The 144,179-nt window shown below is 41.0% G+C and overlaps 1 protein-coding gene across 1 annotated transcript; it reads right to left on the reverse strand.

The window, feature by feature from the left end:
• Positions 1–14,765: 14,765 nt before the first annotated feature.
• Positions 14,766–72,754, reverse strand: LOC145399692 (ionotropic receptor 93a-like). The gene is made up of 12 exons (XM_080272238.1): positions 72,673–72,754; positions 67,442–67,575; positions 67,078–67,310; positions 56,845–56,973; positions 56,375–56,546; positions 51,920–51,996; positions 47,534–47,693; positions 22,388–22,653; positions 19,702–19,839; positions 17,923–18,024; positions 16,216–16,402; positions 14,766–15,065 (listed from the first exon to the last, which is right to left on the reverse strand). The coding sequence occupies exons 1-12, from the start codon at positions 72,752–72,754 to the stop codon at positions 14,766–14,768; spliced, it is 1,980 nt and encodes a 659-aa protein (XP_080128364.1).
• Positions 72,755–144,179: the final 71,425 nt, after the last annotated feature.

The following is a 144,179-nucleotide window of genomic DNA, read 5'->3' on the forward strand; positions in this document are numbered from 1 at the left end:
GAGAGGATCTATGGCCTATTCACTGAGCACTGCATCATGGTTATTTCATAATTTCCTGTTCCTGTTTCTTGTAAGCTCCAACTTTATTAGTGAGATGATGATGATGATGATTTTTTATAATAATTCCGAAGGCCTTATATGTCTGAAACGTGAATTTAGACCCGCTTCTGAGAGGTAACGAAGTCTGGTAGACATGTCGCAGCAATTATGTGATTGAACCTCATATAGGCGTCGATGAAGGGGGAAAAATGTCAGGTAATGTACTGTTATTAAAAAAAAAAAAATCTGTTTAAAGGTTACTTATAGTATGAGAGAGGAGTGGATTCCTGATGGTAAGATCGTGAGATGAATCCCTGCTGGACCATGGAAAAGTTAAGGAGATTCATTTCTTTTTGTCTGTTTACTAAACTTTCACAGTACCAATCGGCATGTTATGTAATCTAGCCCAGCTAATTCCCTCGCATCAAAGCTTGCATTTTTGCATATAGATGATTCAGTAGTATTATGTAATCTAGCCCAGCTAATTCCCTCACATTAAAGCTTGCATTTTTGAGTATAGATGATTCAGTTATATTATCGAAGATGTGACAAGTGACGGTGTGTTTCTCTCCTCTGCCAAAATGTCGTATGGAATGCTGAGTCTGTGTCCAATGTCACGTAAATGACTATCCCCTTACTTATAATGGACTCGCAACTACAGTATGTTAATCATCTCACTCCCCTTATTCTCTCCGACAAAGAGAGAATGTTTTCACTCCTGTTTGTTCGTTTATTTGTTTGTTAGGAGGATTACTCAAAAACTAAAAAAATAAATTTGGACCAAATTTGGAGGGCAGATAGCCCACGTCCTAGAGTACAACCATTTAGCTTTTGGGCCCGATCCGGATCGTATTACAGATTCTGGACCCGGGAAACATTTTTTGTGAAACCCTAATCAGTGACGAGAAAACCTAATCTATTATGAAGAGTGGTTTGGAAATTACGTTGCCCTTGTCGGAGAGATGCACTCCATTGAGTGACCCTCTAGTTTTATTAATTAATTATGATAAGTGTTCTCAGTATTGTGCTTTCTCTGGGAAAGACAACATCATTGCTCATGCAAATTATATTTCTAAGAAACTGTGGGTACTGGAAGTGTGGATGCTTGATTTTTCTTTTGACCCTGAACAATGACCGACTCTGTACAGGATTTTTATTGTCCCATGAGCAGTGTACAGACGTCGTGTATGAGTAATATCTGTTGTATAAAACATGTTGTACTCTAAGGTTTATCCATTCATCGGCTCCAGTCCTGTCTTGGACTCGGTTCTCAGCAGTACTACATCACTGTTACTTTCGCAAATACGGAGGACACTGTATTCCTGTTTTTCTTTTTCTTTTTTTCTGCTCGGTTTCATAGTCGATCCTTCAGAAATATGGTGTTTTCTGCACTTGTATTTCCTATACCTTTAGGTGACATTATTCATGATAATCAAAAATATCGTAGTGACTGTGTTAGAAGCAGTTTCCATTAAAGTCGGGCAAGTGACACCCATCAACCCATACACTCACCTCTTTTTCTTCTGCCTATGTTATTAATGTATGTAGTAATGGTTAGTTTCATTCCCTGATGCATATTATTACAAATGCATTAAACTGAAATAGTGAGTATTCAAGGTGCAATTCCTTTCCATGTAACACAATGGCCCGTTTTCTCGTCGGTTAAGGAAGCTCCCTAACACCTCATCTAAGCGATTTATTTAGCATATTACGACTTATTATCATATTCTAAGCCATTTAAATAACAGAAATACCACCATAATCATCATAAATAACATACAGATTTATATCAACCAGCCATATCCAAAATTACATCGCTAAGTCAGAGGTGTTAGGGAGCTTCCTTAAATGGTAGACAGGGGCCTTGTATGAAGAGTGATGAGAGATTACCAGAGATTAAAAAATTAGAGGTAGAATGAATGGCGGAACAGGGACACCAAAGAGGAGATGGAATGACAGTGTGAGAGAGATATGGAGTTCGAGGTACAGTCTCCCATATTTAGGAGGAGGTGACGCAGGTATGGAGAAAACAGAGTGGAATGAAATGATATCTGGGGAGGAGAGGGAGTTAACAGTCGCGGCCAATGATCTTTACCCACAGAGAGAGAGAGAGAGAGAGAGAGAGACAGACGGACAGACAGACAGACAGACAGACAGACAGACAGACAGACAGAGAGAGAGGAAGTGACCAGAGTGAACGATATAACAATCAACGATGTCTAAGTAGAAATTTGAAGTTGATGGTTGGTCGAGGAATAAATATGAAAAAAATAAAACAGACATGAATCCTCACTGCAGACTGCATAGTGTATATCTTGGGGCGGCTATCATCCACTCATTCAGTGCAGAGATGCCGTATGGTCTCTACACTGAGTGTCAAGCCAAATGGTTTCCTGTACCCAGTAAACCATTTACTAAACTGGGTGGTAACCATATAACCGGGGTTTTAGGCCGGGTTTAGTGTCCCCCAGATTCCTCTATCTCTAAAATCACTTAATTATGGCAGACGTTACGTAGAGCCTCGGAGGGCCCAGCACCTGCCCAGGGCCCCAGCCAAATGTACAGATTCGCATGGCCATGTGGAATGTGAGAGGTGTGAATGAGGAAAGCATGAGGGTGGAAGTGGTGAATGTGTTCAAGAGTGCGAGATATGCCGTGATGGCATTGTGTGAAACAAAAATGAAAGGGTGTGAAGTGGAGGAGTGGGATGTGTGTGAAATGTGTAAGCTCGGGCATGAATGTCGAGGAAGATGCAAGGAAGGAGTTGCTTTGTTGATGAATGAGGTGTGGCAGAGTGGAATGAGAGATTACATATGTGTCAGGTCGAGATGTGTGATTCTCAAGATCAAGTCTGAGAAAGTGAAAGTGGGAGTGATTGTAGCGTGTGCACCGAGTGATGACAGGAGTGAGAGAGAGAAAGACAGGCTCTGGGATGAGCTGGATGAAGCAGTGGAAGAAATGCCCAGGAGCTAAAAAGTGATCGAAATGGGCGATATGAATGGAAGAGTAGGCATTGATCCTGAAGATGACATAATGAATTTAAAAGAATACCAGGAGAAAATAATAATGAGAAGCGACTGAAGGAAATCTGTCAGGAAAGGAGGTTGTGCATTTGTAACTCGTATTTCAAACACAAAAATGCGCATAAATATACATGGTATAGAGGGAACGGGGATCGTGTTGAAAGGAGCCTGATTGATTACGTGCTCTTAGAGAGGTCGATGCCGGGAATGGTTGCTGATACGAAGGCCGTGAGAGGAGGAAGTGGAGGTGTCGTTTCATATGATTGTCGTATGCAAGATCAAGCTGAGAGGAATGAGGTGGATCGGGAGAGTGACGAGCAGTCAGGAAGAAAGACAGAAAATCAAGAAACTGAGGATCAAAGAAATGGCAGATGAATACAGGACCAAAGTAGGTGAGGAGTAGGAATAAGTGAATTGGAATGAAAAGAATCTGGGCAGCCTATGGAAAGCATATAGGGATTGCTTAGTTAGGAATGCTGTAGCTATTTGTGGTGTGCCAAGAGTAACAACAAACAAGAAGGGTACGACATGGTGGGATGAAGAGGTTAAGAGGCAGTGGAGGAGAAGAGGAAGAAGTGGCTAGAGTGGTTACAGAACAGGGGTTCAACCGAAATAAGAACTGGATATATTGAGAGCAAGAAGCACGTAAAGAGACTAGTGATGAAAAAGAAGGGGGGTAAATGATGATCTAGGAAGAATAATGAATGCAAGCCACTCTGAAAAGACGAAGTTATTCTGGATAGAGGTGCGGATATGTGGAAGTGACGGAGGAAATAAATGTGAAACTGTGAAGGTTGTAAGTGGTAGATTATTAACACATGGGGATAAGGTAAGGACCAGATGGAAAGAATATTTTGAAAGCCTGATGAGTGGCAATAGAGACAGCAGAGCGGATGTGAACATGACTGGTTTTGGGGGTGTGCAGAGAAGGAATGCAGTGCCAGGAAACGTAACACTCGCACAGGTGAAGAACACCGTAAAGAGGCTGAAAAATGGGAAAGCAGCTGGGGTTGATAAGGTGTATGCAGAGATCATTAAGTGTAGTGGAGAGAGCGGAATGAAATGCTTCTTGGAGATATGTAGGAAAGTATGGATGAATGAAACTGTTCCAGCAGAGTGGAAAAAGGCTGTAATTATACCCCTGTACAATAATACAGGTGAGCGAAGTGAGTGCAAAAAATATCGTGGCATAAGTTTACTGAGTGTTGTAGGGAAGGTATATGGAATAATTATTATAGAGAAAGTAAGACAGATATCAGAAGTCCTAGTGAGTGATGAACAGGGTAGGTTTAGGAGTGGCAGAGGATGTGTGTATCAAAAATGTGTAGTGAGACAAATAGTGGAAAAGGTTTGTGAGAAGGACTATAAGATGTTTATGGCATTTATGGATCTGGCAAAAGCATACAGCAAAGTAGACAGAGAAGGATTGTGGAAGGTTTTGCGCATGTGCTGTATAGATTGTAAGCTGCTAGGTGCCGTCAAGAGTTTTTATGATGGTAATGAGGCATGTGCAAGGGCTCAATCGGTAGAGAGGTAGTTAGCAGTCCTAACGAACCCAGGTTCAAATCCCCGGTGGGGGCAGTGAACTGTTTAAGGATTCGAGTTTCAGAAAATGAGACTTTACTGATCCACCAGAAGACCCGCCGACATGTCATAAAAATACTCCTGCTAATACTAATACACCAGTCCAGTATGAGACAGCCCTAGCATGTATTCAGTATGTATAGTACGGTGGGTGTTAGCATCGAAGTGGTTACATGTAGAGATGTATGGTATGCAGGAGGACTACTGGGCCTTGAGAGCAGGCTGTGAAGCCTATGACCAGAGCCGGACACATGAAAAAAAAAAAAAAAATAGGCATCAAAGGGAATGGTTCAGGATCAATGTGGGCGTGCAACAGGGTTGTGTGATGTCCCTGGATGGGGTGATGAGGGAAGTAAAAAAACGAGTAATGGAGAGAGGGATGGCGCTGGCAATGAATGGTGATAAATGGAATATCTCAAATTTGTTGTATGCTGATGATGCAGTACTACTTGAAAATACTGGACAAGAAACTGGTAGACTAGTTCAGTGTTTTGCTGATGTCTGTTAGCGTCGTGCCGTGAGAGTAACTGTAGAAAAGAGTAAAGTGATTGTAATCGAGAGAAAAGATGACTCCCAGTGTGATGTTACAGTGAATGGAGAGAGACTGGAATTGGTGAGAGAGTTCAAATACCTGGGTACAGTGATAGGAAAGAGAGGAAAATGTGCAAAAGAAGTGTAGAGTGACACAAGGAAGGAAGGTAGCTGGTCCTATGAATCCCTTGATAAGAAACAGAGGCTTGAGTGTTGCAGCTGTGCAAGACTTACATGAAAGGGTGTTAGTGCCAACTTTAACGTATGGATCTGAGACTATGGTGTGGCATGAAAATGAAAGTCAAGAGTGAGTGCAGTGGAGATGGGACTGCTGAGGAGTGTGTGTGGAGTACAGAGAGTGGATAGGATACGAAATAATGTGATTCGTGAAAGATGTGGAGTGAGGAAGTCTATGGACACCAGAATCGAAGAGAGTATACTGAGATGGTATGGTCATGTGGAGAGAATGGATAACAATAGAATGGTGACAAAAGAATATCTAAGCAAATCTGAAAGAGGGAGGAGGTGAGGTAGGCCAAGGAGAAGATGGAGGGATATGGTGGATGAGTGTGTGAGGAAGAGAGGTATGGAAGTCGGTGAGAGTGTGACAAGAGATCGAGATGGCTGGATGAATATTGTGAGAAGAATTGCATGATCAGGGATTTGGCACCCGTTTTTAACGTGACAGCGTTCGGATTGACTCCTTCGGATATGTTTATGTGAAGCTACAGAATATGGTAAAAGTTTTTGGCATATCAGATAGAGCCAGGATTCCGCGAGCTTGAATGATGAGTGAACAGAAGCATTGCCCATTGGAGTGAGCAAACTTGGGGTGTCTGGACGTTGCTACTCCTCCCCCTGCCCTAGAGTGGAAAAGAAGGTCTGGTTGAGGGTGAGAAAGGATATCCGGATGATGATGATGGTGATGATGATAATGATGATCTGTTCCTCAGAAACTAACTAGGTTCGCTTCAGCTGAATATTCAGGCAGTTGCACGAGAACATAAAGAACACTTGAGAAATTTCAATGGGACCAGATAATATCATGTTTAAACTGAATTACAGTGTTTGGGCGACTTATTGTTACACTAATATTGCAGCCAATCGACATCTGTGAGAGAGAGAGAGCGAGAGAGAGAGAGAGAGAGAGAGAGAGAGAGAGAGAGAGAGAGAGAGAGAGAGAGAGAGAGGCTGAAACTGGAAAATATCACAACACGAAGTATTAACACACCTTTTTAAGGGCATCGCAAGCCGTACCTTGTCTCCGTAAGGTTTCCAAACAGCAGGTACGGTACTTTCATCACTCGGATACCTTCCCTACTGAGTGGTTTCTCGATCATCTCACTTTTATACATCAGCGCCAGGCACAGAGCGACGACGCAGAACATGCTCTGCCCTGCCGCATTTTGCTTGAGTTGACATTTTGTTTTCCGGGATGAATAAACAAAGTGACGACAACAAGAACGGCAAACTTACCTTAGAAATAACAGTAAATGCCTCCCAGAAGAACTGATCGTTGCTGTTTTTGTTCTATCTCTACTGTATCGAGTCTTGAATGGAAGTAGTATGGTATTTGCAGAAATAGTTTAGGCCACATATCTTTAGTCAAGCTCACGTTTGATGTCATGTAATTATAAATGAACATAGTCCCATTTGACGATTTAGATATGCTTCCTCCAAAATTATCTGTACAATAGAGATTAATAGATTTTTCTTTTAATAAGTTCAGGCAACATAATTATTCATAACATACAACAGGATATGTCATATATAATTCACGTTAAATAATTGTACAAGGAATAGAGAGCAACCAACAGGTAGCAATACCCTCGCGCAGCAGATGTGTGTGTGTGTGTGTGTGTGTGTGTGTGTGTGTGTGTGTGTGTGTGTGTGTGTGTGTTCAATAGATGAATATTAATTTCTTTCTATATGTTCGAGACTTAAAGTATTTCATAACAATTCAAAATCATGTAAAGAAATACACTTCTAACGTGTTGGTCTGATAAGAATCGGTAATAGTTTGGAAAGTCGCGATATCAAGGTTTTTGTGCAAAACCAGATAACTGGCAGATACATTGTCAAGTCGATCACTTTGACCTTATGTCATAGAGGCTGAATGCCAAAGATTTTGTGAGTAACTAATACACTTAAAGCACAAATAATTGCTATAGAACGCTGCACTTTCATTTTCCTCTAACAAATTTCAATACTTTTACTGAAAAGTCCAAAATTAAATAACGATAGTAGAACACTGAAATGTAATTATGAACGATGATCTTCCAGCCCAAATATAGCTGTTCATTACACTACAAATCAATTCTGGCTACCTCTCTCCGCAGAAAGTAGAAATCGTTTAAGCATGCTTAATAATACACACATTTACATGCGCAGCAAGCAGGAAAGTATGGTCCATGACAGGAACGAATTTTGCTTTCGCGTTCTTCTTGTCGAGAACATCTTTGCTTTAAGCAGTCGCATTGAGAATAATTACTGTACTCTGTCTCCCGTTGCCCTTCTACCATCATATTCAGTTCTACATACTTGTGCATTTCCACCTTATCTTTAACGACTGCCGTATTAAATATTTTTGTATGTCTATTAAATTGGATAGCCCACCATCTACACACTGAGTGTAATGATGTCTTCAGGTGACACTACACTGACTGATAACCCAAATAATTTCGTGTTGTCCAAACAATCGCATAAAAGCTTGGCGGTCGACTGATGAAAGTACTATGATCGGATGCGGCCTTTGAGGCAACCGAGGAGTGTATACTGGGGTTTGTGGGCAGGCGGTCGCCGAGACGGTAAAGAAGTGGCCTGCACCTGGCTGGGGCAGGGAATTGTAAAAGGATCTAAAGTTCTTTTAAGTAGATTTTACTGATCTGCTACAAGACCAGCACACATGTAAAAATACCCATGTTAATACCAGTATCCTAGTCCTGTATGAGACAGTCCTTGCAAATAGCTAATATGGACGGTGGATGTTAGCGCAAGTGGGCGGCATGCGGAGGTGCATAGTACTGTACATAGTAGGACTGAGAGGCCTCAAGAAACGGGCTGTGAAACCTATGCCCAGAGTCGGACAAAAAAATAAAAATGTTCACAAAAACGTACAGGGGCGAATAAATAATCACTCATGTAAAATGTTTGAAGTAAGTAGCATAAACCCGGTTCCCTAAGCTCCTGGTGAGCCAAAAATAAGTTGCGTGATTGACAGTTATGTAAGATAGGCCTCTGAAACCATTGTCTCGAAAGAAATGGTTATTTTCAAAATGACTGCACAACCATAGGTTAAATCGATGTGTATTCATCTGAATGAATTTAATGAAGATGGCGCAAAATTAATTTTACAGATGTGACCACAGCGGACCTTAACTAAATTCTTTTGGAAATGAGGCTAACCTGAATGAACGCCACTGAACTTCCGTTGACAGAAATGGCCTACAACTAACCTGGCTGAACTTAAATATATCTGACAAGTCATATAATAATCAGAATATATACAAGACGACCTTAGTAAGATTAAGTGTAGGTGTAATACCCTAATTATTTCCAAATTAACTAAAATGATAGATAATTTTTAAGAATGGGCTTAAACTAACCAGACTTAAGTGGTCATATGAATGTTGCATATCCTTGTTGCACTTGGCATGATGTATATGAACAACACTGAATCAGACTGTTAGGCTTAGAAGCTCTAAACTGTCCTGAAGTATACCCACTTCCCCTAAAAAATACTAACTACACATTCAGCAGTGATAAAGTGGTAAAGGGTTGGTCTGCCCTTCGGTAGCAAACAAGATCACAAAGTTAGTCATAAACCATTTTGTGGATTTGAAATTCCTGAAAACAGGTCGAATTATTCAACGCAGTAAAGCACGACATAAGCGTTCAGCTGGAGAAAGAAGATTGGGTATGCGACTGAGTATGTGGTACATAAATTAAGGTCTGTATGATACTACCAGAACTAAAGCCGAAAAAAGTGAAGAAGGACAGTTTGACTTTTAAATATGTGGTAAACATCGAAGGAGTGGTTATCAGGCTGAACAAGGTAAAGAAGACCCCAGGTTCTGATGACTGATGAAAAGAACCAAACAATAAAGATGTATCCACGTATGGGGGTACTGAATGCACAGCAGGCATATATCTTTGAAAATGGTCTTACTTTAATAGTTTACCCAAGCTAAAATTTATTGCGTTGCGATTTTTTTTTTTTAATTGCTGGCATCGATTCTTTTACATTTTTCCCGTTGTTTTACCATCAGTGCCCAGGAAGTATAAATTTTTTCGTCTATACAACGTATTAATTGCATACATAGGCTATAAAGTTTATTAATTCTGGACTCTTTTTGTTAACCAAAACTCTTTGTATAATAATTATTTAATGATGATATAGACAATAAGGTATCTGACGATAGATCTGATTATCATACCAGTAGAGAAACAAGGCAGGGGTGATCTAAGTCGTAAGAGGTCTACTTATGTCATGTACCTGAGTGGGCTTTTGTAAATCGCAGCAAATTTCGTCTCGATGTAATGAGTTAATCATCATCTTGTTCGTGATTTACTAGGGAGAGAAATCATAAATCTGTACACTTCCATAGATGAACCCCATCTACTTTAGCCATTTTACTTATATATATATATATATATATATATATATATATATATATATATATATATATATATATATATATATGCGAGGAAGAAGGAACCAAAGGCCACGAGCCCGCAATTATTGTTCCCTCCAAGAGAAAAACAAAATACAGGAGAGAGCCAAATTCAAGATTCGATCATTTCGAGATGCCTGGACACACTGCGTTTGAAAGACTGGAGATCATACGAAGCAGGAAATACAGACAGAGGGAGACAGTTACAGAGTTGACCAATTGCATAAATGAAGGATTGGGAGTAACGGTTAACTCTTGCATTAGAGAGTTGGACAGAAAAGGGATGAGAGTTTGCTGCTAGACGGGTGCTACGCGCCCGTCGTAGAGGTGGAGGAATGCATGCAGACAGCTCAGAGGAGCAGTGACCATGGAAGTAGCGATAGAAAAGAGATAAAGATGCAACAGTGCGACGAAGAGACAGAGGTTGAAGGGAGTCAGTAAGAAAAAGGGAGTTAATGAGACAAAAAGCCTTTGACTCCACCCTATTGAGAAGAGCTGTATGTGGGGAGCCTCCCCATACATGAGAGTTGTATTCCAAACATGGACAGATAAAACTCCTGTACAGAGTCAACAATCGTGCAGGGGTAAAGAAGGAATGGAGTCGGCTTAGTACACCTAATCTCTTGGAAACAGATTTTACAAGAGATGCAACATGATCTTTCCAAGATAAGTCCCGAGTAAATGAAACCCTATGCATGTTCAAGGATGATGCAGGATTAAGCTGAATATTATTAAAGATTAGTGGGTATACCTGAGGAAGATTTTGTCGGGTTGATAGGTGTAAAAACTGAGTCTTTGATGTATTAAAAACAACCATATTATTTTTACCCCAGTCAGAGATACAAGCCAAGTCAGACATTAGGTATGCCATAGCCTCATCCCTTGCTTGTTGAGGTAACTGCTGAGATGGACGTTGCAGGAACCGAATGGAAAGGTGAAGGATGGAGTCATCAGTGTATGAGTGGATAGGGTTAGACGTACAGCTTAGAAGGTCATTGACAAGTAAAAGGAAGAGAATTGGTGATAGGACAGAGCCCTGAGGAACAACACTGTTGATAGATCTAGGAGAAGAACGATGGTCGTCTACAACAGGAGCTATAGAACGACCAGAAAGGAAGCTAGAAATGAAGGCACAGATGGAAGGAGAGAAACCGTAAGAGGGCAGTTTGAAAATTAAAGATTTATGCCAGACTCGATCGAATGACTTTGAGATGTCAAGTGCAATGGCAAAGCTTTCACCAAAGTCCCGAGAGGAGGATGACCAGGAGTCTGAAAGGTAGGTGAGAAGATCGCCAGTGGAGCATCCCTGACGAAACCCATACTGACAATCAGAAAGAAGGTTGTGATTGGAAAGATGCTTTAAAAATTTTCCATTAAGATTTGACTCAAAAACTTTTGAGATACAGGATGTTAGAGCAATTGGACGATAGTTAGAAAGTTGGGAATGGTCATCCTTCTTTGGGACTGGCTGAATGAGAGCAAATTTCCAGCAAGAAGGAAAGGTACAAGTTGATAGGTAAAGGCGAAAGAGTTTGCCTAGGCAGGGTGTAAGCACACAAGCACAGTTCTTCAGAACAACAGGAGGGACTCCATCAGACCCATATGCCTTATTAGTATTGAGGCCTGTGATGGCAGAAAATACATCAGCTGAAGACATTTTAATGTCAGCCATGAGGAAGTTAGAGGGGGGAAGTGAGGGAGGAACAGCACTGGAATCATCTAAGGTGGAATTGGAGGAGAAAGTCTGAGTGAAGAGATCTGCTTTATCAGTAGAAGAAATAGCTACAGAACCATCAGAGTAGAAAAGGGGAGGGAAGGATGATGAGGTAAAGTTGTTAGAAAAGTTTTTGGCAAGGTGCCAGAAGGAGCGGGAAGAATTCGATTTGAAGAGTTGAGAGCATTTAGTACGGATGAAATTATTTTTAGCAGAGTGAAGAACAGACTTGGCACGATTCAGGACAGAAACGTATAAAAGATGTGATTCAGCGGTGGGTTGGCTCCGGTACCTTTAATAGGCCCTCTCCTTGTTGCGGACAGCATTAGAACAAACATGATTAAACCAAGGCTTTCTTGCATTAGTCAGAGGATATGAGAAAGGAATGTATGCTTCCATGCCCGAGAGAATAACCTCCGTAATGCGCAAGGCACACCAAGATGGCTCCTGGCCATGAAAGCAATAATCATTCCATGGAAAATCAAAGAAGTACTGCATGAGGGCCTCTCAGTCCGAAGCTCCAAAGTGCCACAGACGACGCTTCTTTGGAGGGTCCACAGGCCGTACCGGAGCGATAGGACTTAAGGTGATAAGGTTGTGATCGGAGGAGCCCAACGGAGAGAAAAGAATAACAGCGTAAGAAGAAGGATTAGTTGTAAGGAAAAGGTCAAGTATGTTGGAGCTCTCTCCAAGGCGGTCAGCGATACGGGTAGGGTGTTGTACAAGCTGCTCTAGGTCATTAAGGATAGAAAAGGTGTAGGCTTGTTCACCAGGTGGATCAGTGAAAGGAAAGGACATAAATCAAGTCAGCTATTAAAGTTCGTTGATTATGCACGCAAACATACTAATGTTCCTGCATTAAACATTACTTGTCCAAGTGTTAAGAGTTACGTAATTTAAAAACAAAATCGACAACGTTACTTGAACGACGTTACCTCGTTGGTTTGTACTATACCCTGACTAGATGTCTTCCAGTTGCTGATAACTAACACAGTACTAGTGAGTAGTCTTTGAAACCACATATCTCATGATTCTACAAAGTTAGGTTGTTCATTATGATGGCCTGACCATGGTTGTAATCTGTTGTAATTTAACTGGCCTTGGTTCAGTATAATTTGCACAAACCAGATTTAGATTAAACTACAGCTTCTCTAGTATAACACTGAAATTGAAGAATTGTTTCTTGTGAGGACAAGAAGGGAACCAGAAAAGGCATACGAATAAAACAGCATTTAATGTTTTCATTGTCTACAGCCGTGTACATTCCTTATCAGTGCACAACAATTTTGATTTTTTTTTTTCATACTGACTAATTACATCACTTTCTCGGTTAAATAAAAAATCAACCATCCCTTATGTAAGAAGACGCTCTTGAAAGTTTATTCGTTGAATAGACAGTCGACTGTATTCAACTTAGCATACAGTGTATAAGGGAAAGTGGTTAAGTATGTTCTTCATTATCTCCATCACAACGAAGGAGGTGAGGACTTTCAAGCTGAACGATATAACCTGATGAGTTAGAGCAAAAAAAAAGAAAAGAAAAGAAAAAGAAAAGAAAAAAAAAGTTTTAAGGTTGAAGAAAAAAGATTAAACAGGAAAAGGCTTTGTAAGGATTATGTGAAAAAAATAATAATTCCAGTCAAATGTGATAAGTAGGCTATTATGGGGAAGATATTCCATTTAGCCCATTGATGCCTTCTGCTTTATATTTTTGCTATCCAAGCAACTTTATTCAGTTTTGGTAAGTATTATAGTTTTGGGACGGGTTAAATATAGTTTTTACTAATCCATCCACTATCAAGGTACTTTTGTACTGTAAGTTGAGGAGATCTTTTTGTGGCTCTAAGAACAAGCTATAAAAGACGACCTTGAACTGAAGATGTGAGCTGTCAAGATTAGTTAGGAAAATCAACAACGTCAATGATTGGGTGGTTTTGTAGTTTCATCCACGTCTGGGATATGCAATTTGCTTTGCTCATCTCCTTGAGTATGAGGGCCATCTTTCTGTTGTTTATTTCCACTTTCATTGGAAGTTGTTATTTACCTTATGGGAGCTCCCTGGTAGCAAAGGAGTAAATGAAGGCTTTTATCTAACCTTTCCAGTTGAAATATATTACCATAAAGTTGCAAATAATTGTCTAGTGGTAGAATTTGCCTTAGCCACAAACTCCCCAAAGTTTCCAGTTCTCACCTGATGGCTTAAATGCATACCTTGAAAGTCGGTCAACTAAACTACTATCTTTTATGTGCGTCAAGTATCACTGTAGTCACATATAAAATAATGTTAAAATGTTTACTCACTACAGCAAGGAAAAGACGCTCCACTATGATAACTAAAAGAAAATCACCGAAGTAAGTTAGCATACCGTATCATTTCCTGAACCAGCCTTGTTCTTAACTCAATCCATTGATGTTCATGGTCTCTCCTTATTTGAATAAAATGAAAAATTCATATCCACATATCTGCAGTATTATATGAAACCAATATAAGGTAATTTGATTGCAATATATTAGTAGACCTCAGGTGAAGTCCGTATGCAATGACGCACTCAACCCGCGAAAAGTATTACGGTTGTTATGGAAACATTAATATACCATCTCATTACCAGGATGAATATTTTTCTTAGCTCAAACACCAATTAATCACCTGACTCATATTTCCTTACTATTTCATGTTGTGAAAAATTACCATTCAAATATCTATTTAAAAAAAAAAAAAGTAATATAAAGCCGTATGAACGCAAAACGAGAGTACGGAATCAGTATAAGATCGTCTGCACCGACCTCATACGCCATGTATTAGGCTTATTCGGCGCCCGTGATTTCGGCCGGCGGTTTCGTCTTCCCATATTTCCCGTTTTGAAAAGTCTACTTTTTTCATAAGTAACATTCGGTACATTCATTTCAGCATATGCCAGATGCAACATTAATGTTTGAAAAAACAACGTGAAAGGCATTTTAAAATATACATGCAGCAAGACTTGTGATGTCTGCTATCGCACCACTTGTCATTTTATGTATTTTAGTAACTCTTCTGCAATATTTTTCTTTGTAGATCATGTATAGAAAACTGGTATAATAACAAATGATTACATTATTGCAAGAATTTATGTTCTTTTCACTAATAATTATCATGGAAGGGATTTTAGAAAGTATGTGACTGACTGAGCAAGAAAGAGGTGACCAGCTTCAAGTGAGTTTTCAGGTGAGCATTGGGAACTTTTGTGGGTTTGCGGCCAAGGGAACTGAGCGACGTAAGTGTGAGTTTGACAGAGACATCACAGTTTCCAGGAGAAACGCCACAGCCCCAAGAGTGAGACCCAACAGGAAAAGCAACAGAGGCCCCTGCATATGAGTTAAAGTTAGGCTCCTGACTTTGGATGAGGATCTGTCTGATGCCTCTTGCTTCGGCTCTTGCTTTAGTTCTTCCCATTGCTTCAATCGTCGTTCTCGGGTAGCTGCTTCTAAAGTTTCCTTCCTCCACTGTTTATACAAGCCAGCCTGAATGCAACACAAGAAAGTCAACTATCAGTATAACATGATAACTGTTTCATAACCTAAAACTTTCAATTAATGGTTTGACAATATGACTACCATTACTCATTATTCCTTTTGGTTAATGACATACGATTTTCTTTGTTTCATAGGAACTCGCCACAGTGAATAGCTGAAGACCAACCTTAACCTCTGGTTGCACTGAGTTTCTAGGAGATAAATGAAATAATCTGCAACAAGCTGAAACTAAATAATGAATGTTGTTTCCTCAGCCCAAATGTAACATATATAAGATTTTCCCCCCTAAATTTAGATGTCTTAGATTCCTCTTGAGCTCTTTAAAACTGTCTAACGCTTGCCAACATAAAGTACAAAGTAGGGTAATTCACAGCCAAAGAGTTAACCTTTAACCTGTTGTGTACTTTGTACTTACGTTTGGCTAAACAGGTCAATACATATTTGATCTGATTTGTTAACTATTAGGACATACTTTTTTTTATCCTTGCTATCTACAGACGACCTTCTCCAACACGGAGTGAGTTTTAAAACAAGAAGGTCAGGCATAGCCTTCCAGAACCCCTTTCATAAAAGAGGTCTTTTCCAAGTTGAATACAATCGTTTGAAAACAACAAGACTAAACACAGACAATGCGTCACCAAATTCAAGGAATATATTGTTAGGAATGAACTATTCCAAAAGCTAGTGGACAGGAAGAAAAAAAAAAGTACAACTTACAGAATGACTGAGAAAGGAGGAACGTCCACTTAGTTTCTTACAGTCAACTAGTTTCTCTTCATACTGTACCGATTACACTGTAGACAGGTTCTTCTAAAGTAATGGACAAGTCTTCACGTCGGCTGAGGAAGCTTCCTAACATCTTTACCTTAGCGATTTATTTTGCTTATTAAACTTTACTCTTCCCTTCTGTGTTACATAAAGTCTTCCAGAATCGGCATACTCTAGATAAATAATGTATAAATGGGTATTTCCCAGCCATACCCATAATAAATCACTAAGAAAAAGGGATTAGGGAGCTTTTATAATGGAAATGGAGAGAGTATGAACAACGGTCTCTAAACTACCAGTATCCATGGGCACATTATTCTGCTATGATGTCTGAAGAGCTGTTTGCACCACTGATCATCTTGATACTTACCTGAACCATAATCCTAAGTTTCTCATCTAGTGCTGGCTTGTAGGGAGCATCATGTGGTATTGGCCAAGCGAACAGTAGCTTCAGCACACTCTGCTTTCCCAGATAAAATGGTGAGGTTCCGTCTAGTCTCACGAAATGTTGATTGAGGATCATTTGCAAATTCAGAAACTCGCCAAGATGAGCACGCCTAGAGGTAACAAATAGTCAGTCCTAACAAGGGAGTATTAGTTGCAAATAACGTTTATTTTTTAGTTGCATATCTGTATTATATTGGTGCTACCGTCTATCATCACAAAAATTGTTGCAAAGCCATTTGCAGGTTCATAAAATGTTCGTGATTGGCATTCCTGTAGAAGTACATTATTACCGGAAAGTGGGTGCAACGATAATCCATAAGCCTTTCCGAATTACGACGAATTTTACGCTACATTTTTGCAACCGTCTGTACCAGCAACTTGGTGATCATAGTCATGTGCAAGACTTGAGGCCCTCCTGGATGTGTACACCACTCACTCTTACAAAATAAGAACAATATACTGCGTGAACACCTTTAGTACTACGGCGATCCGTCTTCCCAGATAGTGATGTTTCATCTGCTTTCAAGAAATGTTAATTCATGGCCATTTGCAACTTTAGGAACACCCATTCTAGTAGACAGTCAATCATTACTGTGAATAGCAGCTCTATACTATGTAAAAAACAATTAAAAAAAAAAACGAAACGCCAAGTACTCAAGCCCCGAGCTGTCCACACAAATCATGACTTGGTATACCTCAGCAACGCCTTGAGCACAGACTTGTCATACATCTTCAATGACAGAGTTCATTGTGGGCTATTTATGGCTAAAGCTAAAGTAAGTTGACCCCATATGATTTGGACCCTTTGATTTTGCTGACCTAAGCAGTTCATCCTCCTGTCATACTGTATCACTGGCGTAAGTTTGATCAAGATCTTGACCTTTGACCACTTGCCCTTGCTAATCTAATTAGTTTATATTTTCATACTGAATTACTGTAAAAGTTTGCTTGAAATCCGTCGAGCAGTTCAGGAGATGTCGTGCCAACACCCTTATGGCCTTGACCTTTGAATTCTTGATTTTGCTGACCCAATAAATTTATTGTTTTTTCTTACAGTTTCACTGATAAAAGTTTGGTTGCAATCCGTCAAGGGGTTCAGGAGATGTAACACCCACAAGGGTACACAAAGAACAGCGAGCTCGATCTTTGCCTCCATAAAACTGATGACCTAATCAGTTCATCGTCCCTTCATACTGTATCACTGACAACAGTTTACTTGAAATCCATCGCTAGGCTCAGGAGATAACGCCCCCATAAGGATAAAATAGTCGACCCCATGTGACCTCGGCTTTTGACTTCTTTACCTAGCTGACCTAATCAGTTCATCATCCACTTATACTGCATCACCTACAAAAGTTTAACGGAAATCCATTGATGGGTTCTGGATGAACAGACCCACGAACGCACGCATGGACAGATCAATCACTTAATGCCTCCTCTAGCATAGGTGGGCGGAGGCATAAAAAGAAAGGCTGACCGAAATGAGGGGAAAAGAGACCCGGGACCTGCAGCTGCAGAAGGGAGAACGGAAGAAACAGAGGGAGAGAGACAATTGGGGGAGTGACATAGAGACTTTTGAAGAAAAATTAAAAAGAGAAAACCAATGCAGAATGTGAAGGCAATGAAATACCGAGAATTTGGGCCTCCAGCTGCTGAAGCAAAGCGTCGCTTGGTATGCCTCTGCCAAGCCTTGTGCATGGATTCATCATATAGAGTAACCTCCAAAACTGGGCTGAAATAAAACTAAAGATAAATTAAGTTGACCTCATATGATCTTGATCTTTGACCCCCTGGCCTTCATGACCTAATAAATTCACTGTTCCTTCATACTGTATCACTGATGAAAGATTGGCAGAAATCCATGGATGGACTCAGATGATATCGCGCTCACACCCATACGACCTTGAACTTTAACCCCTCGACCTTGCTGATTTGATCATTTTAATGCCCTTTTATACTGTATCTCAATTTTTTTTTTTTTTTTTTTCGAAATTCGTTAAGAGTTCATCAGTTATGGTGCCCACACCCATGACCTTAACCTTTGACTCCTAAACCTTGATAACCTAATCAGTTCACCATCCCTTCACAGTGTATCACTGACAAACGTTTGATCGTAATCCATTGTGGGGTTCAAGAAATGTTGTTCCTACAAATATATATTAAGTACAACCCATATGACCTTGACATTTGATTCCTTGACCTAACTGACCTCCGTTCATCATCTCGTACTACATTACTGACATAGTTTTATTAGAAATCCACTGATGGGCTCACGAGATATCGCACCCACAGGAGAGTTTCGGTCCCACAGACCCACTCGCGAACTCAAAGCACAGATGGATAGACCAATCAGTTAATGCCTCCTCCACCAAAGGTGAGTAGAGACATAAAATGAAAGAAAGTAATCCAATCCTTTTACGACTTTGACTGCTGAATTCTCTCATCATTTGAAAGAACAATGTACTGTCGTATCTTTACATGGTTTCCACATATGGTATGACCTACAAACACATATCCGTGAAATTTGGAAGGTCGTGTGCTCCAAGAGTGTTTCAGGGATTCTCCGTGATAAACTCTTATTGTATAATGCTGGCCGTATTAATTGCATTGTGAACTTATGCACCATGGTTGGTTTCATCTTAAAATAAGAGGATCGGTATGTGACTTGAAATAGTTTTTTTGTTTTTTACTCTTCACCTTATTTCTTCCCCCTATATAATATACTCCTGTACATTTATTATTAACCCATTAAAGCCAGTAATGTATTTTTCGGTTTACTCAGTCCTCGATCAAACTTTTTAATTTAACAAGAGATGATATCGAAAAATGAACAGATTTAGGACGGTTGTATATACGTTTACATTTCGTTATATCTCTCCGATGCTCAATAATATTATCTGACTGTAGCAAGAATAAAACCTTAAAATATTCCATGGGGTTGCATGGGTTAAAGCTCAGAATTTGAGATGGAATGAAGGCAATTCTAGCCAAGTTAAAGTAGGCAGAGTATAGTTCTTTAGCTTTGTTTACAATCCGTCTCTACTTTTTACATTTCGGTCCATAATGGTAATATACACTGTTTTGATTTTTTATTACTGAACAATTCAGATACTGAAACCCTGCCATAGGTATCAATAGTTTCAATATAAAGCCGTTATATCAATTATATTCTTGGAACTACCATATGATCTGCCTCACCTCAGGAAAGACTGTTCAGTCTAGAGAGAGAGCAACTTCATAGACTCTTACTCTACTAGGGAGCCCTACTAAACTGGATCATATCATCCGGTAGCATCAAGAATAAATACAGAAAGTCTCTATTTTTAGCGGTTAAACATTCTGAAATAAAACTAATGATACTGTTAAAGATGCTAACAACCGATAATAGTGACAGTGTGGATGGACTCACTTCATGGTGAGGGCTTTGTTGAGTCCCTCCATAACGTTGCATCCCAGGTACATCAGGTTTCCTAAAGCCCTGTAAGCGTCCGAGTCAGAATTGGAGAAGAATCTCTTGTAGGAGGATCCGAAGGACTCGATAGTTACCCTGTGGAAATTAAAACACCAAAAATGTAATACAAGGCAGGATTTGGGAAAATGTATATAATTCTACTTAACCTGATCTACGAGTATAGGCCGCTTGTAGATCAGGTATTTATTCCACAGTTACAAGTTACCCACATAATTCTTGTTGTAAAATGTTTGAAACTAGCAAAAAGGCTTTATTATCAGCAGCGATATAGATTTTTTTTTATTTACTATGGACTTAACAAATGTAAAAGGAACGTGCAGACAGAAAACGAGAACTTACAATATAGCGAAATATACAAATCAACTTTTGTATGAACTGCATGAATGCCCTATTTTGGCCTGATGTAGGCTGGGTTTCACTTCAACCAGTTACCAATTATTGCACGTGCCATCTTTCAATCGCGTCACAAATATCTATCTATCTATCTATATATGGAGCCTCTGTGGTAAAGAGGTAAAGTGTGCATTTTCGTACACTGGAGAGCGAGGGTTCGCTCCCCGACAGGATAAAAAACTTTGGGAGTGTTCCCCTGGCCACGTACTGCTTGGCGGACATAAGGGGTGCTGTGGTTGAACCAGTGTCGCTTACTATAAAAGTATGCTTGCACGCAGTCGGCTTGCGCGGGCTAATTACACTTGGTTCACAGATTACACACACACATCCAAAGCCACTCCAACACCACAATTAAACTACAAGCATTTCACACCCTACATACAGTCTCTACCAGACAGCCTAAGCCACTTGGTAAAGATACATTGGCTGTATCGTCCCCACTTCGGTTGGGATAGGCCGGTCCTGCAATGGATACTCAAACGGCTGATGATGATGATATATATATATATATATATATATATATATATATATATATATATATATATATATATATATATATATATACAACGGCCCGACTAAGGCTAGTCTATCCTTGATATCGGTAGGAAACTGATGAAGAAAAAAATCCCTAAGTACAACAAGCTGGAATCGACCCGGCAAATAACTAGTAAGTTAGCCTGAGGAAGATTGGAAGAGACATATGTTCTGAGGTGAACTGACACTGGATGATGATGATGATGATGCTAATACGTTGCCATATCCTAACCAATACAATAAAAGTAAAAAGCAAACATATAGCAGAACAATACACGTAGATACTAGGCACAAAACTCTGGCATCAAATGTTTTATAATATTAACCACATTTCTCCTGATGAAAACACGTTTCTCTAAACAGTATATTGTTGGATGAACGAGCGACAGATTACACCCCCTACTTGCTATCAATTGACGATTTCAGTCTGATCAGTAGAGAATTTATGAATGAATAGATTAGATTGGGGTCTTCATTATCCCATACTGTTAAAAAAGTCTCCTCTGCGTGAAGCAAATTTCGTTTCGATAAAATCGAGGTAAAAAAAAAAAAAGTCAACATTTGGAAACAGCCTGAAAAGGAATGGATCAGTAGAAACTTAGCAAATCTCCGTAGAACTGTCTTAGGAAAATTGCTTCTTTACACGTGTCAAAACTTACCAAATATTGTCTTGGGACACGTTGGTTTTATATAGGTATATTCTGTCCTCAGTCAGTTAATCATTTATTAATTGAAGCACATGGCCCTGTGGTTAGGCTACTTAGTACCGACGTTTAGGAGGAGTATGACCAGATACAAATCCCTTTGAGGCGTCAAGTGACCTATAAACTCTAACCAAACCACGGACATATTCTGCTATGGACCATACTCGGTTGGAGCGCCTTAACCCAAAGGCATCCCAAACTAACCAACATCTTTCTTGGGAAACTATGCTCCTATACAGTAAACAAACTTCCAGAACTAAAAAACGTAGTGAAACGTTGTCTCTATGTATACACCCGAACCCGATAATTTTGAAAAATTCTCTCACACTTTTTTTTAAAGTTTGCCTTGTTGAAGGGTATGTTTATACATTTCTCTCATAATACCAATAAATCAGCCTGTGAAACGTTTGCTAATATCCAGGTACATGTATAACCTAGCCATTCTAAAATACGTTTTAGGAAACGTTTGTTTTTTAACATTTATTCGCCACATTTAGAAAAATTTATTTTAGGAAGCAGTTCATCTTCACATATGTTCCAAACCTCTCATCATCATACATGGGGATTGTTGTGGCTCCTTATCGAGTATACATAATGGTTGGGTATATTAATTGTTCCAGATGAATAATTTCTGGCACAGTGAAACATGGTTCTTTACGTTAATTGCAAAAGTCCCAACATTTGTGGAGTGAATTATCATATCCATAGATATTTTATGTCGTCATAAATTTCCAACATCTCCATTTCGAACAGTTGCTTCTTTTCATAACTACAATACCGTATATACTAAGATCTCCCACAATCACTCCAGTGCAATATTGCTTTTCATATATACTTTAATAACTGTCATAATACGTCTCGGGAAAACTTTTTTTTTTTTTTTACATAAATTCTGGAATCTTAAAAGAATAATATTTGTCCATTGAATCGTTGCCATTTTCTATATATTTTTGCACCCCTGAACACAGGATAAAAAACTCGCCAGACCTCACCTATCAACAGCTGTAACCAGTTCTTCAATTGTCTCTGGTCTAGGAGGCACCCTGGGCAGGGTGAGAGAGGCAATGAGGCTGCCGCGATATGCTGTGCCCACCACCGCACCGAAGAGTAGCCAGGAACCCACCAACATGTGGTTGGACTGGCTGGTTGAGAGGCGACCGTACAATCCTTGCCCCAACAGAATGCCCACTGTTTCCAGAACCACTAATCCAGCGCCGAGCACTCCATGAGAGCGCTGCCACAGTTTGGTCCTCGTGATCTGTAGAATAAAAATATTCAGAAACTAGAGAACACACAGAAAGCGCATACCTCGGCTAACGCCATTGCCATTAAAAAGGATCCGGATCCGGATCCGTGGAGATATCGTGCGGAATACATAGGATCCGGATCCACCCCCAAATTTAGTCAATTGTACCTTGACCCATGGCTCACTCTTCCACAAAATTTTATTGAAATTCAATCAGAACTTTTGGAGATATCGTACGGGATACCTAGGATTTGGATCAGCCCCAAAATTTAATGAATCCTTTGTTGGCCCATTGCCCACCCTACCACAAAATTTAATTGAAATTCACTGAGAACTTTTGGTGATTTTGTGTGGGATACATAGGATCCGGATCCGCCCCCAAATTTAATTAATTCTTTCTTCGCCCATAATCCAACCTTCCACCAATTTTCATTGAAATTCATTGAGAACTTTCGGAGATATCGTCTGGACAAAAAGACAGACAACCATAGGTGAATACATAACCTCCTCCAACTTCGTTGGCGGAGGTAATTATTACGAGTGTGACGATGCAGAAGTCCTCCTGAAAAGTAATTCCAGGAACGAGACAGGAATATACATAGATATCAGACTTTCCCTCCTTCTAACGCCAACTACAGCACGCCTGAACTGAGCCCATTTTCCCTGTTGCACAACATGAAAAATTATTTACCAAGAGATAGCCTTACATCCCGCTGTAGGACTTCGTAGCTTCTTGTAGTGTGTTTTGTGGATCAGTTATACATAAGTTGTACTTTTGGATGAGCGGTAATTATATGTGAGTAGGTTTGTAAGCCGATAAACTTAGTTCCCATTGTCATGCAATGACAGGAGAGGTAATGATGAGTATGGTACTATGTATAATTTTGTCTTGAAAAAATTAACTAGTCTCTCACACACGAATGAAGTATAAAGTATAGTCCCGCTGTTACCCTCTAGACTTGTCTCATTAGACCCTTTCTCTCTCTCCCTCTCTGTACAACCTTTTGGTTCTATGGCTAGCCCCTTTCTGACTCCCTAACTCTTCCATCCTTCCCCAGGAGGGCTAGTATCACGTGTACTTTACATGTGGGATTCTTCTAGAATCTTGTGTGTGTCAGTGTGTATGTAGCATTTCCGGTGACATAATGTACGTGTGGCATTCCTTACAGAAATGCGGACACATTTCCTTCCCACTGAAATCGCAAACACATTTCCTTTGGTTGACTCTCGCTGATACATTTCCTGTTCCCACACCTTGACTACCTTTAAGACTACACATTTGTGTTCCTATCGATTATGATTAGTATTATAATAATATGGAGTCCTGACATTGCTCAGTCACTCCAGCTGGCAATCCTCCGACAGCATTCGTTTTTGACATACCTTAATCTATAAATAGATAATATTGATTATACTGTATTATTGAACATACATAATATTCATGATAATATTGTAATGACCTAATAATATTCTAAAAGCATATTACATTGTAAACATATAATAATGGAGCAAATGCACTGTAGTTAAATTGAGTGTGGAATATTGTATAACATATTGTAAAATTTGTATGTACTCGTATAACAGGCATACGCATATAATTGTGCAGTGGTAATACTGCTAGGTCATTACATTACATACGGAGTTATCTCTTTAGTAATGTCTAATATTTCACCTAACTTGTATGATGATTCTGGTAATACAGAATTGTAGTAACATTGTATGAATTGTTACATAATTGTATTTTACATAATTGGGGAAGGCGGTGGCTGAATCGGTAGAGAGGCGGCCTGCAGTCCTAATGGACCCAGGATCGAATCCCGGCAGGGGCAGGGAACAGTTTAAGTATTTGAATGTCCTGAAAGTAGACTTTTCTGATCTACCAGATGACCCGCCGACATGTCGCAAAAATACCCCCGCTAATACCAATACACCAGTCCTGTATGTGACAGCCCCATCATGTATTCAGTTTGGATGGTGGGTGTTAGCGCCGAAATGGTGACATGTGGAGTTGTAGGAGGACTACTGGGCCTTGGGATAGGCCACTGCCCCCAAGAAATAGGCCCTGAAGCCTTTACCCAGACTCGGACACGTAAAAAAAAAAAAATGTTTTTATTGTACATAATTGTATTGTAACTGTCACATATCGCTTGTAGTTACATTACTGTAGCAACTGTAACATAATTGTAGTAGCACTGTAGTAATACTGTAGTAATATTGTAGTAACATTGTAGCAATACAGAATTATAGTATCACTGTATGAATTGTTGCATAATTGTATTGTTACATAATAATTGAATAGTACATTATTGTATTGTAATTGTTACATATCGTTTGTAGTTACACTATTGTAGCAACTGTAACATAAGTGCAGTAATGCAATCGTCGTTACATAATTGTAGTAACTGCAGTAATATTGCAGTAACTGCAGTCCTGATATCGCTAATCTGGTCATGCTGCGGTCGATGATAGTGATGATGTGCCTTGCCACTGGTTCGTGGAGAGCAATAACATGCTCTTTGTTTCACTTATGGAAGAGGTTTATGCTGTACTGTGGCATTTGTATTAACAGTTACACCTATTTTCGTTTGTCTGTTATGCAATCTTAATTATTTTTTGTAGGCATTGATTTTCTATAGTTTGTTTTTCTTCGTTTGTCTACGCTTTTTCGGTGTTGTCCTAGATTGCATAATTGCTGGCTAATTCACTTAGGACCCTTTTTTAAGGCTTAGTTTATACTGCACAGATAATATTGAAAATTATATTATATAGCCCCATATTTTGTTATTTTATATGAAAAATATGTACAGTATATACTATATACAATACTAACTATATACACTCACTTGTTGTTCATTTGTATATGTCATGGGCAGTATATGTATCAGCAGTGTGAAAATCTTTGTCTTCACGATTGTGTGGAAGATGTTTATTCTTGCTAACGTCATTTGTGTTGGCCCTTTTTTTCTGTTTTTCCTTGTAACTTAAGTTGTATGTTTCCACTAGGTAGCTTTAATTAATTAATGTTTAATACAGTTCTTATAATAGCTCACTGAGTAACTGTGATAGTATATTTTCTGTATTACTTTGATATGTAATAATGTAAACTGTAGTTGTATGTATGAAACACGTATTTTATGTAGATATAAATGGAAACACTCCTTTGTAGTAAATAAATGCTACAGTAAATGAATGAATATATACAGTGTAGAGTATTTATTGTTGGTGTAAATATGTAGTGATTGAATTATGCAGATAAATGAGATAGGTATGTGTACGTAAGTTGTAACTATACAGCACGTTTTATATGTTTGTGCAGAAGTTTTTATCTACTGCTGTGTATTGTATAAATGAAGTAACTATGTAATTCACTAATTTTCCCGTGCTGGGAACGGTGTGAGTGGTGGTGCACGCGGTGATAGTGCTGTCCTTCACGGGTTGATTGACATGTTGTGGGGTGTCCTCAGCTTCTTAGCAAAAATCTAACACAACGACTTCTCACTCTGGCAGCTGTGGTGAGTAACGATGAGTAACTTGAGTCAAGGTGGATGAGTAAGATGAGTGATCAATGTGGGTTCTGGTATTTGTCGCCGTCGTCTTGACCTCTTCACTCCTTGCGTCAACGTGGTGATGTTGGTGGAGGTAGGGGACGTTTGGAGAGAGGGGTGGGGGTCTGGTCGTTGTTGCTGTGTTCTAGCTTTTCGCTTGTTTTATTATTCTATCTCGATGTATTCTTGGTCCTTTCTTATTGTGATTTACTCGTTGTGGGATGAAGACTGCCACTACTTGTAGGTGCATGTAGAAAATTATAGAGATGTCTCATAGACTTGATACTTGTAGTTAATCGTAGGGCTTGTTTTTCCTCACTCGTAACTCGTTCTTCTTACCGTATAGTCGATTGTGGTTACTTGATCGTAGAATTGTTGTTTCTTGATGTAGAATCAACTGTAAAACTGAAGCTGATCTTGGTTACCATCTTGCCTGCTTTTGTAGAAGTTCACTGTAGATTAATAGACGAGGTTCGTACTTTTGCTGCCACCGTATCTTGTAGAACTTCGTAGCTTCTTGTAGTGTGTTTTGTGGATCAGTTATACGTAAGTTGTACCCATGGATGAACGGTAGTTACACGTGAGTAGGTTTGTAAGTAGATAATCTTAGTTCCCATTGTCATGCAATGACAGGAGAGGTAAAGATGAGTATGGGACTATGTATAATTTTATTTGTCTTGAAAAGATTAACTAGTCTCTCACACACGAGTGAAGTATAAAGTAGAGTCCCGCTGTTACCTCCCAGACTTGTCTCGCTAGACCCCTTCTCTCTCTCTCCCTCTCTGTACAACCTTTTGGTTCCATGGCTACCCCCTTTCTGACTCTCTAACTCTTCCATCCTTCCCAAGGAGGGCTAGTGTCATGTGTACTCTACATGTGGGATTGTTCTAGAATCTTGTGTGTGTCTGTGTGTATGTAGCATTTCCGGTGACATAGTGTACGTGTGGCATTCCTTACAAAAATGCAGACACATTTCCTTTCCCACTGAAATCGCAAACACATTTCCTTTGGTCGACTCTCACTGACACATTTCCTATTCCCACACCTTGACTACCTTTAAGACTGCACATTTGTGTTCCTATCTATTATTATTTGTATTATTATGATATGGAGTTCTGACACCACCACATCCACTGGAGCATGCACTTACTCCTTTGACCCCACTGACGACAGTTCAGGGGGACTATGATGAATGGTCATGGAGAGGGAAGACGTGTTTCTGAGCTCTCCTCTAGCTGCAGGGTTGCCTCACCAGCGTTAGCTTTGTACATACACCAATAAAGTTAGGTTAGCTAGATCTCATTTTCCTCCCTGGCCTTAGTAGATATAGTAGGTGTCTATATCTAATTACTGAGATCGCCTTTGCTTACTCACCTCTGGAGCGTACCCCCCACTGATCGCTCTGGGGTGTGAGATACACACAGGCGCGTCCTCCCGAGAGTGGTTTGAGAGGGTAATCTCAGACTAGGTGGGCTTTCCCCGGGTAATTTGTCCCTTGGTCGTTTTTCTCTTTCTTCCCACTTCCCCCTCACGGGGGAAATGGCAGACGCCACTGCTGCCTCCTCCCCCTTCAGGGGGGGAGGTAGTCCTGACCGACCCCCGACTGTCTCACGGACGGACTGCCCCAAGACTGAACGGCCCCAGACACGTACCCGTCTTGACATTAATGTACACAACGCCGAGTTTGTCCTGATTCATGCGGTTGGTTCCACTCCCCTGTCCAGCCTCAATCCCTTCATCATCAAGAAGGTGATTGATGGGTGTGCATGAGAGATGGAACAAGTGAAAAAACTTGTGAGTGGAGACCTTCTCGTAAAAACCAAGAATTCAGCCCAGGTCAAGGATTTGCTTAAACTGAGGAAGTTCCATTGTCACGATGTCCAAACAACGATCCGCCACTCCATGAATTCCTGCAAGGGTGTTATCACCTGCAGGGATCTTGTGCTTATGGAGGAAGAAGAAATTGTACAGGAACTTTCTCAGCAAGATGTCATAGAGGCGAGGTTCATTACAAGATTCTTGGAAGGCATAAGGACGAAGACCGCAACAGTTGTTCTCACTTTTGGCAAAGTATCTCTTCCAGCCAATGTGAAGGTTGGATACAAAATTGTAAATGTTAGACCGTACATCCCGAACCCCCTTCGTTGTTCAAGATGTCAGCTCTATGGACACCATGAAAAGGCTTGCCGGGCTTCCAACATCGTGTGTGGCAAGTGCGTGTCACTCTGCTGACAACTGTACATCTGAGACTGAGTGCTGGTTTCACTGCAAGGGTGCTCACTCCACTTCCTTGAGGGCTTGTCCCAAGTGGAAGGAGGAGGAGAAGGTCTGCACAGTAAAAGCGACACAGGACATTTCCTTCTACGATGCTAGGAAGAAGGTGAAGGAGTTGCATGCAACTCCCAAGCCTAATATCTCGTATGCAACGGCGTTTGTGTTCCGTCCCGTGATGTGCACCGTTGAGACACAGACTTACCTAACATTCGCTCCTCATGCCCCACGCCCTACCTCTCAGTCTAAGCCTCCTGTACGCTCCAACTCTCTGACGGACATCCCTGTTGCTACTTCCTACTCTCAGGCTGCCGCTGCTCCTTCACAGTCAGTGCAGCCAAAATCGAAGCCAGACAAGTCTGACAAGATTAAATCACGTCCTCATGTCCTTCCTGCTCCTGGACCAGCGAGGGAGAGAAAGAATAGCTCTTACTCGGTGGAGTCTGGGAGCCTTGTTATTGATCAGACTATGGAGATCTCCACAAACAAGCACCGGGATAGGTCCCCGGTAGTCACTCGCCTGCTGGCGGGTGACAAAAAAAGACCAAGCACATTGGCCCCCAATGAAAATCTTAAACCACTGCATTCACTCTATTACACTGGAATTGTAGAGGTATTGGGAGTAAGTTACCAAATATAGGAATCTTGCTTTCACTACACAGGCCAGACGCTGTTTGTTTACAGGAGACGCGCCTGGAGGATCACCCTGATCCTTCACAGTTCAAACACTACCACTCGTATAGAAGATATGAAGGTCACGAAGTTGCCATTTACACACACAAACCACTCCCACAAACGGAAGTGATTCTAAATTCTACTCTGGAAGCTGTCGCGTGCAGAGTAAAATTTAATAACACGTATCTGTCTATTTGTTCTCTCTACTGTCCTCCACATGGCCCCATTGATAGTGATGCTTTAAATTCACTTTTTGAACATCTCCCTGGAAATAAGTTAGTTTTGGGCGATTTTAACGCCCGTCACTATCAATGAGGTAGCTTGAGGATTGATGGTCGTGGGGAGCAAGTAGCCGACCTAATACTACAGTCCAACCTCTGTCTTCTGAACGATGGTAGAGCGACTCGTGTAGATAATCGTACTGGTAACTTTTCAGCCATTGACCTATCTTTGGCCTCCCCTGGTATACATCAAGATTTCTCATGGGACCCTTACGACGACTCCTTGGGAAGTGATCATTTACCCATCTCTCTTATATACGTGACATCGTTTCGGACCCTCCACCTCCAAAATTTAACTATAAGAAAGCAGATTGGGGATCCTTCTTAAGGATCGCCAATTTAGATATATCTGGGGAGACCATAGATGTTAAGGTCGAAAATATAACTACTTCCATATTACACGCAGCTGAGGCTGCTATTCCCATGACTTCTACAGTTCATGCAAAGCATAGAGCACATTGGTGGACGCCGGATTGCCGACAAGCATTAAGAAAATGCAATAGGAGATACAGGATTTTTGATAGTCAGTCCACTGAGAAAAATTTTATTGCATACAAACAGGCACGGGCTGAGGCAAGGAGAATAATAAGAAGGGCCAAACGTGACTCCTGGCAGTCCTTTGTGTCCACGGTGACTCGTACAACACCATTACGTAAAGTCTGGTCCACTATAAGAATATTAAATAATAAAGACCCATATTTCCCTGTCACCACCCTTCAGGTTAATAATGACATTTATGACGAGCCCGTGGAGGTTGCTAACATCCTCGCCAGGAGTTTTTCTCATGTAAGTAGCTCAGCCAATTATGGCCCGCGTTTTAAACACCATAAACGCATGGCTGAGCTACAGATATTAGACTTTGCCACAGAAGACGTAGACTCCCCGTACAACCAAGAGTTTACGCTAGATGAACTGCTCCTTGCCCTTAAATCCTGTAAAAACGCCAGCCCTGGACCAGACACCATCACGTACGGTATGATCCAGCATCTTAATCAGGACAACCTGATTAAGATGTTAGCATTGTACAATGAGATTTGGGCATCTCGAACGTTCCCAAACTCATGGCACTTTACGCACGTCGTACCGATACCCAAAGAGGCTGGTCGTCTTATGAATCCCACTTCATTTCGTCCTATTGTGTTGACTTTTTGTCTATGTAAGGTCATGGAACGTATGGTAAACAATAGGCTTCTTTTTGTTTGGGTCGAAGAATTTGTTAAATGATCAATAATGTGGCTTTCGTAAATACAGAAGTTCACTAGATCATTTAATGAATTTAGAGCATTGTATTGCAGAGGCATTTGCCAATAAAGAATTTATGATAGGGTTGTTCTTGGACATCCATAAAGCCTATGACATGACATGGTGACACGGTATACTAATGAAGCTCTATGCTTATGGTTTAAGAGGAAATTTACCTATTTTTATTTCAGATTTTTTAAGGGACAGGACTTTCTCTGTCAAATTGCCCCGTAACGTAACATCGGATATATTTATCCAGGAAAACGGGGTGCCGCAGGGAAGTGTGCTTAGTCCTACTTTATTTAGTATTATGATCAACGATATTCTGTCATCAGCTCCCATCTCGAGGAATCTTAAATACTCGCTCTAAGCTGACGATTGTGCTATATGGCACTCTTCCCGTAATGCACAATTTTCGGCTGGGCGGATTCAAGCAGCCCTTGACTCCGTCCACCTATGGGCCCTGAAGTGGGGATTTAAGTTTTCCATCCATAAGTGTGCCGCTGTAGTCTTCACTAATCGCAACGTACCTAATTTGTGCTTAACTTTGGATAATCAGGCGGTAACTTTTCAAAATTCTGTAAAATTTTTAGGAATATATTTTGATCGTAAAATGAATTTTAAACTTCACGTTAATACTTTGCTAACTTGTTGTTATAAACCGTTAAACGTCCTCAAGTACCTAGCGGGTACTACCTGGGGTGCTGACAGAAAATCTTTATTAATGGTGTATAAGTCCCTTATTCGATCGAAGCTAGACTATGGTGCACAGGTGTATGGCTCGGCATCCGATGCCATGCTGAAAGGATTGGATGTGCTACAGAATAACTGTTTGCGAATGTGTCTTGGAGCAGTCCGGTGCACCTGTGTGGCTCGTGTGGAAGTGGAGGCGAATGTGCCTCCCCTCCGTATTCGCCGTGACCACCTGGCCTTGTCCTATGGCGTAAGGACATTTAGGAAATGTAATATCGGCAATGTGGCCTTTACCCCCCTGTGTCAATACCACAACCTTCTGCGGGGGGTGCGTCGGCCACTTGCCGTTCGCCTCCACTTACTGACTCATGAGCTTGGTGTGGACCCCAGTGACTGTAACAAGTTGGTGTTAAAAAATATAGCACCTTGGGAGTCAACTGGCTTTACAGTTGATGTTACATGGCTCCCAGCACCAAAGGCCAAGGCGCCGGAGGTGGAGGTTCACCACTTGTTTCGTAACATCATCATTCATCACTTGGGGTCCCACCACTTGTACACCGACGGCTCCAAGTCGAGTGAATGTGCCCTCAGGTATCGGTTGCTGACTCATACATCTGTGTTTACTTCAGAACTTTTTGCTATTGACAAAGCCATAGACTATGCCCTCAATTCTAGGCATGACTCATTTGTCATATTTTCAGATTCAAAATCAGCCCTTCAGGCAATTGCATCTTGCATTACGGACTCTCACGAGATCCAGGGCTGCATCGTTAATAAGTTGCATTCATGCAACAAGTCATTCACGCTGATCTTGGTGCCTGGTCATTGTCGTATCTACGGCAATGAGCAGGCTGACTTACTTGCAAAGTCGGCTGTAGAGCTCGAGGAGACTTGAGACGTTCCTCGTGATCTACGGTCGAGTCTTTCTCTTGGAAATAAATAAATAAATCTTCTGTGGCAAGGTCAGTGGACCAGACTAAATATTCCAACCTGTAAGCCGTACCTGGGCGACTGGGACACTCCCAACCGTCCCAGTCGCCTTGAGGAAAATGTGTTGGCACGGCTACGGCTCAATGCCACCTTTTTAACTCACATGAAACCATATATGGAAAGACACTTCCCACCGCACCGTGACATCTGTAATGCGGTGTTATCTATCAGTCATATCATCCTGCGCTGTCGGCGATTTATTCGTGAACGTGCTTCACTTATAAATTACTGCGGCGCAGTAGACGTCCCCTTCACCCTTTCCTCCATCCTGGGTGATGGGGACATTGTTATGACTGATAAATTGATGGCTTTCTTGAGAGACTGGACTGATCAGAGTGATGTGACTTTTTTACTGTGTGGTTATGGTTTTTATCAACTGTAAATATGTATATATTGTTATATTAATTAGGGTTGACAGTTGACATATTTGAAATAGTTCCTCCTCCCACTAATCTATCTCTAATATTGATGTCCCCTACATTAAGCCGAGTTCCTAGCCTGACAGTCACCAGCTGATGAATGCAAGTGTGCAACATAGGAAGGTATTGGGCACTTGGAGTCGATGGTGGTCTGCTAGGCGAGGTTCTTCACTTTTTGTACAAATTATGTAAATACATTATACCATCTTGCTTAAGTTATTCTAATTAGAGCCGACAGCTGACGTATATGGAAATGTTCCTGACTCGTCTGGTTCCCTTTCATATATTGATGTTCCCAATATTAGGTTGTGCCTCGACTGACAGTCACCAGGTGATGAGTGCAGGTATGTAATGTGGAAAGGCATTACATATCTGCAGTCGATGGTGTTCTCTTGGTCGAGGCTTTTTTACCATTAGTGTAGGTCTAGTTATTTGTCTCTTAGGATTTAGTATAGGTTAGCGATTTGTCTGTTAGGTGGTTAGTTTTAGGGTCTTTAGATTAGGTATTTTTGTTTATAAGTAATGTAAGGTTAAAAATATAAAAATTAAAAAATAAAATAAAAATAAAAATACAAAAAAATAATATAAAAAAATTATTATATATATATGTACGTGTGCATGAAAGTGTATGTTACTATGCGTGGATGTGTATACGTATGTATGTATGTATATAGATATGTTCATATATATGTGTATATATGTGTTAATGTATATACATCTATATATTTTTGCCTTAATGACCAGGGGCTCCGGCCTCAATGGTCGATAGCCAAAAAAAAAAAAAAAAAAAAAAAGGGCAGTTCATCCGATTATCTCCTGCAACAATGACGACCATATGAAGAACGCTTGGTCACAAGAACAGGAGTAGTTTATTTTTGTACCTTTTTTTCTCTGAGATGGAGGTAAAGCCTCCTAACCCGTGCCTCACTTCGAGGTATTACTCAGAGTGACCAGTTGTATGCATGCCCGGGTCTGCAGACTGTCAGATTTTCGTGTTCATTTATCTGCTCAGTCACACCTATAATGCTGCCACATCATACAGGTGTAATAAATATCACAGTACCATAATAACTGACAAGGCACCTGAGGTTCGATATGCTTCCGTCCATGTAGAAGCCACCACCTCAGACATGACATATGACACACACTGCGCTACACCAGACAACACTCCCGCTGCCCTTCCCTGCCTCATTTTCATTTCCAGACCTTTCAAATCTCTTCTGTGCAACTGCATTACTCTCAGCACTCTCACACAGTAGCAACAGTATAACTAGGCAGTGGAACTGCCCGGCAACATAAACGTCTTTTAGTTTCCTCCATATCCTCGAGAAGAAGACTAGTGGACTGTATGATGAAGACGTCTGGAGTCCAATGGATTTACATTTAGACGAGCCTCATCAACAATTACAAGAACAGCAGCAACAACAACATATTGACCAAGACACTTGATCATCTCATAAGCTGGCAGTAACCTTCAAGGAAATCCTTCTTCTCCACTTCTATTCTTTTTCATGGTCAGTCTTCTTGTTCCTGTAATTACAGTACTAAAATACCCAGAGTACTTGTTCCTCTCTTCAGTGTTTCTAGAGCCCGCAATATCACTTTTTGATAAAGAGAAAATCGGTCACTACAATAATATGATCTGAGAGAGAGAGAGAGAGAGAGAGAGAGAGAGAGAGAGAGAACTGTCCTTGGATACACGCGATGTCTTAACCGTATCATCAATGTTGACACAAAATTTCATTTTTATACATTTTTCTTTTATCAAGTAAGTACACACACACACACACACACACACACACACACACAGACACACACATATATCTATATATATATATATATATATATATATATATATATATATATATATATATATATATATTGTTACATAGCCTATGATTTCATCATCCTTTGTCTAATTTTAACGCACAGTATGCTGCATGTTTGATCACGAGCGTGTTCTGCCTCAGTCCCCCCTTCTACCGTTATAGTAGAGTAAGTCGTTTCTCTCTGTTGTCCAGAGCGGGATTTTCAGCTCTCTGTCCCCATGGCTTCATTTGCCGTCCCTCTTACAAGTTGTATCAAGCTCTGCCAGCCCCTATATAATGAGCTCAGTCTCTGCATCATTGCCACTTAGATCTGCTCCTCATTTTGTTCACATCTCTGTCCTCCCCTGTACAGATATTATTATTGTGAGTGCTCAAGAAGTCTCCAACCATCTAGCAGCTGTGTGTAATTTGAGTATAACTGTTGTTGCATTTTTTCTTGTACTGTATAGCATAAGTTTAATTTGTAGGCCTAGTGAAGTTTGTAATTTATGTAGGGTTCTTTGTCAGTCATTTTTGATAATAGTTTGTATCTGTAATAATTTATCTGGCATTCACTGAGTATTATCTGGTATCTCATTTCATCAGGGCTGACTTAGATAAATTTACTCTTGCTAATTTCGCGTTAATAGAGGCTATTGCAGTTAACCATATATTTAACCTGTTTATTTGCCATTACATTATCCTTATGAGTTCTGAATGTTTTGTTGTTAGTTTGTGCATTAAACTTTAACTTGTAATTTTACCTAACTCTTTTGTTTTGAACCTGGAACTTTACGGGACAGTAGTGACTCTTAGTATTCTCACTTAGAGTGTACGTTATCTTTCTCTGTTCCGTAACATAAATTTGGCGACCTCGCCAGGATATTCAGGATATTATCATAAGGATATTGTTTGATATTTTGTGACTGTGATATATTCATGATGGCTAATATTTCTACACTTGATGAAGCCAAAGATTTTTTGTCAAATGTGCAAACAGTGTGTGATATAGAAAACAGAACAAAGAATGAACTTAAGCTTGTTGCTCAACAATTGTGAATTGCTGTTCGCTCTCATCATTCTAAAGATCAAATTGTTGACATGATTAATAAAAGCTTGTTTAATGTAACTCCTCCAAATGAGCAAACGCAGATTGAATTAGCTAAGTTACAGCTAGCCCTGCAGGAGGCTAAGGCTAAGGAGGCGGAGTCTCGTGTGAAGGAAGCTGAATTTCAAGCACAGGCTAAGGAGGCTGAGTTTCACGCACAAGTTGAACTTGCTAGGATTCAGGCAGACCATGAGTATCGCATGAAACAAGGTGGAACTGGATCATCTTGCTCTGATGATTTTGATGTGGCTAAAAATGTTAAACTTGTCCCTCCTTTTAATGAATCTGATTTAACAAAGTATTTTCAGTTGTTTGAGAGGGTAGCTACAGGTTTTAATTGGCCCTAAGGAGTATTGGCCAGTACTCCTTCAAACTGTTCTCACCGGTAAAGCTCAAGTAACTTATGCATCTTTGCCTCAGGATCAATCTGATAATTATGATGTAGTTAAGAGCTTGATTCTTAAGGCCTATGAGCTTGTTCCTGAAGCTTATAGAGTAAAATTTAGGACAACTTACAAGCAAGATAAGCAATCCCATGTTGAGTATGCAAAAATCAAAGAAGATTTGTTAGAGCAGTGGTTAAATTCTAAGAATGTGGATTCTGATTTTGGCAAATTTAAGCAGATGATTTTGCTGGAGGACTTCAAAAGGTGTATTTATAAAGATGTAAGCCTATATCTTGATGAGAAAAGAATAGATAATTTGTCTGATGCTGCAGTTTTAGCTGATGAGTATGTTCTCACTCACAAGAGATATTCTAGAGGAAAAGGGAAAGCTGAGAGTAAGTACGTTGCCTCTACTCAGAGTACAGGTAACAGGAAAGAGAATAAAGATGATGTTTCTCAGGAAGTAAATACCAGCTTCACCTCTAGATTTCAGAAAAGTAAATGTACTTATTGTAGTAAACTTGGTCATACTACGGAGAGATGTTTCAGGAGACAGCGTGATGTGAACAAAAAGGAGTCTTTAAATATTCAGTCAATTGGTCTAGTGTCCACTCTTGAGAGTTCCCAGAATTCTTTAACTGAGTTAACTGAACCTGCTTTGAGGGGTAACTTAAATTCTCATGATGGAGCTCCTCTTTGAGCAGTAACGTAGGTGACACTCTCAAGAGTTCATGTGCTAATTTCCTGTCTGATGGTTTTGTCAGTCCTCTGGACAGTAATGACAGGAAATCAGTTAAAATATATCGTGATACAGGTGCTTGCCAATCCTTATGCTGACCAGTGTTCTAGGCTCTAATGTTAATTCCTCTGATGAAACTGTAATCTTACAAGGTGTAGGGAATAATTACTTCTCTGTTCCTCTGTGCAGAGTGAATTTAGAGTCTGGTTTTGTTAATGGTTCTGTTATGGTTGGGTTGGTTGAGACACTCCCAATGTCAGGTGTAACTTTCTTACTTGGAAATGATATTGGTGGAAGTCAAGTGTGTCCAGCTCCTCAGTTGTCTAGTGAGCCAGTGGCTGCGTCCCAGGATTGTGATGTCCCTGATGTGTTCCCTGCATGTGCTGTCACTAGGGCTAAGTCTAAAGTTACTGGTGATTTAGAGGATAATGATGATGATGATGTTATCCTAGCTGACACTTTTCTTGCTAATTTGGACCACTCACCAGATGAGGCAGTACCCCCGTAGTGTTGATAATTTGTCTCTGTCAAGAGTTGGGTTGAGTTGCAGGTTGCTGACCCTGAGTTGAAAGGTCTAGCTAACTCTGCTTACAGTGAAGAAGAGTCAGCCGGTGCTTCTACTTGTTATTATGTAAAGTCAGGAGTACTTATGAGGAAGTGGAGACCCCCAACAGCATCAGCCGACTGTGAATGGGAGGTTGTACATCAAGTTGTCATCCCTCGTGTTTGTAGGCAGGATATCATTAGAGTGGCTCATGATTCCAGTTTGGCAGGACACCTTGGAGTGAGGAAGACTGTGGCACGCATTTTGAAACACTTCTACTGGCCAGGTATCTTCAGGGATGTTTCCTGGTATTGTAAGTCTTGTCACACCTGTCAAGTTGTGAGGAAGTGTAATCAGACCGAAAAGGTTGCACCTCTAGTTCCCATTCCTCCTTTTGAGGCGCCTTTCACCCGTGTGTTGGTGGATATTGTGGGCCCTCTTCCTAAGACTTCTTCAGGATTTTCTTATGTGTTGACCATGATTGATATGGCTACTCGTTATTCTGAAGCCATTCCACTTAGAAATATCTCAGCAAAGAACGTGGTTAAGGAAATGCTGGGGTTCTTCACAAAGTTTGGTCTGCCTAAGGAGGTACAGTCAGACCGGGGAAGTAATTTCATGTCAAACGTTTTCAAGCAGTCTCTGAAAGAGTTGGGCATCACCCAGATCACGTCTTCAGCTTACCATCCCCAGACCCAAGGAGCGTTGGAGAGATATCATCAAACACTCAAATCGATGCTCAAGAAATACTGTTTGGAACATCAGAAAGACTGGGATAAAGGTCTTCCATTCGTTGTGTTTGCTGCAAGAGAATCTCCAAATGAATCACTGGGCTTCTCACCTTTTGAACTACTGTTTGGCCATGAAGTAAGAGGACCCCTTAAGTTACTCAAGGAATGCTGGCTGTTGGAGGAAGATGACGTCAACCTGCTGGAGAATGTGATGAAGTTCAAAGAAAGGCTGTCCACTGCCGTACAGCTGGCGAGAGAGAATTTAGGAGCTGCTCAGGAGAAGATGAAGACTCGGTATGATAAGAAGTCCAGGTTACGCCACTTTCAGCCAGGAGATCAGGTTTTGATTCTGCTACCAGTTCATGGGCAACCTCTTCAAGCCAAGTTTAGTGGCCCCTATTTCGTGGAGAAGAAACTCAGTGATGTGAACTATGTCATCGCCACACCAGATCGTAGAAAGAGCAAGCAACTATGTCACATCAACATGCTAAAGTTATATCACAGGCGGGACGAAAATAATCCAGTCTGCACTGTAGCTGTTCCACCCGAGTCTGCAAGTGAAGCTCTCCCATGCAGTATGAGCCTGAGTGATAGTTTGGGGAAGAATCCTGATATCATGAATGATCTCCAGACTAAGCTTTCTCATCTACCTCCGAAGGAAAGGCAGGAGTTTTCGGCATTGCTGCAGGAGTACCCGCAAGTGTTCCGTGCCACTCCAGGAAGAACCACTGTGTTGATGCATGATGTCGATGTTGGAGACGCAAAGCCAATTAAATTGCCTCCTTACCGTGTGAACCCAGTGAAAGTTCCTCTCATCGAGAAGGAGCTTGGCTACCTGTTGGACCACAAGATGATTGAGCCCTGTCAGAGCGAGTGGAGTTCTCCTGTCACTCTAGTCCCTAAGCCAGGTGGGTCACAGCGGCTTTGCATTGACTACAGACGTGTTAATCAGATAACCAAAACAGACACTTACCCTCTCCCTCGTGTGGAAGATTACATAGACAAGATCGGAAAGGCTAGGTACATAAGTAAGTTTGATTTGTTAAAGAGATACTGGCAAGTACCTATGACTCAACGTGCTAGGGAGATCTCATGTTTTGTAACATTAGGAAAGACCTTTGCATGGTCTGTAATGCCATATACAGATTGTTTTAGAGTAATAAGAAATTTCCTTTGTAAATTTCTTTTTTCTTTGTGGGGAGGTGTTACATAGCCTATGATTTCATCATCCTTTGTCTAATTTTAACGCACAGTATGCTGCATGTTTGATCACGAGCGTGTTCTGCCTCAGTCCCCCCCTTCTACCGTTATAGTAGAGTAAATCGTTCTCTCTGTTGTCCAGAGCGGGATTTTCAGCTCTCTGTCCCCATGGCTTCATTTGCGCGTCCCTCTTACAAGCTGTATCAAGCTCTGCCAGCCCCTATATAATGAGCTCAGTCTCTGCATCATTGCCACTTAGATCTGCTCCTCATTTTGTTCACATCTCTGTCCTCCCCTGTACAGATATTATTATTGTGAGTGCTCAAGAAGTCTCCAACCATCTAGCAGCTGTGTGTAATTTGAGTATAACTGTTGTTGCATTTTTTCTTGTACTGTATAGCATAAGTTTAATTTGTAGGCCTAGTGAAGTTTGTAATTTATGTAGGGTTCTTTGTCAGTCATTTTTGATAATCGTTTGTATCTGTAATAATTTATCTGGCATTCACTGAGTATTATCTGGTATCTCATTTTATCAGGGCTGACGTAGATAAATTTACTCTTGCTAATTTCGTGTTAATAGAGGCTATTGCAGTTAACCATATATTTAACCTGTTTATTTGCCATTACATTATCCTTATGAGTTCTGAATGTTTTGTTGTTAGTTTGTGCATTAAACTTTAACTGGTAATTTTACCTAACTCTTTTGTTTTGAACCTGGAACTTTACGGGACAGTAGTGACTCTTAGTATTCTCACTTAGAGTGTACGTTATCTTTCTCTGTTCCGTAACAATATATATATATATATATATATATATATATATATATATATATATATATATATATATTGTTACATAGCCTATGATTTCATCATCCTTTGTATAATTCTGACTTACAGTATGCTGCATGTTTGATCACGATTCGCCTCGTGGCTTCCATAGTGCGTGTTCTACCTCACTCCCCCCTTCTCCCCCTTATAGTAGAGTAAGTCGTTCTTTCTGTTGTTCACAGCAGGATTGTCAACTCTGTCCCCTATGGCTTTATTTGCGTGTCCTTCTTACAAGTTGTATCAAGCTCTACCGGCCCCTATATAATGAGCTCAGTCTCTGCATTAATTGCCACTTAGATCTACTCCTCATTTTGTTCACATCTCTGTCCTCCCCTGTACAGTAATTATTTTTGTGAGTGCTCAGGAAGTCTCCAACCATCTAGCTGCTGTGTAATTTGAGTATAAGTGTTATTAAATTTTTTTTTTTGTACTGCATAGCATATGGTGTTAATTCGTAGGCCTAGTGAGGTTTTTGTAATTCATGTGTTTTAGGTGTCAGCCAGTATTAATAATATTTTGTATCTGTAATATTATATCTTGTATTAGCTGAGCATTATCCGGTTTTCTCATTTTATAAGGACTGACTTAGATAAATTTACTCTTGCTAATTTCGTGTTAATAGAGGCTATTGCAGTTAACCATATATTTAACCCGTTTTTTGCCATTACATTATCCTTATGAGTTCTGAATGTTTAGTTGTTAGTTTGAGCATTAAACTTTAACTTGTAATTTTACCTAACTCTTTTGTTTTGAACCTGGAACTTTGCGGGACAGTAGTGATTTTGGTGTTCTCACTTGAAGTGTTCATTATCTATCTCTGTTCCGTAACATAAATTTGGCGACCTCTTATCAGGATATTCAGGATATTATCATAAGGATATTGCTTGATATTTTGTGACTGTGATTTATTCATCATGTCTACTATTACTACGCTTGATGAAGCCAAAGATTTTTTGTCAAATGTGCGAACAGTGTGTGATGTAGAAAACAGAACAAAGAATGAACTTAAGCTTGTTGCTCAACAATTGGGAATTGCTGTTCGCTCTCATCAGTCTAAAGATCAAATTGTTGACATGATTAATAAAAGCTTGTTTAATGTAACTCCTGCAGATGAGCAAACGCAGATTGAAATAGCTAAGTTACAGCTAGTGCAGGAGGCTTGTGCTAAGGAGGCTGAATCTCAGGCTCGTATTCAGGAGGCATAGGCACAAATTGAAATTGCTAGGATTCAGGCAGACCATGAGTATCGCATGAAACAAAGTGGAACTGGATCATCTAGCTCCGATGATTTTGATGTGGCTAAAAATGTTAAACTTGTCCCTCCTTTTAATGAATCTGATTTAACAAAGTATTTTCAGTTGTTTGAGAGGGTAGCTACAGGTTTTAATTGGCCCAAAAAGTATTGGCCAGTACTCCTTCAAACTGTTCTCACCGGTAAAGCTCAAGTAACTTATGCATCTTTGCCTCAGGATCAATCTGATAATTATGATGTAGTTAAGAGCTTCATTCTTAAGGCCTATGAGCTTGTTCCTGAAGCCTGTAGAGTAAAATTTAGGACAACTTATAAGCAAGATAAGCAATCCCATGTTGAGTATGCAAAAATCAAAGAAGATCTGTTAGAGCAGTGGTAAAATTCTAAGAATGTCAATTCTGATTTTGGTAAATTTAAGCAGATGATTTTGCTGAAGGATTTCAAAAGGTGTATTAATAAAGATGTAAGCCTATATCTTGATGAGAAAAGAATGATAATTTGTCTGATGCTGCAGTTTTAGCTGATGAATATGTTCTCACTCACAGGAGATATTATAAAGAAAAGAGGAAAGCTGAGAGTAAGTACGTTTCCTCTACTCAGAGTACAGGTAACAGGACAGAGAATAAAGATGATGTTTCTCAAGAAATAAATACCAGCTTCACCTCTAGATTTAGAAAAGTAAATGTACTTATTGTAGTAAGCTTGGTCATACTACGGAGAAATGTTTCAGGAGACAGTGTGATGTGAACAAAAAGAAGTCTTTAAATATTCAGTCAATTGGTCTAGTGTCCACCCTTGAGAGTTCCCAGAATTCTTTAACCGAGCTAACTGAACCTGCTTTGAGGGGTAAATTAAATTCTCATGATGAAGCTCCTCTTTTGAGCAGTAACGTGGGTGACACTCTCAAGAGTTCATGTGCTAATTTCCTGTCTGATGGTTTTGTCAGTCCTCTGGACAATTATGACAGGACATCAGTTAAAATATATCGTGATACAGGTGCTTGCCAATCCCTTATGCTGACCAGTGTTCTAGGCTCTAATGTTAATTCCTCTGATGAAACTGTAATCTTACAAGGTGTAGGGAATAATTACTTCTCTGTCCCTCTGTGCAGAGTGAATTTAGAGTCTGGTTTTGTTAATGGTTCCGTTATGGTTGGGTTGGTTGAGACACTCCCAATGTCAGGTGTAACTTTCTTACTTGGAAATGATATTGGTGGAAGTCAAGTGTGTCCAGCTCCTCAGTTGTCTAGTGAGCCAGTGGCTGCGGCCCAGGATTGTGGTGTCCTTGACGTGTTCTCTGCATGTGCTGTCACTAGGGCTAAGTCTAAAGTTACTGGTGACTTAGAGGATAATGATGATGATGATGTTATCCTAGCTGACACTTTTCTTACTAATTTGGACCACTCACCAGATGAGGCAGTACCCCGTAGTGTTGATAATTTGTCTCGTCAAGAGTTGGTTGAGTTGCAGGTTGCTGACCCTGAGTTGAAAGGTCTAGCTAACTCTGCTTGCAGTGAAGAAGAGTCAGCTGGTGCTTCTACTTGTTATTATATAAAGTCAGGAGTACTTATGAGAAAGTGGAGACCCCCAACAGCATCAGCCGACTGTGAATGGGAGGTTGTACATCAAGTTGTCATCCCTCGTGTTTGTAGGCAGGATATCATTAGAGTGGCTCATGATTCCGGTTTGGCAGGACACCTTGGAGTGAGGAAGACTGTGGCACGCATTTTGAAACACTTCTACTGGCCAGATATCTTCAGAGATGTTTCCTGGTATTGTAAGTCTTGTCACACCTATGAAGTTGTGAGGAAGTGTAATCAGACCGAAAAGGTTGCACCTCTAGTTCCCATTCCTCCTTTTGAGGCGCCTTTCACCCGTGTGTTGGTGGATATTGTGGGCCCTCTTCCTAAGACTTCTTCAGGATTTTCTTATGTGTTGACCCTGATTGATATGGCTACTCGTTATCCTGAAGCCATTCCACTTAGAAATATCTCAGCAAAGAACGTGGTTAAGGAAATGCTAGGGTTCTTCACAAAGTTTGGCCTGCCCAAGGAGGTACAGTCAGACCGGGGAAGTTATTTCATATCAAATGTTTTCAAGCAGTCTCTGAAACAATTGGGCATCACCCAGATCACGTCTTCAGCTTACCATCCCCAGACCCAAGGAGCGTTGGAGAGATATCATCAAACACTCAAATCGATGCTCAGGAAATACTGTTTGGAACATCAGAAAGACTGGGATAAAGGTCTTCCATTCGTTGTATTTGCCGCAAGAGAATCTCCAAATGAATCACTGGGCTTCTCACCCTTTGAACTACTGTCTGACCCTGAAGTAAGAGGACCCCTTAAGCTACTCAAGGAATGCTGGCTGTCGGAGGAAGATGACGTCAACCTGCTAGAGTATGTGATGAAGTTCAAAGAACGGCTGTCCACTGCTTTACAGCTGGCGAGAGAGAATTTAGGAGCTGCTCAGGAGAAGATGAAGACTTGGTATGATAAGAAGTCCAGGTTACGCCACTTTCAGCCAGGAGATCAAGTTTTGATTCTGCTACCGGTGCATGGGCAACCTCTTCAAGCCAAGTTTAGTGGTCCTTATTTCGTGGAGAAGAAACTCAGTGATGTCAACTATGTCATCGCCACACCAGATCGTAGAAAGAACAAGCAACTTTGTCACATCAACATGCTAAAGTTATATCACAGGCGGGACGAAAATAACCCAGTCTGCACTGTAGCTGTTCCACCCGAGTCTGCAAGTGAAGTTCTCCAATGCAGCATGAGCTTGAGTGATAGTTTGGGGAAGAATCCTGATATCATGAATGATCTCCAGACTAAGCTTTCTCATCTAGCTCCCGAGGAAAGGCAGGAGTTTTCGGCATTACTGCAGGGTTTCCCGCAAGTGTTCCGTGCCACTCCAGGAAGAACCACTGTGTTGATGCATGATGTCGATGTTGGAGAGGCAAAGCCAATTAAACTGCCTCCTTACCGTGTGAACCCAGTGAAAGTTCCTCTCATCCAGAAGGAGCTTGGCTACCTGTTGGACCACAAGATGATTGAGCCCTGTCAGAGCGAGTGGGTTCCCCTGTCACTCTGGTCCCTAAGCCAGGGGGGTCACAGCGGCTTTGCATCGACTACAGACGTGTTAATCAGATAACCAAAACAGACACTTACCCTCTCCCTCGCGTGGAAGATTGTATAGACAAGATTGGAAAGGCTAGGTACATAAGTAAGTTTGATTTGTTAAAGGGATACTGGCAAGTACCTATGTCTGAAAGTGCTAGGGAGATCTCATGTTCTGTAACACTAGGAAAGACTTTTGCATGTTCTGTAATGCCATATGGTATGAAGAATGCACCAGCCACATTTCAGAAGCTCATGAATGTTGTAACAGAGGGTTTGGCAGGGTGTGTTGTTTATATTAATGATGTATTAATCTTCAGTGACAACTGGAAAGATCACCTATGCCATGTCAGTTAATTTCTTGAGCGTTTGGTTCAGGCTAATCTTGTAGCTAATTTGTCAAAGTGTGAGTTTGGTCAAGCTAAAGTTCAGTACCTTGGGTACGTAATTAGTGATGGACACGTTGCACCACCAGCAGCTAAGGTTCAGGTTATAAGTGATCTTCCCAGACCTAAAAGTGGGAAAGAGCTACAAAGATTTTTGGGAATGGTAGGTTATTACAGGAGATTTGTTCTTAACTTTTCAATTCTTGTATCACCGCTTACAGACCTACTGAAAAAGGGATTTAAATTTGTCTGGACCGATAACTGTGAATCCTCTTTCAGTAAACTTAAAGCTATCCTATTAAGTCAGCCAGTGCTCGCTACTCCAAATTTTGCTAAGCCTTTTAAGATGGCTGTTGATGCAAGTGATACAGGAGCTGGGGCTGTTTTGCTGCAAGAGGATGATCAGGGTATTGAACACCCTGTATCTTATTACAGTAAGAAGTTCACTCCACCTCAAAAGAACTACTCAACTATTGAGAAAGAGCTTTTGGCTTTGATTTTGGGTTTACAGCATTTTTCATTTTATTTGTGTTCTGGTTTTGACCCCATAATCATTTATACCGATCATAATCCACTGAAATTCCTTAGTAAGTTTAACCCACCCCATCCCAACCATTTTTCCACCACTGACTCCCCCCAATCTCGACCATTTTAGGAAAAAAATTTTGGGGGCTCAAACCTTCGCTTTCGGTGAGAAACATCGAAAATTCATAGAGAAATCGCTCACCTGAGGTTTAAAATACTCATTACAGGTAGGAGTGCCTCCTTACCTTACTGGGTTTTCTCTCAGGCTGGCACCAAAGAAAACGAGTTCTATGGGAGGATAACTATTTCACACCACTCATAAACGGTATTTATTTATTTAATTGTTACGAATTTATATGTAGTACAAGAGTATATTGGTTTTCAAGCAGTAATATAGGCATTATAAGCATTGTTTCACTCACTAATACCTGACCTTTTTTTGCCACATTACCTGATCATCATTTCTAACTGTTTCTTCCTCTAATGCTATGTAAAGTTTGTCCTCCACATTGTCATTGATTGGGGAATCATTCTGGCCCTGAATTTCGTACCTTGGCATGACATGGCTATACTGGCCAGGTCACTGATAACAGGTGAATTGCTGAGACAATGGCATGCAGGGGGGGGGAAGGAGGTCATGCTGGGTAAGGCATTGTCCCTGCCTGGCATCTTGTTGAGGAAGGTGTCACGTGTAAACGTACCAAAAATGAGTCGCGAAAATTGAAAATTGTGGAATTAGGGACCTTGCAATTTTTTCGCGTTTATGTACGTCGATGGGATTGGCAGTGACAAAACGTGTGGACGTTAAAGAACGTCAAAGGGACGCCGCGGGTTAAAGATAAAAATCAGAGATTGACAAGATGGAGTCTACTTCTTCAGGCGTATTCATTAGACATACAACATGTCAAGGGGAAAGAATATGTTATTGCAGATTGCTTATCTAGACTTCAGACAGATTGTTTTAGAGTAATAAGAAATTTCCTTTGTAAATTTCTTTTTCTTTGTGGGGAGGTGTTACATAGCCTATGATTTCATCATCCTTTGTATAATTCTAACGTACAGTATGCTGCATGTTTGATCACGATTCGCCTCGTGGCTTCCATAGTGCGTGTTCTACCTCACTCCCCCCTTTTCCCCCTTATGGTAGAGTAAGTCGTTCTTTCTGTTGTTCACAGCAGGATTGTCAACTCTTTGTCCCCTATGGCTTCATTTGCGCATCCTTCTTACAAGTTGTATCAAGCTCTGCCGGTCCCTATATAATGAGCTCAGTCTCTGCATTAATTGCCACTTAGATCTACTCCTCATTTTGTTCACATCTCTGTCCTCCCCTGTACAGTTATTATTTTTGTGAGTGCTCAGGAAGTCTCCAACCATCTAGCTGCTGTGTAATTTGAGTATAAGTGTTATTACATTTTTTTTTTCTTGTACTGTATAGCATAAGGTGTTAATTCGTAGGCCTAGTGAGGTTTTTGTGATTCATGTGTTTTAGGTGTCAGCCAATATTAATAATATTTTGTATCTGTAATAATATATCTTGCATTAACTGAGCATTATCCTGTTTTCTCATTTTATCAGGGCTGACTTAGATAAATTTACTCTTGCTAATTTCGTGTTAATAGAGGCTATTGCAGTTAACCATATATTTAACCTGTTTTTTGCCATTACATTATCCTTATGAGTTCTGAATGTTTAGTTGTTAGTTTGAGCATTAAACTTTAACTGGTAATTTTACCTAACTCTTTTGTTTTGAACCTGGAACTTTGCAGGACAGTAGTGATTTTGGTGTTCATTATCTATCTCTGTTCCGTAACAATATATATATATATATATATATATATATATATATATATATATATATATACGGTTCATATAGATATATAGGCATATAATTAATAGAACTGTTAGATTGTATTCCATACCTTAAATCGTTTGGTATGCTAAGCATTTGTATTTTTTCCCATCCTTGATGATGCTGGTAGTACAGCTAACAATATTATGTAAATACATATCGTATGCCTTTTTTTTTTCTTTTATTCAACATTATAATTTTAATAAACGGCTATAGTTTACATGGAATTCTTAACACTGATTAGCTTATTCTAACCCTTGTTGGAATTCTTGGTTCCTTAAGTGAAAGCATCATTCCTGCTCCTACCAAAATAAGAAGGATGCAGATGAGCACTGTCGTGGTCAGGACAGCAGCCCAAACCTCCCCGCCGAGTGGGTAGTAGAAGCTCAACCAGCTGGGTTTTAGAATAGGAGTGGCCATGGAGAAGCGAAAATCGCTTTGTTCGAATATGAAAGTGTGGTCCCACCTGTAAAAATGTTACAATAACATACCATACTTATGATAAAGCATACTTCATTAAATGGACAACCTTTTTGTTGTCTGTGTAAGGAAGTTTCCTTAACACCTCTTCCTCACTAGCTTATTATCAAAATGACGCAATGAAACCTTTCAGCTATATTATATTATATTCCTGGTATTCTTGGGCGTTTTTGAAAGGCAGGAGCATCTGTAGGAGAAGCACAGTCCATAAGACTCTAAGTAATGATATTCAGACACGAGCTGCTTCACGCAAAAATCGTTAAATGTATGATATTAACCGAAGGACTCTGAAACATCCATATTTAGTAATTTTATACTTGTTTAAGCTAAGGGAGTCTATCGGATGCGTTTATGTGAAGCTACAGAATGTGTTGAATGTGACTGGCGTATCAAACAGAGCAAGGATTCCGGGGACTTGAATGATGAGTGAATGGAAGCAGGGCCCATTGAATTGGGCGAACTTAATATGCCTGGACTTTCCTACTCCTCACCCTGACCTAGGGTGGGAAAGCGAGGTCCGTATGATGATGATGATGATTAAGCAAATGGAGATAGTAGTGAACGAGTTATTTTGCAATCATATCTGACTCCTACTACTTCGAACATTTTCCACTAAGATATTGAAATTTTTTTTTCATTTCAAGAATAATATAAAAGAACCTCTCTATGATAGACAGTTTGATATATGTTTTTGTGTTAGAAGTATTATTTTGATATTAGGAAGAAGTGATAAGCACGCAGGAGAATAATAAGGGCAATATAGCAGCAAACAAAAAAAAGAGGTTCTACAAGACCTAGTACCTGCAGAAGAATGTTATAATAAATTTTTATTTTATTTTCACCGTAAAGTCGCCAGTGTTTTCTGTCTATCTATCTATCTATTGCCAGACGCCTCAATCCCGTTTGGGGTGGCCATAAACAAATCGCCTCCAAGTCGCCCGGTCCCTCGCCATTTCACTGCCCTGCTCCCAACTCACACCCCCCTCTCTCATATACCTCTCCACCCCATCCCTCCATCTCATCTTCGGCCTTCCCCTCCCTCTTGCCCCCTCCACCTCACTCACATACACTCTCTTCGTCAGTCTTTCACCCTCCATCCTCTCCACATGGCCAAACCACCTCAGTGTGTTCCTCATAACACTTCCTATCACATCCACATCAACACCACAACGCTCCTCTACATCCTCATTCGTCAGCCTGTCTCTCCATGTGACTCCACAGGCTCCTCTTAAATAACTCATTTCCACTGCTCTCACTCTCGACTTGTGTCCTTCCAACAACGTCCAAGCTTCACTTCCGTACGTTAGGGTTTGTATCACAATACTGTCATGTAGTAACTTTTTCACTTCCATGCTCACTTCCCTGTTTCTTATCACTGCTTTCAAAGAACCAGCAACCTTTTTTCCATGCCGTACCCTTTCAAGCACTTCACCCTCCAAACCTCCATCCTTACTCATCACACTACCCAAGTACTTAAACGTACTCACATTTTCCAATTCCTCACCATCCAACCTCGCTGTACATTCACTGACTTCACCTCTCTCAGAGACCATCACTTTACTCTTCCCTACATTCACCTTTAGATTCTGTTTCTTACACACTCTCTCAAACTCATCCACCAAGCCTTCCAGCTCCCCTTCGTCTTCACTCAACAACACAGTATCATCTGCAAACAACAGTACAGGGAGTTTCCAAACACTATCCTCTCTCACCAGAGCCACTCCAACATCCACTACCCTACCTTGTACCTCTTTTATAACCCCATCCATGTACAGATTGAACAACCATGGAGACATGCCACATCCCTGTTTCAAACCAATTTTCAAAGAGAAAAATTCACTTAGTTCACCATCCACACGCACTGCAGCCTTCTCACCATCGCACATACTCTTCACAGCATTCAACAACTTCCCATTTACTCCATATATTCTTAACACTTTCTACAATCCTTGTCTATCCACCCTGTCATATGCTTTCTCCAAATCCATGAAAGCCGCATACAATTTCTTTCGCTTCTCTAGAAACTTTTCCACTAAAGATCTAAGAACGAATATCTGATCTACACAACCTCTTCCCTTCCTAAAGCCTCCCTGTTCTTCTCCAACTAGTTTCTCTGTTCTTTCTCTAACTCTGTCAATAAGTATCCTACCATACACTTTTCCTATTATGCTAAGAAGACAAATGCCCCAATGATTACCACACACTTCTTTTTCCCCTTTTCCTTTGTACAAGGGAATAATTATACCTGACTTCCAATCCTCCGGGACTCTACCTTCCTCCCAGGCCAATCTGCACATCTTCCACATCCATTCTACTACTATCTCTCCCCCATGCTTCAGCATTTCACCACACACTCCATCAATTCCTGGGGCTTTCCCCGATTTAACTTTCTTCATTGCTTCCACAACTTCTATCCTACTGATTTCTTCCTGTCTTCTCACCTCCCTCCTTCTCCCAGCCATTCCCCAGCCACTTATACTCGCATTACTTCCATCTTCTACGTTCAACAATTCCTTAAAGTGTTCTTTCCATCTGCTCACTTTTTCTCCCTTTTCCACTAGTAATCTACCATTTTTATCTTTCACTCCCCTGCTAACTTCACTTCCACCCTGTCTTACTCTTCTCACCTCTCTCCAGAACAGTTTCTTATATTCCTTCCACTTTACACTCAAATTCCTTCCAAATTCCTCATCCACTCTCTTCTTGCTCTCTTACTAATCTTTTCACCTCTCTCTTTCCTTCTACATATAACTCTCTCTTCCGCCTCTCAACTTCTTCCACGCCCCTATTTCTCATCCATTCATTGTATGCTTTCTTCTTTTGTGCCACAGCCTGTTTCACCTCTTCAGTCCACCACGCTGTTCCTTGCACCCCCCTCCGTCTTCTCTTCCTTCCACACACCACATCACATGCTGCACATATTTCTTCTGTAAATATCCTACACACACCTTCCACGTCTCCCATCTGCTACAATTCATATTTGCCCAATCGTTCCTCCACTTCTCTCTTATACTCTGCCTTTTTCTCATCATCTTGTAACCTTTCCACTCTCCTTGCAACTACTCCTTCCTCTCGTCTTTCCCTTCTTCTATTCATCCATCTTACTTGAATACTAATTCTGACCACCACCAAGTAGTGGTCAGAAAGTCCACTCCCCCATCCTCTATACACTCTTGCATCCTTTACACATCTTCGCATCCCTTCATCCACACACACATAATCAATCATTGCCTTCCTTTCATTCAGTTCACCACCCACCCTTCTCATCACTCGCCATGTATACCTGTGGATAATTTTATGCCTGAAAAGGGTATTGGCTATCACCAACCCCCTCCCAGCACAAATGTCCACTAACGCACTCCCATTCTCATCTATCTCAGCAGGCACACCCCACTCACCAACTGATAACTAGTATTTTATTGTATATATTTGTCATAAGAATATTTGATGTGACCTTTATTGCTCGTGTGGTTAGGGCAGTAGGAGCGAAACTGGACGGCTAAGCAGTAACAAAATTCTTATATATATATATATATATATATATATATATATATATATATATATATATATATATATATATATATATATATATATATATATATATATATATATATATATATATATATATATATATATATATATATATATATATATATATATATATATATGCTCGCACGTACAGAGATTGTATATATACTCACACGCGCGCGCACGTACAGAGAGCATTATTTTTTTATTAAATGCACCAAACGACGTTTCACTTTCATATAAATAAAATTTTGTCTCAGTGTTAAATCTAAATGGCATCTTCTGATTTTCCTGCAAGTATTTTGAACAGCTTACGTATATTTTGTGTTTTTCTCTCTTGTCATGCTCGTGATTGTTAATTACAAATCAATGCTAACTTGAAATTCAGCAAGGAATGTATCTATCTATACAAGTGTGTGTGTGTGTGTGTGTGTGTGTGTGTGTGTGTGTGTGTGTGTGTGTGTGTGTGTGTGTGTGTGAGTGTGTGTGTGAATCTTCCAGCTGGAAATACACCACCCACTCACACAAACATTACCAACAGGATAACAATGAACACAAAATATAGGGTAAGGCCTCATGCTAGTTATCAGCTTCGCTCTAATTCCTTGAGAACCCTACGAAAATGAGAGTACAAGAAACCAGACCTCTGTATTGTATTTTGGTGTGCCATTGTAATTCACCCACCTCTCAAGTCGGTTTGGCAGAATCCCATAGATCACTGTGGCCATAAAAGACTTTCGCATCTCCACCTGCTCAGTCACCTGCAACATAATCATTGCCTATGAAATTTTGTAGGAACTGAAAAACTTATATGCGTCACAACTTTTCATTAACTGAGTGGCACCTAGCAAGCAATATTACGTTGATGGTGCACTTTGGAAGAACGTCTACATCAACAGATGTCTCATTCAGATAACTGAAAAACTACAAAGGTCATTGACAAGGCAGCAGATAATTTGCATCAAACCTTCAAGCAGTCACTGAGAAGGTTTCAGATGTTCATCATTGAATGTCAAGAATTAGTCCTGAAATCATGTAATGAGACCAGTCAAGCGGGTACGAAGGGAGAGAGGGTTGCGAGTGATCGCCAATCGAGTTGTGACGCAACATTTCTCCAAAAATAAGGGTCACGCTGCTTACGTTTAGCTTCTCTACTTCAGCTTTTAAAGAAATAAAGAACACAAACTTCTTCCGGTGTCTTCTGTTTCAGCATATCATTCATTCGTCACTATGAAACAACCAAATTCATATTGTTCTTTGTTGCTTGTTTTCATTTGAGGACCACTTTTTTCTTAAGTATCTGAAACCTTTGTTCCTTTTTAAAACTCGCTTATATGGTGTGGTTGATGAAATGATGTACTGTTTGTGTATGTGTGTGTGTCTGTGTGTGTGTGTTCTTACCTAATTGTATCTCTACAGGAATGAGTCAAGTTCGTACTGTCCCGTGTCTTAAACCATTTTCATTATACATCTTAAATTTATGAATTGTTTTGGCACACACTATTTCATTCGGTAGTGCATTCCACTGATCAGTTGCCCTATTTGGGAAACTAAATTTTCTTACGTCTTTATCGCCTCTTTTTATGCAGTTTTTTGCAGTGTCCTCTTGCTGATGCTTCTCAATAGGTTATATATTCATTTATGTCTATTTTCTCCTTCCCTGATATGCATTTATATAGCATAATCATGTATCCTCTTTTCTTTCTCTCCTGTAGTGTTGGCAGATTCAGTTTTTCTAGTCTTTCTTCATAGCTTAGATCCATTAAGGTTGGTACTCACCTTGTTGCAGCCCTTTGACCTTTTTCAATCTTATCTATGTGTTGCTTGAGATGAGGATTCCAGACTACTGATGCATACTCCAGGGTTGATCTGATGAAAGATGTAATTATCTTTCTCAGCACATCTTCGTTTATGTATGTGAATGGTATTCTCATTTTTGCAAGCAGTGTATACATGTTCCGTACCGTCTCACTTATGTGGTCAGCCGGAGATAGTCTGTTATTGATAATCACACCTAAGTCCTTCTCTCTTTCTGATATGTGTAGGGTTTTACTTCCTAACTTATAATCCCAATCCGGTCTTTTCCCGCTTTTACCAAACTTGATTACCTGACACTCGTACACGCCGAATTCCATTTGCCATGTATTACTCCATTCATGAAGTTTATTTAATTCTTCTTGCAGCTGCTTAAAAGAGTCTGTGTTAGTAATTATCCTTTGTATTTTTGCATCATCAACAAACATATTTAAATAGCTTTCATTTCCAATGTTACTATCTTTATTTTTATAAGCTAAAAACATAATTGGTGCCAGCACTGAGCCCTGTGGAACTCCGTTAGTCACTTCCCTCCATGATGAGTAATTTCCCCTTGGTACTGTTCCCATTTCTCTTTCTCTGAGAAAATGTTGCATCCTCGAATTCCCCCTCGATGGTACAGTGTCCATAGAAGTCTTTGGTGTGGTACTCTGTCAGATGATTTCTTAAAATCTAGATAGATACTGTCCACTCATCCTTCTCTTTTCTGTAATGTTTCTGCAGCTCTGTCATAGTAGCTTAATAGATTAGTAACACATGATTTTCCCTTTCTGAAACCAAATTGCCTTTCTGTTATCATATTGTGTTCTTCTAGATGGTTTACCCAAACTTTTCTTATCAGCTTTTCCAGTATCTTACTTACAACACTGGTTAGTGATACTGTTAAGTAGTTGAGTGGATTTTGTCTAGTCCCTTTCTTGAATAAGGGAACAGTGTTTGCCTTCTTCCAAATACCAGGTAGTTTACCTTGATCCAAGGATTCCTTGAATATTAAAGATAATGGTCTACTTAACTCCTTTGCACATTCATGTAGCACCCAACATGAAATTTCGTCTGCACCATTTGCTTTTCCTTTGTCTATCTTAACTCCTCCTGTATTTCTTTTTCTGATAGTTGTATATCTGGTAAATATGTTTGGGCATGCATGTTCCATGTCATCGCTCTCAAATTTTTTTTCTGCTATAAAAACTGATTGGAAATTCTTACTTGATTCACAGATATCTTTCTCCTCTGTATAGAGAATTCCTTCATCCGTAATGGATTGTATTTTAGCTTTTACTTTGGTTTTGCTTCTGATGTAGCTGTAAAATAGCTTCGGTTGATCACTGCTTTTGTGTATGATGTCTTCCTCAAACTGTTTTGGGGTTCTCTCCTTATTCTTGTATATTCGTTGCTTGCCTGTTTATATTTGATATATGCCCTCTCACTATTGTCTCTTCTGTATCTGTTCTACAACATGTCTCCTTTTTCTTTTGATTTTTTACATTCTTTATTAAATCATTTCTTTATTTTCATTTCTGCTTCTTTGTGCCGAGGAATGTAATTTTGGACTCTTATTTCATAAAGTTCACTGAAGTTTCTATATATAACATTTAAAATCTTGTCCTCTAAGCTTTTTTTCCCAATCTGTTTCTAAGAGGTATTTCTTCAGGTCATTATAGTTGCCCTTTTTTGTTGTTAAGGCTCTTTTTGTAACTTTCATTATTGTTACCTATGTCATATTCAATCTTGAAGTTGCAATTTAATATTGCATGGTCGCTTTTGCCGAATGGAGGGTGATACACAATACTGTCAATATCATTTTCTTGCATAGTAAATATAAGATCTAGTATTGATCGTACATCAAGTCCTCTTTTTCTGGTGCTTTCTTTTACATGTTGCGTTAGGAAAAACTCCTATACAAGGACCAGGAGCTTTTGATCCCAACTACTTTCCTGGCTTTTTATATATAGAGTATTCCAATTTATGTTTGTAGTGAAATCTCGAGATAGTATAATTCTTTCAGATTTCTCCTCCATTCCATGTAGTAATGCTCTTAAACTTTGAATTGTACTGTCTGTCAGGTCTTCATGTTCGCCTTTTTCCCAAATGTTTGATCTGGGTGGCATGTATAAATTTGCCACATTTACTTTCCCTTCAGAAGTACTCATCTCTACTGCGATCAGTTCTACAGGTGAGGGTATATCCAGTTCTATTTCTTTGACTTACAGATTTGTCTTTGTTAATATTATAATTCCTCATCCTATTATTAAGTTCCTTTCTTTTCTCCATATATTGTATTCCTCTAGGTTTAGGGTATCGTCTGATATCTTTGATGTTAATTTTGTTTCAGTTAGGCAAACAAGAGATAGTTCCTTTTCTTTAATATAATCATTCATCTCTAGTAATTTTGATACTATTCCATCTATATTAGAGTATATCAGCTTAATCATCTTGTTTACATACTTGTCATGACTTGGGTCTACTACCTTCCTCCTTTTTATTCCCTCCTGTTTATATACCACTTGGTACCTACAATCCAATTACATTGTAAAAAAAAAAAAAAAAAAGTGTTCTTCTCTTCATCTGATCTTCACTTGTTCTTTGTTTTTGTCTCTTCCCTCTTCTCTTTTAGTGTGTGTGTGTGTGTGTGTGTGTGTGTGTGTGTGTGTGTGTGTGTGTGTGTGTGTGTGTGATTCAGCAGTATATCTCAGTGATGATCCAATTTAATCTTGATAGAGGGTTGTGTGGGTGCAACATCTTAAGCTACTCTAATTTAAAACACCAACTCAAGGGTCAAGTGGCAATATCAGCTTAAGGGGTTTTAAACCGACTAAGACAAAACTTGGAGGAACGGTTAAGGGTAAGGCAGGATTGAATTGCTTCAGTACTAACAGTAATTAGTCAAGACTACAGGACAACGTCAAACTTTCGACCCTGTAACTGTAAGAGTTTTAATTCGATTTTAACAAACCTTGTGGATTTACAGATGGTCAATCTAGTAATGAAGAGTTCCGATTTTAAAGATAAATTGCCAAAAATATGTGTCACATGGCACGATCAACTGTAACCGTTCTTATCCCATCTGGACCAAGCTATAGAGAAGGGTTTAGGTCCAGACATAAATGAAACAATACGACGACAACCAGTCAAAGATAAAGACCACAGGTCAAAGCCAATTACACGGCCCGTGGACTATGAGTGCCCCATGTGTGTGTGTGTGTGTGTGTGTGTGTGTGTGTGTGATGCTTTCTACTGCCAGAAGGTTATAATCTTATAGTTAGTGACTAATGCATAAGAGGTTGAAACATAACACTGCAACCGAACACAAGGATGAAGCCTCACATCTGCCCAGTTCAGTGATGGAAGGACGTAGAATGTAAAATTGAGTGCTTGAGAAAGTGCAGCCAGCAGGTTGTAGTCCATGCCTGAGTACTTGATGGTGTTGCTCTCCATTGCCTCTTGCCAGTAAGGTGGGTAAGGTAACACTGTGACGTTTATCGTTGCACAGTGGAAGCTGTAAATCACATGGTGGTTGCTATTAATACTTAGCATTAGCATTTTTCATTATATATTTGTAAGGTAGTAAGAAAATGCATGCATATCTCGCGTAATATAAGAAATCACAATGAAACTCTTCGGCCTAATTTCATATTATTCATTTGCGATCTAATTTTATGAAAACGGAAATAGTCGAGAAAGAAAGAACCCTTTTTGAAACAGCAGCATGCAAAACTCTTTCATATGTGTCTGTCATACTGAAATAATAAGGTAGTTGCTAGCTAATAGATGTTAAGGATAACTAGTTACATTACTTGCTGTATTTCTCCGGAAAGAGGGTGAGGGAGGTGAGGAAGCGTAGACCTGTGGTGGAGGTCCAGGAAGCCAACTGCACTGCTCGGGCACCGTCAGGGCTGTAAGGTATATGAACCCACACACCATATCTGTTAGAAATGTGCCAAATTAACATGCATTATATTTACGTAGACACCAGGTGATCTAACTGTTAGAGTTTTCTGGTTCAAAATAGGCTTTGGCCTATGTGTTGTGGTTATGGTCCCTGAGGTTCTACTGTCATGAAAAACAATACCAGGGGCATAGGTTATACTCTTACCTTTCAATGTGCTGGACTGTGTAAACCTAGCCTGTGCCCCTTAGGTCTCAAATGTGGAAAATGTAACTGACAGTTTTTATTTATTGATGTATTCAATTATTTCTATAGCAGCTGTAGCATTCAATGTGGAAGACTGAACTCAGGATGCACATGTTCGATGACAGTGTGGATGATTCAAATTTTATTTGAGGTTTGACTCCAACAACCAGTGAATCACTGGCAGCTCTGACAGAGCAAATGAAGGATGTCCTTTTTGATCCTATGGATGAGGCAGAAATCAGGTCAAGGGCCTAGAAACTCCCCAGATGCAACCATGACAGCTTATCCTAAGTTTACTGCAGTATGCCCAAACAGAGTCCATTTTCTGTGAAACTCAGATGAGATGACAGACATGACAAGGGTAGTAGAATGCAGCCTCATGTTCACCCCACGTCCACATGAGCCCGTACTAAATCTCCTCCAAATCAGAGGTAAACAGCTCAAGTCTTCCTCACCTGATGATTCTACATCTTCCAGTAATAGCAACAACACAGGCAACAACAACGAAATCACAGGTAAATTTAGAACATGTGGGAATAGAATATATGAGCTAGAACAAGTGGGAATAGAATGTATGTAGTGATCCAAAGGAAGTCCGACTGCATAGAGTAGTCAGTGCCTTGATGTGAAGACAAAGTTAGCAACGTTTAGGGACACCCTGGGAACAACAGACATGTGATGCAGTGAGTTAGTTTTACTCATCCATATCTAAGAGACGTTCTAATCTCAAATCGACTTATATCAGAACATCTCACGACAAGGTCACAAATCTCCTGTGCCTAATCTCAGTGACTGGCTTCTTTCAAAGTTAGTTCATTTCACAGCAGCTTGGGCCAGGACCACCAACATTGTTCAAGCCCATCGGGTCATCAGATTGACACTTCTGTGTCAAATGCAGTCTTTAATCCTTTCTTATTTGTGAGTCTGAATTAATATTTAACTTCAGGTCACTCCTAACCATGGTGTTCTCCAGTCATCAACCTCCTGCTGCTAACCTGGCTTTTAAAGTCATTTGATGGTACTGTCCCAGCTCTGTCTGTGAAAATCAGTCCAGTGGTCAAAGAACCTTACTAAGAGTATCCCTGCATCGGGGAAATTGGCTTGCTCAGAGAGTACATCATTTAGTTGACTCAGTCATACATATTGAGCTTGCAAGCCGCCACTCATCCACAACACCATAATATAGGTTTATCCCCCAAACCTCTATATTCTCTAGGTCTACATACATATCCTACCTATTCATACAGAATTCCCTAGGCCTGCATACATATCCTACCTACTTTTACAGAATTCCCTAGGCCTGCATACATATCCTACCTATTCTTACAGAATTCCCTAGGCCTGCATACATATCCTACTTATTCTTACAGGTTCTCAAAATTATAGTACCTTCGAAACACAAAATTATGTCAACAGTATGACCAAATATTGTACTGTTACGTCCCCATCCCACACTGCCACAGGCTACAACAGCGGTTGATCAGTATAGGAAGGACGTTGCCCAGTGAGTTGTTCTTCCATGAGACAGCCTTACGGTGAGCAGTATTCAAGATCAGCTCAGGCATGGTAAATAAACACTAGCTTCGAAAGGTCACTGCCTTTATTTTCCAAATACTTACAGTTAATGCCTGCCAACATCACTATTTTCACAAACACCGAAGATACACAAACTTCTCCAACTGCACTGACACTTAAGCTTTGTCAACAACACTTCACTATTTTCACAAGATCCGAAAATACACAAAACAGCACTGACACTGAACTACACTCAAACTGAACTGAAAACTGACTGAAACTGCTCTAGTCTCTTCTCCATCCACATATAAGCTTCCAATATTCTAGAGTGTTCTACAAAATTCTCGTGCATTCTCGAGGGAACAATGGTTGCAACAGTTACCAACTCAGAGACATCCAAAACATGCCAGAGTTCTCTTACATTACATAACACTGTAAATTATTTAGCATACAAACCTAAATTAAATTAAATAATTTAACTAACAATCACATAAATAAAACATCATAGAGAAAAAGAGCACAAAAATTAATGCATTACTTAACAAAATACCTCCACTCACATATAGCAGGCAAACCGGCAACTCTGACATGCAGTGGTAAAGTACCGGAAACACTGAGACACTTCCAGACTACCTAACTAGGAAATCCCTCTTCTCAACACTACCCCCTCCCTTGTCCTTTGTTGTCCCAACAAAACTACGCAGTACCTACGATTACTATAACATCTTTATCTCTTTTCTGTCGCTACTTCAATGGTCACTGCTCCCCTGAACTGTCTGCTTGCATCCCTCCACCTCTACGACGGGCGCGTAGCACCCGTCTAGCAACAAACTCTCGTCCCTTTTCTGTCCAGCCCTCTAATGCATGAGTTAACCGTTACTCCCAGTCCTTCATTTATGCAACATGTCAACTCAGGAACTGTCTTCCTCTGTCTACATTTCCTGCTTCCTATGATCTCCAGTCTTTCAGATGCAGTTTGTACAGGCATCTCGAAATGATCGTATCTTGAATTTGGCTCTTTTGTATTGTTTTTGTTTTTCTCTTGGTAGGAGGAGTTTGCTGGTTCCTGGACTTTAGTTCCTTCTTCCTTGCATAAAAAAATAAATAAATAATCCTAATTAAACATCTAATTATACCTAAAATAATCCTTCAACTTATCGAGTCTTCTCCTATGCCCCTTCTGACGACATCCCTGCTCCTCCACACAGTCCTCTCCTCCTGGAATGTCTTGGTCCTCTTCCTGATGCATTTCTTCTCTTGGGAAACTGTCACCATCCTCTTGTACTTCAGTTCCTTGGTCCTCCTCAACATCCTCGGCTGCAGGAGAGCACGATTCCTCGGAGACGTCCCAGCTGTACTGTCCTGACCCATGGCACTGCCAAAGACGATTCACATGTACCACCTTTGGGGAAGACTTCCTGCCTTCCCAAATGCAATACGTTACATCTGATACGTGGTCCAACATAGTGTAAGGCCTGTCCCATGGGCTCTGCAGCTTCAGTGATTGTTCCTTCTTTCACTGAGGATTGTATAACCAAACTTGGTCACCATCCTTGTAGCTCACTTCACTTGTCTTGGCATCATAGTTGCACATTATCACCTCTCCTGAAAACTTAAGGGCTCCTTGCACTTGATGATGTACCTTAGCCAGGCTTTCTTGAATATGCTTCGCATAGCTGGAGGTGTCTGTGGGCAGCTCTTCACCAGGTGGTCTTCCCATTAACAAGTCAACAGGTAAGTGTAACTCGTGGCTCAACATCAGCTTTGGAGGGGTGTAGCTGGTAGACTCATGGGATGCAGATCGATGTGCTATCAACAATGCAGGTAATTTCTGGTCCCATTCTGTTTGTCCCTCTACACAGTACTTGGCCAGTTCTTGTTCCAGGGTCCAGTTGAATTTCTTCACCATCCCAGCTGACTGTGGCCTTAGTGGGGGTCATACTGGTCTTCTTGATCCCCAATAACTTGCAGCACTCACGGAACACAGCAGACTTGACATTTCTACCATAGTCTGAATGTAGCTCTTGTGGCATCCCAAAACATCAGAAAAACTTTTCATCCAACACCTGAGCAACAGTCACTGCCTCTTGATTGGAGATAGCATAGGCTTCTGGTCACTTTGTGAAGTAGTCCATGGCAACACATATATACCAGTTTCCTCTTTCAGTGAGTGGCAGAGGTCCAGCAATGTCCACCACAACTTTTTCCATCACAGCACCAACTTGGTACAGCTGAAGAGGGGTGCAACCACGTTTCTTGGGTCCCTTCTTGGCACAGCATACATCACAGGCCCGGCACCACTGTCCAACAGCCTGATGCATGCCAGTCCAGTAGAACCTCTGTCTCAGCCGACCTGGAGTTTTCTTCACTCCCAGGTGCCCACTAGTGATCTGGTTATGAGATTCACCCATGATCCTAGACCTCATTTTCTTTGGAACCACCAGTTGCCAATACTTGGTGAGGCCATCGAGTGTCTCCCACTGACACTTCAGTAGTCCGTTGTTCAAACGAAGACGGTCACATTGACTCCAGTAGCACTCGGTCTCAAGGCTGAATCTAGAAGCCTCTTCTCAAGTTGGTCGCACTGTACTCCACTGCAGCCACTCTAACACTGGTTGTAAATCTGCATCCTCCATCTGGATCCTTTTCAGGTCTTCCTCATCTGACACTGGCCCTGTCAATGCAGTAGAGCTGCATTCTTTGCTTCGATCTTATTTTTTACTACACTGCCGGGACTCTGGGTCACAAGGCCGACGACTCAGGATGTCAGCATTGCCATGTACCCACCCAGGACGGTGCTGCACCTCATACTGTGCTGGTCTAGCTTCCCGAGCCAGCATGCCAGTTGTTCTTCCGGATTCTTCAGCCACTTCAATGCCACTTGGTCTGTCCTGATGATGAAGTAGGACCCAAACAAGTAGGGGTGGAAGAATTCAAGGCTCTTTTCCATTGCCAAAAGCTCCTTATGGGTCACACAGTAGTTCTGCTCCAGTAGGCTGAGCTTTTTTCTGTAGTATGCCACCACATACTCTTTTTCATCCTTCTTCTGCAGCAGGACTCCACCAATACCATGGTCAGTAGCATCACAGTCCAGGATGAATGGCTGACTATGATCAGGGTATGGCAACACTGGAGAGCTTGCCAGTGTATGCTTAAGTTTGATGAAGGCTTTCTGGGTCTGTGCTGGCCATGCAAACTTCTGCTTCTTCCCCAACAACTTGTGCTGAGGTGCAGCTGTCGTTGCAAAGTCCTTGACAAAACACCAATAGTAGGTACACAAGTGCAAGAACTCCATAGCTCTGTCACACAAGTTGGAACTGGCAAGTTTTTCATGGCTGCCACCTTCTCTGGGTCAGTACCGATGCCTCTTTCACCTACAGTGTGTCCCAGGTACTTCCTACTGAAACAAGTAGCACTTCCTGGGGTTCAGCTTGAGGTGCATCACTCAGATCCTGTTTAACACCTCCGATAGCCTCTCCAATTCCTGATTGAAAGTCTGTCCAAACACAAGTACATCGTCCAGATAGATGACAGCCATCTGCCAGTGCAGGCTTTCCAGTAACCGACCCATTAGATGCTCAAAAGTAGCTGGAGCATTGCATTGGCCAAAAGGCATCACCTTCAACTGCCATAAACCCTGCAAGTAAGAAAAAGCTGTTTTCTTCTTGTTATTCTCTGCAACCTTGACCTGATGAGATCCTGCCTTAATGTCTAGGGTGTAGAACCACTTGGCACCTGACAGAGCATCCATCTTATCAGTCCATGGCACAGTGTATGGATCCTTCACTCTCACTTCATTCAGGGCTTGATAATCTACACAGCACCTTACTGAAGCATCCTTTTTCCTTACCAGAACCACTGCTGATGCCCAAGGACTGTTGGACTTTTCTATCACTCTTGACTTTGGAGTTTCTCCATCACCATCTCCATTTCATGCTGTTGGGCTGGCGCCATCCTCCGCACTGGCTGTTTAATTGGGCAGTGATCCCCGGTGTCTATACAATGCTCCACCAGCTCAGTGCACCCAGGTCTAGGTTTCCAGTGAAAAAGATATCAGCAAACTTCATCAGCAGCTGTCTCAACTTGAGCACTTTTGAGTCATCCATACATTGGCAACTCCTTGAAAATAGGTCTTGTAAGTAGTCTGGTAGATACCCATCTTCTTTGACTATGCTCCATTTATAGGCCTTTCTCTGGTGCCACTCAGGGTCCATTGCCTGGTGCAGTCCCACAATTTCTCCCTCGTTGAATTTCTGTGGCTCACGGGAGAAATTGGCCACCATAACCAGCACTTCACCTGCGCCTGTTTCCACCAGAGTTCTCCCCGCCATCGCTCCAGTCTTAATCTTGCACTGTAAATCAGGCTTCTCTACCCCTAGACAGCTGTCAAAAGAGCCACTCTCCTTGCAATGAAGCAATAGTTCTGATTTTGGGGTTATCACTGTGGAGCAGAGCACCCTCACCTCGCCACCAGAACTGGTACTTCTCACTGCCATGATGGGAACCAACTTTCCTTGAACCTTTAGCTTCATGGAGCAGAAGTCCAGCTCACATCCCATGGACATCATTTAGTCCAGACCAAGAATGCAAGGATCCTCCATCTCTGCCACAAAGACTGGATGCGTGTCCTCATGCCCTGCCACTTCAATCTGGACATCCTGGGGCCCCCTCAGTTCTGCGCGGTACCCAGTTATGCCACACAGTTGTTCTGATGACCCAGTCAGAAACCAATGATGTAACACATCAGGCCTCTCAAAAGTCTGCTCCGAGGCTGAATCAATCGCTGGGGAATGCTTCTTTCCATCTATTCTTTCATCTGCCCACACAGTCGATGCAGATCTCTTGCATTTTCTCGATAGTGTGGCTATGAGGGAAAATCCAGCTGATGGTTGCCCCTTAACACCAGCCTCCATTAGTTTTCTGCTTATTTCTGGTCTTCTGTAACCATGTTATCCTCCTTTTTCTACTTCATACACTCAGAACTGAAGTGTTGTTCCATACTACATGTCCAACGCGCCTTTGTTACAATTGATGATTTCATTGTGTTGCTATGTTCTTGTTCTTTCTTCCATTTGTAACAATCCCCTTTCTTGTGTCCTGGCATCCCATAGAACCCGTAGCCTCCTCTGGTCTTTTCCTGTTCCCTCTTCCACTTGTAGCGGCCCTCTCTTCTACAGTATGTCCTCGCTTTTCACAGTACCAGCAACTTCCTTCAATTTTTTTTTGCTTCACATACCTGCCCCTTTCTTGCCTTAAATCCTGCACGACGACCTGCCTGAAAAGTGGACATACTGGACGTGACATGGGACTCAAATTCTACAGCCCTGGCTAGTGCTTCTTGCATATTTCTGGGTTGTGCCTGCTTCACTTGCACTTTCAACTATGCACTGTCTAGAGCATCGATGAACTGGTCCCTCAGTTGAATAGCCAACAGGTTAGGTGCTGTCATACTTTCAAGGCCATGCACAAGCCGCTGTAGGGATTCACCTTAGGGATTCACCATCCTTATATGAGCTTCCTATATTCTAAAGGGTTTTACACTTCTACAAAGTTCTTGTGCATTCTCGAGGCAGCAATGGTACAACAGTTGCCAACTCGGAGATATCCAGAACATGCCAGAGTTTTCATACCTTACATAACACAGTAAATTATATAGCCTACAAACTTACGTTAAATTACATCATCTAACAAACAATTACATTAATAAAACGTCATATAGGAAAAGTGCACAAAAATTAATGCATAACCTTACAAAATACCTCCACTCACAAATAGCTGGCTGACCGGCAACTCTGACATGCAGCAGTAAAATACCAGAAACATTGAGAAACTTCCAGACTACCTAACTAGTAAACCCCACTTCTCAACAGTACATATATGAGTATTTTGTATAACTGGATGAAACAGGAGAAACTGCCTGTCGGACATTATCCTGCATATGTCTCTAATGGACTTTGTGAAGTGTCCTCTCACCTCCATATATACTACAGGCTACATGGCTAAATTAATATATTTACAGTGTATATATTTTCCATTTAACTGTAAACCATACAAATAACATCAGGAATTATTCTCACATGTTATGGTAAGATCACAGTACATCATTAAGCAAATACCTTCCATTTCAAAGTTTGGTGTCTGGTAGGTGCATGTCTCATTATTGTCCACCTAGCGAGGTGACATCGTAATTGCCAGCATTTGCGTGTCTGCGTGTATGTCTGTTGTTTCCAGTATAACTCAAAATCAAGTGGACAAACAGTATCCATACTCTGTGGGCAGCATCATGGTATATGTGCTTGATCTACAGTATTAAGATTTTAGCTAGGCTGGAATGAAATGCCTCTGATTGCCAGAGGATTATATTATTATTATTATTATTATTATTATTATTATTATTATTATCTTTTTAAGGCAGGAACACAAAGACAGTGAAACGTGGCAGGCGAAATTTTAAGACTATTTTCGATTGTCATTTTTTTTCACCGCCTGCCTAGAGAGTGAATAATGCAATCTACTTCATCTGTGTGTGTCTGTGTGTTTGTCTGTTACTAAAATGCCTCAAAATCATGAGAGCAAATTTTATGCTAACTTTGTGGACTGTTTTAAGATTGTATGGACTTGATGGTAGGTTACTAAAAGGGGTGAAAAGTTTTTATGTAAATAGTAGAGCGTGTGTAAGGGTGGGAAATGCTGTGAGTGATCGGTTTCCCGTGAGAGTGGGGCTGCGACAGGGATGTGTGATGTCGCCTTGGTTGTTTAATATTTACATGGATGGTGTTGTAAGGAAGGTGAGTGCAAGAGTTTTAGGTGGAGATCTGAGTCTGGTGAATGTTGATGGTGGAGAGTGGAATCTGAAGCAGCTGCTGTTTGCAGATGATACTGAACTGGTGGCTGATTCAGAGGAGAGATTGAGACAGTTGGTAGAGGAGTTTGTAAGGGTGTGTGAAAGGAGGAAATTGAAAGTAAATGAGAATAAGAGTAAAGTGATGAAGTGTACGAGGTTGGCAGATGGCAGGGGGATGAATATAGTTATGAATGGTGAGTTGCTTGGGGAGGTAGAGTGTTTTAAATATCTAGGGTCACATGGTGCTGTGGATCGAAGAATAGATGCAGAAGTGAAGTTTAGAATAAATGAAGTAGGAAAGGTGCTGGGAGGAATAAAAAAGTATTTAGATGTCGTTTGCTTAGAATGGATGTAAAGAGAAGGCTGTATGATGGTGTTGCGGTACCGACTGCGTTATATGGAACTGAAACATGGAATATGGGTGTAGCAGAGAGGAAAAGTTTGAATGTAATGGAGATGAGGTGTCTGAGGAGTATGTGTGGAGTGACGCGTATGGATCAAGTGCGAAATGATGAAGTGCGAAGGAGAACTGGAGTTGTTCGGGAGATGGCTGGTAGAGTTGAGCAAAGGGTGTTGTTATGGTTTGGTCATATGGAGAGAATGGATAATGAGCGATTGGTGAAAAAGATAACTAGATCTGATGTGAGAGGTGTAAGGCTGAGAGGAAGACCACGAATAGGATGAATGGACAGTATGAAGAGAGTGCTGGATGAGAGAGGGATGTCTGTTGAGCAAGGAAGAGTGGCTGTGCATGACAGAAATAAATGGAGAACAATTGTGAATGAATAAGTGATGACGCAGCCCTGAGGGGATATTCTCCCGCATTTGGTCTGATCAGCTACTCAGGTCAGGTGCAGGTAAGGGGATGGGTCTGTTATGATGTGGCAGGGGTAAACCAGCTCTGCTGTCGAGCCCTGCTGCGGATGTCACTGATTGCATTGCGCAGTTGACCCTTGTGCAGTGTGGTACGGTGTGGATCTGTCTGTTCTCCCTTTTGGGGCTAAGATGCGAATGAATGTATTTGAATGGATGAGTAAATGGGGAGTGTGTCATCCGGTCTCGGCTACCTCCCTTTCCTTGGGGGAAGCAGCATAGGTATATAGATAGATAGATCTCGGGATAAATTGCTTGAACTGAATAGAGTTTGGTGTAGCTGTGTTGATATGCCTCTGATTGCCAGAGGATAACTGACCTAGTTGTATAGTGATGGCTGGTATTACACATTCGTGGGCGAATGCTTTGGCTGTCCTTTGGTTATGTTCGAGTCTGTGTATGACTGGCTACATAAGTGCATTCCAGTGAGACAGTCTCTGCACAGATGTACTGCATTTGGAAAAAAAAATCTATTACAAGTGAGTTGGTAAAGAATAGCACTGCCTACTTGCTTCATTTTATAGAACTCTTAATGTGGCTGTTAATGAAGTACAATTCTGATTCCTGTAATAAAATCATACCCCCAAGAGGGAGGTTATAATGTGTCAGTTATCAGTTGTACATTAATATCTTTCATTCATTAGACAGAATTTTATATCATACTTTTTACTTCCTGTTGCATAATCGACACTGAGTGCCATGACGTTGTTCATGGAGAAGGTCCAGTGAGAGGCAAGTAAAGCTGCAAGGTCCTCCCTGGGCAGGCGAGTGACCACCAGAAGCCTCGTCGACCATACCAGGAGGCGGCCCTTGAGGGACCACTCGGCAAAGGTGGCCAGGAAGGCTGGGTCGTCACTCACCACCACCACCGACATACACAGTGACACCTGCCTCATCTGCTGACATCAAGGTACAAATTAGTCGAGTGACTTACCTGCCTCATCAGTAACGTGAATGTGACCTATTCACTTCAGCAATAATGTTACAGTGACCTACCCGCCTCACCAGTAATGTAAGAGTGACTTACCCGGTGTGCCTGATTGACAACCTGGGATAGCATTCCCTGCGTAACGTTGGCATCCTGGCCATCCACACGCACCTCGAACACACCCACACCCCGTGGTGCTCCAACATCAGTGAGCTGGACGATGGTTGTGTAATCTTAACTCAGTTGTATATTCCATTACAATAGGATATTTAAACCCTGCTCTCTCTCTCTCTCTCTCTCTCTCTCTCTCATGACAGTCCCAGTACACAACAGGAGTACTGTTTTAAGAAATGGAAAGTTTGTGTCATTTATAGATCGGGCTTCCACCTCACTAATTAGAACTATTTCACTGATATTAAAAACAATTCACTGTTGTAGGAGACATTTATTTTTGCAGACATGTTAACAGACACAGCTTGCATAATATTGCCACCCTTTCTGGTAGTGTTTTAAAGCAAATGCATGTATCGATGGGGAGTGTATTATATCTTTGCCTGTAAATCTCTCTTCAGGACCTTATCTCTTGTGCATATTCCTTTGTTGAACTTACTGTGTGTTAAATTGCTTGGAGAGTAGTTTATTGTTGTTCTTTTTCCTAGACATGACCATGACTGATTCCCTGAAACGTTGCTGTCTTTCTTTTCATTAATTATACTGATATTTCTGGCGTATCTTTTAACTGGCAACAGAAGAGAGTTAATTGGATAGTCGTTTTAGGCTTAATTAGGAACGTCTGTGTGTTGATATGACTATGCGTCTTAGCTTTGGGAACAAATAAAAGTTATTACAGCATCCACCTCTCTCCCCACTGTACGTATGTGTCGAATTATGTCGTACCAAGTGTTTCTATAATGAAAATGGTGGAAACTGGATACTATATTTAGCAAAAAAGTTACAGGCAATTCCAAAATTTAACAAAAGTAAATCACGCTAGATATCTACAAGATTAAATTTTGATGCGTGTAAGTAGGTTTGGTCATATATTTCCCTGAGTGTAAATAGCTTCTCTGTAGCATACATCAAGAGGCAATAATCAGTATATTGTGTGCGATATTTACCTGAAGATACGTAGATACAGGTCAGAGGAAAGACTGAAGAAGTCAGATTCAGTGACAAAGAAGAGGAATGGGATGCAAGAAACTGTGTTAAAAAATGGTTGTTTGCTTTTGAAGACTGTTTTGTCTACATTTTCATAGTATATCTATCTATCTATTGCCAGACGCCTTAATCCCGTAAGGGGTGGCCACAAACAAATCGCCTCCATGTTGCCCTGTCCCCTGCCATTTCACTGCCCTGCTCGCAGCTCAACCCCCCCCCCCTCTCATATACCTCTCCACTCCATCCCTCCATCTCATCCTTGGCCTCCCCCTACCTCTCCCTCCCTCCATCTCACTCACATACTGTACACTCTTCTCGTTAGTCTCTCACTCTCCATCCTTTCCACATGGCCAAACCACCTCAGTGTGTTTTTCCTAATGTTTCCTATCACATCCACACCACAACGATCCTTCACTTCCTCCTTTGTCAATCTGTCTCTCCATGTGACTCCACTTCTATCCATCTATTTACCTGGGCTGCTTCCCCCCAAGGAAAGGGAGGTAGTCAAGACAGGACGACACACTCCTAATTTACTCATCCACTCAAACACATTCCTTCGCATTGCAGTTCCAAAGGAGAGAAGGGACAGATCCTCACCACACCACACCGCACGAGGGTCAACTGCACAGTGCAGTCAGTGACATCCGCAGCAGGGCCCGACAGCAGAGCTGGTTTACCCCTGTCACATCATAATAGACCCATCCCCTTACCCACACCTGACCTGATTAGCTGATCAGACCAAATGTGGGAGAATAGCATATCCCATCAGGGCTGCGTTATCATTTATTCATTCAGAATTTCTCTCCATTTATTTCTGTCACACACAGCTCCTCTCAAATAACTCATTTCCACAGCTCTCTCTCTTGACTTCTGTCCCTCCAACAAGGTCCAAGCTTCACTTCCATACGTTAGAGTTGGTATCACAATACTGTCATGTAGTACCTTTTAACTTCCATGCTCACTTTCCTGTTTCTTATCACTGCCTTCAAGGAACCATCAACCTTTCTTCCATGAAGCACCCTTTCAAGCACTTCACCCTCTAAACTTCCATCCTTACTCATCACACTACCCAAGTACTTAAATGCACTCACATTTTCCATTTCCTCCCCATCCAACCTCACTGTACATTCACTGACTTAACCTCTATCGAAGACCACAACTTTACTATTCCATACATTCACCTTTAGGCTCCGTTTCTTACATACTCTCTCAAACCAAGCCATGCAGCTCCCATTCGTCTTCACTTAACAATACAGTATCATCTGCAAACAATGGTACAGGGAGTTTCCAAACACTGCCCTCTCTCACGAGGGCCGCTCTAACATCCACTGCCCTACCATGTATCTCATTTATACGAGTAACCCCATCCATATACGGACTTAACAACCATGGAGACATGACACATCCCTGTTTCAATCCAACCTTCAAAGAAGAATTCACTCATTTCACTATCCACATGCACTGCAGCCTTAGCACACTCATACATACTCTTCACAGCATTCAGCAACTTCCCATCTACTACATATATTCTTAATACTTTCCACTGTCCTTGTCTATCCACCTTGTCATATGTTTTCTCCAAATCCATGAAGGCCGCATACAACTTCTTTCCCTTCTCTAGAAACTTTTCTACTAAAGATCTAAGAATGAATATCTGATCTACACAACCTCATCCCTTCCTAAAGCCTCCCTGTTCTTCTCCAACTAATTCCTCTTTTTTCCCCTAACTCTGTCAATAAGGATCCTACCATATACTTTTCCTATTACACTAAAAACACAAATGCCTCTTTGATTACCACATACTTCTTTTTCCCCTTTTCCTTTGTACAGGGGAACAATTATACCTGACTTCCAATCCTCCGGGACTATACCTTCCTCCCAGGCCAATCTGCACATCTTTCACATCCATTCTTGTACTGTCTCTCCCCCATATTTCAGCATTTCACCACACACTCCATCAGTTCCTGGGGCTTTCCCCGTTTTAAATTTCTTCATCGCTTCCACAACTTCCATCCTACTAATTTCTTCCTCTCTTCTCACATCCCTCCATCTCACAGCCATTCCCTAGCCACTTATACTCACATTAGTTTCATTCTCTGTGTTCAATAATTCGTTAAAGTGTTCTCTCCATCTACTCACGTTCTCTCCATTATCCACTAGTAATCAGCCATTTTTGTCTTTCACTCCCCAACTAACTTCTTTGGGACCCTGTCTAACTGTCTTTACCTCTTTCCAGAACATTTTCTTATTTTCACTCAATTTTACACTGAAATTCCTTCCAAATTCCTCATCCACTCTCCTCTTTTTCTTTTATTAATCTTTTCACTTCTCTCTTCCTCTCTACATACAACTCTGTCTTCCTTCTTTCAACTTCTTCCACGCCCCTGTTTCTCATCCACTCATTATCTGCTTTCTTCTTTTGTGCCACACCCTCTCTCACCTCTTCATTCCACCATGCTGTTCCCTGCACCTCCTTTTGTTTTCTCTTCACCCCATACACCACCTAACATGCTGCACAGATTTCATCTGTGAATATCTTGGACACACCTTCCACGCCCCCAATCTGCTCGAATCCATATTTACCCAATCACTCCTCCACTTCTCTCTTATATTCTGCCCCTTTTTCATCCTCTTGTAACCTTTCCACCCTCCTTGTATGAGCTACTTCCTTCTGTCCTTCCCTTCTTCTATTTCACCATTTTGTTTGGACACTGATTCTGACTACCGCCAAGTGGTGGTCAGAGAGTCCACTCCCTCAACCTGTATATACTCTTGCATCCATTACACACCTTCTCATCCTGTCATCCACATATACATATTCAGTCATTGCCTTCCATTCATTCAGTTCACCATCCACCCTTGTAATCACTTCCCACGTATACCTGTGGCTCATTTTGTGCGTGAAGAGGGTATTAACTATCACCAACCCCCTCCCGGCACAAATGTCCACTAAAGCACTGCCATTCTCATCCATCTCTGCAGGCACACCCCACTCACCAACTACTCCATCCACCTTCACATTTCCTACTTTTCCATTCATATCTCCAATAAAAAATACTCTCTCATTCTTTTCAAACTTTTCCATGCACCCTTTCACATTTGTCCAGAACTCTTCTCTCATTCTGCTTGCACGATCTTGCGTTGGCGCATACACGCACACAATCGCCCATATTTGCAGTCCAACTTTCAGTCTTACCCATACAATCCTCCAGCCAACTGATCCATACTCATTTATATTCTTTTTCCATCTGTTACTCACAACAATACACACCCCTTCTTTTGCCCTCTCAGTCTCACCTACTCCCGCGCATACACCCCATCCATACTCCCATTCTCTCACACTCTCACCTTACCATATTAGTTTCAGTTAATCCACATAGATCCACTTTCGCACCCTCAAGCACCTAGACAATCTCTCTCTCTTCCACCTCATCATTTGCACCCTTTACATTCTATGTACCTATCTTTGTTCGGTCCTTAATTGTCACCTTTCGGTCAGTCTTGCTCCGAGGCTTCTTGTTCGTATTTTTAGTTAGTTGTTTTCTAGGGAGGGGCACTAACCCTCCGCCAACCCACTTGTTGTTACTTAGGGAACACGTGTTGGTTGGTTATAAGGTTACCACGTAGCGCTGTAAATGCTTTCCTGGTTTACAGGAAAACATTTGGATTGCCACTCAATGCAGAGTTACCCTAAAAACAGAGCAACTCTACACTAAGTGGGTGGATGATGGGCTCCGCCACCTAGCCATTAGTGGAATTACCTTGAATATAGTAGCATGCGATATGGAGCCCTCGTCGAGAAGAATGGTAAAACAGTTGTTTGGGGACCATACCCCCAACACTGAATTAAGCAAATGAAGTGTTTCCATCAGAAAATCTCCGGTATCTGTAAAGAATCATGTACTAAATAATGGAGTGTACTTTACTGCTGTAACCTTTGTATTGTAATCCTATTATGAGATTATTTTTGAAATATTGTTCGGGTGGTTCAGCTCAGGCCTAATGTATTATTCATACAACATTTTGTAAGCTCTTCACACACACACACACACACACACACACACACACACACACACACACACACACACACACACACACACACATCCATCTTTGTATGTTTATTAAACATGATTGTGTGTGTGTGTGTGTGTGTGTGTGTGTGTTTTACGTACCAGAGCGAGGAGTGAGCATGGACACTTTAGCACCCGTCACAGCAACGACCATCACGACGACTAAGAGAAGCGGATCCGCCATCATGGTTCTTCTTGGGGGAAAAAAAAATATATATATATATATATATATATATATGTATATATATATATATATATATATATATATATATATATATATATATATATATATATATATATATATATATATATATCTTCGTGAAAATATGAGGAATTTTTGGACACTAGCATTACTGAGTGCCTGTAAATAGAAAACAGTATTACCGTTCGTTCGTTTTAAGATTTCCTCCACGTATAGTGGAGGCCGGGACATACATTAGCCCGGTCAGTATTACCGTCAATACTGCCAAGGTATACTCTCCACACTGCCCACTCTCCTACACCCACGTTCGCTGCTGCCATCTTCCTCTTAAGCGAATACTGAATCAGTTGCCCACATAGATAGTTGATGTAGATAGTCCCATGGCTTATCAGTATGAATGCTTAGGTATATGAATTATCTACATATTCCCACCATATACTGCTGACAATTATCTACCACATTATTTCCACACCTATTCACTGAAAAAGACAGAACTGGCCCACCTCAGAAAGAACTATATGGACGAACTGCTGTGAACTGGCTATAACTGGGCCAAGTTTGCGATTTAGGAATATTATAGAAAAAAAAAATAAACAAACCAGATTATCTGTGGATCAGCTTAAGATATCAGGTCGAGGACAGTTGCTTTGTCCTGTCGCATCTTAAAGATTTGGACTCTTTTCAGTTTCTCTGGTCACTTCACATTAGTCCATGAAAACAAACAGACAAAAAGGAATAATGAAAACCGAAATCCCATCGCAGATATACAAAATGTAAGTGTGGTTTCATTTCAGAGAGTCACTCTTATGCCCTTCAAGCTCTTAAGTCCAGCCATCATAACCAGGTTGTGCAATTGTAGTTTATTTCATCTTAACAGGCGACGGTTTTCCTCCTTTTGCATCTTTTCTCCATTAGCTTAATGCCAGAAGAATTGTATTGCTCAAAATCTTTTCCATAGGACATCTTTGTGACTAGCATCATATTCTAGTGTTAATTAGTTATTCAATTCATCACTCGTACGGAGCAAAAGAATTTTAAATAGTTTCATTTAATTCATAAACATAATTCTTTACTGTTAAATCATTCGATCTCTCACAATTGTGTTTTCTTTTAGGAATGGGTTGATTATCTTTCGTTCCTTGCCCCCTTGCCAATCTTGTAGGTTGGCATTATATAAAAAATATTCGGCTACCAATAGACGGAAATACTCATATCAATAAGATTTCAATAATGCGTGTTTATAACTTCAAATCGCATCGGAGAGATAGTCTAACCGAAGAAGAAAACTGTATTGATACATGAATAATTCGAAAGATTAGATTATTTTAATTATTATCTTCATAAACGTTTTCTATAACATTAGGGTGTTCTTTGGGAGCATCATCCTCAGGATTTGGCTCAGTGATTAATAAATAAATAAATAAAAAAAACTGACGGCACAACTACCAGGGTCATATGCCGCCGGACATCGAGGTAAAAGAGACAACAGAGACTATAAGCAGGCAAAAATCTAACACAAGTAGAAATACAAACACAATAAAATTACCAAAACAGCAACAGAACAAAAAGGAACTAAATATCAAAAATCGAAACACTGAGTACTAAATCTAATGAAGCAGTCCAGCTACTTCGACAAAGTTGAGTGTTCCCCATCCCATAAAACAGACCTCCCCACGGCTGGACTGACCAATAGGCCAAGTAGGCCATTGGTCTAGGGCCCATCGGTATCTGGGGGCCCAATGAAACTAATTTGTCGCGCAGTGTGCCAGTGTATAACCTTGTTTCAAGTGTACACCGAGTGTTTCATTATATAATATATTCACAGCCATAAGGGCCCCTGAACAATAAGTACAGGGTCCGGAGTATGGGACCCCTGTACACTCGCGGCAAAAAGTCCCTGACCACTTACCAGGCTAAGATGGGAAGCCACGGCCACCACGGGGCAGATCATCTGAACACGTCCAACATATCGTACCTGCTGTAGTACTCGTAAACATTTCATGAACAGCGACTGTATTGTTTTCGCATGTCATTATGCAATGATATAGTTCAAAGGTTAGTGTATTGTACTGTAAATACTTTGTTAGAGACTGATGGACGCTGTATGATCTGAGAATGAAAAATTATACAGACACCATGAACAGGGGGTGTCTGAGGAAATAAACTTCCAGGTGTTCAGTTTGAAACGAATTCACATGCAGCACAAGGGCCATTTGTTGACGTGATATGGGGTTGGTGGGATGGCATAGCCAGCAGACACACTACTGGCCTAAAATATTAAATTAAAAAAATAAAAATATACAACAAAAACCTGCCCCATAACAATCAAAAGGGAAAGTGACTTTGTCCCCTGAGTATTGGCTTTTGTTATTATTTTTTTTTCCAACAAAATATCTGTATAAGTTTTGTGTGACTCTTCCATTAAAATTGTGTAGTTCGCCGGACAATCACATCTATAGTAATACCTATATATAGATTATGAACTGTTTATAATACTGCAGTATACTGTACATACATAACATATATTTGTTTTATCCCTATCACATATTCTGCTTACGTTGGCCAACAATCTTTTGTCTTCATAGCCGTCCACAGATATATAGTTACGCCCATGATTTCCAATATATTATGGTTATGAACAGATTACTTTTATCATTAATGGATATTTCCTACAGTATGTTAATAATAGTGACCCGTTATATGATTTATCACCCATATCAGATTCACTGAGTTACGTAAAAAGTTACGTAATATACATTGGGCTTAATGTATTACATGACTCAGTAAATGCCTGATTAGTAACCTGTCCAACCTCCTTCAGCCCACACACACCACAAACTCAGCCAGGAGACAGGGCGTGTGTGCTGGGCAGTCCCCAGGTCCTGTCTTCCCCCTTACCTCACTCAAGCCAACCACCACCAACCGGGCTACAGCAAGGCCCGGTCTCCTCTAATGAGGAGAGAATCAACAACAACAGCAACATCCTTCAGCCTCTACTACCTGCTACAGACGTAGTGGGAGTCCACCAGGTGCGAGCAGATGTCGGGTCGCCGTCTAACACTCTCCCAAACTTCCGTGCTTTTCTAATTATACCTGCTTTTGTCTTTTGTTCTCTCTCCCACTCTCTACATATAATTCCCCATAGGTTTTCTGTTGGGTTCATGTCACAGTCCTTCGGGGGCCTGTCAAGGAGACGTATTTCTGGGTGCTGTGTGAACCACTCCCGCACTAATGAACAAGCATGGATCAGAGATCTGTCCTGAACCTTATAAATGGGAAGGGGCTCCTCGATTGCATAAGCCGGCTCACTAGGTAGGAGGGAGGTTTCTAGAATATTGATATATTCACCTGCATTTAAATTCCCCTCAACTGGAACAAGTTCCCCAGCCCCGCCATACCACATCGACCCGTGCATGCATTGGCTGACCTGGCCTGATCTGTTGATTTCACATATATGCCTTGCATTATATCTTTCCTCGATGTGTCACCTGCAACGACCCCCTGGTGCGGACACCGATGTAAACCTTTTCTTGTCTGTGAATATCACAGATTGCCAGAATTCCACTTTGTATGAAGCATACCTCTCAGCAAATTCTAATCGCTGAGCCTTATGTTCTGCAGTCAGGAATGGCTTTCTAGCCGGGACATCACAGGCAAGACCAGCTTTCAGTAGCCGATTACGGGTTATGCGTAAGCTGCATGGCAGGTGAAGTTCCTTACAGAATGAGAAGAGTATTTTAAAATATAACACATATTTCGGTGGGTAAAGCACTAATATCATTGATTCTTTTATTTGAAGGGTGGAGGTATGCTTGGGGATTAATCCCCGAGCTAGACCACAGCAGATCATATAGCCCTGTTAGGGTTACAGGAGAGCGCTACCCCTCACAGCAAGGCAGCCACCGGGCGGGGCGCAACCCGCAACCTCACGATTACGAGCCCGACACCCTACCACCAAGCTACCGCGCTCCCCAGAGGTATGCTTGGGATAACCAAGAGGTGGCCTTCACTTCCACAGCATACACTCTACGCAAAGAACTCATGACCTAGGTGGAGTTACCTATCAGTGTCACACTGGAAGTAACATCTGCAACAAATTTGCAGCTAGGGAAACTAGTCATGCGTATCCTAAACATCACCGGATGACCAATCCTTCTTAGTAATTCCGCTGGTTCATAAATTTGTGAAAAACCACTGCAAAAATTGAGTAGAGTGTATTTTGCTTTAATACATTGCATATTGAATATGGTATATAAAAATAATAAACATCATATTGTGTTAGTGTAATCACAGTCTTGAATGGTGCCTGGACTGCTGTGGCATAAAGCGTTGCTTCCTGCTGTGGCAGTGTTTGTTCATGGCCGGAGTGATAACGACCGATAATCATTCCGCTTTTCATAATATCCTCAGGTTTGTTGGCCCGAGGCTCACGACGATGTCCACGTCCTCTACTTTCTGCCATACCTGAGTAAACAACTAATATATATATACATATATATATATATATATATATATATATATATATATATATATATATATATATATATATATATATATGTATATATATATATATATATATATATATATATATATATATATATATATATATATATATATATATATATATATATATATATATATATATAATTTAAATGTCCTTGTCCCACTGTCTATCTATCTGTTTGTCTATCAACATATACATACATATATACTGGAGAGAGAGAGAGAGAGAGAGAGAGAGAGAGAGAGAGAGAGAGAAAGAATAAAGTTCAATTAATTTTCAGCACCTTGACGCGTTTAGGACATTTGGCCATTGGAAAATAATTACAGTAAAATTTATATACAGTATATATATATATATATATATATATATATATATATATATATATATATATATATATATATATATATATATATATATATATATATATATATATATATATATATATATATATATATATATATATATATATATATATATATATACTGTATATATATATATATATATATATATATATATATATATATATATATATATATATATATATATATATATATATATATATATATTGAAACATGCAAACATTTCCATAAATTTGGGGGCCCACTGATGAGCTTGGCCTGGAGTCCATAAGTAGGTAAATCCGGCCCCAAGCAATGATGAAAGACATTATGAACCATCACTTGCCTGGTGTGCAGAATGGTACTGACGGCGTAAAACTCCAAGACCAGGTCACTCCAACGGCAAGTGCAAAACTGTCCGAGGGAACAAGCAATCCTCACAGAATGGAGGGGCAGAGCCCTCCATTAAAAATCCATGAGAGAAACGAGTATGACCAATTTGCAACAGGCATAAAGCGAGACAAGCCTTGGTAAGTAAAAGAGTCCACCCTGCCACAGACAGCACACATCACTCTATATTAGGACCCGTCAGTCTTGCCAACAACACGGAATCAAATTCAGCAATAAAAGGTTAAAAATCATATGCAAGCAGCCAGTGCAGAGGAGGATGTCATCCCGCAGAAGCAGGAGGGCGAGCCGATACTGCATTAGCTGTCATATCAGCCTGCTCATCGCCGGACACCACCAACTGAGCTGAAACCCAAGAAATGCCCACACGACAGACGTGATGGCCAAGGAGAAAAAGCCAATAAGAAACTGATAAAACCACCGGATGAGTTAAAAGACTCCAGCGCAGAGAGAGTGCTGCTGGAATCACTAAAAAATGCAAAAACAGACTTGGGGAAAGTAAAATTTATTTGGAGAGCAAATAAAATTGCAGTCAATTCCACTGTAAATAGTGAATCAATACCCGGAGGGCCACCACCCCAGCTGATGGAGAGGAAGATGACACCAAAGTCTACTCTAGTATCAGACTTTGATCCATTTGTATAGATAGGGACAGAGCGCTCATAAGTAAAGAGGAATGTTCTAAAATGAGAGAGAGGGACACCTGAAAGTGAAGTAAGCTCTTTTTGCCAACAACGGACACTGTCACATGCTAGAGTAGCCAAAAACTCACCTTTGGGATCCGATGCGGAAACACTGACAGCCTAGGAACAGAGAAGGCTGACATAACATACCAGACCCTGAACCAAAAGGGCTTCGGAAAACTAGGACAAGTGTCATAACCAAATGATTGGGAATCCTGGGAGATCTTGGCACAAGACACTGAGTCTGGAAGGCAGTGAAGACGATAAAAACACCTCATCATCAACCACTGGTGATGTTAATCCAAAGGGAAAGTATCAACATCTACCTAAAAACTCGAAATCGCATATGACGTGAATGCCTCAGTTACCACATGCATAACAGAATGATGCACCGAATCTAACATTTGGAGACAGACATCTCTAGCAGAGGAGTAGACCTAGTATACATATTCATATTTTGAATGAATAGGGGATGTATGCAAGAGGAGGAGGGTCTGTTGGTCATAAACCCAGAAGGTATGAGCCAAAACCCTAAAAAGACTAAAGGCTCTAATACAAGCTGCATTAACATAATGAATATGAGGAACTCAAGTCAGTCATCTATCGAATACAAGACCCAGAAACCTAGTTTCTCCCATACAGGGGAATCTGCAACTATTGAGAAAAAGGCCAGGGTCTGAATGAACCCCACGAAGATGACAGAAATGCATAGTCACTATTTTTGTAGAAGAGATGTGGAAACCATGAGACTAAGCCCACTGGGGATCTCTGTTAACAGTCAGTTGGACCTTCCTCCCAACTAGAGATATTCGAGATGCAGTGACGGAAATTAAAAGGTCATCCATTTATACAGAGCCACATGCACCCTCTGGATGACGACTGATTGCACTGTTGATGACCACAGCTAAGAAAGTAACACAAGGATACTCCCCTGCAGTACCCTGCCTTGAAGTACACAGATATTAGAAAGCATCCCCCCACCCACCCAACTTGGTCCCTTAAAAAATGGATAGATACAAACTACTAAATAAAAATAGGCAAATGTTCATTGAGACCAAAATCACGAAAAGAAAGTAAATTGCCATCACACCAGGCAGTGTCCTATACATTCACGAGGTCGAAGAAGACTGTGAACTGGTGTTGGATAGTGGAGAAAGCCTCACATGCAGAAGATTCCAAAGACAGTAATGGATCAGAGGTAGATCGTATTTTACGAAAACTATAACGTATGCGGGATAAGAAGTCACATCTCTCCAAAAAATCACATAAACCAATGATTGAACATCTTTTCCAAGGCCTTAAACATACAGGAAGTCAGAAACATGGATCAAATATGTGTCGCCTGTAGGTGTTCCTTACCTTACTTGGCGATGATGAGAAATACAGCAACATATCAATAAGCCAGAAGCTCACCATTTCATTAGGTCTTAAACAATGACAGCAAAATGAAAGAGATTCATTAGACAGGTGATGTAAAAAGGAATAACATCAATGCAAGGAGAGGAAACATGGCACTGTGACAAAGCTGTCTGAAAATCAGAAACAGAATAGGGGATATAATAAGACTCTGCCCCTGAAGACGCAAAACTGAGGCCACAAGACTCTTGGCACCGACGGTGGCATGCTGAGGGTGAATAGGTATCCCTCTGTGACACGCAGTTAAAATGATCACCAAGTAAGTATGCAATAGAAAAAGGATCACCACAGTTCCACCTGCTGAAAATAAAGCAGGATGGGAGGGAATGGTAAGTTTTACTGAAATTTTCCTCACCAGGTACCACAACTGAGAGAGAGGGAAGTCCTTGAGTTGATGGAGGAAACTTTACCCTTCCAGGATGAATATCTGGTCTCCTTTAACCCACCGTGTCCCGACAGATTTTTCACCGATGAGCCGCCCCCAATCCTGTTAGATTTTCGAAATGTTTTTTTTTTTTGGCTAAAACCTGTGCTTTTCATGAGAAACATCAAAAATTCAGAGAGAAAGTGCTCACCTGAACTTAGAAGTGGTCTAAACAGGTGACCTTCCCCTCACGTGGTACTGTCTTCTACTGAGCCACACTCTGTGGGAGGGGTAACTATTCTTAACCACTCAGAATAGGTAAATATTTCTTTATTTGGTACGAATTTATATGTAGTACAAGAGTATACTGGTTTCCACACAGTAATATAGGCGATATAAGGGTTATTTCACTCACCAAACACATCAAACATACCGCACCTCGCTTGGCGACGTTACCTGCCCATCACTTCTGCACGTTTCTTCCTCAAATGCCATGTAAACTTTCTGCTCCACATTGTCATCAACTGGGGAATCACTCTGGCCTTGAATTACGCACCGTGGTGCGACATGTCTTTAATGGCCAGTCACTGGTAACAGGTGAGTTGCTCAGACAATGACATGCAGGGGGGGGGGGAGGTTATGTGGAGTAAGGCATTGTCCCCGCCTGGCCTCGGGTAGAGAAAGGTGTCCTTCTTATACGTACCAAGAGTCAAGAGGAAAATTTGAAAAATGTGCAAATGACAGGCCTTGCAACCGCAAAACGTATGGATACATCAACGGGTGTCACTGCGACAAAACGTGGTGATATATCCATATGTCAACGGGATGCCTCAGGTTAAAACCCACCGCATAATTATGAGCTTGTGCCCTCAGATATGCCATCAAATACTGAGGATCACAGTACCAACGAAGCTGAGAGAAGGCGACTTGTTTATCATCCACTACGGAACTCCTTTCCGGGTTCCACCAAGGAACCAGACATCTAAGAAACTGAATCTTCATTCATGGAATACAGGGTTGATGAGTGCAACCATTCAGTGAAATGACACTGCATCATTAACACAGGCAAAATCACTGACAGAATGGCCAATGGAATTAAATCTCATGAAAAGTGGCCAGCTTGCCTCATCCAGACTCCAGGGAGGAAGACGAGGCTGAAGTCCATCCTCAAGAGCAGTTAAATGTAATGGGAAATGATCACTGTCATAAAGGTGCAGCAACAGAGTGCAGTTAAAATCCAAAACAACAACAGCTGAGCATGGGGATAAGTCAATAGCAATAAAAGTCCTAGTCTGGATATAGAAAAAGGTAATCTCATTGGAATTCAAAGCACCTAACTCTTCATCCTACACTGATAAAGCCAGCATAACACCCCGAGGGTTGGCCTCACTGTCAACCCACAGAGGATGATGACCATTTTTGTTGCTTTGTAAAAGAGAGTTGGAAGGAAGGACATGAGAATGGTGTTCCAAATCCGCCTTTCGACAGTTACAGTAGCAGGAAGATAAAGACTACAAACTGTACATTGATGGGTAAGAACACTTGGACACCAACAGCTTGCCAGTGAGTGGAAAAGTCCAGGTGAGTGAATGAAACATCATGACCTTGGTCTGAAACAGGATCAGAATGAAAGGCATGGTAATCAGAACAACAAGAAGGAACAGCATCAGCAAGTATGGTCTCCTGGATGCATATACATAGAGGAGAAGACTTCGAAGAGATGAGTATCATCATCGGCAGGCCTCCCATACCAATGATGTATGGGAGGGGGGTGTTTGTCCATGAGACCTACAGACACGGAACCTTTCAAATGTATGCAGGCCTCCAGAGTAGGTGGCATTGTTGGCCATGAGTGAAGCCCTGCCACGACGTCAAGGTGACCACATTCAGGAGGATGGAAACGACTAGGGAGAAAATTGTTTTTCTATGGCCCTGCTTGTCTTCCATATTCGTTGTGCTACTTTGACCATCTTAGTGTATCCATTTATAAGGGATAATGTAGGATATCTAGTTGTTATATTGGACAATCAACAGACAAGATGTAGGACATAAATGAAGTATTAACTGTACAACAATGTTACAAAATTCATTGACAGATACTGTTCTGTGTGTCCTTACAAATGTTTAAAAGCTTGGTCTTCATTTTTTCAGATCCTTTTTTCCTCATAAGGCCACCCACTTTTGCGTTATCTCATACGTATAAATTTCCTATTGCCAGACGATTTAATTCAAACGAGAATGATTTAGAAAGGCCAGAGTCTCATTGGAGCTTAACAATACAAATACATGTATCTGCATTAATATTGCATATCGGTCTCTAATGCACTGAACATCACAATGTATATGACGTGGGTGCACAAAAACTTTATTGAGCTGGGCACTGCAAATGATAATTAACTTCTGCAAACGCAAATCTGCAAACTCAAACCATTACCTTCCGTAACCGCAAATCCGCAAACTTCTTTAAATTGGTGGTTCCACATATTTAAACGTAAATGCAAAGCGTTTCTATATAAAGTTATATATATATATATATATATATATATATATATATATATATATATATATATATATATATATACACACACACATAAAATATTATTATATTAGTAATTAAATCGTTTTTACTTCAAAACAAAGGTAAATCATTCACAATTTAATTAATTAAATTATTCCACTTCATAGGTCACACTTGACAAGTTGACACTCCAGTCCACCTCTGTTCCTCGGCTCTAACCTCCTCAGTCCTTACTCCTCAGTCACAGTCAGACTCCTTCAACAACTGAGATAACTCCATTTTGAGGAGGTCCATGTTGCCCTTCATAACAAGAAACTGCTTAAATTTCTCAAAGGTAAGGCTGGTTTGCAGGCAGCTTTGGGCTGGCGGAAGTACTTCCGCCAATGCAAAACTGGAAATGAAATAACATTTCCGCCCGCAATTGAGGAAATTTTAGTTTGCGGAAGTGATTGCAGAAGTGTCCAGCTGTGATATATATATATATATATATATATATATATATATATATCAGGTGGAGCCTCTGTGGTACAGTGGTAGAGTGTGCGTTTCGTACACAGGTGAGCCAGGGTTCGCGCCCCGCCAGGGTAATAAACTTTGGGAATGTTCACTCGGCCACATACTACATTGGCGGACACAAGGGGTGTTGTGGTTGAACCAGTGTCACTTACTATAAAGTATGCTTGCACCCAGTTGGCTTGCGCGGGCCGATTACACTTGGTTCACAGACTACACACACATCCAAAGCCACTCCAACAAGACATTTACATTAATAAGCACTTCTCACACTACATACAATCTCTGCTAGACAGCCTAAGCCACTTAGTAGAGATACATTGACTGTATCGTCCCGACTTCGGTCGGGATAGGCCGGTCCTGCAGTGGATACTCAAACGGCTGATGATGATGATAATGATGTATAAGGTAAAATGACAACTTTTTATTGAAAATACAAAAATTATTCAAGGACTTATTTTTTTTACATATAAGTTTTGTATTATAATCTCCCATTTACTCGTATATATAACGAGTTTCTGTTAAAAAATCCTACAGCTATAATAAGCCAGCTGAAAAGTGTAGTTATTACAATATTATGAATCATAGGCATTGAACCAGGTATAAGACTAACGTGGGAGGTAAAATACATTGTAATCTATGTGAAACTTTCTTGTATTAATAATACGGGTAACAATAAAAATACTTTTCGAAGCTATAATTGAAAGGATGAGTGTTAAAGATGCTGTTCTTTTGGGATTCATATACATCGGGCCAGAAAATGATATTTCAGCTGAAGCTGAAATATCGATATTTATTTTATATCTTCTGTAAAATGTTCTCCATCAAATGATCTGATTATGCGTATTTGATAAACAACAAGTGAGAGGATAAGTGCAGTTGAAATTGTATTGTTGTGAATTATAAACATTAGGCCAGATACAGTTCTGAGATTGTGATGGTGGCACCTCAGCAGCATTCTCCCAGTAGATTCCAGGTTGGTGTGTTCTTCTCCATGATTTGGTACCCACGCTTCTATCTCTCTGCCAGCGGTGGATCCAACGGTACACAGTGGAGGTGCTGGCTCCGGTTTGACGGGCAATGTCTCGTACAGACACACCTCCTAGCCACATCCATACGATCCTCAAGCGGTCTGTCAGATTGTTTATAAACTTTTACTGTCACCAAACTATTCAGCTCAAATAAAGGGAAATTCATGGAAATGAAGGAACTGCATGTAACCAGTGCATTTCCCCTTCAATAGCAGGGCGCTCTTTTGAACTGATAATAGGAGTTGGTGGCACAAAATCATAAGGTAATTAACGCTCCTGTCTTAAAAGGTAAGTCTTTCTGCCAGATGGCACGTTTTCCAGTATAGGCTTGCCATCTTCAGAAGATTTTACTTTCATATGAGAAGGTTTTCGATCTGGACGCTTAGATGCAGCTTTCATTAACCAATGTTTTAACAGATTTCTACTGAAGAGAAGACTATTTCAACTAGGAAGATGTCGTGTATTCAGTGAATCAATTAAATTTATTAAGTGACGGATCTTCTTGAATGTTCTTGCTGCAACTGGATAATTTTAGATAGCCCAGGAGAGCATTCCATGAGTGCTGAAGATTATTGTAACCTATTTATTACCTATACAGTTCTTAAAATCCCTATTAGGCTGAATAAAATCGTCTGGAGATATTAGGGGTTTACTGTGATTCATATAGAGGAGTTAATAAAGGGTAGATGTAAATCCTGCATTTCAGTAAGCCCCTTCTACTCATAGTAACGTCAGTTGGATCAACCAGTTATTAAACATATAATGCTATGATTGTAGTGATGGGATTCAGCGCTCTTGCACAGAAATTCTTGGCATCCTTGCTTTGGAGAAGTTCAGGCCCCGATCACAGCCTGCTACTTCAAATTTCTTCAATGCTGCATGGTAATAGAGACTCTGGGTTGGTGGAACTAGTCATAGTGGTTTACAAAAGAAGTTTGAACAATTCCGCGCAAAGCAGGCACGAGGAATTACTACGAGAGGAACAATTTTCGATTGATCACAAGAAGTGAACCTGACTAGTGTGGTTGCACCTAATACCTTAGCTTCACTTATCACTGGCATGCAGAAACTTCTGCATGTCAGGGCACTGTTCCTTAGTTGAAGCTCTCGTATAGTATTTTTTTTTTTTTCAACAATTCTGTGCTGCATCATCGTCATCTTCATCTAGTCCAATTTTTCCCCATTCTGACAACATAAAAAATATAAACCACTTACGAGAAACTATTAACAGAACGTCCTGACAGTTTGTAACTACTCCCTTTTTCTTTCCTATGCGTTTCATATTTTACAAATGCTTTATACTTGTGACACTTACACAACAATTAGTTATTAATCTCATGGTTACTTTGCAACTTTTGTTTTATTCAGTTTTCTGCTATTTGTTAATTTAACCCTTTTGTGTTTACACCGTTTGGTTTGTATTTTAAATTTTGGCCGAATCTCACACCGCATTTTTTTTTTTTGAACTATGAATCCATAGCTTCGTAAAACTTTCCTTTAATTTTTAAACTCAAAGGCAGCTTGGAAAGGCGATACAGTGAATATACAGTTAAAATAATATGAGCAAGTAAATTCTTTGTCTTTTAAGTTGAAACTCTCCTCATCGTTAATATAATTCAAAACCTTCTCCAGAGGCAGAAATTTATTGGCGATGCTTGCATGAAAATATTCATACAATTAAACTTTTTGAAAGGGGAAGCACAGAAAATGATGGAAATCGAACCAAAGAATAAAAAAACCTTGATGCAGTGAAGGGGTCACGGATTTTTTTCCTTTTTTTTTTTTTTTTTTACTTCAATTTGATGATACATTTTATTCTTCTCTCCAGCGATTTTACTCCCATTAAGATAGACTTTGAGAGCTGGAAAGGTCAAATTTAACATCATTAATCGGTATACAACAAAATGTCAATTTTAACGAATTCAAGAACGAAATAATAAGCCACTGAAGTGAAGACAACACTCACACTGACGGCTGTAGGTTGACGGGGCCATCCCAGGGAAAAGACCCATATGAACTGCTGGACGTCGGGAATGAGTACCGGTAGTCATCCTGTGAAACAAGAATGGGATAACTATTGCCATTTCCACGGATCCTGAATTCTTACCAGTTCATCGGCAAAATAATATATGTCTGATATACGGAATCAGTATTCTTGCTTGCAAGAGATACGGGTACATGTTACAAAGATGATGTCGGGGAAAATTTTTTCAGATAAAATCATGAAATAAAAATGCTTTATACGGCATTGTTATCAGGAAAGAAGGAATTAATTACGGCCGTCAGATATATGGTAATAATAGAAGTTGATATTCGGTGTTTTCGTGTGCATCCAGAGAAAACATGGACACTTCAAAACCGGTCCTACGATATACATGCCGATTTGAAAGAGTTAAAATCAGTAGCAGCACAACAACAACAACAACAACAACAACAACAACAACAACTACTACTACTACTACTACTACTACTACTACTACTACTACTAGCATTCCAGGTACAAAAAAAAATCCGGCATCGGATGGTCTGAGATCTCTTTTATTCCAAAATTTCGAGAGGGCACTTGAAAATCCCCTCGTCCACCATACTAGTTAACCGGGCGGCCACAGTCAGTGTTGAATGTAATGTGTGATCACTTGGATTGCTTACACTGCTTGTCTTAGTGGCGATCCCTATATTTTGTATGAGTGTTATCTCATTTTACTTATATGTAACCTTGGCTATGGTGTCTAAGAAAGATGCCAGTGTCAGAGGTGCCTAAACACCAGTCTATTCTAACGTGGTTAAATAGTCCGCCAGACTACCCCAGTGACGAAACCCCCTCAATAACCAAAGAAAACAATAAATGGGAATGAATATTATTGGTTCAGCACCCACAAGTTTACACTTTACTTTTTTGCTTAATACCTGAATGATGACATCCCCAAGTAACTGGAGGGAATGAATCGGCAATGTTTACTCCGATTCTGCCACTCTCGATCATAAACCAGACGGCCCCTTTTTCACATATTTCTCCAGATTTTGTAAGCCAGGATTGTTATCAGTGAATTTTGTCTGTGAAAACGAATTCTCTCAGTTTACCATTCCTAACCGTTAGTTTCTCTTCTTGTGAGTATGACACTTAACAAGTTTCTCGTTCTTCCAGTTAGGTTCACCCTTAAAAGCTGTATCACCACTTCAGTTTCTTTCTAATTACTACCACAGTATAAACCAAAGGTTTATATCTCCTAATAAGTTCATGAGTGTGAAAAGCATAAAGCGTTATTTATTTTTTTTATTTTTTTTTTTCGCGCGGCAGTCAGTCACTATGGGGCACGCTGTTGCCATAGTGACCGACATGTAGCTACCTAGTGATCTAACCCACTGGCTGCCAGTATTTTCACATAACACTCATTTGTTTAGGCAAAATCATGTATTAACATATATTTGAGGGGATTTCATGCAGGAAGACTTTTTGAAATGCTTAAAAAAACAAAACACACACAAAAAAAACAAATACAACTGTGCAAGGTAAGGTAAAATTGTTGGTCAAAAAACTACAGTAGATCATGGTGTTCCTGCGCACGTGTGTGTCACATTATGGTATTAGTTTATCAGCTGCTTCTGATGTGAAGAGGCAAAGGGAAAAAATACTGAAATTCCATGCAAACAGTGATCAGCAGAAGCAAATGAACATTAAAAAAACAGTGAAAGATGGTAAAAGTGCTGTGCATGATAGAAAGATCATGGTATGGTTTCGACAGGGTCTGATGACATGGGCTTGTCATGTAGCCTGATAACAAACCAAGCTCAGTTGCTCCATAAAGCTCTTAAATTAGACATGGAACGAGTTCAGAAACACTGTGGTAGGATCGTCATTGCACTTAGTAACAGTGGTGAGTCATCATGGATCTCAGTCCACCCCAGAGTGCGGATGTCTCTGCTTGCCTCTCTCTGCCAGGCTTCATTTTGGAGCTCGAAACTTTGAATGCGGGGCCTTCAGGAGGGCCCCCCTTACCGTTACCTCCTCCGTATGATACCCTGACGACCTTGGACCCGATAAAGGTCACTCTGATTGATCAATGCTCAACCAGTCCACCAAACACATCATCACTTCACTAGTTCCACAAGCTGTTTCCAGTGTAGCATCTCCCAGTTCTGCTCCTACTCCCGTCTCTGTCATGAACCGTTGTAGTTGTTGCTATCAGTTCAGTGTATATTGCAAATTTCATTTATGTTAATTTTTTTATTTTGTACTATGGCTCTTCTTCTTGGAACATTCTAAGTTTCAAATCGAATCACACGGCACCAATTCCAGGTCGTATTTTTGTTAATGCGCCTACTTCGATTACAGAGTCATCTATCCTTGTCCACACTACAGTTCCTTGCGAACCTCCATCAGTTCCTTCGTCACTTAAGCGTACTGTGGTGAGGGTTTTCCTTCATCATTGGATAGCTGTAATTTCCCTATACTTGTCGCCTTCTGTCCCTATAGATTTCCCCGCGCATTCCCGTATTTTATCACTTTTACCTCAGCTTATCTTGATATTAGGCGACTTTAATTGCAGACACCCGTTATGGGGTGACAATACCATTACTACTAGAGACAGCTTGCTTGATTTTTAAAAATCTCTATTCAAGACCCCCATACTCTTAATTCTGGGTGCTTTACACATGACGAGTCTCACACACATACTGTACATAATCCTGTATAGATCTCTCTCTTTGTTCACCATCTCAATCTCTAGATTATAATTGGCCTGTTAGATGATTGTTTGGTAAGTGCTCGTTTTCCCATTTTACTCATTACTGCATCCTGTTCGACTGTTCTCTGTCCCCCTCGATGGTGTTTCGAGCATGCCAAGTGGGATGTGTTCACTTCTTTTTTCAATCTCCTTTTAGATCGCCCTTCCTTTTCTAGCATTGACAATAAGATTTTTTATTTTACGGACTTAGTGCTGGGCACCTCAGTTGAGACCATCCTTCAGACTACTAGCTCCTTCGCATCCAAATGCGTCCCATATTGGCCCAGTGATTATGTTAGAGCCCTTCGGGTCAAACGAGCTCAATGGAGGACCTGCTGTCAGAGGATTAATACTCAAAGCTGTCAACCTGCTTCCCTTGCATTTAAAAGGGCCAGTGCCAAGTTGCGCTGGACAGTCAGAGCCGCAAGATAGTCTGGTTGGGCAACATATGTGTCCTCCGTTATTCTTCTACGCCATTTCATGTCCTGTGGATTCGTCTTCGCATAATTAAGGCAAATACTCTTCCATCAGCCCCAGTACTTCATGTCCATTGTGCCTTTGTTGCAGATCTTGCTAGGGTAGCTGATATTCTTGGAGGCCATTTTAGTGTGATAAGCAAAGGATCCCACCTCTCCCGTGAGCTCCACCAGTAAAAACAAGAGGCTGAATGTGCTCCTGTGAATTTCACTATGTCATCTGTTGGGTCATATAATGCTGCTTTTTCTATGTCCGAGCTTCTATCTGAGATCCAGTCATGTGCCAACACCTGTGAGGGCCCTGATGGTGTTCATTACCAAATGATAAAACACCTTTCTCGACAGGCGTTGTTATTTCTCTTATCATTTCATAACCTGATCTGGTCAGATGGGGTGTTCTGTACTGACTGGAGAAAGGCATACTTGCTTCCCTTTTTAAGGATTGGCAGGCTTTGTCATTCTCCCCAAGATTATAGACCAATTGCCCTTGTCACTTGCTTGGATAAGCTCTTGGAATGGATGGTTAATGCCCGTTTGGTGTAATATTTAGAATTTCAAAGTCTTGCCTTCTATCTGCTTTCAAGTACGGTTGGTGCAAGGGGTGCAGTACTGTGGATCCCTTGATGAAGTAGGAGTCTTATATTCGTCAGCCTTATCATCACAAGCAGTCAGTTCTTGTATTATTTGATTTTGAGAAAGCCTACGACACTACTTGGAATCACAACATTATTCATACTCTAGTCAATTTTGGGATAGAAAGTATTTTGGGTGTCTTTCTGGATAATTTTTTGGGAGATTGAACTTTTCAGGTGCGACTTTGTTGTAGTTTATCGGACTCCTCTCCTCAGGTGGAGGGTGTTCCACAGGGGTGTGCTCTGAGTATGACTCTTTTGCTTGTCGTGATCAACGGAATTGTCATTTCTATCCCTTTGGGGATTCATGCCTCTTTATATATTGATGACTGCAGTTTATCTAGCAGATGCTGTTGCTTCTCGTCTATGTTATCATGGGCAGTCAGCGATGACAGCTGTGTCCACTTGGGCAACTTCTCATGGGTTTCGTTACATGTCACTGTGGTTCTCTCTTTTCCTGCTTATGGCTGTACAGTCTATGCTTCTGCGTCCTCTGCCGTTCTTCGCAGGTTGGATGTTGTTCATCACGAGAGACTTCGTCAAGCCTTAGGGACTTTCTGTTCCATTCTAGTTCAGAGCCTGCATACCGAATTTGGATTGCTTTCTTTGTCGCATCATCCGATGAACTGACCCTTCGATATTATTTAGGTTTTAACAACACTCCTCGTCGGGATTCCTTCCTACATCTCTCCCATCATCTCCATCCCTCACCCGTCTAAATCAGCAGTACTCGTTTTCTAACAGGATAGTTAGTTTGTCCCACTCATTGTCTCTTCCTTCTCTTCAGATACTTCCAACCCAACCTTGTATGTTTCCTCCATGGCTTATTCCACCCCTTAATATCTGTTCCTCAGTCCTTCCTGCCACTAAATCCTCCACCTCCCCATACATTCTTCCATCCCTCTTCTCTAGTCATCTGTCTCGCCATTCATCAGCCGCTACATCTATACAGATGGTTTCAAATCCTCCGATGATACTGGGTTTGCTGTTTTATTTCCCGACAGTTCATGGCGGATGCGTCTCCTTGATACCGCCATTGTCTTCATTGCAGAGTTGTACGCTGTTTTGGTTGCCGTTCAATGTATTTTTTCTTCTCTGATCAGATCTGTTGTTTTTTCACAGACTCCCTTAATGCTCTTTCTTCCTTATGGTCCTTTTCCGCAGGCAACTCGTTGGTCCTTTAAATCCAGGAGTGGTTGTTCATGATTGCCATCAAAATTAAACTAGTTACCTTTTGTTGGGTCCCAAGTCATGTTGGTATTGCTGGAAACGAGCAGGTAGAATCTCTAGCCCGGTTGGCGGTGTCCTGCACGAGATCTTCCGTCTCCCAGTGAGAGAATTTTTTCAGTTGATCTCCAGCTTGCATAAGCATTGCTGGTAAATAGAATGGTCTAATAGTATTGATAATAAGCTGCGATCTGTTAACACTAACAGACGGTGGGAGGCTGCATAAGCACGCTTGCGCTTGGGACATACCCGTGTTACACACGGTTATCCGATGTCCAGTGAGACAGCTCTTTGTTCATTTTATCAGGTTCGACTTACAACAGCGCATCTTCTAACAGAATGTCCCTCAACTCTATTAAACGTCGTCGTGCTTTCCCTTTCCTTCATTATTTAGGCCGTCCGTCTTCATTGTCTGATCTTGGTGAATTCTGCCACTTTTCCGTTACCCGCCTTATATCTTCAATGGCGTACTCGTATACTCCCCTCTGTCTGATCTTTTCCCCTTATAACGCCTACCAGAACTGATCGTCTATCATGTTTTCTGCCTTAGTACCAAATGGCCGTAGTTGCCTAGCAGTAGTATGTTCTTTCATTCATTTATCCATTCATCATGGATCTTTACACACACACACACACACACACACACACACACACACACACACACACACACACACACACACACACACACACACACACACACACACACACACACACACACACATGCACGAACAGACACGCGAACAGTCACACACACACACACACACACACACACACACACACACACACACACACGAGCAGACACTGAACACGCACAGACACGCACACGTTCAGTAAAGTAATATTTCGTTTGCGCTTCCATGTGTGTGTGTGTGTGTGTGTGTGTGTGTCTAAGGGAGTATACCGCAAAGGGAAATACGATCGTATGATCTGAGGTTGTGAGTTGTGTTCAGTGTCTTACTTTGGGGGAAAGGGAAAATAGCTCGTGTGGTCAGTGCAACACGTAATAGTCAAGTGTGTGCTTAATTGCAACCATATTGAATAGTATTATGAAGGAATTAGCCTCAGATATACTTGGAATTCTGCTGGCATGTCATATTATTGTACTATGCAAGGATAGTCAGGCACTTCAATGAGTCGACAGGCAGGGTATACAAACTTACCAAAATGTATGCTAATACATTACTTAACTTAAAAAGATGTGTCCACATTAGTAATATAAAAGACTTAAGTCATAAGGGGTGATCAGTTAGTGGCACGTAAGACTGCAGAACCTCAGGCAAGTGACTGGTAAGTCATTGTTTAGGTCGGACACATAATTTATTTTCACTCTTAAATTATGAATTACGTAAAGCACACAGGAGAGGGCATAATTCAACACTGTCAGTGGCTGATTGCATACAACATTGCTATTTCACTATGTAAGACAGGAATGTAAAAGTGAGAGTATTTAAAGCGTGTGAAAGCATTCTGTGACAGGAGCGGCGATAGGCATATGAAGTCGACAAGGCGAGAAGGACGGGTGGGATCCATGAAGAGGAAGGCTGAGATGAGGAAGTGTCGAGTATAGTTCTAATGGCAACTGGAAGAATATATTGACTTTAGTCTACTCACCATACACCGTTTATGTTGTATGTTAGGGATGTATTACCATTATGATTCCATGATTTCCTCTCCAATAGGCAATAATATTAATACACGATTAATTCGATAAAATAGTAAATATCAAAAGTTTAAGAGTTTCACTACTGCTCACTGTTCAAACAGTTGAATAATTATACAGACAGCAGCATAGAGGATGATTACTGGGAGAATTCGTTGTGAATTACTGTGTGTGTGTGTGTGTGTGTGTGTGTGTGTGTGTGTGTGTGTGTGTGTGTGTAAAACCGTGCTGTTTTACTGCTGCTGCTGGGACATAGTCGTACTGCACTGGTTGTATAGGTTAGAGATACGTTTCTGTGTACGGGGATCACAGGTTCACTGGTGAACAGGCCCACATAGAATATACTGTACTGTAGGATCTTGTTGGCGATGAAGAGGAAACAGGACCATCACAGCAGCATTTAAATCCAATAGGGAGAGCACAGCTCCATGCGGAATAGGAGGAGGGTGAGGATATGTGTATGGTAAAAGTGGGAGGATGCAAAAAGGAAGAGTGGATCATCATTTTTTAGGGCAGTGTACACGATATAATTAAGTGAATTATTCAGGTTCGTTTGCTATGTTTTCAATTTGCTTGGGCTGCACTAAGAAATAAGCTGAATGATTTCCTAACTGAATTTCGTCACTAAAGTGCCAGAATAAAAGGGTCATATATTCATATCACGCTAATTTGTAACCTTCATTTTCAATCGCTATCCACATCAACCATCATAATAATACTCAATAACTGTGACCAATCAACCTCAAGACAGGAAAGTTAACTGCACAGAGGGCGAGTGGTGAGTGTGGTAGTGATAAACTTGGAATGTATTATTGCTTATCTTTATGGTCAGGATAATGTATAGTGCGTTTCATGCGTGATGTTCTGGTTGTGGAGAGTAATCTTAAATGTGGTTTTGCATATAGCAGACAGGGCAGGGAAATCAATCGAAATATTTTTTACTTTTTTTATCAGAGCAACAATCATGTTACCATTTAGAGCTTGATTTGTTACTGGCTGTTCCTGCCTCAGTTTACTTTATTTAATGAAAACAAACTATGCACATAAAAACCTGTACACATTGACAATTCAGGGAAAGTAACTGCTTTCAGCAGTTTATGATCATCATCGTAAGTCAACTTACCACTTATAAGATACGCTGGGAAATTAGCATTCAAAACAGCCGTGCAGTTCAGTGTCAGCTGGTGAGAAATTTAGGAATATGGAATAAGAACAAGGAAAGTGCAACTTGTATACTAAACTATTCTTACTTAACACAATAACACTAAGTTATTGCTGTGGTAATAATAATATTCAAAGAGAACCAGAATTTTCCACAGCACTGCTCCAGTTATGTATTCAAGATTAACAATAGCAGCAAATACCAAGGATGCGTTTTCATATACCACGTTGGTCATTACGAGTGAAAAATACATTTTATGCAGAACGCTTTGTGAAGAGATATAACCAAGAATTAACACGGCTGGATGATGTGTGAATGGCTGTGTGGTGCATTTTACTGAGTGACGTATTTCACATTTCTATTTTTGCCTTCTCTCGGATGATACTTCACCTTATTTCTTAAACCCTGCAATCCCACGATCCTTCATATCATTTACTCTTGCTAGCTCAGAAGCAATATTCAACACTTTTTCACATTATTTTGGCCCAAGCAAGCACATCGGTACCCTTTTTAACAAAATCGATCAGTATTTCAGGGTCTTGCAAGGAGCTTGAAAGTTTGAGTTTTCGTGAAAAATGACCAAACCAACAACTTTTTACTGGATGAAAACAAACATATACACTTTTTCAGAATCCTCTCGATGAGAAAAATCCTTTGACACTGATAAAAACTTTATACGACTAGGGGTTTCCATAATTGCTAATTTGAAGCATAGGTAATAAGAACGTTATTGTGTAGCTTTTGTGTCGAAACATGCAACTTAATAGTTTGGACACATTTCTCTTTGGCCTTATATGGGTGTATCCCATTCCGTAAAAGTCAGGTAACAGAAAGGTAACAATGGGACAAATGTATGTGTTCAAAACCTTGCTGGTAGATGACTCATGAAAAAGTTTTTCAACCTTCTTCAAATATTCAACAAATGTTCACAAGGAGCACTCAAGAATGAGAACGTGATACACTTAACCATTCTCATTAATACGTTCCTTTGCAGATCCTCAAAGAGCTCAGTTACAAACCTGTAACAACTAGAAGTGGAAGGACTCTAGAAAACAGAGTACCACAAGCAGGTATGGCTTAGGCAACATCTCCTCCTCTTCTATCAACGTTGTACATTTTTCTCTCTAGTCACCCTTCTAGTTCCATTGGTAGTTCGAAACTGCCCACGACCCGTCAGATTCCTCAACTCTTATTCAGTGACATGCGGAACACCACTGACAGAAAGGACGCTTTCCAAAACCGTAGATAATGTGCTAAAATTTTGAGAAATGGCTCATATAAAGACCATCACGAGACATCGCTGTGAAGCAAGGCTAGAGTCAGGGTGAGACACTTGCTCATAAAAAAAATGAAGAAAAAAAAGAAAACTGGATCGTGACGCTGGAGGGAAGCGCACGAAATTTTCTTAAATCTCTATAAACTTTGAGACACTGGCACTCCTGACGCTGTTGAACAAGGATAAGGAAAAAAATGCAGCATTCTACCTTGATCAACAAGGAGCTAGGAGAGTGACAATAAGGGGGAATGACAAGATTTTCACTCTGAAGACACAGCTTCAACACACGGGAAAGTGCCCCGTGATCATCCTCAGATCTCTGGGACTTCGAAATGTCCATCTGAAACTGTAGGTGACTTCTGGCAGCGTGTGAGAGGAGTCGGAGATAGAGATGTCGATCCCCTAACAATGGCGATCTATGATATCTCTTAGTCTTCCTCGCTGCATACTCAGTACCCTAGCAGTCACGGTCTGTACAATATTTATCAAGAATTTCCCAATCATTCTTCCAGTGTCGCTGAAAATTACTTTCCCACTCCTTTGGTCCACCACCTTCGGCTTGCTCATCCAGTATTACAGTATCCTTAACGTTTTGTATACAGGTGACCAGCAGTGTGGCAGCAGTTTTACGTTCAGCGGATCCACCCACCGACCTGAAACAGTTCAGCATCTCCAAGGAAATGTCTCGTCAGTGTCGTGCATCAAATTGCTGTGAAGCTACAAAGGCTGTGCATGAGTCTTTTGCACCACCAAAGCACGCTGTTGTCCACTGGGATGGCAAAATGGTCAAGGTGGGTTGATCAAATATATTAGGTAGTTTTATGACTACTTTGTTTCAATGTAGCCGGAAAAAGCAGGCTGTTAAAATGAGAAAAAAAAAAAAATCAAATGCCAAAATATACTCCAGTGCATAATTTGGATAACATTTTCCATTTCAGGACATACTTGGAAAAACCGAGCACCACCAAGGGATTCCCATTACTGAAGTTCTCCACTGCGAAGAAGTGATGTTGCTAGCAGTTCCGGCTGTTGCTAACAGTACTGCTTGGTCTCAAGCAAGGGCCACCATTGACACAACATCCTCCAACACAGGCAGAATTCAAGGTGCAGTGGTCTGGCTGGAGAGTATGATCAGTCGACCTCTTCTGCAGCTGGCATGTCGCCACGACATCCTGGGGCTCATCATTAGGGCAGTAGCCATCACTCTGTTTGGAAGGACCATGACACCAACTGATACTCATGTTCTGCAGTTGAAGGTTAATTTTACAACAGGTTAGCACTCAAAAGACACAGAGCGTGTATAGTTTAACAGAATGATTTTCTAGAGTTAATGACCTTTATGTACAGATTTTTTCCCGTTATTTCCGAGTCAGTTTTTCTGCAGGTGGGATGAGCTGGACCTTTCGACATACCGTGAGCTGGCAGAGAACACGTGGTTGATGGACCTTAAGGAGAATGTAGTCACCTCTCTTAGAAGAGCTTCTCATCTCGTCAGAGATGACTAACGGGAGATCACCCCCCTGGTACTCGGGGCACAGCCTGATTGAGGAATTTACGTCATGAGCCCAGGAGCATATCATCGTGTGAGACAGATGGCTAAAGTTAACACCATGGACTAAGAATGAGTTACAGTGTCATCTCTATTTTAGACCATGTGTTGCACAAAGCTCCTGATGTTCAGCAGACGGATGGAGCTCTATGACGAACTGCACCAGGTCGTGGTGTTCTGAGCTCTCCCACATCAGAGTCCTCTGATGTACAGAGTGTTGGACCCCAAGGCAGCAGAGGTGGCACTTACTGTATTAAAGTGTCACTTGTGGTACCTCTGGCCTCACACCGTCATCTTCGCTTTGTGCATCAACGAAGTTTGGAACAACGTGTAGAGGCAAACAGCTGAGAAGTTACTCCGCCTTACTGTGCCTGATGACTATGACTATGTAAATCAGCGAGCTGAGCTGACTCCCCAACCTGATCGATGAATCCTCCTGGCTTCTGTTTGCCAGTCTGAAGGTGTATGGTCCTACATGGCTAATGCAGACACTCCATCAGGGGGACCAGAGCCAGGACTTACCTCCATCAAAAATACATCATCGTTTAACTTCAAGTTACAAATGATGTGACAGAAAGTGTGAAGTTAGTAGAGGACTTGGTGGATATGGTAACAAAGGAAAAGTCACAACTGCAAGATCTCCTCCAAATTTTTTTTTTTTTTTAATGCGAGGAAGAAGGAACCAAAGGCCATGAGCCTGCAATAACAATTCCCTCAAAGAGAAAAACAAAATACAATAGAGAGCAAAATTCAAGATGCGATCAGTTCGAGATCCCTGGACACACTGCATTTGAAAGACTGGAGATCATAGGCAGCAGGAAATACAGACAGAAGGAGACAGTTCCAGAGTTGACCTGTTGCATAAATGAAGGACAGTAACGGTTAACTTTTGCATTAGAGAGTTGGACAGAAAAGGGATGAGAGTTTGCTGCTAGACAGGTGCTACGCACCCGTTGTAGAGGTGGAGGAATGCATGCAGGCAGTTCAGGGGAGCAGTGACCATTAAAGTAGCGATAGAAAAGAGATAAAGATGCAACAGTGCTGCGAAGAGACAGAGGTTGAAGGGAGTCAGTAAAAGGAGGAGAGTTAATGAGACGAAAAGCCTTTGACTCCACCCTATTGAGAAGAGCTGTATCTGGGGAGACTCCCCACACATGAGAGTTGTACTCCACACAGGGGCGGATAAAGCCACTGTATAGAGTCAACAATTGCACAGGGGTAAAGAAAGAACAGAGTCGGCTTAGCACACCTAATCTCTTGGAAGCAGATTTTACAAGAGATGTAATATGATATTTCCAAGATAAGTCCCGAGTAAATGAAACCCCAAGCATGTTCAAGGATGATGCAGGATTAAGCTGAATATTATTAAACATTAGAGCGTACTCTTGTGGAAGATTATGTTGGGGTTGATAGGTGTAAGAACCGAGTCTAGATGCATTAAAAACAACTAGATTATTTTTTTACCCTAGTCACAGAATAAACCTCCACGACTTAAAAAAGTCAGCACTCAGATTACACAGATCTTCAGTAGTCAGTGATGAAATATTAAGTGAATAATTTTGTGACTGACGTATTCATTATCGTTGAGTGTTCATTGTGAACATTAGTGTACTCTTTATATATATATATATATATATATATATATATATATATATATATATATATATATATATATATATATATATATATATATATATATATATACCATTGGATCTCAGAGTTGCTGGGCAAGGGATTGCATTGGGAGGGTAATAAGCGTACTGCCCTCCGCCTATCGGCTCATAGTCACGAAGCTCATAGGTCCCTACCTTGGGGTTCCCTACTTCATTAAGATTTGAAAATTCCCAGTGTTGTCCAGTACGCTGGACACTGGGCTCCAATGGTATGTATATATATATATATATATATATATATATATATATATATATATATATATATATATATATATATATATATATATATATATATATACTCACATTCTGTGTGTGTGTGTGTGTGTGTGTGTGTGTAAAGTTTTTTGACACTCTAGCCGGGAATCCAACCTGGGACCTTTAGTTAGAAGTCAGGCACCGTTATCAGTACACCACAGGTATATCAGTTAAGGGAGGATAGTTTTAAATCCTAACTCATATAATGATACACATTTCAGACACGTCATGATTTTTGCCACTCAACTCGGCAAGTAACAGGAGTTCCACTCTGTCGCAGTCACTATACAAGCGTCTCCCTATTATGAAGGAGAAACACACATTACTCATGCGCACATATGTGGAAAGTTTTTTTGAAGCTGCAACCGGGAATCGAACCTGGGACCTCTACATATAAGGCACCTTATCAGTCACCTTTATCACTATATGACGATGTGAAAAAAAAAAAAAAAAAACTATAACCGATTTACCTGCTGTTTCATACAATTCAGGTAGCTTGGCTTTTTACCACGCCGAGATGTAGTGATAGTGGTGCATATATATATATATATATATATATATATATATATATATATATATATATATATATATATGTATATATATTAGGGTTATAACTTTTTTATTTTTTTTAAACAAAAGGTAGCCTATATCATAAATTGATGAACTTTTGTTTAAAAACAAAGAAAAAAACCCTTATTCCTCTCAGTTCTAAAAAAAGGTCACCCCCCCAAAAAAAAAAATGGAATACCATATATTTATCGTTACCCCATGCAAGTTTTATCACTTTCTTAATCGTTATCCCTTCGTGGGCCAGGGGTTACCAAGTTACACTGAAGGCCGATGAGGTCCCAGCGGACCCCAAACCTTAATGGTGTATTTCTGCCATATTCATAAAGTTATATCTACTAAACTTTGTACATATGTTGCCCAGGATATGGCATGTGGAACCAATCCACCAAATGTCCCTTTTTGTTTTGTTTTTTTAAATTATAATTTTTTTTTTCATTATCACAATTTTATTAAAGTTTGAGTATGGAAGTACTGATTCTATACTTACTTGAATGTCTGACTGTCAGTATTCTTGGAACAGGTTCTCAAAATAATAAGTTCATGTGTAAAGTAAATTAGCATGATCATAAATAAAACTGTCCCTATAATGTTCAAATTTGGTACAACAACTTCTTGTTTTATCCTCGTGATGAGCATCTTCTGTATTACTACCACCATTTGCATTTTAAGAATTATCATCAGCACTCACAGGAGACTCAATACCACCCACACTAATTTCACTGTCCAATCGTTCACGCACTTCATAATCATCAGCGTTGGATACAGATAAATCACCATCTGAATAATTTTCTTCTTGGTCACCTTCTGCCACCGCCATTGAGGCATAAAACTTTGCTACTGGTATTGACATTGTCCTATTGGTTCTAATCTGAAGTATCTGAAAAAAATAGAAAAAAATAAAATAATTAGTCACACGAAAGGCAAGGTAGGGTCCTGGAGAACCCCACTGACATTTATTGTAATGTCACTCCTTAATCGTGTGAGATTTTTTGCTCAAATTTTATGAAGATATAAAATAACCATCTACAATAAAAGTCATGAGAGGCCAGGCTGAGAAATTAAAAAATGCGATAATGGCAACATCTTAAAAACATGCTCGGGTCCGCAGGGACCCCATTTGCCCACGAAGGGTTATATAGACTTTTTAATAACTTTACAGACTTGCACAGAAGATTTTAGAACTGTTTAGAATTTTCTAGCACACTCTGTAACATTCTAGTATGGTTTAACATTGTTTAAGACATTCTAGAACAATCTAAATATAAAATGGGATGCAGTTTTTAGCATCAAACAGTCATATTCGCAGTTTGCAAGTGAACAATCAGCATATAACTACTTAGTGTGTTACTATTATATATCAGATATTTTTGTTTTTCAGATAAGCATGATGTCGCACAAAAGAAGTGATACTATCGTACAGAAGAACAAGGATATCTGGACCAATAATTTGGTGCTGTTCCAGCAAACATATAGAAGAAGAGGAATTGTGCCTTTAGAAGAATCTTTATTAAAAAGAAAAATGCAGAATGCCAAACCAAATGCAAGTTGTTGGACGTTGCCAGTTTCTTGCAGCAAAAATCAAATTAACCCGTTTGCTGCGGTATTTGGTTGAAAGGGACCCTTTGCCTGTGCGTCTCTTGCCAAAACTCAGCTCTTGCAAAACAAGTATTCTATTCTATATACTTAGGCTGCTTCCCCCAGGAAAGGGAGGTAGCTGAGACAGGACGACACACTCCCCATTTACTCATCCATTCAAACACATTCATTCTCATCTTAGCCCCAAAGGGGAGAAGGGACAGATCCTTACTGCACCACACCGCACAAGGGTCAACTGCACAATGCAATCAGTGACATCTGCAGCAGGGCCCGACAGCAGAGCTGGTTTACCCCTGCCACATCAAAACAGACCCATCCCCTTACCCGCACCTGACCTGACTAGCTGATTAGACCAAATGCGGGAGAATATCCTCTCAGGGCTGCGTCATCACTTATTCATTCACAATTTCTCTCCATTTATTTCTGTCATGCACAGCCACTCTTCTTTGCTCAACAGACATCCCTCTCGCATCCAGCGCTCTCTTCATACTGTCCATCCATCCTATTCGTGGTCTTCCTCTCAGCCTTACGCCCCTCACATCAGATCTAGTTATCTTTTTCACCAATCGCTCATTATCCATTCTCTCCATATGCCCAAACCATCGCAACACCCTCTTCTCAACTCTACCAGCCATCTCCCGAACAACTCCAGTTCTCCTTTGCACTTCATCATTTTGCACTCGATCCATACGCCTCACTCCACACATACTCCTCAGACACCTCATCTCCATTACATTCAAACTTTTCCTCTCTGCTACACCCATATTCCATGTTTCAGCCCCATATAACGCAGTTGGTACCACAACACCCTCGTACAGCCTTCTCTTTACATCCATTCTAAGCGAACGACATCTAAATACTTTTTTCATTCCTCCCAGCACCTTTCCTACTTCATTTATTCTAAACTTCACTTCTGCATCTATTCGTCCATCTACAGCAACATGTGACCCTAGATATTTAAAACACCCTACCTCCTCAAGCAACTCGCCATTCAAAACTATATTCATCTCCCTACCATCTACCAACCTCGTACACTTCATCACTTTACTCCTATTCTCATTTACTTTCAATTTCCTCCTTTCACACACCCTTCCAAACTCCTCTACCAACTGTCTCAATCTCTCCTCCGAATCAGCCACCAGCGCAATATCGTCTGCAAACAGCAGCTGCTTCAGATTCCACTCTCCACCATCAACATTCACCAGACTCAGACTTCCACCTAAAATTCTTGCATTCACCTCCCTTACAACACCATCCATGTAAATATTAAACAACCAAGGCGACATCACACATCCCTGTCGCAGCCCCACTCTCATGGGAAACCAATCACTCACAGCATTTCCCACTCTTACACACGCTCTACTATTTACATGAAAACTTTTCACCCCTTTTAGTAACCTACCATCAAGTCCATACAATCTTAAAACAGTCCACAAATCCTCCCTACCAATTCTATCATACGCTTTCTCTAAATCCATGAATGCCCAAAACACATCCTTGCCTTTCGCTAAATACTTTTCACACACTTGTCTCACAGCAAACACCTGATCCACGCATTCCTTCCCTTTCCTAAAGCCACACTGCTCATCACCAATCACTCCCCCTGTACCCTCTCTAACTCTCATAATTAACACTCTACCTTAAACCTTACCTACAACACTCAACAGACTTATACCCCTAAAGCTAGTACATTCATACGTATCACCCCTGCCTTTATACAACAGGACCACATAAGCACTTGGCCAGTCAATAGGCACCATACCTTTCACAAAACACACATTCAACAATCTTACTAACCAGTCAACAATAGTCACTCCACCACCCTTAAGGCATTCCACAGCACACCCATTCATACCTGCAGCTTTCCCTGTTTTCATCTCCTTTACTGCCTTCTCCACTTCCTCCTTCATGATCAAAGAATCATTCAACTCTCCCAACACATTTATTCCTGGCACTCTTCCATCCGCCACAATCTCAGCCACCCTTTCCTTCTCTACATTTAACAATCTTTCAAAATACTCTGCCCATCTCTTCCTTACTGCATGCATCTCAGTTAACATCCTTCCATCCTCTGGTTTTACTCGTTCTTCCTTCCCAGACTCTCCCTTTCACACCCTTTTCACCTCCTTCCAATAATAGCTAGCTGTAAATCGCGAAATGGTTGAAGAGTCTCATTATACTTTTTTTTTTTTTTTTTTTTTTTTACTGAAAGGCTTATGTGAAACTATGGTTTGAATGTCGTTCATTTTCAAGGACCGTGGTAGCTCAGTGGTCAACGACTGAATGATGACAGAGGTGGTTGGCTATAGAAGTGCATCGAGAGTTTTTTATCATTTTCTTTTATGATTGATATTTTTTTTTATAAACTCGTGTCATTTACCTACGGAAAATGACACGAGTTCATTTTCCTCGGGAAAATTACACGTTTGAAGAACCTGAAATTATTCTTTTAAATATAAATTCTTAGTTATTATTTATTTTTATATACTCTGACTCTTGTGGCCATAAAACTATAATATAGAACATAGCATGTATTGCAACAGTATGGTTGGAGGTAGAATACTCCCGTGACTGCTCTCTATATCCACCCTCCATCGTGACTGGCAGGTGACTGACCAGGGAGACGATGAGATGGGGTTGACAGGTGTTGCTGTGACCTACAGTCTGTCCCACTTTGGGAAGTAGGTCCGGGCCAGATGTGGGTGTATCGCACACTCTCAGAAATGTCCAGATATGGGTGTTTTGAAGTTTACAGGTTAAGAAAAGAACGAATAGTCGAAATTTCCAAAGAAGTTACAAAATCATGGGAGAATAAATTGAACTTTCCACATGTGTCAGATCAAGCAATACAAGCAAAGCTTGACAAGTTGCCAAAATCTTATGATGAATGTGTCAAGAGGGGAAAGCATGATGCCCTAAATAAACTTTTTGATATCACAAAAGTAAATGGTCAATGGTTATCCACTGAAGATAAACAACTCTACCACCTACAAGTGCCAAACGAAGAAGTGGAGTACTCAACAGGTCAAGTTGCAGGTAAGGAAACCGTTCACCCTTCAAAAAGATAAAAACTGCCTGATGAACCTATACAGTAATCCATCCATTATCCGATGTAATAGAGCCAAAGGCATGTCCGGAAAGTGGTCCTGTCCGGATAGTGGGCCCCAGCCTCCTGGACTTGTACTTATGGACCCTAACTCAGAAAAAAACCTATACAACTCCCTCTGGACATGCATAGCACCTATTTAAGACCCAAATTACACCAATAAGGGACATTAAAGACTGAAATAAATGCAAAAGAATCAGAGAATGAGGTTTTAGAGGTGAGTTTATACAATATTAAGTATTCTGGGTACTTACAACAAGTCCCTGGCTCCTGGACTGGTAGTTATGGACCCTAACCTAGCCTAACTCAGAAAAACACCTCCCTACTGCACATGCTTAGCACCTAAGACCCTATTCACACCAATAAGGGACATAAAAGAGTGAAATGAGGTGTTAGAGGTAAGTATGGAAAATACAGTACGATATGAAACATTCTGGGTACATACAGCAAGTCCCTGGCCATCTCGATGAATAACCTGCCTCCTCTCAGACTCTGACAGTAAAAAGGAGTACCTGAAGCACCTGCAGTACACTGTACATGAAGTTTTGCACTGAACTTAGTCATTTTGCACTCAGAATTCAATTCTCTTAACACTGCTCACTCTAGTCTTACTTGCGCTCCATTGTACCTTAATGAAATAAGTGTTGCACTCTGCACTTTAGTCTTTGCACTCAGAATTCTAATTTCTTAACACTATGCACTGTTTTTTTCACTGAACAACACTAAATTCCCGTGTGGTCTAGTGGAGAAGTTCTTGCCGTTTAACCCTTACACCGCGGGCTTGTTTTGCTTCGACTTGCAGCTCCCGCGGGCATATTCGTGCTCCGACAGACTATCTAAAAATATTTGCCAAAAATCAGTTATTAGTCCTAGAATACTAAAATCACATATACTTATGGCACATACCTTCAGCTTTCTCCTTGGGTGTTTGTTGAGCCTTCGTCGAGTACCGTAGGACTTGTGGAGACCACTGAAGTTGGGTAACGAAGTCTCCACTTTACACTTCCCAACAACTCGTAATATGATTACCACAGCCTGATGTTATCACTAGAAACACTTATCTATGATTTTCAAATAGTTTGGAATCCATACTCCCCCCAAAAAACACTGTGAAAGCAATGAAAATTACGAGGGCGTATGACCATCCCACTTCCGATCGTTCGCTGCTAGTGTTGTCTATTATTCATAAAAACACTCACAGTTTATATTTCTGTTACTATATAACACTTATATATATCTACAGTCTTTATCCATAAGTTTCCTTCAGTAACAGTAGTTTATTGTCACTGTAGGGATTCAATTTCTTTCAGTAAAATACGTAGCATTCACTTTCTCGTCCTGTATACTAGCATTGAGAGTGAATGTCACTTTCACCTTCACTCTCATAACTCAGAGTATTCATACATGCTAGAGTGAAAATTTCACTTTCATTACTCCTATAGTATATATACACGTATTCTTATATTACTACTCATTTACATTTCTTTTTACATTCTCTATTTTATTTGCTTTATTTACATTTCTATTTTATTTACACTGTGCTAGGCACTGTCACTTGCAGTAATTTATAAAACTATTTTCGTTTCCTTTTATTGGGCATATCTTTTTGTTTTTAATCATCTTCTTTCTTTCACTTCTGAAACTGAATATAGCTGTGAAACCCACCTTTCCATGGTCACTTCCCATATTTACTTGTTGACAACTGTAACATTTGTGATCGTGTTTTTCTTATCTGCTATAATGATGTCGATTTCATTCTTTGTTTTTCCACTTGCTCCTCTCTAGGTCCATTTTCTCCCTACTCTTTTGTGAAAGAATGTGCCCATTATTCTCATGTTATACATTTCAGCAAAATTGAACAGCATTTCCGCTCGTTCATTCCTTTCTCCCACTCCAAATTTTCCCATACATGTTTCTCCACATTTTGACTTCCGAACTATTACAATGAAGTCTCACTTGAGTTTAGTATTTGTGGTCTTTTCATCTTCCATAATCTGGAAGATGTCGTCATAGAATGTTTCTATTTCTTCATCTGAGCTTTGAGAAGTTGGTGCATGTACTTGTAATACTTTCAAAGTATATTTTTAGACAGTCTAAATACGACCTATGGTGCTCTGTCAGATAAACTGCTGCATTAACAATGTTGCCTGCAAGATTTCTGTTAATTATTAATCCTACGCCACTAACTTTCATTTTGCCTTCCTCTGTAGTAAAATAGGTGGTTGCTGTCTTCGAGCTGAATTACTTTTTCTTCTTTGTAGATCCCACTCAAACCTACAATATCCCAACTAATGTTTTCCAAGTCAGTCATTAAGTTTGTAATCTTCTGCTAGGCTTCTTACATTGAATGCATAGATCTTCATGGAATTCAGGTTGTTTAATATCCCAGTGTCTAACTTGCTGACACACTACGTACTCAGTTTTGGTGGCACATTGCCCGTAAGCATAGGAAACAGTGAGGTTGGACCTTTAGTAGACGATGATCATTCATGAACGCTCGTCAAATTTTTTGCTACAGAACTCGTGTTTGGTTGGGAGGATTGCAGCAAATAATCTCACCCTGCCACATAGTTACTGGCGACATGTAATTTTTGTGCCACCTTATTCAGTATATATATTTGTGGAGCCCTCCATATCTATAGGGGGTCCGACGGTCCGTGCCGTCTAAGATGGTGCCTCATATATCTATAAGGCCTTCTCCTATCTGCCACCTGGGGATGCGTCAGGTAGCAGTGTGATCCTGCCCCTATATATATATATATATATATTTATATATATATATATATATATATATATATATATATATATATATATATATATATATTTATTTAATGATCAGGCTGAAAATAAAATGGGTGAAGAGACAAAGGGGATGACAGGAAGAAACAGCTCCTATGAGAAGAGTCAAGTTGCAAGATAGTAAGAAAATGGCCAATTATAGGAGCATAGTGGAAGAAAGGTTGGGAAGGTATGAGTTAGAGCAGAGGGAAGGGTTAGAAGATGTATGTAAAAAATTCACTGAAGAAATAGGTGCAGCGTGTGAGCTGGTCCGTGGAGTGAGCAGGAGATTCAGGGGTGTGCAAGGGACAGCATGGTGGAAAGATGAGGTGAAACGATCTGTGGAACAAAAGAAAAGAGCATATATTGAATAGCTAGCTAGTAGAGGTAGGGGAGATGAGAGAGAGAAGAGAGAGGTATATGTGAGCAGGAGAAGGGAGGTGAAGAGACTGGTGAAGGAGAGTAAGAAGAACGTGGATGAAGATTCTAGGGGGGAGGCTGAGTGTAAAATGGCGGGAGAGTAAGAAATTGTTTTGGAAGGAGGTAAAGAAACTAAGACAGTGTGAAAGGGGAAATAGTAGGGGAGTGAAAGATGGGAATAATAGATTGTTGGTGGAGAAGAGAGAGAAATTGAGGAGATGGAAGGAGCACTTTGAGGATTTGTTGAATGTAGAGAGAGCAGTGCGAATATAAGTGGTTGGGGAATGGTTCGGAGAAGAAGACATGAGAGGAGGGAGGAAGAAATCAGTAGGGCGGAAGTAGTGGGAGCAATGAAGATCAAGATGGGAAAGGCCCTAGGAATTGATGGAGTGTGTGGTGAAATGCTGAAGTATGGGGGTGAGATTGTTGTGGAGTGCATATGGAAGTTATGTAGATTGGCTTAGGAAGAGGGAAAGGTTCCAGAGGACTGGAAATCAGGTATAATTGTTCCTTTATACGAAGGAAAAGGGGAGAGAGAATTACGTGGTAACCATAGGGGTATTTGCCTTCTTAGTGTGACTGGAAAAATATATGGCAGAATGCTCATTGATAGGGTTAGGCATATAACAGAGGAGCTAGTTGGAGAAGAACAAGGGGGATTTAGGAAGGAAAAGGGTGTGTACATCATAATTTTGTTCTAAGATGTTTAGTGGAGAAGTATCTAAAGAAGGGAAAGAAAGTGTATGCTGCCTTCATGGACTTGAAGAAAGCTTATTACAGAATAGATAGGCAAGGTATGTGGAAAGTATTAAGAATATATGGAGTGGATGGGAAATTGTTGAGTGCTGTGAAGAGTATGTACGAAGGAGCTAGGGCTACGGTGCGAGTGAATGGTGAGCTGAGTGAGTTCTTTGATCTCAATGTGGGACTGCAACAAGGATGTATGATGTCTCCATGGCTGTTTAATATATACATGGATGGGGTTGTAAAGGAGGTGCAAGGCAGGGCAATGGATATGGGGGTCGCTCTAATGAATGAGGGTGAGATGTAGAAGATTCTGGTTTTGCTGTTTGCCGATGATACAGTATTGTTGAGTGAAGATGAATTGGAGTTGCAAATTTGGTGAATGAATTTGGGACTGTGTAAGAAAAGGAATCTGAAATTAATGTAAAGAAAAGTAAAGTTATGGTGTTTGAGAGAAATGAAGTCATAGAATGCACAGTAAGGTTGGATGGTGAGGGTATGGAGAAAGTGAGTGCATTCAAGTACTTGGGTAGTGTGATGAGTCAGCCTGGAACTTTGGGGGATGAAGTGCTTGAAGGGTACAGCAGGGAAGGAAGGTTGCTGGTTCACTGAAAGCAGTGATGAGAAATAGGGAGGTGAGTATGGAAGTTAAGAAGTCACTGCATGACAGTATTGTCATCCCTACCCTGAAGTATGGAAGCGAGGCATGGACCTTGCTAGAGGGGAACAAGTCAAGAGTGAGAGCAGTGGAAATGAGTTACTTGAGAGGAGCATGTGGAGTGACATGGAGGGACAGGTTGACGAATGAAGAAGTGAAGGAACATTGTGGGGTGGATGTGGATGTGGTTGAGAAAATTAGGAGCAATACACTGAGGTGGTTTGGACATTTGGAGAGAATGGAGAATGAAAGACTGACTAAGAGGGTGTATGTAGGTGAAGTGGAGGGAGGGAGAGGGAGGGGAAGACCGAGGATGAGGTGAAGGGATGGAGTTGAGAGGTATATGAGGGAGAGGGGAGTGAGTTGGGGGGAGGGCAGTCAAATGGTGGGTGACAGAGCGACTTGGAGCCGTTTTGTCTGCGGCTACCCTTTGTGGGATTAGAGTGTCGGGCTATACTGCAGATAGATGGATGATCAGTGTCTAAGTATTTTTTTCTCTCTGTCTATATGTTAACTGTCATACGTCTTAGCATTCACATATAAAACAAGGTGTAGTAAAAAAAAAAGGCTTACAGTTGGTGCAACCGAGGAACTCTCACAACTTCAGTGCTTTTTTATGGTTGGATTTAATTCGATGAGCCTTTGATCACAGGTAATAATGAGTCTCCTTGTTTTCTAGTTAAACAGCTTTGTACTCCAAACACACTTGGTTAGTAAGCAAGCTAAAAAAAAAAAAAGGTTAGGGATCTTTGTTTGATTTACCGCAAAATTGTGATCCTTCATTATCTTGAGGTGAGGCTGAACTCGACATCAGAACGTGAGAGTACCAACCTCATGATAAGGATACGCAGCGTCCAAAGTCACGCATGGCTGCGTATAAGCACAGAAAAGTAACGCATAATTATATACGATGTTAGGGTGTATTTGCATTATCACTTCGATACATTAGGCAGGGTGATCCAAGTCTTCTGGCCTTGATCCAAGAGTGCAGATGAGAACATTTGGGAGCATTCTGATCAACTCGTAATAAGGGGAAAAATCTTGTATTCATAATACATGAATATGGTCCTATTCTCTTGCATGACACTCATACTTAGCCTGTCCTGGTTTCCCTCTAAAAGCAACAAAGCCTTAAATAACATCCCAAACCAGTTGATGTTTTCCTGTAACTTTACATTTATAATACATAATTAATTAATGTTTAGTCAAACAAGTTTTAAGATGGTATAATTCGCTGCAGTTATTTGAAGTTTAGTATGAGCCTACGGAGAAACCCGAACTTGTTTGAAAAACGAGTTACTGCATGTGAGTTCTCTCATGTGAAATATACTGCATCATCATTAATATTTTTTCGTTAGGAACTGTCAGTTCAATTTTGCTCCTATGAAAGACAAGGACGAATGGAACACTCTCCAAGCTATGAAAGTAAGGGAAGTTTCAAACCTCAGATCCTTTCGACAATCAAACCTGTGCCCTGGAAGGGTCAGGCGGGGGTGGAGGTAGGTGAGCTTGTGCCATTAACCTGTGCTCTATCGGCAGACTTTTGAAGTTTACTACGTACCTTTCTTAGTGCTCACAACTGTAATACATCATTTCGGCAGGCAAGTATACTAATCAGAGTAAAAGTATCGGTAAGTTTATATTCGCTGTATCGAATTTCACCGACATCATTGTGAACCACTTGTTAAAGATCCATGACGACAAGCCATAGTTTCCAAATGCGATGAGAACCCTACCACCTCGACTCTAAACCATGTATCCTCGTTCCACTTGGCGGAAACCGTACTTTCAACCTCCAACTAATCACATGATGAACTGCCACTTGGAGGTGAGTTTAGATTGAGTGACAAGCCAATTTTTTTTTTCATATAATTGAGGAACGCATATACCATACTGCTATTGGTGTTGTATAATCAGACTAACACCTGCCAATATGATGGGTTTAAGGACTGTGGCTAATCAGGGTTTACATACTAACACCTGCCAATATGATGGGTTTAACGACTGTGGCTAATCAGGGTTTCCATACTAACACCTGCCAATATGATGGGTTTAAGGACTGTGGCTAATAAGGGTTTACATCCGAGCGAAATATTTGTATATAATCCACTCCGGGTTGAGGAATATGTCAGTAGCCTTAAGTGTATTAATTAAGTACGGTAGCATAATAGCCTTAGACCTCGACACTGCTGATGGGTCAATGAAGAATTAGGGGGAGATAGATAAATAAAAAAGACCACAGAACTTTGTCCCCCTACAGCTATATAAATGCCTCTAATTATATCAAGAATTCAAAAGTACCTGTTAGGGCTTAAGGGTTTAATCCCCTTAATGGTCACCTATTTTTACATTCACCACGTGTCGCCCCAACCTCGAATACGAAATATCCCAAACCAACGAAGAATGAGTCCCATATTCAAAACGTTCTTTCCTCTGACGTAAATTGTTCCTCACCATGAATAATGTATCTCCCAATCCAACGACAGTTAGTCTGAGGGTTGTATTCTGAGTGGCTTTGGAAATATCGTAACACCTATTCCTTAAGATCTCTTCTATAACACCTTTACACAAGATCCCACGTCACTGCTGCACTAAGGATGAGGTACTGCCATATCACTCATGCTACCTAGGCTTGTAATCTCGTTGGTGAGGAAACTTCCTAACATCTCATCCTGAGGGATTTATTTTTGAATATGGCTGGTTTATATATTCTGTACGTTCCTTATGCCCGGTATGGCCAGCTAAGAGGAAAGGTGTAATATACAAAATTAATCATTTAGGAATCGTTGTCATACTATGGACCCAAGATTACTACTCTAAATCAAGACCTCTTAGCTGTGGTAACTCTTACCTGATTGTACTGGTCTGCTAAGGCTCCTCCTACCTCCACCAGCTCTGCCTCGAATATCGCCGCTATCGACCAGAGTCCCCTTATATGCCAGCACTGAGCATGTGGTGGTACACGGCAGTACAACGTGGGTTTTGGTTGGCTGAAGTGGACGTCCTGGGTGGTCATAGAGTTGAGAGGGGATTGAGAGGTGGGGATAGCCCACGGCAACAACTCGCATTTATGAGTGGGGGTGTGGAGAGGGGAGAATCCATGGTCATACCCCCCATTTCTAAGGATAAAGAGAGGGAGAGTCCACACACACACCCTACATTTCTTGGAGTCAGAAATACAATATACAGGAGTAGAAAGGAAAGCAAACGGCACACGGCATATTGGTCTTTTCGAAGGTCATCGTCATGGGATGGGGTATAATTAGCATTATAGTTCTACTTGTTCAAAACAAGGATAGCAAAGCAGGAAGAGGCGGTGAGGGGATTCCACGGCCACACCATCCATCTCTGGTAGTGAAGAGGAGAAATTCAACAACCACACCATTCTGGGGGCGAAGAGGGAATAGTCAACGGACACATTCTCCATTTCCAGTGGGTGGAGAGGAGGAGAGTCCACTACCGCATCCTCCATTGCTGGGAATGAAGGGCAGATTCTTTGGACATAACCTCATTTTAGAAGGGGGGGGGGGATCTACGTCCAAACCAATATTGTTCGTGCATCTACACTTACAACAAGAGGACAATGTCCATTTTGGGGAAATCGGTGGTGCAGTCGGATGATATTAATTCACAACTGTAACCCCTCGAGTACAGGTGTCAGAAGTCAGAATTCTTTGAAAATGTATATTTCCCTCTTGTTCCTGTTCTTTTGGTAGAGCAGCTTGGGACCTGGATGTTGATTATGTCGTATTCAACTAAAAGACTGGAATCAGCTAATACTGATTACAGTTTAATTTATCTTTTACGCAACCAATAGGCAATAACTCTAAGCATTTCATTTTCTCTCATTCCCCATGCATAATACGGCATATAACAAGTAATACTTAAAATTGCATCATTATGCCTACCTGAGAAGAGTTATTGAAGGATATTTCAGTTCACCACGGATCGAACTGTCTTTCACTAAGCGAAGTCTATAAAGTTTGGGAATATTACTCATATTAAAGGGGTTATGAGTAAAATCATCGAAATATTTCAGTATGGTGACGTCTGTTTTAATTAACACTTGATGTTACCAGAATATTTTACTCATATCTCAGACGTAAGTAGGATTAAGCAATAATAATAATAATAATAATAATAATAATCCAATATGCGGTAATATCTCCTCCTCAGGAACAGCTCAAGGTACTGTAAAATCAAGAAACATTATATATATATATATATATATATATATATATATATATATATATATATATATATATATATATATATATATATATATATATATATATTGTCACTGGCGTAGTTACCCCAGTAGCGAATGGGTGAAATAGAAACAGGATGATAATGACAGGAGAGAGAAGCGAGCCTCAAGAACAGTAAATCTTTTCACTTATCAGTTTTGCTGCCTGTAAGGGTAAAACCAAGTGGTCACTTTTGCCTTCTCAACTGATAAGACACCAGATGTTTTTCTCACAATTTACGCAGAAAGTTCCTCTTGTCCTTGAACTGTGGGTGTGACATAATGTGGGAGGAGCAAAGTAGGGATGTTTGCCAATTAGAAGCCTAAATGGCGCTTTCGTCACGTTCTTGATGGCACGCAATTGGTTCTGTCTGAAGTGTATGAGGCCCTCATTGGTAGCAGGTGGCTCTATTGTTTCTGTATGGACAGAGATTATTTTTAAGACAGCCTAGTGGTTAATTAGCTGAGAAAGGCGGAGTAAGTAACCTTTATAAGCTCCAGGAAAGTGTGAAGAGACAGATTTTTATCTCATTTTGTACACACACTCCTGTACACATTTTGTCATTTGTACACATTTGTACACATTTACTGTCACGTTACACTTTTGTCACATTGTGTTGCACTTTTCCCCCAACACTACTCAATACGTGACTTTGATTACAAAACACACTGTTTGTGTACAATTTCCCATTTTTGGTTCACTCCTCCATTTACACTAGTGTGTGATTTATATCTGGATTTAACCTTCAAAGTCTCCACGTTTCCTTGAGCTTTGTGAGTACTTAGCTTCCACTGAGTGTATTCTGGTTAGGTAAGAAATAACTTGTTTTATATTTGTATTCTGAGGCCTATAAGAATCCTCCCCTTTTGTAAAACGAACCCTGGTTTCTTCTTTGGTTGTGCATATTATAGTGTACAGTAAAGTTAAGTTAGTTTTCTTAAACTTTATCTTATCCCTTTTGGTGCATAATTAAGGGTTAAGAGTGCACCGTAATATACACCGCCATAACAATTTGGCGACCTTCTGGCCAGAATAGCTCTGTGACATAATATTGGCAACCTTGGCCACATAAACAGTGCTTACTCTTACCTACTTAACTAAGCAATCATGACCCTAATGAGTGATAGTGATGTGAAAGCATTTTTGGATTCTAAGCCTTCCCCAACCAGAGTGAAAACACTCGCAAAACACGAGCTCATATTGCTTGCCCAGGCCTTACAGTTGAGATTTCCTGCCTCAGTCACTAAGGCTAAGTTACTTGATTTAGTATTGGACACCATGTTTGAGCAAAGTGAGTCTTCTGTAGCTAGTTCTGAGCCATTTGATACTGCACAAGGTGTTGACCCTGAGCTTTTGGCATCGGAGATACCTGGCCCTAGTGATTTTTCTGCTCATGATACTGGTGACAAAGTGCAACTTGAGTTAGCCAGAATTAAGTTGGGAACTTGAAGTGCAAGCAAGAATGAGAGAACAAGAATGGAATGCCAAAATGAGGGAAATAGAATTACAGGCTCATATGAGACAAAAGGAAATGGATCACGAATTCAGACTGAAGTACCCTGATAGTTTACCTAGAGCTGGTGGTTCATCTGCCAAGGAATCTTTTGATGTTGCTAGGAACATTAAGCTAGTACCTCCCTTTAATAAGCAAGATGTCACCAAGTATTTCCATATGTTTGAAAAGGTAGCAGGTCGTCTCTCGTGGTCAAAAGACTCTTGGACAGTACTGCTGCAAAGTGTTTTGAAAGGAAAGGCTCAAGAGGCTTATATTTCTCTATCTGTTGATCAAAGTGCCAACTATGATTGTTTAAAAGATGCCATTCTCAAAGCATATGAACTCGTGCCAGAGGCATATAGGCTTAAATTTAGATCCACCTTTAAACCGAGAGATCAGACTCATGTGGAATATGCTAGAGTACTCACAGACTTGTTTGATCAATGGTTGCATTCTAAGAAAGTTGATGATTTCTGTAAACTTAAAGAATTAATGATCTTGGAGAACTTCACTGGTAAGATAGATAGGGATGTGGCTACATACCTAGTGGAAAAAGATTTAGATACCCTAGCTGAGGCTGCTGTTGTAGCAGATAACTATAGTATAATTCATAAGCATGAACGTAAGCCTCAGTTATTTGTTAAGGGTAGGAAAGTGAACTAACCAGTTTTTGTGAACCCTTCTTCTGGTAAAGGCAAGTTAATGTCAAGTGACACTAGTGGGAACACTACAACCCCAGAGCATGTTAGTTCTACGAAAGTAAGTGAGGACAGTGTTGCCAGAGGGACAAGAAAAGGTGTCAGGTTTTGCCAGTATTGCCAGAAAACGGGGCACTTGGAGGATTGGTGCTGGAGGAAATGAGGGAAAAATCTCTCTACAAAACCTGTTTCTTTGATAAACTCTTGGGGATTTTTTGACACTGACAGAGAGCAGCCACCCACAGATATTGTTAGCGGTAGTCAGACACAACCCCAGCAGGTGCATAATGGTGATAAGGCCAGAGTGGAGTCGTCAGTGGTGGATAGACAGACTTCTGTAAAGCCAGTGTTAGAGACTAATAAGACTGGGGCAGTGCAGCTGTCAGGTTCAGGTGAGAGGTGATAAGACTCCATCAGAGTGTCCTCCCACAAGCAGTACTCAAAGTGACTTCTTCCCAGGTCATTTATTTGCTAACTTTATTTCTAAGGGGTTGGTTTCAGTTGATGGAAGAGGTGGTAAGGAAGTCACTATACTTAGAGACACAGGAGCTTCACAGTCACTAATGTTGAAGGGGATTGTTGATGTAGCTGACCCTAATGAATGTGTCTTGCTACAGGGTATAGCTGAGTTTGTATCTGTTCCCCTAGTTGAGGTGAAGCTCCAATCAGAGTTAGTTACTGGTTCAGTGCATGTGGGTGTTTTTGACCAACTTCCTGTACAAGGGGTCACTTTCCTTTTGGGTAATGACCTGGCGGGAGGACAGGTGAGTGCTATTCCCTGCATGTCAAAAACTTCCCTGAGTGAGGATAAAACTAAAGATTTGGAGGATACATGTCCTAAATTGTTTCCCGCATGTGCTGTAACTAGAGCTACGATGGCAAAAGCCAGCCATGAGAATGTTGACTAATAGCACTGGCAATGCCGATGATGATATTGGGCTTGGTGATACCTTTTTTTCCAGTTAAATGACTCAGAGGTTGATGATTCTCCCCAAATTGATGCAAGTGCAAAGCTAGCTGATATGCAAAGATCTGATCAAGAGATTGCCACTTTAATTGACTCAGCAGTCAGGGAAGATGAATGTGAGTCTGAACAGACAGAGTGTTATTATTTAAGACCAAATACGTGTTAATGAGAAGATGGAGGCCTCCTAGTGTTGCTCATGATAACGAGTGGGAGACTGTACATCAGGTGGTGGTTCCAAGACCCTATAGGCAAAAAATTATGTCCATTGCTCATGACTCTTCTTTAGCAGGTCACTTAGGGGTGAGGAAGTCTCTCTTCCGCATCTGGCAGCATTTTCACTGCCCTGGAATCCGTCGAGATGTCTCCCGGTTCTGTAGGTCATGTCACACCTGTCAGCTAGTTGGTAAGAGCAATAAGCCCATCCCTGCGGCTTCTTTGATTTCTCTACCTGTGTTTGAGGCCCCATTCACTAGAGTCCTTGTGGACATTGTTGGCCCTTTGCCTAAGACCTCTTCAGGTCACCAGTACATCCTCACAATGTTAGACATGGCCACTAGATATCCTGAAGCCATTCCCTTGAGAAATATTTCAGCTAAATTGGTTGTAAAGGAGATGCTAACCTCCTTTACCCGTTTTGGTCTCCCTAAAGAAGTGCAGTCGGACCAAGGCAGTAATTTTAATTCCAAACTGTTCAGGCAAACCCTTAAGGAGTTAGGAATCTCACAGATCACTTCCTCAGCATATCATCCTCAGAGTCAAGGTGTATTAGAGAGGTATCACCAAACTTTGAAGAGTATGCTCAGAAAACTATGTGTTGATGAAAAGGAATGGGACAAGTGTTTGCCTTTCCTACTTTTTGCAACCAGAGAGGCACCGAGCGAGCCCTTGGGCTACTCCCCATTTCAGTTAATCTTTGGCCATGAAGTAAGAGGTCCCCTTAAACTCCTCAAAGAACAATGGGTCAAGGATGATGACCAAATTAACTTGCTAGACTATGTGTCAAAATTTAAAGAAAGACTGGCCTATAGTATGGAAGTAGCCAGGGCACACTTGGAGTGCTCTCAGGAGAAGATGAAGAGGTGGTATGACCACTCTAAGAAAGTTAGGCACAGAGTGTTTCACCCAGGTGATCAAGTTCTTGTCTTGCTTCCCAAGCATGGTCAGCCTCTGCAGGCAAGTTTTGCAGGCCCTTATCTAGTGGAAAAGAGGGTAGGTGAAGTAAATTATGTCATTTTAACCCCAGACCGGAGGAAGGAATGAAGATTGTGCCATATAAATATGGTGAAGGAGTACCACAGGCGAGGCACGGACCCCCCTAGTGCTGCATGCGTGGTGTCGGCTGTTGAGTTTGCGGACCCCCCTAGTGCTGCATGCGTGGTGTCGGCTGTCGAGTTGGCGGAGGACTAGGGCTGCCCTTTGACTTTGGACCAGATGACCAGTTGGAGAGAAAACCAGGAAGCTTGGAGTACACTGACTGATAAACTCTCCCACATGACTGCAGAGCGGTGTGCTGAGCTTGTTGCCCTTCTCAGGAAGTTCCCTGATGTCTTCCGGGACACCCCAGGACGGACGGAAGTGACACAGCACGATGTGGACGTTGGAGATGCCAGCCCTGTAAAGCAGTCCCCCTACCGGGCTAGTCCTCAGAAGCAGACCATCATTCGAGAGGAGCTGAACTACATGTTGAAGCAGGGGTTAATCGAGTCCTGTCAAAGTGAGTGGTGCTCCCCGGTCATAGTGGTTCCAAAACCCTATGGGTCACATCGCTTTTGTAATGATTACCGTAAAGTCAACTCCCTTACCAAAACTGATACTTACCCACTTCCTAGAGTAGATGATTGTGTGGACGCAATAGGCAGTGCTAAGTTTATCACAAAATTAGATTTAATGAAGGGATATTGGCAAGTCCCACTCACAGAAAGAGCCCAAGAAATTTCCTGTTTTGTGGTTGGTGGCAGGACTTATAAATGTAAGGTCATGCCCTATGGTATGAAGAATGCTTCTGCCACCTTCCAAAGGCTGATGAATGATCTCACCAAGGATGTTGAGAACGTTGTAACCTATATTGATGATGTTGTTATTTTTAGCAACACCTGGGAACAACACTTGAGCCAGCTAGATGCCTTGCTTCAGAGACTGTCCTCTGCTAATTTAGTGCTTAATTTAGCTAAATATGAATTTGTGAGGGCTCAAGTGCAATACCTAGGTTATGTGGTCGGTTTAGGCAAAGTGAGTCCACCTGATGTTAAAGTTCAGGCTATAGTAAATTCCCCCCAACCCAAAAATAAGAGAGAGTTGCAACGATTCTTGGGTATGGTAGGGTACCACAGACGTTTTGTCCTGAACTTCTCTGATCTTGTAGCTCCCCTCACTGATTTGTTAAGAAAAGGAGTCAAGTATGAGTGGAAGCCAGAATGTGAGGAAGCCTATTCTAAGTCAAAGCCATCCTGTCAAGTCACCCAGTGCTTCAAGCTCCTAATTTTGATAAACCCTTTAAATTAACTGTTGATGCCAGTGGCCTAGAGGCCGGCACAGTTTTGCTTCAGGATAATGATGAAGGCTTTGAGATGCCTGTGTGCTATTTTAGCAAAAAGTTCAACAAGGCCCAGAGAAATTATTCAACTATTGAGAAAGAACTCCTTGCACTCATGCTTGCCCTTCAACACTTCTCTGTATATGTTGGTCCAGGGTCAGGTGATGTTGTAGTGTACACTGATCACCACCCTCTGAAATTTTTGTCCCAATTTAAGGACAAAAATCTTAGATTGACCCGCTGGGCCCTATTTTTGCAAGCCTACTCCCTTGATGTAAGACATGTAAAAGGTGTTAGTAATGTTTTAGCAGATTACCTGTCCAGAACATGATTGTATAGTATCCAGAAATTTCCCCTTGGGAAATTTCTTCTCTCAGGAAGGCAGGTGTCACTGGCGTAGTTACCCCAGTAGCGAATGGGTGAAATAGAAACAGGATGATAATGAAAGGAGAGGGAAGCGAGCCTCAAGAACAGTAAATCTTTTCACTTATCAGTTTTGCTGCCTGTAAGGGTAAACCCAAGGGGTCACTTTTGCCTTCTCAACTGATAAGACACCAGATGTTTTTCTCCCAATTTACGCAGAAAGTTCCTCTTGTCCTTGAACTGTGGGTGTGACATAATGTGGGAGGAGCAAAGTAGGGATGTTTGCCAATTAGATCAACTATGTTAAGCGGTCAAAGGTCAAGGTCATATGGGTTTCGGCGTGATATCTCCTGAACCCCTGGATTGATTTCAACCAAACTTTTGTCAGTGATACAGTATGAAGGGAAGATTAACTGATTAGGTCAGCAGGATCAAGGTGTCATAGGTCAAAGTCATTTGAGGCTGACTTAATTTAACTTTAGTTTCATATCAACTCACAATGCACCCTATCATGGAGATTGTATGGCTAGTCCGCATGCAAGGCTTGGCAGAGGTGTACCAAGGGACATTTTGCATTGACATCTTGGGGCACGAGTTCAGGGTGTTTCATTATAAATATTATTATTATTATTATTATTATTATTATTTATTGTTTGTTGTTGTTGTTTTGCCTCAGCCCACCTATAGTGGAAGAGGCATTAACCCCTACACCGCGGGGATGTTTTTGCGCTCCTTTCGCGTCCCGTAAGGATATTCGCGCTCTGACTGACTTTTTAAAAATATTTGCCAAAAATCAGTTATTAGTCCTAGAATATTAAAATTATTTATGCTTATGGCACATACCTTTAGCTTTCCCCTGGAATGTTTGTTGAGCCTTCGTTGACAACCGTAGGACTTGTGGATATTTCTGAAATTGTGTAACAAAGTCTCCACTTTACACTCCCCAATACCCCGTCATATGGTTACCACTGCCTAATATTATAACTACAAACATTATTCTATGAATTTCAAGTAGTTTGGAATCCATATTCCGAAAAAAAAAAAACACTGTGAAAGCAATGTAAATTACAAGTGCATACAAGCTTTCCTCCCATGCTGGTTCCCCGATGGTATTCTGAGGCGGAGCTGTCATTTATCATTTATAAACACACTCACACTTTATATTCCTAGTACTTTAATACACATATTTATATATACAATATTTATCTATAAGTTTCTTTCTGTACTAGTAGTTTATTTTCACTCCAGGCATTCACTTTCTCTTTCTGTATACTAGCGTAGAGAGCGAAGCTATCACTTTCACTATCAAACTCCCAGTATTCATACATGCTAGAGCGAAACTTTCACTTTCACTTTCATTGCTCCTAGTATATATACTCGTATTCTTATATTACTACTCATTTACATTTCTATTTACATTCTCTATTTTATTTACATTATTTACATTCTATTTTATATACACTATGTTATGCACTGTCACTTGCAGTAACTTATAAAACTATTTTCCACTGTTCAGTTATATTTACATTCATTGCTTTCACATGCCGTTTACACATTATTCACACATTATTTACATTTCCACTTGCACTGTTTTAGAGTCATCAGAAAGATCGTAGTCACTGTCCATCATTATTATTGATACATTAGCCAGTTCACGTTCCACAGCAGAGTCATTTAGGCCTTTACCCCTACACATGAGGTTTAGTAGGGGTAGAGGTCACAGCCCCTTTTGCATGGGGCTAAAAAGTGGCAGAATTGGATAGGCGCGAATCCGACCTGGTTTCACCTTGAAAGATGAGAGTAAACTGAATACTGTGGCCTAGAGGCAGTGAAGGATTGCCAATGTCAGCATGGTGACAGCTGCTAATATATACGCTATGAAATGATTGGCAGGAGATCTAGACAATACATAATACATTAGGTAGTTCCAGGTGAATGTAAATATCACTTAGGCTTCTCCCTTCCTTTCTTATATATATTATTATTTTGAGAACAGGTCATACAGCATATTTTGAGGGGAAATAAACAGGGAAAATTAGCGAATGAGTGCACATGAGGTTTTGCCAGGTGATAATTAGCCCATTCCAGATGTGTGGGAGTATCAATTACCTTTTCTCTTTCTTTTATATATTATTTTGTATAAGAATAGGGCAAAGGGCACATTTCAATGGATAAAATGAGTGGAAAAATCCGTCCAGGATTTGTGTAGCGCAGCAGAGCTGGTCAGGCAGGAGGAGAGGGTAATGGAGGGGTGGTAAGGAGGGGGGGAGTCAAGGACAGGAGAAAAATGGCTAAATTGTCAACAGTGGACGGGAGTACAGGTGACATTAGCAGAACTGAGTATAGCTGGACACTGGTAGTACTGATAGATAATACAAGCCACCACTTGAAAGCCCGGGCAAATTCAAAATAACACAGAATCACAAAAGTGACGCCCCACGGTATGATCCTTGCTCCCGAGCATCATGAAAGTGATGCCCCGAGGTTAAGGGGTTAAGCGACTGATTTGTCCATCCGTCCGTGCTTGGGTGCATGCATGCGTGCATGGGTGAGTTCGTGCAGCATCTGTAACACTTTTCTGGCTATGATATCTGAACCAAATTTCCGTGAGCGATGCAATATGTGGCGATGGTGAAGTGATTTGGCCAGCTAGGTCAAAGGGTCAAATATCAAGGTCATATGGGGCTGATGTACTTTATCCTTATAGGCAAAATATCTCCTGAACCCCTCAAAAGATTTCGACCAAAGCTTTGTCAGTGATAAAGTATGAAAGGCCGATTAAATGAGTAGGGTAGCAAGGTCACGGAGGCTGTATGGCGAGTATGTGCGCAAGTCTTGTCGGAGGCATACCGAACAATGCTTTGCGTCAACATAAACAGGCCTGAGTTCTCAGTCTCATTATTATTATTATTATTATTATTGTGTATCTGTTGTAATGTAAAAAAAAACATCGAACTCTTTCGTTCTGCTCATTAATTGAATATTTTTCATAAAGAGAAATATCCACGTTATTGTTGCCAACTAGAGACGGAGCTGTTGCAACAATTTCAGGACTTCCTAATCGCTTAATATATCTCCACGAATCCAGTTACTCACTCACTAAAGCTTTTTCATGTAAATTCCTTAGGAATCTCACCCAACAATGTTATAAAGTAAATAATTTCCCTGTTGTCTTCTAATGCAATGGACAAACTGAAAATATATGTAGTTCCCTGATAATATGTAGAAATGCCCAGTGTTTAATGGCAATTTAACAGTTTAAGAATCAATTTAAAATGTGCTCTCTAGGATTCATAAAGTGAAAACATTCAGTACAATATATCAGTCTAGGTGGGTCATTCATATCGCTCATTCAGAATAACGCGGCTGGCTGGACGATAGGTCAGGTAACAATTAGAAATTCTGTACCGTTCACTTGTACTCAGTGTTACCATCAGCACAGTTTATCAGCCTGTCTGGGATATTTTGAAACTCAGTGCCATGGCTCCAGCAATTACTCATTTATTCTATTGTATAGGAAATTTGGTTTTCCCTAATTTATTTTGTCTGTACTCTTTGAAGAAAAGCACATGAACAGCCACCAGAATGAGATCCGTTAACATTTCTTGCAAAATGCATCATATATTAGTTTATGCCAATAAAATGTCTATGTGGAGCAAGATTTTGCATAATTATTTTTTCCGTAAGTGGCCCCCTTCATATGTTAGGACTCCATATTATAATTACAAATCATAATAGATAAATAGATAGATAGAGAGACAGATAGAAGCAGGAAGTCAGATGATGAGAAGGTATTGTGTCTGTGAGAATCGAGCAATCCTAAACATGCTTACACACTCTTAACTCAAAGAATGCTTTATAGGCACACGACAGCGCCTCGTGACCATACACACACATACACACATACTCACACACAGGCTTCTAGAACTTTCCAGCCACAGTGTAACACACGTGACACGACCCCTGCTACACCAGAATTTAGGAAAGAGAGCTCAGAAGGAGAGAGGCCATAGAATCGGCAGGTAGTGGGGAGAAAGGCTTAGCAACTTGGAAGAGAGAGAGAGAGAGCGAGAGAGCGAGACAGGGAGGTACGAGTAGCTAGCGGGACTACTTATACTCACTCGTGTGTGAGAGACTTTGTTATTATTTCCAAGACAAATAAAAATAGTCCCATACTCTTCTTTACCTCTCCTGTCATTGCATGACAAATGGGAACCAAGATTATCTACTTACAAACAACTCAAGTATAACAACCGCTTGTCCACAAGTCTAATTTATATAACTTCTCTACAAGTAACTACAAAATCGTTTTACGACACATAGAGTCTTTTACTTTGGATTAAAAATGCATATTTTAGTCAGCAAAGAAAACTCTTCATCTGTTATGCCTCCCAATATGGTAAAGATGTACTTAAAATTCACTGATTTTCGACTGTAACATGCCATGGATAACACATTACAGGATATGCTTCAGTGAGAGAGAGAGAGAGACAGACAGAAAGACAGACAGACAGAGACAGAGTCAGAGAGAGAGTTACAAGGAGAACCAGTATCTGAGAAGGCCTTATGACCCGGACCCACTAAGTACTATAAATGAATTTATCAGGTATAAACTGTTACTCGACTAGTCAGAGAAAAGTATAGTAGAAATGATAGCTCTCCCCACCCAACTTTCCCACCTATGGAAGAGGCAGGGAAAAGGAAGAGCACCTAAGCCAGTGGAAAAAGGGCAGGCTAGAAAACAGGAGGAAACATTCAATCGACCACTAAGTAAGAACTGACAAAACTTTATCTTTCATAGCTTTGAATTGCTGTATCAAGGAAATGTCAACTACCTGTGATGGTAGACGATTCAGAATACATCAGATTTTATTTGTCATAAAATTACCTAATGCATCATGTGGAATGGTCACTGGAGGGGAACCAACAGGGGGTTCAAAAACCCCTCTACCCCTCTGGGGGTAGGGGGAGTTTTCAAGAATACTCCCCAAATATCCCTGCTTGTTGTAAAAGACGACCAAAAGGGTTGGCAGAGGGTTAGTGCCCCTCCCCGGAAAACAACTAACTAAAAAGACAAACAATAAGCCTCGGACAAGGACCGACCAAAAGATGACAACCAAGGACTGGACAAAGGACATGGTAATTGGAACATGGAATGTAAGGGGAGCGAATGATGAGGTGAAAGAGAGGGAGAGATTGTCCAGGTGCTTGAGGGTGTGAAAGTTGATGTATGCGGAATAACTGAAACCAAATGAAGAGGTGAGAGTGTGAGAGAATGGGAGTATGGATGGGGTATATGTGCAGGAATAGGTGAGAATGAGAGGGAAAAACAAGGAGTATGTATAGTTGTAAGTAAAAGATGGAAGAAGAGCATAAGACAGTATGGATCAGTTGGGTCAAGGATTGTTTGGATAAGACTGGAAGTTGGAATACAAATGTGGGCGACTGTGTGTGTGAATCCGCCAACACAAGATCGTGCAAGCAGAGTGAGAGAAGAGTTCTGTACAAATGTAGAAGTGTGCATGGAAAAGTTTGGAATGAATGAGAGAGTGTTTTTGATCGGTGATATGAATGGTAAAGTAGGGAATGTAAAGGTGGATGTAATAGTTGGTGAGTGGGGTGTGCCTGCTGAGATAGATGAGAATGGCTGTGCATTAGTGGACATTTGTGATGGGAGGGGGTTGGTGATAGCCAATACCTTCTTCAGGCACAAAATGATCCACAAGTATACATGGCGAGTGATGAGAAGGGTGGGTGATGAACTGAATGAAAGGAAGGCAATGATTGATTATGTGTGTGTGGATGAAAGGATGCGAAACTGTGTAATGGATGCAAGAGCTTATAGAGCTTGGGAGAGTGGACTTTCTGACCACTACTTGGTGGTGGCCAGAATTAGAATTCAAGTAAAATGGAGGAATAGAAGAAGGGAAAGACGAGAGGAGGGAGTAGTTGCAAGGAGAGTGGAAAGGCTACAAGAGGATGAGAAAAAGGCAGAGTATAAGAGAGAAGTGGAGGAACGATTGGGCAGTTATGAATTGGAGCAGATGGGAGACGTGGAAGGTGTGTGTAGATATTTACAGAAGAAATATGTGCAGCATGTGATGTGGTGTGTGGAAGGAAGAGAAGACGGAGGGGGGTGCAAGGAACAGCGTGGTGGACTGTAGAGGTGAGACAAGCTGTGGCACAAAAGAAGAAAGCATACAATGAATGGATGAGAAATAGGGACGTGGAAGAAGTTGAGAGGTGGAAGAGAGAGTTATATGTAGAAAGAAAGAGAGAGGTGAAAAGATTAGTAAGAGAGAGTAAGAAGAGAGTGGATGAGGAATTTGGAAGGAATTTGAGTGTAAAGTGGAGGGACTGTAAGAAAATGTTCTGGAAAGAGGTGAAAAGAGTAAGACAGGGTGGAAGTGAAGTTAGCAGGTGAGTGAAAGATAAAAATGGTAGATTACTAGTGGAGAAGGGAGAAAAAGTGAGCAGATGGAGAGAACACTTTAAGGAATTATTGAACATAGAGGATGGAAGTAATGCGAGTATAAGTGGCTGGGGAATGGCTGGGAGAAGGAGGGAGGTGAGAAGACAAGAAGAAATCAGTAGGATAGAAGTTGTGGAAGCAATGAAGAAAGTTAAATCGGGGAAAGCCCCAGGAATTGATGGAGTGTATGGTGAAATGCTGATGCATGGGGGAGAGATAGTAGTAGAATGAATGAGGAGGATGTGCAGATTGGCCTGGGAAGAAGGTAGAGTCCCGGAGGATTGGAACTCAGGTATAATTATTCCTTTGTACAAAGGAAAGGGGAAAAAGAAGTGTGTGGTAATCATAGGGGCATTTGTCTTCTTAGTATAATAGGAAAAGTGTATGGTAGGATACTTTTGACAGAGTTAGAGAAAGAACAGAGGACTTAGTTGGAGAAGAACAGGGAGGCATTAGGAAGGGAAGAGGTTGTGTAGATCAGATATTTATTCTTAGATCTTTAATGGAAAAGTTTCTAGAGAAGGGAAAGAAGTTGAATGCGGCTTTCATGGATTTGGAGAAAGCATATGACTGGGTGGATAGACAAGGATTCTGTCAACTTGTACCTTTCCTTCTTGCTGGAAGTTTGCCCTCATTCAGCCAGTCCCAAAGAAGGGTGACCACTCCCAACCCTCCAACTATCGTCCAATTGCTTTAACGTCCTGTATTTCAAAAGTTTTCGAGTCAATTCTTAATAGAAAAATTTTAAGGCATCTTTCCTATCACAACCTTCTTTCCGATCGTCAGTATGGGTTCCGTCAGGGACGCTCCACTGGCGATCTTCTCACCTACCTTTCAGATTCCTGGTCATCCTCCTTTCGGGACTTTGGCGAAAGCTTTGCCATTGCACTTGACATCTCAAAGGCTTTCGATCGAGTCTGGCATAAATCTTTAATTTCCAAACTGCCCTCCTACGGTTTCTATCCTTCTATCTGTGCCTTCATCGCTAGCTTCCTTTCTGGTCGTTCTATAGCCGCTGTTATAGACGGCCATCGTTCTTCTCCTAGATCTATCAACAGTGGTGTTCCTCAGGGCTCTGTCCTATCACCAACTCTCTTCCTTTTATTCATCAATGATCTTCTAAGCTGAACATCTAACCCTATCCACTAATATGCTGATGACTCCACCCTTCACCTTTCCATTCGGTTCCCGCAACGCCCATATCAACAGTTACTTCAACAAACAAGGGATGAGGCTATGGCACACCTAATGTCTGACTTGGCTCGTATCTCTGACTGGGGTAAAAATAATATGGTTGTCTTTAATGCATCTAAGACTCAGTTCTTACACCTTTCAACCCGACAAAATCTTCCACAGGTATACCCACTAATGTTTAATAATATTCAGCTTAATCCTACATCATCCTTGAACATGCTTGGGGTTTCATTTACTCGGGACTTATCCTGGAAAGATCATATTACATCTCTTGTAATACTGCTTCCAAGAGATTGGGTGTGCTAAGCCGACTCCGCTCTTTCTTTACCCCTGCGCAATTGTTGACTCTATACAGGTGTTTTATCCGCCCCTGTGTGGAGTACAACTCTCATGTGTGGGGAGGCTCCCCTCATACAGCTCTTCTCAATAGGGTGGAGTCAAAGGCTTTTCGTCTCATTAACTCTCCTCCTCTTACTGACTCCCTTCAACCTCTGTCTCTTCGCCACACTGTTGCATCTTTATCTCTTTTCTATCGCTACTTTAATGGTCACTGCTCCTCTGAACTGTCTGCTTGCATTCCTCCACCTCTACGACAGGCGCGTAGCACCCGTCTGGCAGCAGACTCTCATCCTTTTTCTGTCCAACTCGCTAATGCAAGAATTAACCGTTACTCCCAGTCTTTCATTTATGCAACCGGTCAACTCTGGAACTGTCTCCCTCTGTCTGTATTTCCTGCTGCCTATGATCTCCAGTCTTTCAAACGCAGTGTGTCCAGGCATCTCAAAATGATCGGATCTTGAATTTGGCTCTATATTGTATTTTGTGTTTCTCTTGGAGGGAACTGTTACTGCGGGCTCATGGCCTTTGGTTCCTTCTTCCTCGCATAAAAAAAAAAAAAAAAAAAAAAGATGGGAAGCTGTTGAATGGTGTGAAGAGTATGTATGTTGGTGCTAAGGTTGCAGTGCGTGTGGATGGTGAACTGAGTGAATTTTTCTGTTTGAAGGTTGGGTTGAAACAGGGATGTGTCATGTCTCCATGGTTGTTCAATCTGTATATGGATGGGGTAAGAAAAGAGGTACAAGGTAGGGTAGTGAATGTTGGAGTTTCCCTGGTGAGAGAGGGCAGTGTTTGGAAACTCCCTGTACTGTTGTTTGCTGATGATACTGTGTTGTTGAGTGAAGACGAAGGGGAACTGCAAGGCTTGGTGGATGATTTTAGGAGAGTGTGTAAAAAATGGAATCTAAAGGTGAATGTAGGGAAGAGTAAAGTGATGGTCTTTGAGAGAGGTGAAGTCAGTGAATGTACAGCGAGGTTGGATGGTAAGGAATTGGAAAATGTAAGTACTTAACGTTTAAGTACTTGGGTAGTGTGATGAGTAAGGCTGGAGGTTTGGAGGGTGAAGTGCTTGAAAGTGTAGAACAGAGAAGAAAGGTTGCTGGTTCCTTGAAAGCAGTCATAAGAAGCAGGGAAGTGAGCATGGAAGTGAAAATGTTTCTATATGACAGTATTGTGATACCAACTCTAATGTATGGAAGTGAAACTTGGACGTTGCTGGAAGGACACAAGTCAAGAGTGAGAGCAGTGGAAATGAGTTATTTAAGAGGAGCCTGTGGAGTCACATGGAGAGACGAGCTGACAAATGAGAGTATAAAGGAGCGTTGTGGTGTGGATGTGGATGTGATAGGAAGCGTTAGGAGGAATACACTGACGTGTTTTGCCCATGTGGAGAGGATGGAGGGTGAAAGACTGACGAAGAGAGTGTATGTAAGTGAGGTGGAGGGAGGAAGAGGGAGGGGTAGGCCAAGGATGAGATGGAGGGATGAGGTGGAGAGATATATGAGAGAGGGGGGTGTGAGTTGGGAGCAGGGCAGTGAAATGGCGGGGGACAGGGCGACGTGGAGGCGATTTGTTTCTGGCCACCCCGAACGGGATTGAGGCGTCTGGCAATGGATAGATTGATAGAAATTAATCACTAGTTAATGCAGTGAGAAAAATAATAATATCGGTCAGTTACATATCCGTGTTACAATATGGTTTTCTCTTTACATCCTGGCTTTTTAACGAAATTCAGGTACTACAGTTTGCTATTCATATTTGTGTATACTACACAGTGTTACCAAACCCATAAAGATAGCTGAGATGCTACAACTGAGTGATGATTGTACTAAGAAAATGAACGGACTTCACAATACGATGTCTCTGGACGGATTAGGAAAACAAGAATAAGGAGGGAATGTTGTGGTAGGAACTATGAGTTTTCCGACTATGAGTTAGTAGACGTATGATAGTACGGTAAGAGCCTTCCCCACAAAATACCATGTACAGCAACCCCGGGTTTTGGAGGGTTAAATGTAGTGGCCGAGCATATAACTCGAATTTTATGATATTCCTTAGAAATATAGAAAACGTTTCTTGCCATCTACAAATGACTCTTGCTCATCTCAAGATAAAATACTTCGAAAGCTAGGAATTAGGGACAACCCTTCATTAACCCATTCGCTGCTATGAGCTGATCCACTGCTGGGTAAAAGCGCTATGAGACTAAAAGAACAAAAAAGCAAGACTTCATCCTTGTGAAAAAAAATGACTTATTTACAACAGTGCAATCTTAAATAATCTTGCTGTCTGCAGCCATAGTTATTTAGATGAGTAGTGATTTCCTACAATGTACATATTAAGCAAATAGATTAAAACTCTTTTACCCACCTGTGATATAATCCTGAGACATCTATCAAATTGAGGTTTGTAGGGGGCATCATGAGGTACTGGCCAGGCTAACGAAACAATTAGTAGATTTTCCTTTCCCAGATACAATTGAAAAGTGCCGTCTAGGTTAGCATAGTTCCTGGATATTGTCAGCTGCATGGTCAGGGGTGTACCAAGATGTGCAATCCTGAAATATACTCGTATATAATATAGTATAAAACAGTAATTCATGAACGCGTTTTTCCCACCTAGAAATAGCATGAGGCAGGATGTGTAAGGACATAATATACGATACTAAAAGAAATATGAATAGCATGTCCAATTGATTGGTCTACATAATCATTCACAGATCATTCGGTTCCCTGGAATCCTGACGCCTCGTTGCATGTCAGACTATCTACACATTTTTGCTTCTTCAAGTGCATCTACCACATAAATTTTTATTACCTGTCCTGGGGGTAGGGTTTTTTTCTTCAAGAATACTCCCCCATTATCCCTGCTGGTCGTATAAGGCGACTAAAAGGGTTGGCGGAGGGTTAATGCCCCTCCCCGGAAAACAACTAACTAAAAAAACAAACAATAAGCTCGGACAAGGACTGACCAAACGATGACGACCAAGGACCGGACAAAGGACATGGTTATCGGAACGTGGAATGTAAGGGGAGCGAATGATGAGGTGAGAGAAAGATTGTCCAGGTGCTTGAGGGTGCGAAAGTGAATGTATGTGGAATAACTGAAACAAAATGGAGAGAAGAAAGTGTAAGAGAATGGGAGTATGGATGAGGTATATGTGAAGGGGTAGGTGAGAATGAGAGGGCAAAGGAAGGAGTATGTATAGTTGTGAGTAAAAGATGGAAGAAGAGCATAAGACAGTATGGATCAGTTGGGTCAAGGATTGTGTGGGTAAAGTTGAAAGTTGGAATACAAATGTGGGCGATTGTGTGTGTGTATGCGCCAACGCAAGATCATGCTAGAAGAGTGAGAGAAGAGTTCTGGACAAATGTAGAAGTGTGCATGTAAAAGTTTGGAAGGAATGAGAGAGTGTTTTTGATTCGTGATGTGAACGGTAAAGTTGGGAATATGAAGGTGGATGGAATAGTTGGTGAATGGGGTGTGCCCGCTGAGATAGATGAGAGTGGGAGTGCGTTAGTGGACATTTGTGCTGGGAGGGGTGGGTGATAGCCAATACCATCTTCAGGCATGAAATGATCCACAGGTATAGAAGGCGAGTGATGAGAAGGGTGGGTAGTGAACTGAATGAAAGGAAGGCAATGATTGATTATGTGTGTGTGGATGAAAGGATGCGAAGATGTGTAATGGATGGAAGAGCTCATAGAGGTTGGGGGAGTGGACTTTCTGACCACTACTTGGTGGTGGCCAGAATTAAAATTCAAGTAAGATGGAGGAATAGAAGAAGGGAAAGACGAGAGGAAGGACTTTTTGCAAGGAGAGTGGAAAGGTTACAAGAGGATGAGAAAAAGGCAGAGTATAAGAGACAAGTGGAGGAACGATTGGGCAGATATGAATTGGAGCAAATGGGAGACGTGGAAGGTGTGTGTAGGATATTTACAGAAGAAATATGTGCAGCATGTGATGTGGTGTGTGGAAGGAAGAGAAGACGGAGGGGTGCAAGGAACAGCATGGTGGACTGTAGAGGTGAGACAGGCCGTGGCACAAAAGAAGAAAGCATACAATGAATGGATGAGAAATAGGGACGTGGAAGAAGTTGAGAGGCGGAAGAGAGAGTTATATGTAGAAAGAAAGAGAGAGGTGAAAAGATTAGTAAGAGAGAGTAAGAAGAGAGTGGATGAGGAATTTGGAAGGAATTTGAGTGTAAAGTGGAGGGACTGTAAGAAAATGTTCTGGAAAGAGGTGAAAAGAGTAAGACAGGGTGGAAGTGAAGTTAGCAGGGGAGTGATAGATAAAAATGGTTGATTACTAGTGGAGAAGGGAGAAAAAGTGAGCAGATGGAGAGAACACTTTAAGGAATTGTTTAACATAGAGGATGAAATTAATGCGAGTATAAGTTGCTGGGGAATGGCTGGGAGAAGGAGGGAGGTGAGAAGACAGGAAGAAATCAGTAGGATAGAAGTTGTGGAAGCAATGAAGAAAGTTATATCGGGAAAAGCCCCAGGAATTGATGGAGTGTATGGTGAAATGCTGAAGCATGGGAGAGAGATAGTAGTAGAATGAATGAGGAGGATGTGCAGATTGGCCTGGGAAGAAGGTAGAGTCCCGGAGGATTGGAACTCAGGTATAATTGTTCCTTTGTACAAAGGAAAGGGGAAAAAGAAGTGTGTGGTAATCATAGGGGCATTTGTCTTCTTAGTATAATAGGAAAATTGTATGGTAGGATGTTTATTGACAGAGTTAGAGAAAGAACAGAGGAATTAGTTGGAGAAGAACAGGGAGGCATTAGGAAGGGAAGAGGTTGTGTAGATCAGATATTCATTCTTAGATCTTTAATGGAAAAGTTTCTAGAGAAGGGAAAGAATTTGAATACTGCTTTCATGGATCTGGAGAAAGCATATGACAGGGTGGATAGACAAGGATTCTGGAAAGAATTTAGAATATATGGAGTAGATGGGAAGCTGTTGAATGGTGTGAAGAGTATGTATGTTGGTGCTAAGGTTGCAGTGCGTGTGGATTGTGAACTGAGTGAATTTTTCTCTTTGAAGGTTGGGTTGAAACAGGGATGTGTCATGTCTCCATGGTTGTTCAATCTGTATATGGATGGGGTAAGAAAAGAGGTACAAGGTAGGGTAGTGAATGTTGGAGTGGCCCTGGTGAGAGAGGGCAGTGTTTGGAAACTCCCTGTACTGTTGTTTGCTGATGATACTGTGTTGTTGAGTGAAGGCGAAGGGGAACTGCAAGGCTTGGTGGATGATTTTAGGAGAGTGTGTAAGAAACGGAATCTAAAGGTGAATGTAGGGAAGAGTAAAGTGATGGTGTTTGAGAGAGGTGAAGTCAGTGAATGTACAGCGAGGTTGGATGGTATGGAATTGGAAAATGTAAGTACTTAACGTTTAAGTACTTGGGTAGTGTGATGAGTAAGGATGGAGGATTGGAGGGTGAAGTGCTTGAAAGTGTAGAACAGAGAAGAAAGGTTGCTGGTTCCTTAAAAGCAGTGATAAGAAGCAGGGAAGTGAGCATGGAAGTGAAAATGTTTCTACATGACAGTATTGTGATACCAACTCTAATGTATGGAAGTGAAACTTGGACGTTGCTGAAAGGACACAAGTCAAGAGTGAGAGCAGTGGAAATGAGTTATTTAAGAGGAGCCTGTGGAGTCACATGGAGAGACGAGCTGACAAATGAGAGTATAAAGGAGCGTTGTGGTGTGGATGTGGATGTGATAGGAAGCGTTAGGAGGAATACACTGACGTGTTTTGCCCATGTGGAGAGGATGGAGGGTGAAAGACTGACGAAGAGAGTGTATGTAAGTGAGGTGGAGGGAGGAAAAGGGAGGGGTAGGCCAAGGATGAGATGGAGGGATGGGGTGGAGAGATATATGAGAGAGGGGGGTGTGAGTTGGGAGCAGGGCAGTGAAATGGCGGGGGACAGGGCGACGTGGAGGCGATTTGTTTCTGGCCACCCCGAACGGGATTGAGGCGTCTGGCAATAGATAGATTGATAGAAATTAATCACTAGTTAATGCAGTGAAAAAAATAATAATATCGGTCTGTTACATATCCGTATTACAATATGGTTTTCTCTTTACATCCTGGCTTTTTAACGAAATTCAGGTACTACAGTTTGCTATTCATATTTGTGTATACTACACAGTGTTACCAAACCCATAAAGATTGCTGAGATGCTACAACTGAGTAATGATTTTACTAAGAAAATGAACGGACTTCACAATACGATGTCTCTGGACGGATTAGCAAAACAAGAATAAGGAGGGAATGTTGTGGTAGGAACTATGAGTTTTCCGACTATGAGCTAATAGACGTATGATAGTACGGTAAGAGCCTTCCCTACAAAATACCATGTACAGCAACCCCGGGTTTTGGAGGGTTAAATGTAGTGGCCGAGCATATAACTCGAATTTTATGATATTCTTTAAAAATATAGAAAACGTTTCTTGCCATCTACAAATGACTCTTGCTCATCTCAAGATAAAATACTTCGAAAGCTAGGAATTAGGGACAACCCTTCATTAACCCATTCGCTGCTATGAGCTGATCCACTGCTGGGTAAAAGCGCTATGAGACTAAAAGAACAAAAAAACAAGACTTCATCCTTGTGAAAAAAAATGACTTATTTACAACAGTGCAATCTTAAATAATCTTGCTGTCTGCAGCCATAGTTATTTAGATGAGTAGTGATTTCCTACAATGTACATATTAAGCAAATAGGTTAAAACTCTTTTACCCACCTGTGATATAATCCTGAGACATCTATCAAATTGAGGTTTGTAGGGGGCATCATGAGGTACTGGCCAGGCTAACGAAACAATTAGTAGATTTTCCTTTCCCAGATACAATTGAAAAGTGCCGTCTAGGTTAGCATAGTTCCTGGATATTGTCAGCTGCATGGTCAGGGGTGTACCAAGATGTGCAATCCTGAAATATACTCGTATATAATATAGTATAAAACAGTAATTCATGAACGCGTTTTTCCCACCTAGAAATAGCATGAGGCAGGATGTGTAAGGACATAATATACGATGCTAAGAGAAATATGAATAGCATGTCCACTTGATTGGTCTATATAATCATTCATAGATCATTCGATTCCCTGGAATCCTGACGCCTCGTCGCATGTCAGACTATCTACACATTTTTGCTTCTTCAAGTGCATCTACCACATAAATTTTTATTACCTGTCCTGGGGGTAGGGTTTTTTTTCCAAGAATACTCCCCCAGTATCCCTGCTTGTCGTATAAGGCGACTAAAAGGGTTGGCAGAGGGTTAATGCCCCTCCCCGGAAAACAACTAACTAAAAAAACAAACAATAAGCTCGGACAAGGACTGACCAAACGATGACGACCAAGGACCGGACAAAGGACATGGTTATCGGAACGTGGAATGTAAGGGGAGCGAATGATGAGGTGAGAGAAAGATTGTCCAGGTGCTTGAGGGTGCGAAAGTGAATGTATGTGGAATAACTGAAACATAATGGAGAGAAGAAAGTGTAAGAGAATGGGAGTATGGATGAGGTATATGTGAAGGGGTAGGTGAGAATGAGAGGGCAAAGGAAGGAGTATGTATAGTTGTGAGTAAAAGATGGAAGAAGAGCATAAGACAGTATGGATCAGTTGGGTCAAGGATTGTGTGGGTAAAGTTGAAAGTTGGAATACAAATGTGGGCGATTGTGTGTGTGTATGCGCCAACGCAAGATCATGCTAGAAGAGTGAGAGAAGAGTTCTGGACAAATGTAGAAGTGTGCATGTAAAAGTTTGGAAGGAATGAGAGAGTGTTTTTGATTCGTGATGTGAACGGTAAAGTTGGGAATATGAAGGTGGATGGAATAGTTGGTGAATGGGGTGTGCCCGCTGAGATAGATGAGAGTGGGAGTGCGTTAGTGGACATTTGTGCTGGGAGGGGTTGGTGATAGCCAATACCATCTTCAGGCATGAAATGATCCACAGGTATAGAAGGCGAGTGATGAGAAGGGTGGGTAGTGAACTGAATGAAAGGAAGGCAATGATTGATTATGTGTGTGTGGATGAAAGGATGCGAAGATGTGTAATGGATGGAAGAGCTCATAGAGGTTGGGGGAGTGGACTTTCTGACCACTACTTGGTGGTGGCCAGAATTAAAATTCAAGTAAGATGGAGGAATAGAAGAAGGGAAAGACGAGAGGAAGGACTTTTTGCAAGGAGAGTGGAAAGGTTACAAGAGGATGAGAAAAAGGCAGAGTATAAGAGACAAGTGGAGGAACGATTGGGCAGATATGAATTGGAGCAAATGGGAGACGTGGAAGGTGTGTGTAGGATATTTACAGAAGAAATATGTGCAGCATGTGATGTGGTGTGTGGAAGGAAGAGAAGACGGAGGGGGGTGCAAGGAACAGCATGGTGGACTGTAGAGGTGAGACAGGCCGTGGCACAAAAGAAGAAAGCATACAATGAATGGATGAGAAATAGGGACGTGGAAGAAGTTGAGAGGCGGAAGAGAGAGTTATATGTAGAAAGAAAGAGAGAGGTGAAAAGATTAGTAAGAGAGAGTAAGAAGAGAGTGGATGAGGAATTTGGAAGGAATTTGAGTGTAAAGTGGAGGGACTGTAAGAAAATGTTCTGGAAAGAGGTGAAAAGAGTAAGACAGGGTGGAAGTGAAGTTAGCAGGGGAGTGATAGATAAAAATGGTTGATTACTAGTGGAGAAGGGAGAAAAAGTGAGCAGATGGAGAGAACACTTTAAGGAATTGTTTAACATAGAGGATGAAATTAATGCGAGTATAAGTTGCTGGGGAATGGCTGGGAGAAGGAGGGAGGTGAGAAGACAGGAAGAAATCAGTAGGATAGAAGTTGTGGAAGCAATGAAGAAAGTTATATCGGGAAAAGCCCCAGGAATTGATGGAGTGTATGGTGAAATGCTGAAGCATGGGAGAGAGATAGTAGTAGAATGAATGAGGAGGATGTGCAGATTGGCCTGGGAAGAAGGTAGAGTCCCGGAGGATTGGAACTCAGGTATAATTGTTCCTTTGTACAAAGGAAAGGGGAAAAAGAAGTGTGTGGTAATCATAGGGGCATTTGTCTTCTTAGTATAATAGGAAAATTGTATGGTAGGATGTTTATTGACAGAGTTAGAGAAAGAACAGAGGAATTAGTTGGAGAAGAACAGGGAGGCATTAGGAAGGGAAGAGGTTGTGTAGATCAGATATTCATTCTTAGATCTTTAATGGAAAAGTTTCTAGAGAAGGGAAAGAATTTGAATACTGCTTTCATGGATCTGGAGAAAGCATATGACAGGGTGGATAGACAAGGATTCTGGAAAGAATTTAGAATATATGGAGTAGATGGGAAGCTGTTGAATGGTGTGAAGAGTATGTATGTTGGTGCTAAGGTTGCAGTGCGTGTGGATTGTGAACTGAGTGAATTTTTCTCTTTGAAGGTTGGGTTGAAACAGGGATGTGTCATGTCTCCATGGTTGTTCAATCTGTATATGGATGGGGTAAGAAAAGAGGTACAAGGTAGGGTAGTGAATGTTGGAGTGGCCCTGGTGAGAGAGGGCAGTGTTTGGAAACTCCCTGTACTGTTGTTTGCTGATGATACTGTGTTGTTGAGTGAAGGCGAAGGGGAACTGCAAGGCTTGGTGGATGATTTTAGGAGAGTGTGTAAGAAACGGAATCTAAAGGTGAATGTAGGGAAGAGTAAAGTGATGGTGTTTGAGAGAGGTGAAGTCAGTGAATGTACAGCGAGGTTGGATGGTATGGAATTGGAAAATGTAAGTACTTAACGTTTAAGTACTTGGGTAGTGTGATGAGTAAGGATGGAGGATTGGAGGGTGAAGTGCTTGAAAGTGTAGAACAGAGAAGAAAGGTTGCTGGTTCCTTAAAAGCAGTGATAAGAAGCAGGGAAGTGAGCATGGAAGTGAAAATGTTTCTACATGACAGTATTGTGATACCAACTCTAATGTATGGAAGTGAAACTTGGACGTTGCTGAAAGGACACAAGTCAAGAGTGAGAGCAGTGGAAATGAGTTATTTAAGAGGAGCCTGTGGAGTCACATGGAGAGACGAGCTGACAAATGAGAGTATAAAGGAGCGTTGTGGTGTGGATGTGGATGTGATAGGAAGCGTTAGGAGGAATACACTGACGTGTTTTGCCCATGTGGAGAGGATGGAGGGTGAAAGACTGACGAAGAGAGTGTATGTAAGTGAGGTGGAGGGAGGAAAAGGGAGGGGTAGGCCAAGGATGAGATGGAGGGATGGGGTGGAGAGATATATGAGAGAGGGGGTGTGAGTTGGGAGCAGGGCAGTGAAATGGCGGGGGACAGGGCGACGTGGAGGCGATTTGTTTCTGGCCACCCCGAACGGGATTGAGGCGTCTGGCAATAGATAGATTGATAGAAATTAATCACTAGTTAATGCAGTGAAAAAAATAATAATATCGGTCTGTTACATATCCGTATTACAATATGGTTTTCTCTTTACATCCTGGCTTTTTAACGAAATTCAGGTACTACAGTTTGCTATTCATATTTGTGTATACTACACAGTGTTACCAAACCCATAAAGATTGCTGAGATGCTACAACTGAGTAATGATTTTACTAAGAAAATGAACGGACTTCACAATACGATGTCTCTGGACGGATTAGCAAAACAAGAATAAGGAGGGAATGTTGTGGTAGGAACTATGAGTTTTCCGACTATGAGCTAATAGACGTATGATAGTACGGTAAGAGCCTTCCCTACAAAATACCATGTACAGCAACCCCGGGTTTTGGAGGGTTAAATGTAGTGGCCGAGCATATAACTCGAATTTTATGATATTCTTTAAAAATATAGAAAACGTTTCTTGCCATCTACAAATGACTCTTGCTCATCTCAAGATAAAATACTTCGAAAGCTAGGAATTAGGGACAACCCTTCATTAACCCATTCGCTGCTATGAGCTGATCCACTGCTGGGTAAAAGCGCTATGAGACTAAAAGAACAAAAAAACAAGACTTCATCCTTGTGAAAAAATGACTTATTTACAACAGTGCAATCTTAAATAATCTTGCTGTCTGCAGCCATAGTTATTTAGATGAGTAGTGATTTCCTACAATGTACATATTAAGCAAATAGATTAAAACTCTTTTACCCACCTGTGATATAATCCTGAGACATCTATCAAATTGAGGTTTGTAGGGGGCATCATGAGGTACTGGCCAGGCTAACGAAACAATTAGTAGATTTTCCTTTCCCAGATACAATTGAAAAGTGCCGTCTAGGTTAGCATAGTTCCTGGATATTGTCAGCTGCATGGTCAGGGGTGTACCAAGATGTGCAATCCTGAAATATACTCGTATATAATATAGTATAAAACAGTAATTCATGAACGCGTTTTTCCCACCTAGAAATAGCATGAGGCAGGATGTGTAAGGACATAATATACGATACTAAGAGAAATATGAATAGCATGTCCACTTGATTGGTCTATATAATCATTCATAGATCATTCGATTCCCTGGAATCCTGACGCCTCGTCGCATGTCAGACTATCTACACATTTTTGCTTCTTCAAGTGCATCTACCACATAAATTTTTATTACCTGTCCTGGGGGTAGGGTTTTTTTTTCAAGAATACTCCCCCAGTATCCCTGCTTGTCGTATAAGGCGACTAAAAGGGTTGGCAGAGGGTTAATGCCCCTCCCCGGAAAACAACTAACTAAAAAAACAAACAATAAGCTCGGACAAGGACTGACCAAACGATGACGACCAAGGACCGGACAAAGGACATGGTTATCGGAACGTGGAATGTAAGGGGAGCGAATGATGAGGTGAGAGAAAGATTGTCCAGGTGCTTGAGGGTGCGAAAGTGAATGTATGTGGAATAACTGAAACATAATGGAGAGAAGAAAGTGTAAGAGAATGGGAGTATGGATGAGGTATATGTGAAGGGGTAGGTGAGAATGAGAGGGCAAAGGAAGGAGTATGTATAGTTGTGAGTAAAAGATGGAAGAAGAGCATAAGACAGTATGGATCAGTTGGGTCAAGGATTGTGTGGGTAAAGTTGAAAGTTGGAATACAAATGTGGGCGATTGTGTGTGTGTATGCGCCAACGCAAGATCATGCTAGAAGAGTGAGAGAAGAGTTCTGGACAAATGTAGAAGTGTGCATGTAAAAGTTTGGAAGGAATGAGAGAGTGTTTTTGATTCGTGATGTGAACGGTAAAGTTGGGAATATGAAGGTGGATGGAATAGTTGGTGAATGGGGTGTGCCCGCTGAGATAGATGAGAGTGGGAGTGCGTTAGTGGACATTTGTGCTGGGAGGGGGTTGGTGATAGCCAATACCATCTTCAGGCATGAAATGATCCACAGGTATAGAAGGCGAGTGATGAGAAGGGTGGGTAGTGAACTGAATGAAAGGAAGGCAATGATTGATTATGTGTGTGTGGATGAAAGGATGCGAAGATGTGTAATGGATGGAAGAGCTCATAGAGGTTGGGGGAGTGGACTTTCTGACCACTACTTGGTGGTGGCCAGAATTAAAATTCAAGTAAGATGGAGGAATAGAAGAAGGGAAAGACGAGAGGAAGGACTTTTTGCAAGGAGAGTGGAAAGGTTACAAGAGGATGAGAAAAAGGCAGAGTATAAGAGACAAGTGGAGGAACGATTGGGCAGATATGAATTGGAGCAAATGGGAGACGTGGAAGGTGTGTGTAGGATATTTACAGAAGAAATATGTGCAGCATGTGATGTGGTGTGTGGAAGGAAGAGAAGACAGAGGGGGTGCAAGGAACAGCATGGTGGACTGTAGAGGTGAGACAGGCCGTGGCACAAAAGAAGAAAGCATACAATGAATGGATGAGAAATAGGGACGTGGAAGAAGTTGAGAGGCGGAAGAGAGAGTTATATGTAGAAAGAAAGAGAGAGGTGAAAAGATTAGTAAGAGAGAGTAAGAAGAGAGTGGATGAGGAATTTGGAAGGAATTTGAGTGTAAAGTGGAGGGACTGTAAGAAAATGTTCTGGAAAGAGGTGAAAAGAGTAAGACAGGGTGGAAGTGAAGTTAGCAGGGGAGTGATAGATAAAAATGGTTGATTACTAGTGGAGAAGGGAGAAAAAGTGAGCAGATGGAGAGAACACTTTAAGGAATTGTTTAACATAGAGGATGAAATTAATGCGAGTATAAGTTGCTGGGGAATGGCTGGGAGAAGGAGGGAGGTGAGAAGACAGGAAGAAATCAGTAGGATAGAAGTTGTGGAAGCAATGAAGAAAGTTATATCGGGAAAAGCCCCAGGAATTGATGGAGTGTATGGTGAAATGCTGAAGCATGGGAGAGAGATAGTAGTAGAATGAATGAGGAGGATGTGCAGATTGGCCTGGGAAGAAGGTAGAGTCCCGGAGGATTGGAACTCAGGTATAATTGTTCCTTTGTACAAAGGAAAGGGGAAAAAGAAGTGTGTGGTAATCATAGGGGCATTTGTCTTCTTAGTATAATAGGAAAATTGTATGGTAGGATGTTTATTGACAGAGTTAGAGAAAGAACAGAGGAATTAGTTGGAGAAGAACAGGGAGGCATTAGGAAGGGAAGAGGTTGTGTAGATCAGATATTCATTCTTAGATCTTTAATGGAAAAGTTTCTAGAGAAGGGAAAGAATTTGAATACTGCTTTCATGGATCTGGAGAAAGCATATGACAGGGTGGATAGACAAGGATTCTGGAAAGAATTTAGAATATATGGAGTAGATGGGAAGCTGTTGAATGGTGTGAAGAGTATGTATGTTGGTGCTAAGGTTGCAGTGCGTGTGGATTGTGAACTGAGTGAATTTTTCTCTTTGAAGGTTGGGTTGAAACAGGGATGTGTCATGTCTCCATGGTTGTTCAATCTGTATATGGATGGGGTAAGAAAAGAGGTACAAGGTAGGGTAGTGAATGTTGGAGTGGCCCTGGTGAGAGAGGGCAGTGTTTGGAAACTCCCTGTACTGTTGTTTGCTGATGATACTGTGTTGTTGAGTGAAGGCGAAGGGGAACTGCAAGGCTTGGTGGATGATTTTAGGAGAGTGTGTAAGAAACGGAATCTAAAGGTGAATGTAGGGAAGAGTAAAGTGATGGTGTTTGAGAGAGGTGAAGTCAGTGAATGTACAGCGAGGTTGGATGGTATGGAATTGGAAAATGTAAGTACTTAACGTTTAAGTACTTGGGTAGTGTGATGAGTAAGGATGGAGGATTGGAGGGTGAAGTGCTTGAAAGTGTAGAACAGAGAAGAAAGGTTGCTGGTTCCTTAAAAGCAGTGATAAGAAGCAGGGAAGTGAGCATGGAAGTGAAAATGTTTCTACATGACAGTATTGTGATACCAACTCTAATGTATGGAAGTGAAACTTGGACGTTGCTGAAAGGACACAAGTCAAGAGTGAGAGCAGTGGAAATGAGTTATTTAAGAGGAGCCTGTGGAGTCACATGGAGAGACGAGCTGACAAATGAGAGTATAAAGGAGCGTTGTGGTGTGGATGTGGATGTGATAGGAAGCGTTAGGAGGAATACACTGACGTGTTTTGCCCATGTGGAGAGGATGGAGGGTGAAAGACTGACGAAGAGAGTGTATGTAAGTGAGGTGGAGGGAGGAAGAGGGAGGGGTAGGCCAAGGATGAGATGGAGGGATGGGGTGGAGAGATATATGAGAGAGGGGGGTGTGAGTTGGGAGCAGGGCAGTGAAATGGCGGGGGACAGGGCGACGTGGAGGCGATTTGTTTCTGGCCACCCCGAACGGGATTGAGGCGTCTGGCAATAGATAGATTGATAGAAATTAATCACTAGTTAATGCAGTGAAAAAAATAATAATATCGGTCTGTTACATATCCGTATTACAATATGGTTTTCTCTTTACATCCTAGCTTTTTAACGAAATTCAGGTACTACAGTTTGCTATTCATATTTGTGTATACTACACAGTGTTACCAAACCCATAAAGATTGCTGAGATGCTACAACTGAGTAATGATTTTACTAAGAAAATGAACGGACTTCACAATACGATGTCTCTGGACGGATTAGCAAAACAAGAATAAGGAGGGAATGTTGTGGTAGGAACTATGAGTTTTCCGACTATGAGCTAATAGACGTATGATAGTACGGTAAGAGCCTTCCCTACAAAATACCATGTACAGCAACCCCGGGTTTTGGAGGGTTAAATGTAGTGGCCGAGCATATAACTCGAATTTTATGATATTCTTTAAAAATATAGAAAACGTTTCTTGCCATCTACAAATGACTCTTGCTCATCTCAAGATAAAATACTTCGAAAGCTAGGAATTAGGGACAACCCTTCATTAACCCATTCGCTGCTATGAGCTGATCCACTGCTGGGTAAAAGCGCTATGAGACTAAAAGAACAAAAAAACAAGACTTCATCCTTGTGAAAAAAAATGACTTATTTACAACAGTGCAATCTTAAATAATCTTGCTGTCTGCAGCCATAGTTATTTAGATGAGTAGTGATTTCCTACAATGTACATATTAAGCAAATAGATTAAAACTCTTTTACCCACCTGTGATATAATCCTGAGACATCTATCAAATTGAGGTTTGTAGGGGGCATCATGAGGTACTGGCCAGGCTAACGAAACAATTAGTAGATTTTCCTTTCCCAGATACAATTGAAAAGTGCCGTCTAGGTTAGCATAGTTCCGGGATATTGTCAGCTGCATGGTCAGGGGTGTACCAAGATGTGCAATCCTGAAATATACTCGTATATAATATAGTATAAAACAGTAATTCATGAACGCGTTTTTCCCACCTAGAAATAGCATGAGGCAGGATGTGTAAGGACATAATATACGATACTAAGAGAAATATGAATAGCATGTCCACTTGATTGGTCTATATAATCATTCATAGATCATTCGATTCCCTGGAATCCTGACGCCTCGTCGCATGTCAGACTATCTACACATTTTTGCTTCTTCAAGTGCATCTACCACATAAATTTTTATTACCTGTCCTGGGGGTAGGGTTTTTTTTTCAAGAATACTCCCCCAGTATCCCTGCTTGTCGTATAAGGCGACTAAAAGGGTTGGCAGAGGGTTAATGCCCCTCCCCGGAAAACAACTAACTAAAAAAACAAACAATAAGCTCGGACAAGGACTGACCAAACGATGACGACCAAGGACCGGACAAAGGACATGGTTATCGGAACGTGGAATGTAAGGGGAGCGAATGATGAGGTGAGAGAAAGATTGTCCAGGTGCTTGAGGGTGCGAAAGTGAATGTATGTGGAATAACTGAAACATAATGGAGAGAAGAAAGTGTAAGAGAATGGGAGTATGGATGAGGTATATGTGAAGGGGTAGGTGAGAATGAGAGGGCAAAGGAAGGAGTATGTATAGTTGTGAGTAAAAGATGGAAGAAGAGCATAAGACAGTATGGATCAGTTGGGTCAAGGATTGTGTGGGTAAAGTTGAAAGTTGGAATACAAATGTGGGCGATTGTGTGTGTGTATGCGCCAACGCAAGATCATGCTAGAAGAGTGAGAGAAGAGTTCTGGACAAATGTAGAAGTGTGCATGTAAAAGTTTGGAAGGAATGAGAGAGTGTTTTTGATTCGTGATGTGAACGGTAAAGTTGGGAATATGAAGGTGGATGGAATAGTTGGTGAATGGGGTGTGCCCGCTGAGATAGATGAGAGTGGGAGTGCGTTAGTGGACATTTGTGCTGGGAGGGGGTTGGTGATAGCCAATACCATCTTCAGGCATGAAATGATCCACAGGTATAGAAAGCGAGTGATGAGAAGGGTGGGTAGTGAACTGAAGGAAAGGAAGGCAATGATTGATTATGTGTGTGTGGATGAAAGGATGCGAAG

Source organism: Coenobita brevimanus, chromosome 50, assembly GCF_032717465.1.
Source record: "Coenobita brevimanus isolate Jiangsu-jjx chromosome 50, ASM3271746v2, whole genome shotgun sequence".
In the NCBI taxonomy this organism is placed as follows: Eukaryota; Metazoa; Arthropoda; class Malacostraca; order Decapoda; family Coenobitidae; genus Coenobita; species Coenobita brevimanus.

Coding starts and splice junctions, on each gene's coding strand:
- LOC145399692 (XM_080272238.1), bottom strand. CDS start 72,754: ATGGCGGATCCGCTTCTCTTAGTCGTCGTGATGGTCGTTGCTGTGACG. Junction 56,547..56,844: donor TTTCCGGAGAAATACAGCAA/GTAATGTAACTA, acceptor TGTGATTTACAG/CTTCCACTGTGCAACGATAA. Junction 18,025..19,701: donor AACAAAGCCCTCACCATGAA/GTGAGTCCATCC, acceptor GTTTTATTTCAG/CCCAGTTTTGGAGGTTACTC.